This window comes from Mustelus asterias, chromosome 3 (assembly GCF_964213995.1).
Source record: "Mustelus asterias chromosome 3, sMusAst1.hap1.1, whole genome shotgun sequence".
NCBI lineage: Eukaryota > Metazoa > Chordata > Chondrichthyes > Carcharhiniformes > Triakidae > Mustelus > Mustelus asterias.
Genome location: NC_135803.1, coordinates 4698671 through 4842849, shown reverse-complemented (window position 1 = coordinate 4842849; position 144179 = coordinate 4698671). Strand labels below are relative to the sequence as shown.

The following is a 144179-nucleotide window of genomic DNA, read 5'->3' as shown; positions in this document are numbered from 1 at the left end:
CCTGCCTCCCAGATTGCCTGGATTCACTTCGGTTTGCCTGTTGCTGCAACAGGTCCACAGCAGACGCCATCTCCTTGGCCCTACATTCAACCCTGGAACACCTAGATGACAAAGACACCTATGTCAGACTCCTATTTATTGACTACAGCTCAGACTTCAACACCATTATTCCTACAAAACTCAACTCCAAACTCTGTGGCCTGGGCCTTGGCTCCTCCATCTGTAACTGGATCCTAGACTTCCCAACCCACAGACTGGAATCAGTAATGATAGGCAGCAATGCCTCCTCCACGATTATCCTCAACACCAGTACTCTATAAGGCTGTACCCTCAGCCCCCTAAAATACCCCTTATACACCTATGACTGTGGCCAAATTCCCCTCCAACTCAATTTTCGAGTTTGCTAATGACACCACAGTAGTGGGTCGGATCTCAAACGATGATGCGATGGAGTACAGGAATGAGATAGAGAATCTGGTGAACTGGTGCGGCAACAATAATCTCTCCCTCAATGTCAGCAGAATGAAGGAGATAGTCATCGACTTCAGGAAGCGTGGTAGAGAACATGCCCCTGTCTACATCAACAGGTACAAAGTGGAAATGGGCGAGAACTTCAAGTTTTTATGTGTCCAGATCACCAACAGCCTGTTCTGGTCCCTCTGTCCATGTTATAGTTAAGAAAGTCCACCAACACCTCGAATTTCTCAGAAGACTAAGGAAATTTGGCATGTCCACTAAAACTCTCCAACTTTTACAGATGCACCATAGAAAGCATTCTTTCTGGTTGTATCACAGCTTGGTATGGCTCCTGCTCTGCCCAAGACCTCAAGAAACCCAATCCATCACGCAAACCAGCCTCCCATCCATTGGCTCTGTCTACACTTCCCGCTGCCCTGGCAAAGCAGCCAGCATAATCAAGGATCCCAAACACCCTGGACATTCCCTCTTCCACCTTCTTCCATTGGGAAAAAGATACAGTAGTCTGAGGTCACGTACGAACTGACTCAAGAACAGTTCTTCCCTGCTGCCATCAGACATTTGAATGGAACTACCTTGCATTAAGTTGATCTTTCTCTACACCCTAGTTATGACTGTAACACTACATTCTGCACTCTCTTCTTTCCTTCTCGGTGCATGTTATGCTTTGTCCGTATGGCCCACAAGAAACAATATTTTTTACTGTATACTAATACGTGACAATAATAAATCAAATAAAAATATCAAAAATTTCAAATTGGTTGCAAAGCATTTATGATATTCTGCAGCCATGAATACGCTATGGAAATGCAAGCTTTTCTCTTTACGATTGATACTTAAAACCTGAAAACTGAAGGAAAATTTAAACTGACATTTCGAGAAAGTTCATGCAGTTTAGTTTTGCAAAAGGAAACTAGGCAGGTTGTGAATCCACTGCCAACAGATGGTTTGTTTGCTGTGACTTTAATTAAATCCATACTGATTGTTTACTGATGAGATATTGGGACCATTGAATACACAGCCACGCAGAACAGACCAGGAGAGGAAGAGAAACTCTGAGCTGAAACAGTGAGACCATTGGATAAAAGCATTAGACCCAGCAAGCCTGCTCCTAACTAACCCAGTACTTTCTTTTTCCAGATACTGTCCTACCTTCCAATTCTGAGATAAAGCTACACCCCTCACAGTTCCACTCTGAAATGGCAAAAGCTCCCACTCGCCCATCACCCTCTGTGCTCACTGCGCTACACTATCTCCTGGTCCAGCAACACCTCAATTTTAAAATTTTCATCCATGTTTTCAAATCCCTCCAAGGCCTCGCTCCTCCCTATCTCTGTAATCTCCTCCAGCCTCACAACCCTCTGAGATCTCTGCACTCCTCCAATTCTCACACCTTGTTCAAACTCAAGTTCCATCATTCCAGCATTGGGGCCATTCCTTCATCTGCCTGGACCCTAAGCTCCCTCCCTCAACCTCCCCATCTCTCTCTCTCCCTTCCTTAAAATTATGCCTGCCATCCTTAAGATACTCCTTAAAATCAATGCCTTTGGCCAGACCCTGTCCTCATATTGCCTAATCCATTGTTCCATAGAATCATAGAGTCCGCACAGTGCAGAAGGAGGCCATTCAGCCCATCGAGCCTGCACTAACTCACTGACAGAGCACCTTATCCAGGCCCATCCCCTCACCCTATCCCTGTAATCCTGTGCATTTTACCTTGGTTAAACCAACCAACTGACACAGTTTTGGACACTAGGCGGCAATTAAGCATGGCCAATCAACCTCACCTGCACATCTTTGGATTGTGGGAGGAAACCGGAGTACCCGGAGGAAACCCATGCAGACATGGGGAGAATGTGCAAATTCCACACAGACAGTCACCCAAGGCTGGAATTGAACACGTGTCTGGTGCTGTGAGACAGCAGTGCTAACCACTGTGCCACCATGCGTATTGTTTTAAATTTATTAGTGGTTGCAAGTAGGCTTACATTAACACCGCAATGCCGTTATTGTGAAAATCCCCTGGTCACCACACTCCGGCGCCTGCTCGGGTACACTGAGGGAGAATTTAGCACGGCCAATGCACCCTAACCTGCACGTCTTTCAGACTGTGGAAGGAAACTGGAGCACCCGGAGGAAACCCACGCAGACATGGAGAGAATGTGCAGACTCAGTATAGACAGTGACCCAAGCCAGGAATTGAACTGGGGTCCCTGATGCTGTGAGGCAGCAGTGCTAACCACTGTGCCACCGTGCCGCTCCTATTGTTGTCTGATAGTCACTACTGTAAAGCACCTGGGGCTGTTCAAAGCATCATACAAATGCAAGTTCTTATGGTAATTACAATATTGCTAAGGTTCTGTTAACCAGGCATTCCGCCTGTTCCTCTGCAAATGCACAGCCTTAATTAGCTTATCCAGGTTTAGCATGTATACAGCCACACCTATTTGGGGCCCCCTTTCACAAAAGAAAAAGGAAAGATTGCATTTCTATAGTGCCTTTCATGACCTCCGCATGTCCCAAAACACTTAACCAATGAGGTATTTTTGAAGTGTAGCCATTTCAGGAATCGAGGAAACACAGCGGCCAATTTGGATACAGCAATCTCCCACAAGCAGCTATTTGAGGACCCAGATAATCTGTTTTTCAGTGTTTGATAGGGATAAGGATTGGTGCAGTGCATTGCGGACAATGTCCTTCCTTTTCTTCTTTGTAATGTTATCATGGTATTGGAGTGGGGACATGTGAGTTCCAGCCCTTGGTTTAACATCTCAATCTAAAAGTTGCACATGTGACAGGGTAGTACCTCAGTACTGCACTGAGAGTGTCAGTCTTGGTTTTATGCTCAGGTCTTTGGAGTGGGTCACTGAACGGATTCTATGATTCTATGGAACAATAGAGGAGGGTCAGAGAAGCTGATTGGTGCCTCTGCTGCTGTTAGAATTGGCACCTGGTTTGGAATCTACGCTGTGCTATGCCCACAGTAAAGTGGGACAAAGCACACTGGCAAACACTCCACATGATGTGGACACTCCACTGGCAGCTGGGAACTAATATTCAAACCTTCATCCTTACCCAATCTGAGATACATGAAGACTTCATTTCAGAGACTCACCGCTGAGTCAAAGGATTATCAATTATACCCTCACTTCAGAGACTTGAAGTCCAGGCTGACACATCGAGTGCAGCACTGAGGGAGTGCCACACGGTGGGTGATGCTGTCTTTTGATCAAGATGTTGAATCAAGGTCCCATCTGCATCAATCCCATGACATTATCTTAAAGAGGAGCAGGAGAGATCCTCGAGTGTCCTGGACAATGTTTATTTTGTCAATATCACGTTGCTGTTTGTGGGGGCTTTCTGTGCACAGATTGGTCAACGTGGGTCCCTACCAATCTTTTGGCAGCTCCAGCATTTATTACCCATCAGTAATTGTGCTCAAACTGAGTGCATTTCAGAGTCAACCACCTTGCTGGGTTTTTATGACAATTGTGGTCATCATTAGACATGGAATTGTCCAGATTTCAACTGCATTCAAATTTCACCATCTGCCGTAGCGGGATTCAAACCCGGCTCCCCAGGGCATTACCCAGGGTCTACTGGATTACTAGTCCAGTGGCAATGTCACAACACCACCGCCTCCTCTCTACACCAGTGACAATACCTTCAAAACTGGCTGTAAAGCATTTGGGATGTCCTGAGGTTGTGAAATGTGTTAACGAAATATACGTCTCTCTTTCTTATTCCTAACAAAACAGGAACTGGTTGCTTGGTGTAATCAGCATGTGGGTTCAGATTGGCTGTGATTTCAGAGTCTGCTGTTTATTTTGCATCTGTGTTTTTTCAGAAGGGCAGATGTGATTCTATTGAGGTGGTTTTTATAGCTCACAATCTGGATTAATTTCCTGCCTTTATATTGTAGTTTTAGTGATCCTGTTCCAGCCTGTGAGACACCTGATTGCTCTGCCAATAAAGCAGACATGCCCGTGGGTGCTGCTAAGCTCGAAAGTTTATTTATTATATTTATTTATTAGTGTCACAAGTAGGCTTACATTAACACTGCAAAGAAATTACTGTGAAAATCCCCTAGTCGCCACACTCTGGCATCTGTTTGGGTAACACTGAGGGAGAATTTAGCATGGCTAATGCACCTAACCAGCACGTCTTTCGGACTGTGGGAGGAAACCGGAGCACCCGGAGCAAACCTATGCAGACGCGGGGAGAACATGCAGACTCTGCACAGACAGTGACCCAAGCTGGGAATCGAACCCAGGTCCCTGGCGCTGTGAGGCAGCAGTGCTAACCACTGTGCCACCATGCCACTCAGGGTCCTAGCACTGAAGTTCTCTATAATCAGAACAGCAGAACACTAACCTTGCACACACATTTTCTTGGAGATACGATGGGGAAAGGCCACTGTGTGAGGCCTTTCAACCAGTGTACACTGAGGGGCTGGTAACTGTGACAAACCCCACGGATTTTGTGCTTAATCCTAAGTCTACCCAAATGTACTGAAGCACCTCAAAGTGTAACGTGACCGATGTAGAAACATAGAAACATAGAACAGGCCCTTCGGCCCTAAAAGTTGTGCCGAACATATCCCTACCTTTTAGGCCTACCTATAACCCTCCATCCTATTAAGTTCCATGTACTCATCCAGGAGTCTTTTAAAAGACCCCATTGAGTTCGCCTCTACCACCACTGACGGCAGCTGATTCCACTCGCCCACCACCCTCTGTGTGAAAAACTTCCCCCTAACATTTCCCCTGTACCTACCCCCCAGCACCTTAAACCTGTGTCCTCTCGTAGCAGCCATTTCCACCCTGGGAAAAAGCCTCTGAGTGTCCACCCGATCTATGCCTCTCAACATCTTATATACCTCTATTAGGTCTCCTCTCATCCTACGTCTCTCCAAGGAGAAAAGACCGAGCTCCCTCAGCCTATCCTCATAAGGCATGCCACTCAATCCAGGCAACATCCTTGTAAATTTCCTCTGCACCCTTTCAATCTTTTCCACATCCTTCCTGTAATGAGGCGACCAGCACTGAGCACAGTACTCCAAGTGGGGTCTGACGTGGGTCTTATATAGCTGCATCATTACCCCTGGACTCCTAAACTCAATCCCTCGATTGATAAAGGCCAGCACACCATACGCCTTCTTAACCACCTCCTCCACCTGCGGGGCCGATTTTAGAGTCCTATGGACCCGGACCCCAAGGTCCTTCTGATCCTCTACAGTACTAAGAGTCTTTCCCTTTATATTGTACTCCTTCATCCCATTTGACCTGCCAAAATGGACCACTATGCATTTATCAGGGTTGAAGTCCATCTGCCACTTCTCCGCCCAGTCTTGCATCTATCTATGTCCTTCTGTAACTTCTGACATCCCTCCAGACTATCCACAACCCCACCAACCTTCGTGTCATCGGCAAACTTACCAACCCATTCCTCCACTTCCTCATTCAGGTCATTTATGAAAATGACAAACGGCAAGGGTCCCAGAACAGATCCCTGGGGCACACCACTGGTGACCGACCTCCATTTAGAAAAAGACCCATCTATACCCACTCTCTGCCTCCTTTGGGCAAGCCAGTTCTGGATCCACAGGGCAGCAGCCCCTTGGATCCCATGCCCCCTCACTTTTTCTAGAAGCCTTGCATGGGGGACCTAATCAAACGCCTTGCTAAAATCCATATAAACCACATCTACCGCTTTCCCTTCGTCAATGTGTTTAGTCACATTTTCAAAGAACTCCATCAGGCTCGTAAGGCACGATTTGCCTTTGACAAAGCCATGCTGAGTATTCTTGAGCATACTAAACCTCTCTAAATGCTCATAAATCGCGTCCCTCAGGATCTTCTCCATCAGCTTACCAACCACTGAGGTTAGACTCACCGGTCGGTAATTTCCTGGGCTATCCCTATTCCCCTTCTTGAAAATAGGAACCACATCCGCAATCCAATCCTCCGGCACCTCTCCCATCTCCATCGATGACGCAAAGATCATCGCCAGAGGCTCTGCAATCTCTTCCCTCGCCTCCCACAGTAACCTGGGGTACATCCCATCCGGACCCGGCGACTTATCTATCTTGATGCCATTCAAAGATTCCAGCACAATCTCTTTGTTAAAGTCCACATACTCAATCTTTTCAGTCCACCGCAAGCCCGCAGTACATCCACCCAGGTCCTTCTCCTCTGTGAAAACCGAGGCAAAATACTCATTAAGCAGCTCTGCCATTTCTACTGGTTCCGTACTGATTTTCCCACCTTCACCTTTTATAGGCCCTATTCCTTCACGTCTCATCCTTTTACTCTTCACATATTTATAGAATGCCTTAGGGTTTTCCTTAATCCTACCTGCCAAGGCCTTCTCGTGATCCCTTCTGGCTCTCCTAATTTCCTTCTTTAGTCCCTTCCTACAAGCCGTATGCTCATCTAGATCCTTATCTTTGCCAAGCTCTCTGAGCCTTTTGTACGCTTTCCTTTTCTTCTCAACTCGGTCCCGCACAGCTTTCGTGCACCACGGTTCCTTTAACCTACCAACTGCTCCCTGTCTGCTCGGAACGTTGTCCTGTAGAACTTTTTAGCCTGTCTTGATGCTCTCCCCACTCCCATTGTTTTGTTTCTTAAAGACTGGATTAGTTGTAAGTATTCGCATTCCAACCATTATTCATGTAAATTGAGTCTGTGTCTTATAAGTTCTGTTTGTGAACAGAATTCCCACTCACCTGAAGAAGGGGCTCAGAGCCTCGAAAGCTTGTGTGGCTTTTGCTACCAAATAAACCTGTTGGACTTTAACCTGGTGTTGTTAAACTTCTTACTGTAGAACTCTAGACAGACATTCCTTGAAAAACTGCCACCTCTCTTCAGTACATTTCCCCGAGAATACCTCCTTCCAATTTACTCCTCTAATTTGCTGCCTTATGCCTTCATATTTCCCCTCACTCCATATAAACGCTTTTCTAGCTTGCCTGATCCTCTCTTTTTTCAATGCAAGCCTAAAGGAGATAGAGTTATGATCGCTATCCCCAAGATGCTCTCCCACTGAGAGATCTGACACCTGTCCAGGTTCATTGGTCAGTATCAGATCAAGTACAGCCTCTCCTCTTGTAGGCTTGTCCACATGCTGTGTCAGGAAACCCTCCCGAACACACCTCACGAACTTCTCCCCATCCAATCCCCTTACCCTAGGGATATTCCAATCTATGTTTGGGAAATTAAAGTCTCCCATCTCAACAACTCTTCTATTACTGCAACTCTCCAGGATCTGTTTCCCTATCTGCTCCGCCACCTCCCTGTTACTATTGGGCGGCCTATAGAAAACTCCCAGCAAAGTGATCGACCCCTTCCCACTCCGAACTTGCACCCACAGAGACTCTGTAGACAATCCCTCCACAGCATACACCTTCTCTACAGCTGTGACACTATCCCTGATCAGCAGTGCCACTCCACCCCTCTCTTGCCTCCCTCCCTGTCCTTCCTGAAACATCTGAATCCCGGCACCTGGAGTATCCAGTCCTGTCCCTGAGACATCCAAGTCTCCGTAATGGCCACCACATCACACTTCCAGGCATCGATCCACGCTCTGAGCTCATCATGTATATCGTTGATGCGCGATCAATTCACTCGGGAGGCTAGGTCGTACCCAGGAATAAAGGCTTTTATTCGCAACAAGAATAGAGCATACTGCTTAACAATACTATCCCAGACTAAGGACCACTAGGAAGTAGCAGTGACCTTCATACTCCTATAAGAAGATGGAGCCAAACGGAGTGTACCACAGAACAATGCTAACCGGTGGAACACCCCAACCCTAACCCCAACAATAACAAGAGTAACATATGTACAAGTACCCATAGTGGTAACCATCTATGGTTCAGTACCCATAGTGGTAACCATCTATGGTTCACCACAATCGTGTATGATATATATCATGTATATCGTTAGTGAAGAAGTTTACTCTGTAATGAAAATATTGAAATGTTTCTATTGCTCTCATTACTGAAGTGCATCTTTATCTCTTGGGAAAATGTGAATATTATTGAACATTACTGCTATAACTATTTGAAATGTTTGGTAATGTGTCTTTCAGATTTTATCTGAATAAAACATGGTCAGATTTCTTCAGCCGTTCATGCCCCACCGCCACTGCCGGCGAGAACAGAGAACTTGGCGCACAGCCAAATCTCCATTTACTGCAGCGGGACTGGAGAATCCCAGCTGTAGGCGAGGTTGGAGAATCTCATCTGCGAGTGAGTTCTGAGAATCCCATCCCTATATTTCTTGCAAAAGACCATTTTCTTGGAGACGCATTGCTGTTTGTGGGACCTTGCTGTGCGGCAATTGGCTGTGTTATGGGAAATTCACCACTTCGGAGTCATACTTGGAGGTTCAACAAACAGTTTTATTCGGACAAAGCTTTGGGAGAAGTGCTGGCACTCCGCAGTACAGGCAGTCACCTTCTCAACTACACAATGGTAGTTGAGCATCTTTTATACTTTTTAGACAATAGAGAGTACGGACATTTGCCGTTAGCACATCGTTACAAGTTGAGTAGACGTACGGACATCGACAGTTAACACATCGTTATACATAGACAAGTACAGACATCGACAGTTATCACATCATTGTACTGAAGAAGGGAAAGGGTTAATGTTTTTTTTGTACTCAATGTATTTTGGGCCTAAAAGGTTGAACTTTGTACCTGGAATGTATCATAAACATAACCCTTCCTTATGGCTAGTCTCCCCTTTGTTTATATTGCTCCTGGTAGTAGTATAAGCCATTTGTTCATGTCTTTCATCTTTAACTTTTAGTAGCACAAGCCATTTGTTCTTGGTTTCATCTTTAACTTTTAGTAGTATAAGCCATTTGTTCATGGTTCCCTTGCTTGTTTATATCATTCTGATAAAACAGACAGTTAAATATAGATGTCGGGTTGTAAGTCTTACTTTTTCCGTAGGCTTGTGTATGATTTAAACAAAGGAAGCAGCTACCAAATGGTAGAGTGCGAGAATGGCCGTTTGAAGGAGGACTCACTCTGGGACAGCTGCAATCGCACACAGTCACTTCAAAGGAAAAGCTGCGGGAAGAGCAGGGGACCAGAGGTGGTACCTTGACTACAACGACCAGGAGAATTGTGCTTTATGACCCAAGGATACCAGATAGTCTCTAACCATGATCCAGAGACTATCAGAAGCTGTTAAAGGAACTATAATTTATGATCAACGACTGTTAACTGGACTTTGCTTCATGACTTGTATTGGGAACCCTGATGTATAAAGGTCCACGCTTCTTGTATTCAGAGAGAACTTTGGCTTCCACTTTCAAGGGGTCAAGTTCTCCCATAAGCTTGTGAGAATAAAGCCTACTCTATTTTGACTCATACCAGCCTCAAGAGGTATATTTACCGACTTCAGTACATAGAGTAGATACATTTATGCAGCTATGTCCTCTATCAATGGCTGACCTTGTTATATACATTTATGCATTTATGTCCCCATCAGTGGCTGATCTCGTTATCAAACTCATTGTTCTGGCTCTGCTTTTATCTCAAGTTTAAGGTGCCTCAAGGTCTGACCTGTTTTGTGCAGTAATTTAAACACTACAGGTTTTAACTCTTTGTGTAATGTCTGTGCCCAAAGTCAGTGCCTCTTAATGTCCTTCCCCAGAGTCCATTTTGTGTGCCAGGTAACCATTTTGTGTCCTTTATTTTGATTTCACTCCAACAGCCGCCACCTTCCCACAACACTGACTACTTTTCAAAAGGGCTATGTTGACTGTAAAGCATTTTCAGACATCCAGATGTTGTGACAGGTGCTACCGAAATGCAAATTATTTTCTATGTTATGCTTGTCCCTTCCTGGGATGTAGCCACGTGCCAGCGGCTGAATGTTCGGAATCAGTGCCCATTAGCCTGGCATTCTCTGAGCTGCAGTGATTGCAATGCTCTGAACCTCATCGTGTTTCTATAGTGAACACACTCTGCATTTAAATAAAAACTGTCTGAAGGCAGACAGTCTGGAGAAACACAAGGTGTAAAAAAAATCCCCTCCAGGAAACTAGTAAAATATCAACGTTGGATCGGTGTCAGACAGATTTCCGTAAAGCGCATTCTGGACTTGGGTGTGAAGTGTTGTGAGAGCTACAGCTGCAGAGTGCATACTAGCACACACACACTCACCATGCACACTCACAAGCAAACACACCCACAGACCTGTGCACACTTACCAGCACAAATGCACACGCACAAACACATGCACCCGTGCACACTCACAAGAAAATACACACACTCACCTGTGCACACTCACAAGCACAAACACACACACCCATGCACACTCACAAACACTTGCACCCTTGCGCACTCATCAGCACAAACACACACTCACCTGTGCACACTCAGAAGCCCACACACACTGACCTCTGCACACTCACAAGCACAAACACACACACATGCACAGTCGCAAGCAAACACACACACAGGCCCGCGCACACTCAGAAGCCCCCCCACACACACGCACCTGTGCATGCACATATGTTCTCACTCAGGAGTAGCACACATACACACACATGCACACTCAAAAGCATGCATACACACATATAAGCACACAAATCCGCACCCAGAAACACGCAGCCACAAACGTGTGACACTCGCACACATAGGCTGCTAGACAATGTAATGGAAGATATACCCTGCTTGTAATGTCCCTCTCTCTACTTTGTGACCAATTCCTGTACCTAAGTCAGTTAACCAAGTGAAACCTGTGACCTGTCTTAGAATCAGAGAATCATAGAACTAATTACAACACATTTGGTAATTCTCTCTAAACTACCTCTCTGCGAGAGCAACTCAACTAATCCCACAATACTCTTTCCCTCTGGCTCTCGACTGATAATTATCCATTTGCCTCTGAATGTATTGATTGAATTTGCCTGCAGTACACTCCCAGACAGTGAGTTCCAGATCCTAACGACCCACTCGCTGTGTGAAATGGCTTCTTCTCCTGTTGCCTTATGTTCTTTGTGAATCATTTTAAATGTGTGTCATCTGATTCTTGATGATTCCACCAATAGGAAGATTCTCCTGGTCTACTTTTCTAGACTCCTGCTATGAATGATCTGTCTTGGTCTGTGCACTTCAGTCACTGGGTCCACACAAACGTTGGACTGACGAACAGGGACTGACTGAAGATTTTCAACCAATAGATAAAGGCACAATTATCGCAAAACACTGGAGTTGTAGCGTGTTGTCAGATTATCACAGTGTAAAGGTGGCTGTTCTGGCAACAATCTGCCCAAAGATTTATATTGGCCAGGGAGAATGAAATCAAGAAGCAGCAAACTTGGGGGTGAGCTAAAGAACGGAATGAACAGATAGACCCTTTCAACATTTGGTGAAGAGATGGAATGGAAGTTCCAAGATTGAGAGTTGCCAGCCTCCGCATGACCTTGAAGGTGCAAATCTGGTTTGGGTATTGATCAGTCCACAATGCCCAGTTGGAGCTTCAATGTTAATAAACACAATCAGACCTTCGATACGAGGTTAAGAATGTAGAGCTGTTTCTCCCTCTCTCCATTGCTTTATAAAGATTCTGTTATCCACATGTGGCCCTCTCAGAAGGTCATCGAGTAAGTTGCCACAAGCAGGTGAGAATTAAGGATCAGACAAGAGAAGCAGTTTGTCCCCAAACACAGGCAAGCTCAGACTGGGAAGGCCTGTTACTTACTACAGTTTGATTAAGTTTTTCATTTACTTTCTTCCTTTTATCCTCCTTACTGATGCGCGTTATCATACACGAGGCTAGATGCTCAGGAAATAAAGGCTTTTATTTGCTGTAACAAAGCAGCCAACAATTATATACACGATCCCAGACTGAGGGGTCCCAGCCAGAGCAGGGACCTTTATACCTCTCCCAGGAGGCGGTATAATACTACACAACACTACAATACAAAGGTGTAACAACCCCACCCTAACCCCAACAGCAACAAGTAGCACAACCCATCCCTAACCCAACAGTAACATATGTACATCCTTGTAGTACTGGCCAGACCCTGGCTCAGTACTATCCAGTGGGAACCAACGATGGTTCACCACACTTACATATATCCTTCCCTCTCTTCCCCTCCTGCTTTTATCCACAATTTCATTATTTTCCTCATTACCTTCCCTCCTTTATCCTCCCTCCGTTATCCTCCTTTTAAAACCATCACTCCACTGCTATCTGTGGTAGTGTGGCCCCTTTGAGGGGCGATCCTTCACAGGCCACATGACCGAGCTGGAGCCAATGGAGAATGAGTGTGCAAACCTGGGCCAATTGGGAGCGAGGGTGAACATTCCCAGGGGTGGGAGGTGGGGAAGGGGAGGGGGGGGGGGGTTCTTTTGGAGTCAGGGTGTTCTTAGGGGTAGACCTGTATTAGTTGTACTGTTAATTCCTTGTTATATATAGTTCTTTTCACAGAATCCCTACAGTGCAGAAGAAGGCCATTCAGCCCATCGAGCCTGCACCGACAACAATCCCACCCAGCCTCTATCCCCGTAACCCCAAGTATGTACACTGCTAATCCCCCCCACCTACATATCTTGGGAAACTAAGGAGCAATTTAGCATGGCCAATCCACCTAACTTGCACATCTTTTGACTGTGGGAGGAAACGGGAGCATCCGGAGGAAACCTACGCAGACACGAGGAGAATGTGCAAACTCCACACAGACAGTGACCCAAGCCAGGAAGTGAACCTGGGTCCCTGGCACTGTGAGGCAGCAGTCCTAACCACTGTGCCACCATGCCACATTGAGTACCCTCGAGTTATTACATTATCCCTCCTTTACTCTTATCTCCCATTGGAATATTTTTGCCTCACTTTTCTGTTTACCCCTGATCTGCTCTGGATACAAGTCTGGTATCAAATTGGAGACTCATTCAGAAGATAGGACATACTGAGGTTTATACAGGCTATGATCGGGGCACCCTTTCAAGATGGCACCCTGATCTCAGTGCAGCCAGGTTTTACCCTGCCCCCCACATGATGGCATGAAACTCGCCCCCTTGATTTTCTTTGGGCTGAGTGTGGTAAGATCGAGAGAGAAAACAGACTGGTTTTCTTGCTGGAAACAACGTGCTGCTATTTTTTGGGAAGATTTAGCCTGATATCATTCCAAGGAACTGAAAATGATAACATGTTACCAGATGAATGGACCATCAGAACATCAGGACCTGATTTAAGCCTGTTGTGCCTTTCATACCAACCATTTCTGTAACTCTTCTTACTTATGTTTCCATAGAATCCCAATAGTGTAGAAAGAGGTCACTCGGCCCATCAAGTCTGCACCAACAACAATCCCACCTAGGCCCCATCTCTGTAAATCCCACATATTTATCCCACTAATCCCTCTAACCTACGCATCCCTGTACACTAAGAGGCTATTTAGCATGGCCAATGCCTCTAACCCGCACATCTTTGGACTGTGGGGGGAAACCGGAGCACCCGGAGGAAACCCACGCAGACACGGGGAGAACGTGCAAACTCCACACAGACAGTGACACAAGCCGGGAATCAAATCCAAGTCCCTGGAACTGTGAGGCAGCAGTGCTAACCACTGTGCCACCATGCCGCCCGAACTGTGCCACCGTGCTGCCCATTTTTGCTTCATACTTCTTGATCCCTTACCCACCAAAAATGTAGAGATATCAATTTCAAAGATTCCTCTTGACATCGAGCATCCAGAATGTTTGTGAGGAGAAGGTTTCAGATTCCCATTAACTTTGGTGTGAAGAACTGCTCTCTGAAAAGGCCTAACTTGAATTTTAATCTCCACAAATAATTTCTGTATTTTCATAGATTTGTGCATCGACTTTATTGTTAGACGAGGGCCCAGCTGGTGAAATCAAAATGACCGCATCATTTGTCTATAAAGCCCCTAATTTTTAAAAAGCAGCTGAGTTGAGGATGCTGGGAGAACGAGGTTGATATGTGAATGTGTAACAAGCTCAGAGAGAAGCAGCAGTTGTCCTTTTCATCAGATTCCCCCCCTTCCTGTCACTGCTTTTATCTAAAGGTCAATCATTCTTTTGGAGTTGCATTTCAACATGAAGGAGCACCGTTTTATCATTAATGAAGTCAAACTCCCCGACTGCGAACAGCAAATCTGGAGTTCTCTGGCTGTTGTGAGGCATGACTCCGCACTGGAAACAGGACTATTTCCATTCATATTTGCAGCATTCAGCTCCCTGTCTCCAGCCTCCACGCTGGCCTTCAGGAACCGGCTCAGAATCCCAAGTAGCTGCAGATGTCCGGCCTTGGCTGAACGGCATATCGTGAAGCAATGTCCCTGCTGACATCTGCACTGCAAGAATAAGCTTCTCAATTGAAATTGCAGAATTTTATAATATGGCAGAAGGCTGTTTTGTTCATTCCAATTGTCTTCCATTCGTCCCAAACTGCTTCCCTCCCCTCCATAACACCACAGATTTTCCTTCTTTTGTATTTATATCACCTTTCCTTTGAAAGTTGCTATTGAATCTTCTTTCACTGCCCTTTCAGACAGTGCATTCCTGATCTGAACAATTCACTGAGTAATAAAAATCTCCTCAGCTCACCTCGTGTTTCTCTCCTAATAGCCTTAACTCTGTGTCCTCTTGTTACTGTCCATCATGCTACTGGAAATCATTTCTGCCTGTGTACCCTCTCAAAATCATAGGATCGTAGAATCCCTACAGTGCAGAAGGAGGCCATTCAGCCCATTGAGTCTGCACCGAGAACAATCACACTCAGTCCTTATCCCCGTAACCCATGTATTTACCGTCGTAAACCCCCTGACATTAAGAGGCAATTTAGCATGGCCAATCCACCTAACATGCACATCTCTGGACTGTGGGAGGAAACCGGAGAATCTGGAGGAAACCCACGCAGACACGGGGAGAATGTGCAAACTCCACATGGACAGTTACCCAAGGCTGGAATTGAACCTGGATCCCTGGCGCTGTGAGGCAGAAGTGCTAATCACTGTGCCACCGTGCTGTCCAAAATCCCTCATGATTTTGAACAGCTCTATCAAATCTTCTCTTTAACCTGCTCTGCTCTGAGCAGAACAATCCCAGTTTCTCTAATTTCCCCACATTAACTCAATTCCTTCATCCCTCGGATTATTTTAGCAAATTGGATTATTATCTAAGTGGAAAAAAATTACAACATGCTACTGTGCAAAGGGACCTGGGGGTCCTTGTGCATGAGACGCAAAAACCCAGTCTGCAGGTGCAACAGGTGATCAAGAAGGCAAATGGGATAATAGAAACCATAGAAACCCAACAGTACAGAAAGAGGCCATTCGGCCCATCGAGTCTGCACCGACCACAATCCCACCCAGGCCCTACCACCATATCCCTACAGATTTTTTACCTACTAATCCCTCTAACCTACGCATCTCAGGACACTAAGGGGCAATTTTTTTTTAGCATGGCCAATCAACCTAACTCACACATCTTTGGACTGGGAGGAAACCGGAGCACCCGGAGGAAACCCACGCAGACACGAGGAGAATGTGCAAACTCCACACAGACAGTGACCCAAGCCGGGAATCGAACCCAGGTCCCTGGAGCTGTGAAGCAGCAGTGCTAACCACTGCGCTACCGTGCTGGGATGTTGGCCTATATCGCAAGGGGAATAGAATATAAAAGCAGAGATTTCTTGCTGCATCTGTACAGGGCATTGGTGAGGCCGCAGCTGGAATACTGTGTGCAGTATTGGTCCCCTTATTTGCGGAAGGATATATTGGCCTTGGAGGGAGTGCAGAGAAGGTCCACCAGGTTGATACCAGAGATGAGGGATGTTGATTATGAGGAGAGACTGAGCAGATTGGGTTTGTACTCGTTGGAAATTAGAAGGCTGAGGGGAGATCTTATAGAGACCTATAAGATAATGAAGGGGCTGGATAGGGTAGAGGTGGAGAGATTCTTTCCACTTAGAAAGGAAGCTAGAACTAGAGGGCACAGCCTCAAAATAAAGGGGGGTCAGTTTAGGACAGAGTTGAGGAGGAACGTCTTCTCTCAGAGGGTGGTGAATCTCTGGAATTCTCTGCCCACTGAAGTGGTGGAGGCTACCTTATTGAATATGTTTAAATCACGGATAGGTGGATTCCTGATCGGTAAGGGAATTAGGGGTTATAAGGGTCAGGCAGGTAAGTGGAACTGATCCACTTCAGATCAGCCATGATCTTATTGAATGGCGGGGCAGGCTCGAGGGGCTAGATGGCCTACTCCTGCTCCTATTTCTTATGTTCTTATGTTCTTATCTCCTCTGTACCCTCTCCAAGACCTCAATATTGTTGTAGTGTCCAGAATTGGAAACATAATACTCCAAGTGGGACCTAACCAATAATTTATTAACTTATATAATCATTTCCCTGCTTTTGTACTTTATGCCTCAGAAACTAGAAGCAGGAGTAGGCCATTCGGCCCTTCAAGCCTGCTGCGCCATTCATTTTGATCATGGCTGAGCATTGAATTCAATATTCTGATCCCCCCTTCCCCTCATATCCCTTTAGCCCCAAGAGCTGTATCTAATTGCTTCTTGAATTCAGACAACATTTTGGCCACAACTACTTTCTGTGGGAGTGAATTCCACACATTCACCACCTCTGGGCGAAGAAATCTCTCCTCAACTCAGTTCTAAAAGGTTTACACCTTATCCTCAAACTATGACCCCTAGTTCTGGACTCCCCCACCATTGGGAACATTCTTTCTGAATCTAGCCTGTCTAACTCTGTTAGAATTTTATAAGTTTCTATGAGATTCCCTTCTCACTCTTCTGAACTCCAGTGAATATAATCCTAACCGACTTAGTCTCTCCTCATATGACAGAACTGCCATCCCAGGAATCAGCCTGGTAAACCTTCGCTGTACTCCCTCTACAGCAAGGACATCCTTCCTCAGATAAGGAAACCAAAACTGCACACAATACTCCAGGTGTGGCCTCACCAACACCCTATACATTTGCGGCAAAACATCCCTATCCCTATACTCAAATCCTCTCGCTATGAAGGCTGTCATACCATTTGCCTTCTTTACTGCCTGCTGTACCTGCGTGGTAATTTGAAGTCTAAAATTTGAGTTGTGTTGCAGCTGTCATCAACAGGTATTATTCTATCCAATGAAATATGTATGATAGCTATTCTGTTTGCTTTTCTTTGTGGATTTGATCTTTGGCTTTCTTTTTGAGATCCCGTTTGTTGTGGATCACTGGGCGAGGTTCCTGCCTTAAAGTCGGAAAGACCCCCTTCAGAAACTGTAACACAGATTCTAGGTCGACACTAAGTGCAGCAGTGCATTGTCAGAGATGCTGTTGTTTGGTTGAGGCACTAAACTGAGTCCATCCTCTGAAATGGATGGAAAAGATCGCACCACCAACCTATTGACAAACAGCAGAGAAGGAGGGCAATCTGATGAAAAGGACACCTACTGGTTCTCTCGGACCCTGCCAGTTCTCCCAGTATTCTGGCCAATTTTTATCCTACAACCAACATCACTCCAAAAAAAGAACAGATTATGTGGTTATTATCTCATCACTGTTTATGGGAGCTTGCTGTGTGCAAATTAGCTGTTGCAATTTCCATATTAAAACGATAATTACAGATCAATAAGTATTTACTTGTTCATTAAACTCTTCAAGCTGGATTAAGGTCAAGAAAGGGACATTTTCCCCCCACTTCATTGCTTCAGCCCACATGTCACTCAGTGCAGTGACTGAGTACTTGCAGCTTCAGATTGCAAGGGTCCTCATCTAGTTTCTACAGAGACTCGAATGTTGGGTTCATGCACTGTGTTGGGAGGCTATTTGGGGTGATCCCTTGTTTGGAATGTTGACCAAATTGACCACCATGAGATGTGAAGCCAGGATCTCTGTTTCAGTGATAAAGCAATGTAGTTATCACCGTGAGAAGAATTGCCAAGGGATGGTCTCTGACTCAGCATTGTGTATCAATCAGCATAATCGTGGAGATCAGGAACTCGCTCCCACAACAGGGTTTTGATCCAGTGAAATCTCCAGGGCTGTAGTAAACAGTGAAGAGGATAGTACAGACTTCAGGGCGACATAGGCTAGTGAAATGGGTAGACACGTGGCAAATGAAATTTAGAGCTGTTAGAATTTTATAAGTTTCTATGAGATCCCTCCTCATTCGTCTGAACTCCAGTGAAAACAATCCTAACCTAGTCAATCTCTCCCCGTATATCAGTCCCGCCATCCCCGGATTCAGCCTGGTAAACCTTCGCTGCACTCCCTCGAGAGCAAGAACATCCTTCCTCAGAAAAGGAGACCAAAACTGCACACAATACTCTAGGTGTGGCCTCACCAAGGCCCTGTATAATTGCAACACATCCCTGCTCCTGTACTTGAAACCTCTCGCAATGAAGGCCAACATACCATTTGCCTTCTTTACCGCCTGCTGCACCTGCATGCTTACCTTCAGTGACTGGTGCACAAGGACACCCAGGTCCCGCTGCACACTCCCCTCTCCCAATTTACAGCCATTCAGGTAGTAATCTGCCTTCTTGTTTTTGCTTCCAAAGTGAATAACCTCACATTTATCCAAATTATACTGCACCTGACATTGATTAGCCCATTCACCCAACCTGTCCAGATGATTCTGAAGGATCTCTGCACCCGCGTCACAGTTCACCCTCCCACCCAACTTGATATCATCTCCAAACTTTGAGATATTACATTTTATTCCCTCATCCAAATCATTAATATATATTGTGAATACACGTGAGAACACCACCCACCAGGTACACAGTACATATTCATGCGACTCAGCCAACGTTGTCTACCTCATACGCTGCAGGAAAGGATATCCCGAGTGTGGTACATCGGCGAGACCATGCAGATGCTAGGACAATGGATGAATGGACACCATGCGACAATCACCAGGCAGGAGTGTTCCCTTCCAATCGGGGAACACTTCAGCAGTCAAGGGCATTCAGCCTCCGATCTTTGGGTAAGTGTTCTCCAAGGCGGCCTTCAAGACACTTGACAATGCAGAATCACCAAGAAGCCTAGTTGTGCACGCATGAGGATGGCCTGAACCGGGATGTTGGGTTCATGTCACATGATGTGTAACACCCATCCTTTGGCCTGGGCTTGCAAAATCCAACTAACTGTCCTGGCTTGAGGCAATTCACACCTCTTTAACCTACAATTATCTCTCTCTCCTCTTGCACTGCCTGTACCTGTAAAGACTTGATTACCTGTAAAGACTCGCATTCCAACCATTATTTTGCAATTGTGTCTCTGCCTATATATGCCGTGTTTGTGAGCCTGCCTCGCCACTAACCTGATGAAGGAGCAGCGCTCGGAAAGCTTGTGATGCCAAATAAACCTCTTGGACTTTAACCTGATGCTGTGAGACTTCTTACTGTGCCCACCCCAGTCCAACACCAGCATCTCCACATCTTTATTAATAGAGGAGTAGAATATAGAGAAAGAGATGCTAAACATTTATAAAACACTGGCTAGGCCACAGCTGGAGTATTTTGCCTAATTCTGGCCTTCACACTGTAGGGAGGATCTCAGGGCCCCAGAGTGAATGCAGTAGGGATTTACTAGAATGGCACCAGGGATGAAAGAGTTCAGTTGTATAGACAGATAGGATTGTTCCCCTCACAGCCGAGGTGGTTACTGGGAACATTTTATAGAGATGTTCAAAATCTTGAAAGGTTTTGATAAAGTAAAGAGAAATTGATTCCTGTGGTAAGAGGTATCAGAACCAGATTTAAGATGCTTGGCAGAAGAAGCAGAACAACATGAGTTAGTGTTTCTCACCAAGAGATTTTATGATCTAGAATGCACTGCTTGAAAGATTGGTAGAAAAATGTTCAATAAAAACTTACAAGACAGAATTGGAAATGTTTGCAGGGTGATGGGGAAAGTGCAAGGAGAGTGAGATTAATTGGATAGTTCTTTCAAAGGACTAGCACAGGGATGATGAGTTGAATGGTTCCTTCTCCACTGTAATGGTTCAAATGACTTGACATTTCCATGACTGCTGTCAACAGATTTATGGTAACAGAGTCATGACTAAAGGAAGATTAATGGAGTTAAGGTACATGAACCTATATTCTGGGGTTGTCTCCCTTGTAACTGGGCCTTGACTCTTATCTGGCTCGGCTTTAATAAAGACCTGTGTGATTATTAACCCTTTCACTTCGGTCTATTGAGGCCCTGAAGTCGCCAATTAATAAGGGAATCAAATTGTGAGTAAGAGAGCCAGCACAATGGGCCAATTGACCTCCTTCTGTGCTGTATGGTACTAACACCATGAAAATATAAAAATCTTTACCTGACCCAGGTAGATTGTGAGCCTGCCACATCCTATCCCTACTGGGAAGGAAAATTATTTTCCTCTCCTAGAATCATAGAATCTTTACAATGCAGAAGAAGGTCATTTGGCCCATCGAGTCTACACCGACCACAATCCAACCCAGGGCCTATCCATGTAACCCCACATATTTACTCTGCTAATCCGCCTGACACTAAGGGACTATTTAGCATGACCAAGCCACCTAACCCGCAGATCTTTGGACTGTGGGAGGAAACTAGAGCACCCGGAGGAAACCCACACAGACACGGGAAGAACATGCAAACTCCACACAGATGGCGATTCACGCCGGGAATTGAACCTGGGTCCCTGATGCTGTGAGGCAGCAGTGCTAACCACTGTGCCACCGTGCCACCCATGTAATGTACCTCTCAGCGACCAGTGATGCAGCACAGACATCTTAGATTATTTTTTAAGAACAAGTTGATATTTGGCTACGCTCACTCAGTTAAAAATGGCCTGCCAACATTCCCTATTAATCTGCCAGGTACAGAGCTGTTTGGGATATGATAGTGTAGTGGTGACATTACTGGATGAGTGAGTCATGCCACGATGGCAGTGAGAGAGTGTAAAATCAAAGTTAAAAAGCTGGCGTCATTAAAAGTGACCCTGAAGCTGTTAGATTGTTGCAACAACCCAACTGGTTCATTAGTCATAGAATGATTGCAGTGCAGATGGAGGCCATTGCATTCGCAATGGCTCTAAGAGCAGTTTAGTGAGTCCCACTCCCCTGCCTTTTCCCTGTGGTTGTTCAAATCTTTCTTCTGGTATTTATCCAATTTTCTTTTGAAAGCCACAATTGAATCTGCCTCCATTCCACTCTCAGGCCATGATTCTAGACCCCAGCCGCTCGCTGTGTAAAAGAAAATCACGATGTGGAGATGCCGGCGTTGGACTGGGGTAAACACAGTAAGAAGTCTAACAACACCAGGTTAAAGTCCAACAGGTTTATTTGGTAGCAAAAGCCACTAGCTTTCGGAACAGGCTGTCCCTTTGTCAGGTGGGTGGGAGTTCTGGTTGCAAACAGGGCACAAAGACACAAACTCAATTTACATGAATAATGATTGGAATGTGAGTCTTTACAGCTAATCACACTATCTGTCACACTATCTGTAACCCCCACAACATGCCTGGATGTGCAAAATCTCACGAGCTGTCCTGTCTGGAGACAATACACATCTCTTTGCAGAAGGATATATTGGCCTTGGAGGGAGTGCAGAGAAGGTTCACCAGGTTGATACCAGAGATGAGGGGTGTTGATTATGAGGAGAGACTGAGCAGATTGGGTTTGTATTCATTGGAATTTAGAAGGCTGAGGGGGGATCTTACAGAGACCTATAAGATAATGAAGGGGCTGGATAGGGTAGAGGTGGAGAGATTCTTTCCACTTAGAAAGGAAACTAGAACTAGAGGGCACAGCCTCAAAATAAAGGGGGGTCAGTTTAGGACAGAGTTGAGGAGGAACGTCTTCTCTCAGAGGGTGGTGAATCTCTGGAATTCTCTGCCCACTGAAGTGGTGGAGGCTACCTCGTTGAATATGCTTAAATCACGGATAGATGGATTCCGGATCGGTAAGGGAATTAGGGGTCAATCATAGAAATCATAGAAACCCCACAGTACAGAAGGAGGCCATTCGGCCCATCGAGTCTGCACCGACCACAATCCCACCCAGGCCCTACCACCATATCCCTACATATTTTACCCGCTAATCCCTCTAATCTATGCATCCCAGGACACTAAGGGGCAATTTTTAGCATGGCCAATCAACCTAACCCACACATCTTTGGACTGTGGGAGGAAACCGGAGCACCCGGAGGAAACCCACGCAGACACGAGGAGAATGTGCAAACTCCACACAGACAGTGACCCAAGCCGGGAATCGAACCCAGGTCCCTGGAGCTGTGAAGCAGCAGTGCTAACCACTGTGCTACCGTGCTGCGGGTAAGTGGAACTGATCCACTTCAGATCAGCCATGATCTTATTGAATGGCGGGGCAGGCTCGAGGGGCTAGATGGCCTACTCCTGTTCCTATTTCTTATGTTCTCATGTTCTTTAACCTGTGCTTAATGCTCCCTCCACTCACATTGTCTGTACCTTTAAGACTTGATTAGCTGTAAAGACTCACATTCCAATCATTATTCATGTAAATTGAGTTTGTGTCTTTGTGCCCTGTTTGTAATCAGAACTCCCACCCACCTGACGAAGGGACAGCCTGTTCCGAAAGCTAGTAGCTTTTGCTACCAAATAAACCTGTTGGACTTTAACCTGGTGTTGTTAGACTTCTTACTAAAAAAAAATCCTAAGGTCACTTCTGGGTCTCTTGCCAGTCACCTTAATAACAGTGTGCTCTGTTTCTGGACATTTCCACCAACAGGGACAATTTTTCTCAATCGACACTGTCCAGACCCTTCATGATTTTCAACCCTTCTATCAAATCTCCCCTCAACCTCTCTCCTCCAAGGAGAACAGTCTAAGCTTTTCCAATCTGTCTCCAATCTATCTCCATGCCTGCAGTCTCTCATCCCTGGATCTTTACCACACCCTCCCCAATCCTGGAATTGAATGTGATTCTCCAGTTGAGGCTGGACTACTGTTTTATAAAGGTTCATCATAATTTTCTTATTTTTGTATTCAGTGTCACTATTTATAGAACCCAGAATCCCAGATGCCTTATTAACAGCTTTCTCAACTGTTCTGCCACTTTCTATGATTTCCCAAACACCTCAGATCCCTTTAATCATGCCATTTGGCCCATTGGGTCTGAACAAACTCTTTGACAGATTATGTTACCCAGGCCCTTTCTCTGGCCTTTCTCTGTAACTCCACATTTTCCCATGGCTAACCTGCACATCTTTGGACTGTGGGAGGAAACCGGAGCACCCGGAGGAAACCCACGCAGACACAGGGAGAACGTGCAAACTCCACACAGTCACCCAAGGAAACCTATGGCCCTTTCCCTGGCTGGGCCTCCATGTGACTCCAGTCCTGGTGCAAGCAGGTTGGCTTCTTACTGCCCTCCCAGCAAGACATTCAAATTTTATCACTGCTGAAATAGATGGCCCAACCTCACCTTCCCAGGGCAGCCTGGGATAGACAATTAGTCATGATGTGGAGATGCCGGCGTTGGACTGGGGTAAACACAGTAAGAAGTTTAACAACACCAGGTTAAATAAACCTGTTGGACTTTAACCTGGTGTTGTTAAACTTCTTACTGTGTAGACAATTAGTGCCAGGGACAGGCACATCTCAACAACTATTAAAAATATATAGATTAATTGGTGTTTAATCTCTGGAAGTGAAATAGTGGATTTGACAATGAGGGGATAGGAAGTTTTGCCACCTACATTTTAACCCGCAATTTTGAGCAAAGTTGTGGAGAATGAAATAAGTAGATTAATAGCTCGGAGGACGGAGGAATCTTCGGAAGTGCCTTCTAAGCAGCTCCATCATGGCACCAGTGATTTCAATTTTCATTTATCTAAGTGCTCTTGGATACATTCCACTTGCCCCTCTGGCTGTAAGTGGTTTAAGTTGTCAGTCATTATGACATTATTGTCCTCCACTTGAGCTCAATGAGGAACCATTGGCAAGTTGGCAAAGAAGACGGTTGATTAACATTTCTGCCTAAATATTTGCAGCTTCATCAACATCGCCCTCCTTCATTAGAAAATCTGTGAGTTCATTGACACATGCTGACTACAACAATTGTCTACTGTGGCTCAGTGGATAGCACTATTGTCAGTGTGTCAGAGGTCTAGGCTCACATTCGAACACTCTTGGTATGGTATTGAAGAAGCACGGCTCTTCAGATATGAGATATTAAATCCCGCAACATTATTGGAAGAACAACCAGGGATTATTCTTGGTGCCCTGACTAATAATTAATTTGCTTCTGTCAGGGACCAGGTCAGAAACTCCAAGATATATTGTGAAGTTAGACCAGACCCCTACTTCATTTGATTTTGGCATTAGTGTGAGCATAAGGTCGTTCACTGCAGGTAGGATTCCAATGACCCTCTAGGCCATTTTTATTAAAACAAACTTTATTTAAAAACACAGTTAGAATAAACAAAATGGAATTGGCATAACTTTTACCGATTGAAATATATAAACATGACCAGGTATAATTTTTAACAGCTGGCTATCTCTATGTTTCCAATTTAGGCAATATCTCCATAGACATACGTCCTTCTTCAGAACACTTAGCAATTGCTCATGTGGATGCTAGATTTCCAGCCTTTTAACACCTCTGAACAAATACAGAAAGATGCTTTCTGGTTCCCCGTGCAGCAGTTTCTAGGGAAGGATACATTCTCAAACAACAGAACTTCAGAGAAAGAAACCTAGTATCTGGCAGATCCCACTCTCCAGGCTTTAGAGAGAGCAAGAGCCACTTCTCTCTGCAGCTCCAGAGCAACAACTGAACTGGGTTTCTCTCTGTGAGCCTCGCCCACCCAGTCACATGACTTTTCCTGTCAAAACTTAATCAAGATCTAGTCTGAAAAACCTCAGGGGAAAACACTAAAATAACAACCCTGCATTAGACCAGATTAAAACAAACACTTTAGCAAGTAAAATCAATTATGCTGCTGCAGTGACAACTGTGCTGCCAGATACAAACAAAACAATACCGTTAAAAAAGCAAACAGCTAAAACAAATCCTGCGCATGAAATATGACTCAAGTATATTTCTTAAAGACACAGTATCATTACACTTCAAACAGGTTAGCCCGTCAATTTCACATTGATGTTTATGGCATCTTTCTGGCTGCAAACTGACTTCATTACAAAAGTGACTACATTTCACAAAATATTTCATTGGCTGCAAAATTCTTTGGAATATCCTGGGTTGTGACAGTTGCTATAGAAATGCAAAGTTATTTCTTTCCCCTTTCACAAAAAGTTTTGAATTTGGTAGCTGGATGTTAAATTGCCACCGCGGAATCGCCACCCACTCTAGAGCTTGCCTGATTGTCATTGATCGATTTCAGTGTGAAGTTTATTTATTTATTATTGTCACAAGGAGGCTTACATTAACAACTGCAATGAAGTTACTGTGAAAATCCCCTAGTCGTCACACTCCGGCGCCTGTTTGGGTACATGAAGGGAGAATTTAGCACGGTCAATCCACCTAACCACCACATCTTTGAAGGAAACCGGAGGACCTAGAGGAAAACCCACCCAGACATGGGGAGAACGTGCAAACTCCACACAGACAGTGACCCAAGCCGGGAATCGAACCTCGGTCCCTGGATCTGTGAGGCAGCAGTGCTAACCACTGGGCCACCGTGTGATCGGTTCCTTTCTATAAACGCAGCTGATTCATGACATTTAGACAAGAAAGTTAAAGACCTTTCCTCTGTACTTTTCCATTTACTCTTCTAGTGATCAAGCAGCTTTCAGTAAAAGCCAAATTCCGTGTGCACTGGGAAACAGAAATAAAAATGGAAAATTGTGAGGATGCTCAGCAGATCAGCCACCATCTGGAGAGACAGAAACATGTCTTTGACCTGAAATGTGAATTCTGTTTTTCTCTCCACAGATGCGACCTGAGCTACTGAACATTTCCAGCAGTTTCTATTTTTAGTAAAGCAAACTTTAACCCTGTTGCAATATGTTATAATTTTTCTCTCTCCTCCATTATCTCTTACATTCACTCCTGCCACCAAAGATTCACTGGGGTAAATTTTTCAGTTCCATCCGCCGCAGGAAGCATTGCAGGCGGTAAGGAAAATTTGACAGACCATTTAAAGGTCCATTGACCTTGGTTGGTAATTTCCAGTGTTGGGGCAGGCGAGACCGGAAAATCCCAGTGTCCAATATTACTCTGCTTAGCACCAGGAGAAAAACACAAAGTCAAATTGGAACATTTTGTTAACAGTGGGAGAGCAAAGGGTGTGCAGGTACAGAAAACAATCAGAATGAATGGACATTGAAAAATAATTCATTTGTGGGATATGGGTGAATCTGTGGAACACTTTGCCATAGAAGGCTGTGGAGGCCAGGTCATTGAGTGTCTTTAAGACAGAGATAGATAGGTTCTTGATTAATATGGAGATCAGGGGTTATGGGGAAAAGGCAGGGGAATGGGGATGAGAAAAATACCAGCCAGGATTGAATGGCAGAGCAGACTCGATGAGCCGAGTGGCCTAATTCTGCTCCTATGTCTTATGGTCTTATGGCTAGGCCACTAATTATTGCCCATTCTAACTGCCCCTTGAGATGATGGTGGTGAGCTGCCTTCTTGAACCCGCTGCTTTACCAGATGTGTAGGTACACTCACAGTGCTGTTGGGGAGTTAATTCCAGGATTTTGACTCAGTGACAGTGAAGGAACGGCTAACATATTTCCAAGTCAGGATAGTGAATGATTTGGAGAGGTTCCAGGTGGTGGTATTCCCAGGTATCTGCTACTCTTGTCCTTCTAGATGGTAGTGGTCATGGGTTTGGAAGGTGCTGCTTCAGGAGCCTTGGTGAGTTCCTGCAGTGCATCTTGTAGATGGTACGCACGGCTGGCACTGTGCATCGGTGGTGGAGGGAGTGGATGTTTGTGGAAGGGGTAGCAATCAAATGGGGTATTTCATCCTGGATGGTGTTGAGCTTCTTGAGTGTTAGAAACATAGAAACATAGAAAAACTACAGCAGAAGCAGGTCCTTCGGCCCGCAAGTTGTGCCGAACACATCCCTACCTTCTAGACCTACTTATAACCCTCCATCCTATTAAGCTCCATGTACTCATCCAGGAGTCTCTTAAAAGACCCCATTGAGTTCGCCTCCACCACCCCTGACGGCAGCCGATTCCACTCGCCCACCACCCTCTGTGTGAAAAACTTACCTCTCACATCTCCCCTGTACCTACCCCCCAGCACCTTAAACCTGTGTACTCTCATAGCAGACATTTCCACCCTGGGAAAAAGCCTCTGAGAGTCCAACCGATCTATGCCTCTCAACATCTTATACACCTCTATTAGGTCTCCTCTCATCCTTCATCTCTCCAAGGAGAAAAGACCGAACTCCCTCAGCCTATCCTCATAAGGCACGCTACTCAATCCAGGCAATCACCTTGTAAATCTCCTCTGCACCCTTTCAATCTTTTCCACATCCTTCCTATAGTGAGGCGACCAGAACTGAGCACAGTACGCCAAGTGGAGTCTGACGAGGGTCTTATATAGCTGTAACATTATCCTCGGACTCCTAAACTCAATCCCTCGATTGATAAAGGCCAGCACACCATATGCCTTCCTAACCACCTCCTCCACCTGCGGGGCCGAATTCAGAGTCCTATGGACCCGGACCCCAAGGTCCTTCTGATCCTCTACCGTACTAAGAGTCTTTCCCTTTATATTGTACTCCTTCATCCCATTCGTCCTACCAAAATGGACCACTACGCATTTATCTGGGTTGACGTCCATCTGCCACTTGTCTGCCCAGTCTTGCATCCTATCTATGTCCCTCTGTAACTTCTGACATCCCTCCAGACTATCCACAACCCCACCAACCTTCGTGTCATCGGCAAACATACCAACCCATCCCTCCACTTCCTCATCCAGGTCATTTATGAAAATGACAAACAGCAAGGGTCCCAGAACAGATCCCTGGGGCACACCACTGGTGACCGACCTCCATTTAGAAAAAGACCCATCTATACCCACTCTCTGCCTCCTTTGGGCAAGCCAGTTCTGGATGCACCGGGCAGCAGCCCCTTGGATCCCATGCCCTCTCACTTTTTCTAGAAGCCTTGCATGGGGGACCTTATCGAACGCCTTGCTAAAATCCATATAAACCACATCTACCGCCTTCCCTTCGTCAATGTGTTTAGTCACATTTTCGAAGAACTCCACCAGGCTCGTAAGGCACGATCTGCCTTTGACAAAGCCATGCTGAGTATTCTTGAGCATACCAAACCTCTCTAAATGCTCATATATCCTGTCCCTCAGGATCTTCTCCACCAGTTTACCAACCACTGAGGTTATACTCACCGGTCGGTAATTACCTGGGCTATCCCTATTCCCCTTCCTGAAAATAGGAACCACATCCGCAATCCTCCAATCCTCCGGCACCTCTCCCGTCTCCATCGACGACGCAAAGATCATCGCCAGAGGCTCTGCAATCTCCTCCCTCGCCTCCCACAGTAACCTGGGGTACATCCCATCCGGACCCAGTGACTTATCTATCTTGATACCATTCAAAGATTCCAGCACAACTTCTTTCTTAAAGTCCACGTACTCAATCCTTTCAGTCCACCGCACGCCCGCAGTACATCCACCCAGGTCCTTCTCCTCTGTGAAAACCGAGGCAGAATACTCATTGAGCACCTCTGCCATTTTTACTGGTTCCGTACAGACTTTCCCGCCTTCACCTTTTATAGGCCCTATTCCGTCACGTCTCATCCTTTTACTCTTCACATATTTATTGAACGCCTTAGGGTTCCCCTTAATCCTACCTACCTGGGCCTTCTCGTGTCCCCTTCTGGCTCTCCTAATTTCCTTCTTTAGTCCCTTCCTACAAGCTGTATACTCTTCTAAATCCCTATCTTCACCAAGCTCTCTGAGCCTTTTGTACGCTTTCCTTTTCTTCTCGACCAGGTCCCGCACAGCTTTCGTACACCACGGTTCCTTTATCCGATCAACACCTCCCTGTCTGCTCGGAACGTTGTCCTGTAGAACTCTGGACAGACATTCCTTGAAAAACTGCCACCTCTCTTCAGTACATTTCCCCGAGAATACCTCCTTCCAATTTACTCCTCTAATTTGCTGTCTAATGTCTTCATATTCCCCCTTACTCCATATAAACACTTTCCTAGCTTGCCTGATCCCCTCTTTTTCCAATGCAAGCCTAAAGGAGATAGAGTTATGATCGCTATCCCCAAGATGCTCTCCCACTGAGAGATCTGACACCTGTCCAGGTTCATTGGTCAGTATCAGATGAAGTACAGCCTCTCCTCTTGTAGGCTTGTCCACATGCTGTGTCAGGAAACCCTCCTGAACACACCTAATGAACTCTTCCCCATCCAATCCCCTTACCCTAGGGATATTCCAATCTATGTTTGGGAAATTAAAGTCTCCCATCACAACAACTCTGCTATTACTGTATCTCTCCAGGATCTGTTTCCCTATCTGCTCCTCCACCTCCCTGTTACTATTGGGCGGCCTATAGAAAACTCCCAGCAAAGTGACCGGCCCCTTCCCACTCCGAACTTCCACCCACAGAGACTCGGTGGACAATCCCTCCACAGCATACACCTTCTCTACAGCTGTGACACTATCCCTGATCAGCAGTGCCACTCCACCCCCTCTCTTGCCTCCCTCCCTGTCCTTCCTGAAACATCTGAATCCCGGCACCTGGAGTATCCAGCCCTGTCCCTGAGACATCCAAGTCTCTGTAATGGCCACCACATCATACTTCCAGGCATCGATCCACGCTCTGAGCTCATCCCCTTTATTCACTATACTCCTGGCAGTAAAGTAAACACATCTCAATCCTTTGGTCTGAGCTCTCCCCTTCTCTATTCCCTGTCCATCCGCCCTCTTGCACCGCCCATAACCCTTCTGTTGTTGGAGCTGCACTGATCCAGGCAAGTGGGGAGTATTCCATCACAATCCTGACCTGTGCCATATAGATGGTGGACTGACTTTGGGATTCAGGAGTGAGCTACTCACTGCTAGATTCCTAACCTTTGACTTGCTTTTGTAGCCACAGTTTTACATGGCTGGTTCACTTCAGTTTCTAGTCAATGTTAATCCCCAGGAGGTTGATAATACAAAATGTAATGAAATAACCGAATGGTACTTTGGCCATAATTTCAAAGAGTGTTTGAATTCAATGGTGAGGAAGCGATGTTTTAGTTGCACAGGGCCTTGGTCACCCCGTCTCCTTCCCATGAAGATCATGCCTGAATCTTCTACATCAACACCATTTTCCAGCACCATTCTGTATTCTTTGGTATTTCTCAAATATGGAAATTTATTGATCTCAGTCTAGAACATTACTCTTGGTGGTCCACTGATTAGACAGACAGCGTGGGGAAAAGGCCTCAATTTCAAAATTCTTATCCTCTTGTTCAAATTCCTCCAGCGTGTAGCTTCCCCCACACCCATCTCTGTAAATCCCTCCAGCACTACAACCCCCCTGTGCTCTCCAGGAGATAATCATCAATTTCAGGAAGGGTAGTGGAGGACGTGTCCCTGTCCACATCAACAGGGATGAAGTGGAAATGGTCGAGAGCTTCAAGCTTCTAGGTGTCCAGATCACCAACAACCTGTCCTGGTGCCTCCACACAATGCCTCTAATTTCTCAGGAGGCTAAGGAAATTCAGCATGTCCACTACAACTCTCATCATTCTCTACAGATGCACCATAGTAAGCATCCTTTCCAGCTGTATCACAGCTTGGTATGACTCCTGCTCTGCCCAAGACCGCAAGAAACTACAAAGGGTAGCTGTGAGGGACAGCTGGGTGGATAGGATATTGGTATGTAGATAGGCTGGAAAATTGGGCGGGGATCCTGGATTCAGGATTCAATCCTGGACCGGGGAGCAGCGCGGGCTTGGAGGGCCGAAGGGCCTGTTCCTGTGCTGTATTGTTCTTTGTTCTTTGTTCTTTGTTGAGCGTAGTTCAGTCCATCATTTAAACCAGCCTCCCATCCATTGACTCTGTCTATACTTCCCGCTGCCTCGGAAAAGCAGCCAGCACAATCAAAGACCCCATGCATCCCGGAAATACTCTCCTGCCTTCTTCTGTCTGGAAAGGATACAGGAGTCTGAGATTACATACCAACTGACTCAAGGACCGCTTCTTCCATGCTGTCATCAGAATTTTGAATGGACTTAGCGTATCTTGCTCTACACCCTATCTGTAACTGCAATACAATATTCTGCACCAACTCCTTTCCTACTCCCCTATGTACTCTATGAACGGTATGCTCTGTATAGCGCACAAGAAACAATACTTTTCACTGTAACCCAATACATATGACAATAATAAATCAAATCAAATCAAAAAAAAGTTTTCACTGCTGCACCATTTGTACCTAAGCCTTTAGCTGCCTAGGCCCAAAGCTTCAGAATTTCCTCCCTAATTCTCTCCACTTGTCTCTCTCTTTTCCTTTCAAATGCTCCTCAAAAACCATCCTCTTTGATGAAGAATATGGCCGTGTGTATGGTTGAGTGTCAAATTTCTGTTTGATAGCCCCTCCACTGACACATCTGGGGACATTTGACAGCGTTAGAGACAAATTGTGGTTGCATGGGACTCAGCAGCTCCTGTCGTGATCAAATGATAGCCCGTCAACATCGAGTTCCCTTGCTCAAAGTGAGACAGACTACTAAACTGTATACTTGGGCAATGATTACGTGTTTACAGATGTGTTCCATTTGAACCAAAGAGCAGGTCTCTGGTTGTCAAAGCTTTAGTACCTTGTCCCTGTTATCAGATTCATCTTTCAACTTCAGTTCAGTTTCATTAATTCTAAATTGAAGGGGAGTTCAATTCTGTTGTTTAAACTGATGCAATTATCTGACAGATTCTTGTCTAGACCATCTGGGGACTGTGTGCCTGAGTGAAAAAACTAATTTGTCGTTCACTGCCAAAGCCTGTCCTTAATTTGGACTGTAACACTTCAAGCTGGTGTTACTCCCTGCCCTGGATGACTGGGAAATTTGCTGCGTAATGCCCCCAACACCCCCCTCCTCTGGGATCAGCCCCAATCGTCCCCTCCCTCCCCCCACCAATCACAATGCAGAGTGGCAGTGGGTTCCCCCCATCCTCTCCATACCGCTCCCTGATTCCCCTGACCTCCCCGGGGAGGGAAGGGGGAGTGGAGGGGGTGGGGAGGCCTTAATGGCCTCTGGTTCTACCGGCAAAGCCATCACGACTACTCCCCGTTGCTGGGGACCAGCTGTGATTCTTCCCAGAGAGAACCGCTCCCGGAAATGGGCGTAAAGCTGATCATGCTGGATATCCGGTGCCGGTAAGATTGCGAGGCGAGAAATTGGGCGTGAACCTGATTTCTCGGCTCTTGTGCGATCTTACTGGCTCGTCCCACCCATTGGCCGGCGGGGCAGAACGGTAAGAACATCCCCATAGAGTTTTACACAACAGAAAGAGGCCCTTCAGCCCATTGCTTCCACGCCAGCCATTAAACACTTATCTATTCAAATCGCATTTTCCAGCACTTTGTCCGTAGCCTTGTGTGCAATGGCATTTCAAATGCTCAACTAAATGCCTCTGAAATGTAGTGAGTGTTCCTGTCTCGACCAATCTTTCGGGTGGAGAGTTCCAGATGCCCACCACCCTCTGGATGAAAATGTTTTTCCTCGCATCTCCTATAAACCTCCTGCCCCTTAATGTAAATCTATGCTCGCTGGTTATTGGTCCCTCTGCTTTTATATTTGATGCCTTGGTTAATAAAGGGAAGTATCCCATCTGGCTTAACTGCCTTATCTATCTGTCCTGCTGTCTTCAGAGATCTATGGATAGGCACACCAAGGTCTCTCTGATCCATGGTACTTCCCAGGGTCCGACCATTCATTGTGTATTCGCTAGCCTTGTTAGTACTCCCAAAATACATCACCTCACATTTTCAGAGTTACATTCTATTTACCGCCATTCTGCCCATCTACCCAGGCCAACTATATTGTCCTGTAATCTGAGGCTTTGCTCCTCACTATTTACCACACCACCAATTCTTGTGTCACCTGTGAACTTACTGATCATACCTCCAAAAGTCCAGATCATTAATGTACACAACAAACAACAAGGGATCCAACATCAATCCCTGCGGAATACCAAGGGACACAGGCTTCTAGCAACATTCGACCATCACACTCTGCTGCCTGCCACTGAGCCAAGTTTGGATCCAGTTTGCCAATTTGCCCTGGATCCCATGGGCTTGTATCTTCTTCTGCAGCCTCCCATGTGGGACCTTGCCAAAAGCCTCTTAAGTCTCTGAATGGCCCTTTAGCCTTCAATCTTCTGACACAGAATCGAAAATGCTATTATTCCAGCTGCCAAATCCATAAGGCATGACAGAGATCATAACCTATTTAAATCAAAATTTACTTTCTGTTTCTTTAAAAATGGGCTTTGCTGGAGTGAAAACATGGCTGCTACAGGTCACATGATTTGCAAGTTGGCTACAGTTTTGGAAACTTCCAACATTAATGACAGGACAAAGCTCAATTTTGTGAAATTTGACACCTGTCATTGTGTGGACCCATTATACCCAATCAAACAAGGAAGTACCAGATTGTCCATCTCTCCCAGTCTAGATTTCTAACAAATAGAGAGAGGCATTGAAACTTGTTAAACCTGCAGAGGTGCTGATAACCACCATCTATCTCCTAAAGTGAACAATGGCTTTTGGCCACAGACATAAAAACAGATTGTTAACTTGAAACTGATTCATCAATGGGCAACTCCACATGGCCTCAATTTTAATATTACATTCTTGGATTCCTTCCTGTTCATAACACAGCACTTAGAATACTTAGAATCTTACTAAACCCTGTATAATCCTACCAAACCCTGTCTAATTCTGTCAAACACTGTGTAATTCAATGAAACCCTGTATAATCCAATCAAACCACATATAATCTTATCAAACCCTGTATAATCCGACCAAACCCTGCATAATCTTATCAAACCCTGTATTATCCTATTAAACACTGTATAATTCTACCAAACCCTGTATAATCCAACCAAACTCTGTATAATTCTACCAAACTCTGTATAATCCAATCAAACCCTGTATAATCCAATCAAACTCTGTATAATACAATCAAACCCTGTATAATCCAATTGAACTCTGTATAATCCAATCAAACACTGTATAATGCAATCAAACCCTGTATAATGCAATCACGAAGGAGCAGCGCTCCGAAAGCTAATGGCTTTTGCTACCAAATAAACCTGTTGTTCTTTAACCTGGTGTTGTTAAAACTCTTACTGTGTTTACCCAAGTCCAACGCCGGCATCTCCACATCATCCAATCAAACCCTGTGGAATCCCATCAGACCCCGTATCATTCAATCAAACCCTGTATAATCCAATCGAACTCTGTATAATCCAATCAAACCCTGTATAATCCAATCGAACTCTGTATAATCCAATCAAACCCTGTATAATCCAATCAAACTTTGTATAATACAATCAAACTCTGTATAATCCAATCAAACTCTGTATAATACAATCAAGCTTTTTCCCAGGGTGGAAGAGTCAATTACTTGGGGGCACAGGTTTAAGGTGCGAGAGGCAAGTTTTAAAAGAGATGTACGAGGCAGATTTTTTACAGAGAGTGATCGGTGCCTGGAACTCGTTGTCGGGGGAGGTAGTGGAAGTGGATACGGTAGTGACTTTTAAGGGGTGTCTTGACAAGTACATGAATGAGATGGGAATAGAGGGATATGGTCCCCGGAAATGTAGGGGGTTTTGGTTAAGTCGGGCAGCATCGTCGGTGCAGGCTTGGAGGGCTGAAGGGCCTGTTCCTGTGCTGTAATTTTCTTTGTTCTTTGTTCTATAATACAACCAAACCCTGTATTATCCTGTCAACCTCTGTATAATGCGGATGTGGTTCCTATTTTCAAGAAGGGGAATAGGGATAGCCCAGGAAATTACCGACCGGTGAGTCTACCCTCAGTGGTTGGTAAGCTGATGGAGAAGATCCTGAGGGACAGGATTTATGAGCATTTAGAGAGGTTTAGTATGCTCAAGAATACTCAGCATGGCTTTGTCAAAGGCAGATCGTGCCTTACGAGCCTGGTGGAGTTCTTCGAAAATGTGACTAAACATATTGACGAAGGGAAAGCGGTAGATGTGGTTTATATGGATTTTAGCAAGGCGTTCGATAAGGTCCCCCATGCAAGGCTTCTAGAAAAAGTGAGAGGGCATGGGATCCAAGGGGCTGCTGCCCTGTAGATCCAGAACTGGCTTGCCCAAAGGAGGCAGAGAGTGGGTATAGATGGGTCTTTTTCTAAATGGAGGTCGGTTAGCAGTGGTGTGCCCCAGGGATCTGTTCTGGGACCCTTGCTGTTTGTCATTTTCATAAGTGACCTGGATGAGGAAGTGGAGGGATGGGTTGGTAAGTTTGCTGACGACACGAAGGTTGGTGGGGTTGTGGATAGTCTGGAGGGATGTCAGAAGTTACAGAGGGACATAGATAGGATGCAAGGCTGGGCGGATAAGTGGCAGATGGACTTCAACCCAGATAAATGTGTAGTGGTCCATTTTGGCAGGTCAAATGGGATGAAGGAGTACAACATAAAGGGAAAGGCTCTTAGTACTGTAGTGGATCAGAAGGACCTTGGGGTCCGGGTCCATAGGACTCTAAAATCGGCCCCGCAGGTGGAGGAGGTGGTTAAGAAGGCATATGGTGTGCTGGCCTTTATCAATCGAGGGATTGAGTTTTGGAGTCCGGGGATAATGATGCAGCTATATAAGACCCTCGTCAGACCCCACTTGGAGTACTGTGCTCAGTTCTGGTTGCCTCATTACAGGAAGGATGAGGAAAAGATTGAAAGGGTGCAGAGGAGATTTACAAGGATGGTGCCTGGATTGAGTGGCATGCATTATGAGGATAGGCTGAGGGAGCTCGGTCTTTTCTCCTTGGAGAGACGTAGGATGAGCGGAGACCTAATAGAGGTATACAAGATGTTGAGAGGCATAGCTCGGGTTTTTCCGCTCAGAGGCTTTTTCCCAGGGTGGAAATGGCTGATACAAGAGGACACAAGTTTAAGCTGCTGGGGGGTAGGTACAGGGGAAATGTTAGGGGGAGGTTTTTCACACAGAGGGTGGTGGGCGAGTGGAATCGGCTGCCGTCAGTGGTGGTGGAGGCAAACTCAATCGGGTCTTTTAAGAGACTCCTGGATGAGTACATGGGACTTAATAGGATGGAGGGTTATAGGTAGGCCTAAAAGGTAGGGATATGTTCGGCACAACTTGTGGGGCCGAAGGGCCAGTTTTGTGCTGTAGGTTTTCTATGTTTCTATGTTTCTTTCCATAATCCTGTCAAACCCTGTATAATCCTGTCAAACCCTATATAATCCAATCAAACCCTGTGTAATCCAATCAAGCCCTGTATAATCCTATCAAACACTGTATCATCCAATCAAAGCCTGTATAATCCAATCAAACCCTGTGGAATCCAGTCAAACCCTGTATAATCCAATCAAACTCTGCATAAACCAATCGAACACTGTATAATCCAATCAAACTCTGTATAATCCAATCAAACTCTGTAACATCCAATGAAACCCTGTATAATCCAATCAAATTCTGTATAATCCTGTCAAACCCTGTATAATCCTATCAAACCCTGTATAATCCTATCAAACCCTGTATAATCCAATCAAACTCTGTATAATCCAATCAAACCCTGTATAACCCAATCAAACCCTGTAACATCCAATCAACCCTGCATAATACAATCAAACCCTGTGTAATCCAATCAAACCCTGTATAATCCAATCAAGCCCTGTAACATCCAATCAAACCCTGTATAATCCAATCAAACTCTGTATAATCCAATCAAACCCTGCAAAATCCAATCAAACCCTGTATAACAACAAAGAACAACAACGAACAATACAGCATAGGAACAGGCCCTTCGGCCCTCCAAGCCTGCGCCGCTCCCTGGTCCAAACTAGACCATTCTTTTGTATCCCTCCATTCCTACTCTGTTCATGTGGCTATCTAGATAAGTCTTAAACGTTCCCAGTGTGTCTGCCTCCACCACCTTGCCCGGCAGCGCATTCCAGGCCCCCACCACCCTCTGTGTAAAATACGTCCTGATATCCGTGTTAAACCTCTCCCCCCTCACCTTGAATCTATGACCCCTCGTGAACGTTACCACCGACCTGGGAAAAAGCTTCCCACCGTTCACCCTATCTATGCCTTTCATAATTTTATACACCTCTATTAGGTCACCCCTCATCCTCCACCTTTCCAGTGAGAACAACCACAGTTTACCCAACCTCTCCTCATAACTAAGCCCTTCCATACGAGGCAACATCCTGGTAAACCTCCTCTGCACTCTCTCTAAAGCCTCCATGTCCTTCTGGTAGTGTGGCGACCAGAACTGGGCGCAGTATTTCAAATGCGGCCAAACCAACGTTTTATACAACTGCAACATCAGACCCCAACTTTTATACTCTATGCCCCGTCCTATAAAGGCAAGCATGCCATATGCCTTATTCACTATCTTCTCCACCTGTGACGTCACCTTCAAGGACTTGCACACCCCGGTCCCTCTGCGTATCTACACCCTTTATGGTTCTGCCATTTATCGTATAGCTCCCCCCTATGTTAGTTCTACCAAAATGCATCACTTCGCATTTATCTGGATTGAACTCTATCTGCCATTTCTTTGCCCAAATTTCCAGCCTATCTATATCCTTCTGTAGCTTCTGACAATGCTCCTCACTATCTGCAAGTCCAGCCATTTTTGTGTCGTCCGCAAACTTACTGATCACCCCAGTTACACCTTCTTCCAGATCGTTTATATAAATCACAAACAGCAGACGTCCCAATACAGAGCCCTGCGGAACACCACTAGTCACAGGTATCCAGCCGGAAAAAGACCCTTCGACTCCCACCCTCTGTCTTCCGTGACCAAACCAGTTCTCCACCCATCTAGCCACCTCCCCCTTTATCCCATGAGATCCAACCTTTTGCACCAACCTACCATGAGGGACTTTGTCAAACGCTTTACTAAAGTCCATATAGACAACATCCACGGCCCTTCCCTCGTCAACCATTCTAGTCACTTCTTCAAAAAACTCCACCAGGTTAGTGAGGCATGACCTCCCTCTCACAAAACCATGCTGAGTATCGTTAATGAGTTTATTCCTTTCTAAATGCGCATACATCCTATCTCTAAGAATCCTCTCCAACAACTTCCCTACCATGGACGTCAAACTCACCGGCCTATAATTTCCCGGGTTATCCTTCCTACCCTTCTTAAATAACGGGACCACATTAGCTATCCTCCAATCCTCTGAGACCTCACCTGTGTCCAGTGACGAGACAAAGATTTGCGTCAGAGGCCCAATGATTTCATCTCTCGTCTCCCTGAGCAGCCTTGGATAGATTCCATCAGGCCCTGGGGATTTGTCAATCTTTATATTACTTCCTCCCTTGTAATGGAGATTTTCGCTAACGGGTCAACACTCCCCTTTGAGACACTCCCAGTCAACACATCCCTCTCCTTTGTGAATACCGACGCAAAGTATTCATTTAGGATCTCCCCTACTTCTTTGGGCTCCAAGCATAAATCCCCACTTTTGTCCCTGAGACGTCCGATTTTTTCCCTGACAACCCTTTTGTTCCTAACGTATGAATAAAATGCCTTGGAATTCTCCTTAATCCTGTCTGCCAAGGACATTTTGTGACCCCTTTTTGCCCTTCTAATTCCTCGTTTGAGTTCTTTCCTACTTTCTTTGTATTCCTCCAGAGCTCTCTCTGTTTTTAGCTGCCTGGACCTAACGTATGCCTCTCTTTTCTTTTTGACCAATCCCTCAATTTCCCTGGTTATCCACGGTTCTCGAATCCTACCCTTCCTATCCCTCTTTTTTACAGGCACATGCCTATCCTGCAGCCCTAACAATTGTTCCTTAAAAGACTCCCACATGCCAGATGTGGATTTACCCTCAAACAGCCTCTCCCAATCAACAGCTGCCAATTTCTTCCTAATCCCACTAAAGTTAGCCTTCCCCCAATCCAGCACGTTACCCTTGGGACACCACTCATCCTTTTCCATCACTATCCTAAAGCTAACAGAATTGTGGTCACTATTTGCCACATGTTCCCCTACCGAAACTTTGAAGAACTGACCGGGCTCATTCCCCTGTATAATTCGGGCTCATTCCCTTGTATAATACGGGCTCATTCCCCTGTATAATCCCCTGTATAATCCAATCAAACTCTGTATAATGCAATCAAACCCTGTATAATCCAATCAAACCCTGTATAATCCAATCAAACCCTGTATAATCCAAGCAAACCCTGTATAATCCTATCAAACCTTGTATCATCTAATCAAACCCTGTGGAATCCCATCAAACCCTGTATAATCTAATTGAACTCTGTATAATCCAATCAAACCCCGTATAATGCAATCAAACCCTGTATAATCCTATCAAACCCTGTATTAACCTGGTGTTGTTAGACTCCTTACTGTGTTTACCCCAGTCCAACGCCGGCATTTCCACATCATAATACTATCAAACCAAGTCTAATCCAATGAAATCCTGTGTAATCCAATGAAACCCTGTGTAATCCAGTCAAACACTGTATAATCCTGTCAAACACTGTGTAATCCAATCAAACCCTGTATAATCCAATCAAACCCTGTATAATGCTATCAAACCCTGTATAATCCAATCAAACCCTGTATAATCCTATCAAACCCTGTCTAATACATTGAAACCCTGAATAATCCAATCAAACCCCGTGTTATCCAATCACATCCTGTATAATTCAATCAAACCCTGTATCATCCAATCAAGCCCTGTGGAATCCCATCAAACCCTGTATAATCCAATCAAACCCTGTATAATCCAATCACACCCTATATAATCCAATCGAACTCTGTACAATCCAATCAAACCCTGTATAATGCAACCAAACTCTGTATAATCCAATCAAACCCTGTATAATCCAAGCAAACCCTGTATAATCCTATCAAACTCTGTATCATCTAATCAAACCCTGTGGAATCCCATCAAACCCTGTATAATCCAATTGAACTCTGTATAATCCAATCAAACACTGTATAATGCAATCAAACCCTGTATAATGCAATCACGAAGGAGCAGCGCTCCGAAAGCTAATGGCTTTTGCTACCAAATAAACCTGTTGTTCTTTAACCTGGTGTTGTTAAAACTCTTACTGTGTTTACCCAAGTCCAACGCCGGCATCTCCACATCATCCAATCAAACCCTGTGGAATCCCATCAGACCCCGTATCATTCAATCAAACCCTGTATAATCCAATCGAACTCTGTATAATCCAATCAAACCTTATATAATGCGATCAAACTCTGTATAATCCAATCAAACCCTGTATAATCCAATCAAACTCTGTATAATGCAATCAAACCCTGTATAATCCTATCAAACCCTGTATAATCCAAGCAAACCCTGTATAATCCAATCAAACCCTGTATCATCTAATCAAACCCTGTGGAATCCCATCAAACCCTGTATAATCTAATTGAACTCTGTATAATCCAATCAAACCCCGTATAATGCAATCAAACCCTGTATAATCCTATCAAACCCTGTATTAACCTGGTGTTGTTAGACTCCTTACTGTGTTTACCCCAGTCCAACGCCAGCATTTCCACATCATAATACTATCAAACCAAGTCTAATCCAATGAAACCCTGTGTAATCCAATGAAACTCTGTGTAATCCAGTCAAACACTGTATAATCCTGTCAAACACTGTGTAATCCAATCAAACCCTGTATAATCCAATCAAACCCTGTATAATCCTATCAAACCCTGTATTAACCTGGTGTTGTTAGACTCCTTACTGTGTTTACCCCAGTCCAACGCCAGCATTTCCACATCATAATACTATCAAACCAAGTCTAATCCAATGAAACCCTGTGTAATCCAATGAAACTCTGTGTAATCCAGTCAAACACTGTATAATCCTGTCAAACACTGTGTAATCCAATCAAACCCTGTATAATCCTATCAAACACTGTCTAATACAATGAAACCTTGTCTAATACAATGAAACCCTGTATAATCCAATCAAACCTTGATTAATCCAATCAAATCCTGTATAATCCAATCAAACCCTGTATAATCCTATCAAACCCTGATTAATCCAATCAAACAGTGTATAATCCAATCAAACCCTGTATAATCCAATCAACCCTTTATAATCCAATCAAACCCTGTATAATCTAATCATGCTCCATGCTATAAAGGCATGCTTGCCTTTATAGAGTGGGGCATAGAGTATAAAAGTTGGGGTCTGATGTTGCAGATGTATAGAACGTTGGTTCGGCCGCATTTGGAATACTGCATCCAGTTCTGGTCCCCACACTACCAGAAGGACGTGGAGGCTTTGGAGAGAGTACAGAGGAGGTTTACCAGGATGTTGCCTGGTATGGAGGGGCTTAGTTATGAGGAGAGGTTGGGTAAACTGGGGTTGTTCTCCCTGGAAAGACGGAGGATGAGGGGAGACTTAATAGAGGTGTATAAAATTATGAAAGGCATAGATAGGGTGAACGGTGGGAAGCTTTTCCCCAGGTCGGTGGTGACGTTCACGAGGGGTCATAGGTTCAAGGTGAAGGGGGGGAAGTTTAACACAGATATCAGAAGGACATATTTTACACAGAAGGTGGTGGGGGCCTGGAATGCGCTGCCAGGCAAGGTGGTGGAGGCGGACACACTGGGAACATTTAAGACTTATCGAGACAGCCATATGAACGGAGTGGGAATGGAGGGATACAAAAGAATGGTCTAGTTTGGACCAGGGAGCGGCATGGGCTTGGAGGGCCGAAGGGCCTGTTCCTGTGCTGTATTGTTCTTTGTTCAAACCCTGTATTATCCTGTCAAACCCTGTATAATCCTATCAAACCCTGTGTAATCCAATAAAACACTTTATAATCCAATCAAACACTGTATAATTCTATTAAACCCTGTATAATCCAATCAAACCCTGTATAATCCTAGCAAACCCTTTATATTCCTGTCAAACCCTGTCTCATCCTATCAAATCCTGTATAATCCAAACACTGTATAATCTTACCAAACCCTGCATAATCCTGTCCAATCCTGTACAGTTTTACCAAACTCCATATAATCCAATCAAACCCTGTGTAATCCAAAGTAATTCCAATTTACTTGTTCAAATCAAAAGTAGGGGATATCCCTTTAAATGATGACAGTGGTGCTGAAAGCTGAGATACAGCAAATAACTGGCAACGTTTCACCCCAGGCTATAAAATGAACTTGCAGCCTGGGTATCGATGAAGTGAGTTTAAGGAGGATATTTTGAATCAGTGGGCAGCTCACTCCACCACTGGTCAAACAAATCTCTCGTTATGGGACAGTCCTGCCAAACCTGGTATCAGGCTGGTGAACCTCCGCTGTACTCCCTCTATGGCAAGAAAATCCATTCTGAGGTAGGAAAACCAAAACCCTATGCCATATTCCAGGTGTGGTCTCGCCAAAACCCTGTAAAACTGCAGTAAAACTTCCTTACTTCTGAACTCAAATTCTCTTGCAAGGAAGGCCAACATACCACTTGCCTTTCAAACTGCTTGCTGCATCTGCCTCTCCACTTTCATTGACTGGTGTACAAGGACACCCAGATCCCTTTGTACATCTATACTTCCCAATGTATCACCATTTAAATAATATTCTTCCTTACTGTTTTTCACACCAAAGTGTATAACTTCACATTTAACCACCTTATATTGTATCTCCATGTGTTTGTCCATTCAATCATCATGAAGCATCCTTGCATTTCCTTCACAAGCCACAGTTATGCCAGCTTTGTATCATCGGCAAATTTGAAAATGTTACATTTGGTTTCCTCACCCAGGTCATTCATATCTATCTGAACAGTTTGGGTCTGAGCACTGATCCCTGTGCTACCCTACTGGTCACTACCTACATTTCTAACTCTGTTTCCTGTCCATCAAACAATTCCATATCAATGCCAAACATTACCCCCTATCCCATGTGCTTTAATTTTGCCCACTAACATCTTATGAGGGATCTTATCAAAAGCCTTCTGAAAGTCAAAATACACCACATCCACTGGTTCACCCTTATCTATTCTTCTAGTTACAGACTCAAAAAACTCAAATAGATTTGCTAAACGTGATTTTCCTTTTATAAACCAATGCTGGCTTTGTTCAATCCTATTAATGCTTTCCACAAATTTTGTTATCACATTGTTTCTAAGACTTGATCATCCTCCCCACTCTGAGTACTAAATACATCAATCACTATTAGTCACGCCACAGATTAGTAAAACTATGAAAAAATCAAGCACTAGATTTTATTTTTGGACAAAAAGAATTGAAAATAGGCAAGTAAAGCAAAACCTGTATCAAACCTTGCTACACCACACTTAGAATACTGAGTGCAGTTCTGATCATCATATTATAAAACAGATCCAGGGGCATTGAAGATGGTGCAGAGATTTACAAGGATGATATGTAATGGTATACAAATCAGGAAAGTCAGTGGGAGGGCTGGGTGGTCAGTTGGAGCGTGGAACAGATAATCAGTGGAGACAGATTGTTGGTCAGTGGGAGGTGCGGGGTATAGTTGAGGTGTCCAGAGGGGGCATCAGGGCAAGCAAGTCCCATGGGGGAGTCAGGTATTGTAGCTATCCAAGGGTTAGAAGTGGTTCGAAAGAATTAAGGGTTTTGGTGAGCAGGCAGGTAAGTGAAGCATGAAAAGATCAGCCATGATCTTATTGAATGGCAGAGTAGGCCAAATGGCCCAATCCTGCTCCGAGTTCTTATGTTCTTATGTTTTAATTTTTTCTCATTTTTCCCAGGTAACTATTCCTGGAAGACAGTGAGAGCCATCTAAAATCTCAGATTTAAATTGGAGTATCAGATGGTTTCCAGTGCAGGGCAATTGTCCATCTGAAGTTTGAATTTCCTGGCAAGTTCAGTCCTTTTGTGGCGGCTCCTGGGGGGTTTCCCAGCATGTTTTTGGGATACCCTCCAAGTACCTCGAGATTGGATGTAATGGGCCAATGTTTCCTCTTGTGGAGAAGTGCATAACCAGAGGTCATCACATTATCCTAAAAGATGTTCAGCAAAAAATCTCTTTGTAGATTCTTTTTCGTCCCATGACAACTTATCTTCCTATCTTGGTGCCATTGGCAAATTTAGCTACCATATATTTGGCCACTCATCAAAATAATTGATACAGTTTCAAAATAGTTGAGGCCTCTACACTGATCCCTGTAACACTCCATGTTTTACAGCTTTCCAATTTAATAATGACCCATTTGTCCTACTCCCTGCTAATAAACAAATCCTTTCATGCTAATTTTTTTTCAATTCAATCGCGGGACATGGGTGTTGCTGGCTGGCCAGCATTTATTGCCCATCCCTAGTTTTGTTGCAAGGCAGTTGGAAGTCAACCACGTTGCTGTGGATCTGGAGTCAAATGCAGGCCAGACCGGGTAAGGACGACAGATTGCCTTCCCCAAAGGACATTAATGAACCAGATGGGTTTTTTCCAAACAATCGACAATGGTTTCATGGTCATCAGTAGATTCTTAATTCCAGCTATTTTTCATTCAATTCAAATTCCACAATCTACCGTGGTGGGATTCGAACCCGGGTCCCCAGAACATTAGCTGAGTTTCTGGATTAGTCTAGCGATAATACCACTAGGACATCGCCTGCCTGTGTTATAATCTTTGATGTGACAGCTAATCAAATGTATTTTGAAAATCCGAATGCACCACATTTGCCTGTTTCCCTTTTGTTACTTCCAGAAATAACTCCAATTAATTAGTTTAACATGATTTCCCTTTTACAAAACCATGTTGACTCTGCCTGATCACATGATTTTCTAAGTATTCTGCTATAACTTCCTTAATAATGGATTTTAGCAATTTCCCTCTGCCAGATGACCGAGTACATATGCAGACAGAGGATCAGCAGATAAATGCATCCCAGGTAACTAATCAAAAGGCAGAAATATTTGCACAGAATCATAATACACACAGACACAAACATTCACACACAGTGGTGTACAGATGCAGACACTTGCATGTATGCAGGCACAAGATACACACAGTCAATTATTCTCACTGGTTCAATCTCCTAGTTTATATCAGTATTGTGTAAAAATAACTGTTTATTATTGGCTGTTGGTAGCCCATAAATAAAATGAAAACAGCCAGCTGAAATGCAAGGCATCGATTTCAGTTGAATGAAAGCAACTTTAACCATGCGTTGTCCTTTTGTTGTAGAGTGGGGTCGGGGAGAGATTGGACAAAGAGCGTGGGCTGGGTAGAGACTGGGCAGATAGAGTGGGGTAGGGGAGACACTGGTCAGAGAGAGTGGGGTAGGGGAGAGAGTGGGCAGAGAGAGTGAGGTAGGGGAGACACATTGGGCAGAGAGAGTGGGGTCGGGGAGAGACTGGGCAGAGAGAGTGGGGTAGGGGAGAGACTGGGCAGAGAGAGTGGGGTAGGGGAGAGAGTGGGCAGAGAGAGTGGGATTGGGGAGACACATTGGCAGAGAGAGTGAGGTAAGGGAGAGACTAGGCAGAGAGAGTGGAGTAGAGGAGAGAATGGAGTAGGGGAGACACACAGGGCAGAGAGGGTGGGGTAGGGGAGAGCCTAGGCAGAGAGAGTGGGCTGGGTGAGACACTGGGCAGAGAGAGTGGGATAGGGAAGAGATTGGGCAGATAGGGTGGGGTAAGGGAGAGACTGGGCAGAAAGAGTGGAGTAGGGGAGAGAGTAGGCAGAGAGAGTGGAGTAGAGGAGTGGGGTAGGGGAGACACACAGGGCAGAGAGGGTGGGGTCGGGGAGACACTAGGCAGAGAGGGCTGGGTGAGACACTGGGCAGGGAGAGTGGGGTAGAGAAGAGATTGGGCAGATAGGGTGGATAGGGGAGAGAGTGGGCAGAGAGAGTGGGCTTGGGGAGACACTGGGCAGACCGTCTCTGGCTTGTTCTGTAAGCCGGTGTGTTGGGTGGCCGCTCTTTGACGCAGAGCTGCTATTTAAATAATGAATTGGAGAGAGTCACGTGAACTCTGAATCTGAATAATTCAGCGTTTTTTTTGCGAGATCACATCGCTTCTTTCAAGCACTCCAACATCCAAGCGACCCCGGAGCCGCTCCAGAAATGTCTCCTTATTCTGCAACAATCCAGGGCTAATCACTTCAGGGGGTGAGTGATTTTTTTAATTTAAAAAATCCCAAACCATTTTCATTTTGCTATTTTCCATATGCGGATTATGTCTCGGGCGGAGTTCCAGTTTCACAAAAACACAGATAATGATTGCAGAATGTGGATGTGTGATTTGTTAGGGGCCGTGCATTGGTTGAATGGGAACGCAGCCCGTTTGGAATTACCTGCCGCCTTGTTATCGATCACGTAGCTTTTCTCTGCATGGATTGAAGGAGACTGCAAGGAAGCTGGCAGTCCCACAGCACAGCCGACATGCTTCACCTAGCCATGGTGCAGCTTACTGCGATATCCCAGCAACAGATTCTTCAGATGTTAGAGAGAATTGAAATGTCATTGCAGCATGGAACAGGTAGAAACATCTGGGGTTTTGCAATTGCTTAAGTTTACAGTGACCTGAGCAAAGCAATACTTCTGTCCCTCTGTCACCAGGAAGGAAATTGGGAATTGCTTCCTCCGTGACGTTCACTTTCTCTGGGAATCTGCCCCAAGACCAGGGAACCTTCAGTGGCGTCTAGGCTAGACTGCCCCATCCCTTCACCTGTCTTAAAGGGTGGACCTTTGGTTGAGGAAGGACTGCGGAAACTCGGCCCACCAGCCCTGGCGGGAACCCGGTTAACTCCCGGGCTGGATCTTTCCTCCCTGTCCCTCCTCAGCGGCCAATCGCTCTCCCTGGTGCTGAAATGAATTCGGACAAGAGATTATTGGGGACAGAGAGCAGGTTCACCCATCACCGGGGAGGGGATGTTCAATTTAATTCGGATGCATCTGCCTTTCAAGTCTTGAGAAATATTTTAGATTTGAGTATCTATTTCAATGGGTCACACTACAGTGTATCCAGGGTGAAGCATGTTAGTCTCCCCGAGATCTCTAACAAGCTGTCAATGTACTATTCTCAGTAATCACTCTCGCTGCCATTCCACATTTTCTTCAATTGAACCGCATTCTGTGTTCCCGGCAAGAACCTGTTTCTCCTGACGTGTTGAACAGGCTCTGAATGTTTGAAGATTGATTATGTTGACTTCCCCAAGGACTAAACTATGAGCCTCCTCGGGTACTGAACTCTGCATTGAACTAATTAAATACATAAAGCCTTCCCATGTAACTATTTCATATGAAGCCAAATTCTATAAGAAGCTATGTGTTTGTGTGTGTGTGCGTGTGTGTGTATACGTTTGGCTATAGTGTTTATACACAGGATATCTACTAAGGATGACTATGTATCAGGTCAGTAATTAGGTCAGTTCAGCTCATCTATAAAATATATCCCCTCTCCTTTTACATTCGAGATTCTATGATAGACCCATCCGCTTACAAACTGAAGTAGAATTCAATGTAAAATTTGAATTATGGGTTTGGAATAGGTTGATGACTTGATTTTGTTCGTATCTTCCTGGCCCAGTTGTTTTTTTAAATTGCTCCTAAGTACAGATCATATTTAGATCACTCATACTCTAACAGTATCTCTCCTGCTCCCCCACACTTCCCCCAACTCACTATTGCCACCTTGATGCATTGAATCTGGATTAAGATTCTTTCAATCGCTAATGGCTTTCTGTGCAAGTTACATTTTAAAATGATCCTCTCTAGATCCTATCAATTTCTATCAATTCCCTCAGACATACCATCTCCCATATCTATGAATATTACTCTTAACTACCAAGTGTGCAACCAAAGCTTAGATCTGGATAGCATGTTTTATTCTTGTGAATCATTGAGTGTGCATTGCAGCTCTGTCCAGAATGCTCCCTAGCCCTTTCCCAAGCTCCTTTTCCATTATCAATATGTAATCATCCGGAAACTCAATGCCATCCCAGTAAACCTACTTTTACTAAACTGATTCTGAGTTATTAAAGATATTTGGTCCACAAATCACAAACCTTTATTAACTATTTCAAACTAATTCACACTGTCATTTGTGTGGATGAATTCTTCTGGGCAATTGCGCCATGTTCCTAATTGGAACTAAAATGTAACTCATGATTGAAGTGTTTAAGTTTTGATGGTTTTGTTGTACAATACTGGCAAGGCTGTTCAAATTTTCCATCCCTAATTGCCCTAAGAAAGCAGAGCTGTTTCCTTTCTTGAACCACTGCAGTTGTCTGCTCCACATTATGGTGCTAGGTACACACTGCCAACACAGTACAGCAATGATGGGGAGGATTGATTTTGATACTAGTGGTGGGAGCAGCAATCAGGTAAACTGCTGTGCCTTGAATGGTCAAAAGCTGCTTTGATATCAACTCCTACCTTGCCTTTGGCATGCAGCTGTTGCATTCATGTCTGGAACAAGGCTGTGAAGAGACCTGAAGCCAAATGTTCCGGGTGGAATTCAAACTCAGCATCACTGAGCAAGTTATTGTTGATTAGATGCTGCTTGCTGGCACTACTGATGACTCCTTCGAACATTTTATTAATGATTGGGCTGCTGCTGATAGGGCTGTCATTAACTGACTTGTGAATAGGACATACCTGGCCAACTTTTGCCATTGTGGGTTTGTCGCTGTTTGTCTGGAGGAGTAGTTAGCTCTGGGAAACAGTGGCTCAGTATTACAGCTACGGAGCTATCAGATTACTTAGGATGACAATCATTCTGAACCCAAACTCCAGGAGCCATTGCCACAGTGTCTATCAACTAATTCAGAAAGGGTTATACCACCAAGGCAGGTAAAATGTTGTTAAGATGCAGATAAGCCATGGTCCAATTGAACAGTTTTGAGGGAATATTCCTAACCTTTGGGTTTCTTTGCTCTGTTGCACTTTGCCAGCCAGGTCACTAAAGATAGTGGATGATAGAGTTGTAATGATTTTCCTATTTAAATATATTGAGCATCTGAAGTGCAGATGGAGGCCATTTGGTGTCTATACTGGTTCTTTGGAAGAACTACCCAATTAGTCCTACACTGCATTCTTTTGTGCAGAGTTCTGATTAATTTTCCTTTTCAAACATTCATGCCCGGAACTGATGTGTTTTTCTCATTCATTCCCATGATGTTTGTGTCACTGGTCAGGCCAGCATTTATTATCTATCTCTAACCGCCCTCAAGTAGCTACTGAGCAGTGTCGTTCTCGACTAGTGGCTTGCTCGGCCATTTCAGAGGGCAATTAAGAATCTACCACATCGCTGTGAGTCTGGAGTCACATGGAGACCAGACCAGGCAAGGATGGCAGATTTCCTTCCCTGAAGGGCTTTTATAAGCCAGATTTGATAGAACATAGAACATAGAACAGTACAGCACAGTACAGGCCCTTCAGCCCACGATGTTGTGCCGAGCTTTATCTGAAACCAAGATCAAGCTATCCCACTCCCTATCATCCTGGTGTGCTCCATGTGCCTATCCAATAACCGCTTAAATGTTTCTAAAGTGTCTGACTCCACTATCACTGCAGGCAGTCCATTCCACACCCCAACCACTCTCTGCGTAAAGAACCTACCTCTGATATCCGTCCTGTATCTCCCACCACGAACCCTATAGTTATGCCCCCTTGTAATAGCTCCATCCACCCGAGGAAATAGTCTTTGAACGTTCACTCTATCTATCCCCTTCATCATTTTATACACCTCTATTAAGTCTCCCCTCAGCCTCCTCCGCTCCAGAGAGAACCGCCCTAGCTCCCTCAATCTTTCCTCATATGACCTACCCTCCAAACCAGGCAGCATCCTGGTAAATCTCCTCTGCACTCTTTCCAGCGCTTCCACATCCTTCTTATAGTGAGGTGACCAGAACTGCACACAATATTCCAAATGTGGTCTCACCAAGGTCCTGTACAGTTGCAGCATAACCCCACGGCTCTTAAACTCCAACCCCCTGTTAATAAAAGCTAACACACTATAGGCCTTCTTCACAGCTCTATCCACTTGACTGGCAACCTTTAGAGATCTGTGGATATGGACCCCAAGATCTCTCTGTTCCTCCACAGTCTTCAGAACCCTACCTTTGACCCTGTAATCCACATTTAAATTAGTCCTACCAAAATGAATCACCTCACATTTATCAGGGTTAAACTCCATTTGCCATTTTTCAGCCCAGCTTTGCATCCTATCTATGTCTCTTTGCAGCCTACAACAGCCCTCCACCTCATCCACTACTCCACCAATCTTGGTGTCATCAGCAAATTTACTGATAGTTTCATGCTCACCGTTTCTGAGACTTCACTCTAGATTTATTTAACTAATTGAATTTAAATTCCCAGCATGGTGATGGGATTTGACCTTTAGTCTCCATAGCATTAGTCCAGTCTTGTGGATTCATGGTATAACTTCCATGCCCACTTAATGAAACTAGAACACTATTCCTTGGCCATTGATTCCATTCCTCTCCCTTGCCGCATCATGAATTGAACCATTGTTAACAACACTGGAAAACACTTACCCTTTCCAATACAACATGTACTTGCTTCTACCTCCATAATATTGCCCATCTCTTCCCCTGCCTCAACCCGTCTGCTGCTAAAACTGTCATCCAATCCATTTTACTTCAAGACTTGATTATTCCAATGCTCTCCTGGTTCCTGGCCAGTCTCCCACCTTGCACCGTCTGTGAACCTGAGCTCATCTGAATCTCTGACATCGTCGTCATAACCCACCACTGAGCTCATTGACCTACATTGACTCTCAGTACATTAGTTCTTCAATTTTAATATTCTTATCCTGTGTTCAAATGCCTCACCCCCACTATCTCTATAATCTTCTACAGCCACACAACTCTCTAAGATCTCTGTATTCCTCCAATTTTGGCCACTTATGCTTTCCCTATTGTCTTTCATTGGAAGCAGTGCCTTCAGCTGCCTAGGTTTTATGCTCTGCAGTTCCCTGCCTAAAACCATGCACGTCTCTCTCCATCTCTAAGATGCTTGTGAACCCAATCTCTTTGAAAAGGTCTTTTCAATCAGCTCATCTGTTGTCAATCTTTGTTTCCCTTCACTCCTGTGAAGCACTTTGGTATCTCCTGCATGTAAAAGGCATACTTTTAAACTTTATTCTTTCATGGGATGTTGGTATCACTGACTGGGCCAGCATTTATTGCCCATCCCTAATGGCTTGTTAAGCCATTCAAGAGGGCAGTTGAGGGTCAACCATACTGATGTGGATCTGGATTCACACATAGGCCAGACTGCGTAAGGATGGCAGATTTCTTTCCCTGAGCTAGATGGGTTTTTATGACAATTGATAGGAGTTGATAGTCAATATTAGACTTTTAATTGCAGATTTTTATTGAATTCAGATTTCACCATGGTGGGATTTGAACCTGCCTCTGAATCATTAGTTCAGTGACAATAACACTACACCACCATCTCCCCTCATTAAGCAATACTATCATGGAATCGTAGAATCATAGAACCATACAGTGCAGAAGAGGCCCTTTGGCCCATTGAGTCCACACCAACACATTGGAAACACCTGAACTCCTACCTAATCCCATCTGCCAGCACTTGGTCCATAGTCCTGAATGTTATGATGTACAAGTGTTCATCCAAGTACTTTTTAAAGGATGTGAGGCAGCCCGCCTCTACCACCCTCCCAGGCAGTGCATTCCAGACCGTCACCACCCTCTGAGTAAAAAGGTGTTTCCTCACATTCCCCCCTGAACCTCCTGCCCCTCACCTTGGACCTATGTTCCCTCGTGACTGACCCTTCAACTATGGGGAACAGCTGCTCCTTATCCACTCTGTCCATGTCTCTCATAATCTTGTACACCTCGATTAGGTTGCCCCTCAGTCTTCTCTGCTCCAATGAAAACAACCCAAGCTTACGCAACCTCTCTTCATAATTTAAATTTTCCATCCCAGGCAACATCCTGGTGAATCCCCTCTGCATCCCCTCCAGTGCAATCACATCCTTCTGATAATGTGGCGATCTGAACTACACACAGTTTTCTAGCTGTGGCCTCACCAAAGTTCTATACAACTCCAACATAATTTCCCTGCTTTTGTAATCTTTGCCTCGATTGATAAAGGCAAGTGTCCCATATGCTTTTTTCACCACCCTAATAACATGCCCTTCCTCTTTCAAAGATCTGTGGACAAACATGTGAAGGTCCCTTTTTCCCACAGAACTTCCTCGTGTCCTACCATTCACTGAATACTTCTTTGTCAAATTACTCCTTCCAACATGTGTCACCTCACACTTTTCGAGGTTAAATTCCATGTGCCCATTTGACCATTCTGTCTATATCTTCTTGTAGCCAAAGACACTCTGCCTCACTGTTAACCACCCATCCAATCTTTGTGTCATCATTTGTGTCATAAATGCAAGCAACTAAACTCTCAACATTTTTAAAGAAATCTCTTTTTCTGTTGTTTTAAATTAAATTGATTCACCTTTCCATTAAAAAATTACACAGTTGGTCTAATTGATTTAAATATAGTATGCTTCTGGACTCCCTTAGGGAAGCTGGTCTCTCAGTAAGTGTAGATCAGAGATAGGACCACAGTACTACCATTCCCATTCGCTGACATAGTCACCCAGGAGGGCAACTTTCAGCCTTTTGGCTAAGATTAAGTATCAGGTCAAGCTCAAGATAGATTGCAATGCCTTATCTTGTCAGCTTGGATCTTGTTTGTCTCTCCTGAGGGACCATGAATTGGATTCAGTTTGAATTTGGTTTTTTGGAGCAAGCGAGGAGATGGATTCAGGTTTGTATGGTCCACTCTGAGCATTGGCTTTGTAATTTTAAGAGTGGAATAAAAAAAGCCAAGACTGCAAGAACCAAGCCTCTCTCTTTAAATCTGCCTTTCCCTGTGCTATTCTGTTTAATTATAATCCTGGAAGTTCCATTTTGTGCGGGTAAGGAGGGTGCTGCTTGATGGGGTTAAATTCACATCATTTTTGAAGTTAATTTTATGGTATGTGGGTGTCACTGGCAAGGCCAGCATTGTTGCCCTTCAGAAAGGTGAGCCACCTTCTTGAACCGCTGCAGTCCGTGTGGTGTAGGTACACCCACAGTGCTGTTAGGGAGGGAGTTCCAGGATTTTAACCCAGCAACTGTGAAGGAATGATGATATATTTCCAAGTCAGGACAGTGAGTGACTTGGAGGGAAACTTGCAGGTGGTGGTGTTCCCAGGCATCTGCTGCTCTTGTCTTTCTAGATGGTAGCGGTCACGAGTTTTGATTGTGGTAATCATCACTTACCATTTTCAAGACTTCCTTCGCATGTCATTCTAGCTTTTTCCCATGGTGCTGTACCCTCTGCAGTTAACACTGACAATTCCACACTGTACTGAATTGGGCTCCAACTGGGCTCAACTACATAATCCATTTCTGCCTCTTTTCAGCTCTGAAGAAGAGTCATACTGACGCAAATCACTAACTCTGTTTCTCTCTCCAGATATGCATCCAGACCTGGGTTTTTCCAGCATTTTCTGTTTTTATTTCAGATTTCCAGCATCCCCAGTATTTTGCTTTTACATTACTAAAATGTATCTTCTCATTTCTCTCTCAATGCTGAGTGTGAGAGCTGGCTGTGTTCAAACTGACTGCTGCATTTCCTGAATTATAACAGTGACTGCACTTCAAAAATACTTAATTGATTGTCAAGTCCTGAGGCCATCAAAGGTACTTTATAAATGTAAATCTACCATTATTATTTTTTCTTTCCTGTGTAGCAGATATTCCAGTTGAGACCATAAATGCCAAACCCCTAATAGAGGTCGTAGAGTCATAGAGGTTTACAGGAAACAGGCCCTTTGGCCCATCTTGTCCATGCCGCCCTTTTTTTAAAAACGCCTAAGCTAGTCCCAATTGCCCGCAATTGGCCCATATCCCTCTATACCCATCTTACCCATATAACTGTCTAAACACTTTTTCAGAGACAAAATTGTACCCGCTTCTACTACTACCTCTGGCAGCTTGTTCCAGACACTCACCACCCTCTGTGCGGAAAAAATTGTCCCTCTGGACACTTTTGTATCTCTCCCCTCTCACCTTAAACTAATGCCCTCCAGTTTTAGACTCCCCTACTATCCAAAACACGAAACATGATTGGAAATTGAAAAGCACATGCTGTGTACTATTTCTGCTCTATAATGAAGAGAAAGATAAGCAAATCGTGAGCAATAGCTAAAAACCCAACAAGGTCTGCCGTAGTTGCACACTTGACTGAAGGTGCTAACTTGTACTGTGATTTCCAGATGTGTAAGGAGTTGTTGGGTATCTGGCCCAACTGGATATCCTTCAAGGCGATCAGTATAGTTGGAGTCAGGTGATTATTTCACTGTTGCTGGTACCAAAAGCAAGCTTGATGTTGACCTCACCGAGTGTCCCAAAATGCATTTTCTATCAAGAGTTACTGAACAGGAATGGAGGGGGTGAGAAGAGGGCATTGTGATAGGATGAAGCTCTTACGTGGCCATTTAATGGCCCCAATTGGCCTCTCGGTGGTAAACCACCCGGAGGCTTTCTTGCCCTGAATTTGATCAGGAGGAGGTGAGAGGATGGTGGCATCTACACCTCACACCCTCCCGCCTGCTCACACAGCCTTCACTGAGATTGCAGGGGGAGGAGGGAGGGGGGGTGGGATATTAAATTCTGCCCCATTATTTTTTCAGATGCCATTATGTTCATTATTTACAAATGTTTCTGAAAGCAATATTGTTCATAGAAACCCTACAGTGCAGAAGGAGGCCATTCGGCCCATCGAGTCTGCACCGACCACAATTCCATCCAGGCCCTACCCCCATATCCCTACATATTTACCCGCTAATCCCTCTAACCTACACATCTCAGGACACTAAGGGGCAATTTTAGCATGGCCAATCAACCTAACCCGCACATCTTTGGACTGTGGGAGGAAACCGGAGCACCCGGAGGAAACCCACGCAGACACGAGGAGAATGTGCAAACTCCACACAGACAGTGACCCAAGCCGGGAATTGAACCCAGGTCCCTGGAGCTGTGAAGCAGCAGTGCTAACCACTGTGCTACCGTGCCGCCCTCATATCTCCAATCACCCTGTTTTAGAAAGGAACAAAATGCCAGGAAAGTGGCTACTGTATTCCACACTGAATTAACCATCGGGCCTGAACTGGAACGGAGGCTACTGTCTTTATATGATAAATATGACCGCTGCTTAAGCATTTTCAGCAATTGCTCCCATGTTATATTTTCCTGCAGAACAATCAGAAGTGGAATTATTTGCTACTTTGTCAGGGTACATGTGCAATGTGGCAGCTTTTCAATCTCCTTCCTGAATGCGATATTAATATTCCAGATCAGCCAACCCTTATGGGAAATACCCAATTTACATTTCAAAATGGTAAAGAACAGGCAATCGGCAATTGCCAGCTATACACCCAGGAAGCAAGTTGAAAATCATCCCAAATGCTTCCCAGATAGTTATTGACGGTTAAAATCATTTAGGAAGATTAAAAGTGAGCAGTACCTAGGGAATAAATAGTCTTTGGAGAGAGTGCAGAAAGGATTCACCAGAATGGTACAAGGGACAGTATTTCTTCTGAGATACTAATATACACAGCCTGCAGCAATGTTAAAGATATCGTGCAGTGGAATAAGCAGACCCCACAAAATTCGAGGGAAAATTCACCAGTTACATGGAGCGGCCAAAGAACCACAGAAATGGTACAGAGCAAAAAGAAGCCATTCATAGAGTCATAGAGTCATAGAGGTTTACAGCGTGTAAACAGGCCCTTCAACCCAACTTGTCCATGCCACCCGCATTTGACACATAATCCTCTATACCCATCTTACCCACGCAACTGTCTAAATGCTTTTTAAAAGACAAAATTGTACCCGCCTCTACTACTGCCTCTGGCAGCTTGTTCCAGACAATCACCACCCTCTGTGTGAAAAAAACTGCCCTTCTGGGCCCTTTTGTATCTCTCCCCTCTCACCTTAAACCTATGCCCTCTAGTTTTAGACTCCCCTACCTTTGGGAAAAGATGTTGACTATCTAGCTGATCTGTGCCCCTCATTATTTTATAGACCTCTATAAGGTCACCCCTCAGCCTCCTACGCTCCAGGGTAGCCCATCATGTTTATGTCGGTCAAAATTAAAGAAAAAACAAACCAGCTGCTTATTCAAATCCCACTTTCCAGCACCTGGTCTGTCGCTTTGCAGGTGACAGCACTTACAGGAGACATGGAGATTGTTCTTCTTAGAGTTAAGTGCTTATTTAATTGCAATGCTCAAAATTATAATAAATTTTGATCAAGTGAATAAGGAGGAACTATTTCCAGTGCCTATGATTAACACGGAATTTAGTTAACATGCAAGAAACTGTGAAGGGAAGGATGAGGAGAATTTTTTGACACAGTTGTTTTGATCTCAAATGCATTGTCTCAAAGGGCACGGGAAGCAGATTGGATAGAGGCTTTCCAAAGGGAATTGGATAAATCCTTGAAAACAAAATTTATCAGGGCTATAGAGAATGAATGGAGAGAGTCAGGCCAATTGGATTGCTCTTTTAAAGAGTCAGCAGAGATGGACTGAATGGCTTCCTTCTGTTCTGTATGATTTTATGAAGGAGATGGGAAGAAAGAGAGGTGATTAACGTTACATAAAATCAGAAAGTGCTCGAAATACTGAACAGGTCTGGCAGCGTTTGAGAAGAACTATGCAGAGTTAATGCTTCACAACATCCCTACAGTGCAGAAAGAGGTCATTCAGCCCATCGAGTCTGCACTAACTTTCCAAAAGAGCATCCCACTCAGGCCCTCCCTTTTGCCCTACCCCCATAATCCTGCACATTTACCATGGCCAACCCACTTATAGAGTCATAGAGTCAGAGAGGTTTACAGCATGGAAACAGGCCTTTCGGCCCAACTTGTCCATGCCGCCCTTTTTTTTTCTAAACCCCTAAGCTAATCCCAATTGCCTGCATTTGGCCCATATCCTTCCATACCCATCGTACCCATGTAACTATGGAAATGCTTTTTAAATGATAAAATTGTACCTGCCTCGACTACTACCTCTGGCAGCTTGTTCCAGACACTCACCACCCTCTGTGTGAAAAAATTGCCCCTCTGGACACTTTTGTATCTCTCCCCTCTCACCTTAAACCTATGCCCTCTAGTTTTAGACTCCCCTACCTTTGGGAAAAGATATTGACTATCTACCTTGTATATGCCCCTCATTATTTTATAGACCTCTTTAAGGTCACCCCTCAGCCTCCTACGCTCCAGAGAAAAAAGTCCCAGTCTATTCAGCATCTCCTTATAACTCAATCCATCAAGTCCCGGTGGCATCCTAGTAAATCTTTTCTGCACTCTTTCGAGTTAAATAATATCCTTTCTATAATAGGGTGACTAGAATTGCACACAGTATTCCAAGTGTGGCCGTACCAATGTCTTGTACAACTTTAACAAGATGTCCCAACTCCTGTATTCAATGTTCTGACCGATGAAACCAAGCATGCCGAATGCCTTCTTCACCACTCTGTCCACCTGTGACTCCACTTTCAAGGAGCTATGAATATGTACCCCTACATCTCTTTGTTCTGTAACTCTCCCCAATGCCCTACCATTAACTGAGTAAGTCCTGCCCTGGTTCAATCTACCAAAATGCATCACCTCACATTTGTCTAAATTAACCTCCATCTGCCATTCATCAGCCCACTGGCTTAACCTACACATCTTTGGACTGTGGGAGGAAACGGGAGCACCCGGAGAAAATTCATGCAGACATGGGGAGAACTTGCAAACTCCACACAAATAGTGACCTGAGGCAGGAATCAAACTCAGGTACCTGGCACTGTGAGGCAGCAGTGCTAACCATTGTGTCACCGTGCCATCCTTCGTCCTTTCGACTTGAATATGACCCTTTTTCAGAACTAAAAGGAGGGGTTGTAATGGGTTTGATGTCATTGAAAGAGGTGGGGGAGGAAGAACAAAAGGGAAGGTCAGGGATAGAATCGAGGGCAGGCGAGATTGAATGGCAAATATGTCATGGAACAAAAGGCAAAGGTAATGGTAATGTTTGCAATAAAGATACAAAGTATTTATCCAGAGTGAGTGTGAATGGCAGAATGATGAACAGCGTTGTCTGAAAACAAATATTTGTAAAACTAGATTCAAACCGGCTTTCTGGATTTAATATTGAGTTTGACCATTTCAGATTTTGATCTCTGTCCCCCATTTTGATTCTGTTTCTTTGCCATGTGCCGGTCTGTATCTTGTTTTGATGAGTAAAAGATGAAAAGCTTCAGCAACATGCAATATTAAAGGCAAATACTTTGTTTTCTTTTTTGGGACTGGATGAATTAGCAAAGGTCTCTCCAGGTCATGCAGGGGAGGTCAGATGTCTCCTACACTATCCCCCCTCTCCATTCCGCAATGTGGGATCCCTAGAGCTCAGATTCCCCCAATTACCTGATTGCTAAGAGTGTGGGTGAGGACCTCCTCAAATCTCCTCCTGTTGGTCCAACAGGAGTTTAACAATGAGTCTTGACAGTGAAACCTACTGTGGGTTTACCTAGAACAAAACTGCAGCCAACACTTTCCTGTTGGTTGTTAAACCCACTCAATAAATTGAAATACATTTCCCACAGGGTTTGTCAATAGAATAATGTATGAGCAATTTAGTTAGTCAGGCTATTTGTAGAAGTAGCATCCCTTTGATAAATTGCTTATTAGTCACTGACATTAGCCTTCCCCCTATCACCTTTTGTGTCCTGACATTTGTGCATTGCTTTTCAAGAGTACTTTTCAAAGGGTAAATATTGTTCATTTATTTAATTAAGGTGATCGGATTGTTCGCATTTTAAAAAATGGCATGACAGAAAGCTTCCTTGATTCCATTTCCTAATTCTTTCTTAAATAGCCCAAGCACCTCCGCCCATCCTTTCCTCCTCCCTCCCTGCCAATCTCTCCACATTGCTCTTCATCCTTAAAGATGCCTTTCTGACTAGTGGTTCCAAATATGGACTGAACACAGAGAGTGGGCCTAATTTTGATTTGCATCCATGTCAGGTTTGATTAACCTTTTGAGAATTAGTAGATAGTGGAGTGTCTGGGAAGGTTTCCTGGATGGACAAAGAGGAATCTTAGCTTTTATTTCAGTGAAAAGGCAAAGATGAGGAAGCGAAGCTTCAGTTGTCTAAAGTTTTGATCCCCCTCACTTTCCCATTTGGAGTAACTGTTTTCAGTTTCTGGCAATTCACCTGAGGGAGGATATAAGTGTTGTAGCACAGATTGATCAGAAAGACACTGGGGCTATAAAAGGGTTTGATTATGAGGATAGGTTGCATAAACTAGACATGTATTCTCTCGAGATTAAAGGTGGTGGAATGAGTTAAGTGAGATGCTTGAAATGATGAAAGGATTTGTTAGGCTAGATTCATGGAGACAATTTCCTCCAGTGCAAAGTCCAGAGTAAAGTGGAACAAACATACAATTAGTCTTCAAACTTCCGGGGTGATATTAGGAAGCAGTTCTTCACACAAAGGATAGTGGAAAGCTAGAACTCCCTTCTCCAAAAGGCTGTGGATGCTGGATCTCAATTGGAAATATATAAAACAGTATTGATAGATTAATGTTCAGTAAGAGTATCAAGGGATATCAAACAAATGCAGGTCAATGGAGTTTGGATACAGCTCTACATGGATCTTGGAGTCATCGTGTCATGACAGAACAGAAGGAGGACATTCAGCGCACCAAGTACATACCAGTTCCTCCATACAGCAGTCCAATCAGTCCTATTCCATCTCGCTATCCTTGTAGTGCTCAAGTTTATTTCCTTCAAGGACCCATCCGATTTCCCTTTTGAAATAATTGAATGGCCATATAGACAACATCCACTGCATTCCCTCCACCGCCTTTCCCTGTTATTTTGTCAAAAATTCAAATAGCATGATCTACCTTTTACCAATCTGTTCTGGCTCTCCTTAACAAACTCAAACCTCTTCTGATGCCTGTGATAAGGAAACTTTGAGAAGTCAGGAGGTGGGCCATTCACTGTCCCACTGTCCTCTATAACAGCTCTGAATGTGACCACTTAAGCATGAATTAGGTTTTATAAGGCCCAGGGCACAGACGGTGTGAGGATTGTCAAAATGCCAGCTATTAATAGGAGAATCCTCAGTTGTCCAATGTTGTCTCAGATGATTATATTTTGTTAATTAATTCTGACATTCAAGCTCCCTATGTACCTGTGGCTTTGTGCTGATGCTGAATCTTTACTGGATCATGATCCCTTTGGTTGAAGATGAAACATACAGGACTTTTTGTTGCTATTGGGTTTTCTGAGATATCTTTCCTTATGTTTTTATTCTTTTGGTTCCGGCCTTCTCATCTGCTCAGTGCTTTCTGAGGTTGTGTTAAGACCCACAGACCAATTGCTGGCCTGTGCAGATTCAGCAATTCTCAGTCAGAAACAGACCACCTGCAACAGAAGAAGAAAATGTCCATTGCTCACATTCCTAGTCACTGTCCAATGACTGGTGGTGAAGGTGCTCCAGTGCCTATTGGTTGAGAACAGGACTGGGCTCGGTTGCGATGATCTGGACAGTCAGTGATGAGGCTCAGACATATGGAGAGTAGTCATACTGCTGAATGTGCTACAGGACTGCCTGTGATTGAACTAAATCAGGGGGAATCCATGATCTTGCATTCCCTGCGAGGGTGAAGGTGGGGAGAGAAGTGAGGCATTGGGGGGAGGAAAAAATGGAGCTTGAATGAGAGAGAAGTGGGAGTCAGAAGGAGGCAAACAGGGATCAGGGAGCTAATTTTTTTTAAATACACTAATTGGACATGGGCATCACTGGGTAGGCCAGCATTTATTGCTCATCCCTAATTGCCCTTGAGAAGGCAATTAAATGGCCTAGAAGCCACGGGGTTGCATCCAAGAAGGTGAAACATCCACATCTCATCAATGAGTTAAAAAATCACAATAAGAACTTGAGCCACTTAAGGATGGTCTGCAGTGATTCCACTGAAAGCCCACACAAGGTCAGAAGCCTTGATGACTCATATAACTAACGCACACACAAATACCAAAATATGCACACCTGCAACAACTTATATTCATAAACAAATGCTTGTCTGCACACAAACACATGCAATGCGCATAAATCAACGCATGCTCAAGATCATATTCTTAACTAATTTTTTTCTGTTTCTTGAAGCTTCCTGAAGAAGTTGCAGGCTGAACAGTAGATCCAATAGAAACATATAAGGAATGTAGAGAGAATGTAGGTACCCCTGCCCAGGGAGTGTTGGCACACAGCTGGCTTCACTGGGTAAAGCTCCAAGTGTGAGTGAGATAGAAAGGAGGAAAATTAGTTAGCATCTATATTGTTCTCAGGCCACTCCAGAATGCTTTGCAGCTTCAGAATTGCTCTATGAAGTGTTGTCAATGTTTTGATGTAGGAAACACATAGCCAGTTTTCAACAACATGATCCCACAACAGCAATAAGGTAAATGACCAGATAATCTGCTTTTCGCTAATATTGGCAAGGATAATTGTGCGTGTGGGTCAGTAAGGGGAGTCTCCTGCTCTTCTTAAACTAGTATGATGGGATAGTTTACATCCATTTGTGCAGGCATAATCATAGAATCACAGAATGATATTCCAAAATGAGGCCATTCAACCCATTGTGCCTGTTATAGCTCTGTGAAAGATCTATCCAATTCGTCTCATTTCTCTGTTCTTTCTCCAATGCTCTGCAAATATTTCTTTTCAAATATTTATCCAATTACCTTTTGAAAATTACTATTGGATCTGCTTTCAGGTAGCGCATTCCAGATCATAATAACCCGCTGAATAAAGACAATTCATTTCCCCTCCCTCGTGGCTCTTTTGCCATTTTGTTTCTGGTTACTGACCTTCACACCTGTGGAAACAGGTTCTCCTGTTAGAAGTGAGATGACATCTAACTGCAGACCAAGATAATCCTGCCATCCGGCCCTTACACTCCGCTTCTTTTAAATAACACAGAAGTAATGGAATCCCTATTCCAATTCCCTCCTTGGAAATTCAAGATATTACTACTTAAAAATCTCAGCCAGAACTGTTGGCCCGGAACCTAAAAACATAACCAGGAATAGCGACAGCAGTGGAAATTCCCTCTGCAACAAACACTTGCATCAGACTGCAACCCCCACCAGTTATGTGTGCTGTCAGTCTCCATGTCAGCACTGAGCTGTTCTGCTTGTGAGGCCTGTTTTAGACTGCTCAGCTTCACTAGACATACATCTTAGGAGATTGTGATTAGCTGTATATCATTACCATCGATCTCAATCATATAATGAAGCTGCGGTCAGTTTTAATTGAGAGTTTCATTATTCTACACTCCAGGAGTGTGGCCTGGTACATTATTAATGACTCCCTTGAATCCCTCCAGTGTAGAAGGAGGCCATTCAGCCCATCAATTCCACACTGACCCTCCGAAAGAGCATTCCACCTAAGGCAACCTCCACCCCATCCCCACGCTATCATGGCTAATCCTCTTAATCTACACTTTTTTGGACACTAAGGGGCAATCCACCTAACCTGCACATCTTTGGACTGTGGAGGAAACCGGAGCACCCGAGGGAAACCCATGCAGACATGGAGAGAATGTGCAAACTCCACACAGACAGTGACCCAAGCTGGGAATTGAACCCGAGTCCCTGGCGCTGTGAGGCAGCAGTGCTTACCACTGTGCCACCAGTGGTGGTGAGTGGAATATATATATCTGCTGTGCAGTTACAAACTGTGAGGATGATGCTTGAACATCAACAGATATGAGTCATGTCTCAGTGGGTAGCTCTTGCATCTCAGTTAGAAAGCCTTTAGTTCAAATCCCATCCTAGAAATTTAATGGGAGACAGTTTATTTTTACTGGGCTAGTAATCCAGAGACCCAGGGTAATGCTCTGGGGTCCTGGGTTCAAATCCCACCACAGCAGACGGTGGAATTTGAATTCAATAAAAAAACAATCTGGAATAAAAGTCCAATGATCATGAAAACCATTGCTGATTGTTGTAAAAACAAATTTGGTTCACTCATGTCCTTTAGGGAATGAAATCTGCTCTCCTTACCTAATCTGGACTATATGTGACTCCAGAGCCACAGCAATGTGGTTGACTCTTAACTTGCCTCTGAAAGGCTGAGTAAGACACGCAGGTCAAGGGCAATTAGTGATGGGAAATAAATGCTGGATTTGTCGGTGACACCATGTCTCATGAAAGAATAAAAATCATGCATAATCCAGGCAGCCGGGTCGAATGGTGCTATATAAATGCAATACATTTCTGCCTTTAACTGTATTTTAGGGACCAAAGGTTTTAAGCAGTGAAATTGTACCGTGTGACATGATGGAGGGAATGAATTATCCCCACTCTCAGAGCTGTTCTATAATTATAAAGCAACAGGATCCGGGTCACATTCTCCCTGAGGACTGGAGTCAGTTCCATTTGTTAAGAAATAAAAGAGAGATTCAAGTACTGGAGGCAGTGTTGGGAAAGGTCAGGAGGACAATTTCCAGGGTCAGAGTTTGGAGTAATGAGGAAAGTTTGGAGAAACCTGGGTTTTTCAGCGTGAAAAGGGATCGCCTGAGAGGTGCTCTTGCTGATGTAGAAATACAGAAAACACTTAACCCGGAATATTGCTTTAATTTAGACATCTGGATTGAAGAGGGGCAGTGGATAATAGTTTAAAATTGGTGATTTTAGAGGGGTACCGGGGATTTTTGTCCAGTCACAGTGATTAATACATGAAATTAACTCATTGTAGATTATTTCTAAGGAAATACTCTTGAGTTATCGAGGAAAAAATTGGATTCAGCAGTGAGCAGACCATAACCTGTCCCTGCATGGATGAATTGAAATGGGCTGAGTGGACTTCCTGCCTTGCATTAATTCTTCTGATCATGAGTCATGAGTTGTGTTGTCATCCAAATCCTCCTTTCATATCTTGATTGACCAAGAATGTCTCCAGCCCAATGATCAAACAATCTTCTGTTACCCTTCATGTTATTCCAATCATTTCATCCCTGTGCCAATGCCTCGTTGTGGTGACTTGTCCACTTTGGTTCTTTTCCAATTCCTTCTCCTTCCATCAATGAAGGGGCATTGCATTATGCATGTATGTTTTTAATCATTATCGAGCTCAGAACTGTTAATGTAATCTGAGAGCAAGGTTTGAAATGATAGCACGACTCGATTTTAGCCTGTGTCGTGTTACACCCTCTCTAGTTGAGAGGACTGCTGACACCACAGCCCATTGCTGATCTGACTGTTTCCATGTCAGAGTTCCATTATGTAGGTCAAAGTCCATGAGTTGTCCTGTGTTTCCCTGGTCAGCTTATCCTCGAGAGATCTGTTGGTTCTGTGGATTTTGATTAATATCCCTCTGGTACTTTGATCCATTTTAATATGTTTTAAGTGGCTATCTGCTGCTCTTTCTTGTAATGACAAGGGAAGCAATGGTCTAGTGGTGTTATCACTAGACTATTAATCCAGAAACTCAGCTAGTGTTCTGGGGACCCGGGTTCGAATCCCGCCACGACAGTTGGTGGAATTTGAATTCAATAAAAAATATTTGGAATTAAGAGTCTACTGATGACCAGAAAACTATTGTCGATTGTCGGAAAAACCCACCTGGTTCACCAATGTCGTTTAGGGAAGGAAATCTGCCGTCCTTACCTGGTCTGGCTTACATGTAACTCCAGAGCCACAGTAATGTGGTTGACTCTCAATTGCCGTCTGAACAAGGATAATTAGGGATGGGCAATCAATGCTGGTTAGCCAGCGGTACCCATGTCCCACAAATGAATAAAAAAAAGGAGTGAACACATGTTTATTATTTCCCACATTCTCTCTTCCTCTCCTAACAGTGTTTGGACCTTTAGGGTTGAATATCACTATTGCTGACTTCCTGAAATACATTGCATTCTTAATGTTTGACAATTTTGGTTGCCATTGCAGATCAGTTTCTGAGAAGATTGATTTGTTGAAGCTTAGATAAGAAAAGTCATGATGAAACTTTCTGGACTACAGTCCAGCTAAAGTTGACCACCTTAATTTAGAGAGTGTTTAAACCCCACCATGGCAGGACCTGGGTGAGGGGGTGGTGGGGAGTGGCAGGTCAGCCAAAGGTTTCATGCAACTGGATGATCCCAGCAGCAGGTGGGACAGTAAAATCTCACCCCTAGTCACACCCTGCTAATCCGCCTGACACTAAGGGGCAATTTGGCATGGCCAATCAACCTAACCCGCACATCTTTGGACTGTGGGAGGAAACCCACGCAGAGAACATGCAAACTCCGCACAGACAGTTACCCTTGGCTGGAATTGAACCTGGGTCCCTGGCACTGTAAGTCGGCACTGCTAACCACTGTGCCACTGTGCTGCCCCAACCAAATCATAGAACATAGAACATAGAAAGCCACAGCACAAACAGGCCCTTCGGCCCACAAGTTGCGCCGATCACATCCCCACCTCTAGGCCTATCTATAGCCCTCAATCCCATTAAATCCCATGTACTCATCCAGAAGTCTCTTAAAAGACCCCAACGAGTTTGCCTCCACCACCACCGACGTCAGCCGATTCCACTCACCCAGAAGTTGCAGCGAGACATAGATAGAATGCAAGACTGGGCGGAGAAGTGGCAGATGGCCTTCAACCCGGATAAGTGTGTGGTGATCCATTTTGGCAGATCCAATGGGATGAAGCAGCAGTATAATATGAAGGGTACCATTCTTAGCAGTGTAGAGGATCAGAAGGACCTTGGGGTCCGGGTCCATAGGACTCTTAAATCGGCCTCGCAGGTGGAGGATGCGGTCAAGAAGGCGTACGGCGTACTGGCCTTCATTAATCGAGGGATTGAGTTTAGGAGTCGGGAGATAATGCTGCAGCTTTATAGGACCCTGGTTAGACCCCACTTGGAGTACTGCGCGCAGTTCTGGTCACCTCATTACAGGAAAGAGGTTGACCACTTAAACCTGTGTCCTCTCGTAGCAACCATTTCAGCCCTTGGAAATAGCCTCTGAGAGTCTACCCTATCCAGACCTCTCAACATCTTGTAAACCTCTATCAGGTCACCTCTCATCCTTCGTCTCTCCAGGGAGAAGAGACCAAGCTCCCTCAACCTATCCTCATAAGGCATGCCCCCCAATCCAGGCAACATCCTTGTAAATCTCCTCTGCACCCTTTCAATGGCTTCAGCATCTTTCCTGTAATGAGGTGACCAGAACTGCGCGCAGCACTCCAAGTGGGGTCTAACCAGGGTCCTATAAAGCTGCAGCATTATCTCCCGACTCCTAAACTCAATCCCTCGATTAATGAAGGCCAGTACGCCGTACGCCTTCTTGACCGCATCCTCCACCTGCGAGGCCGATTTAAGAGTCCTATGGACCCGGACCCCAAGGTCCTTCTGATCCTCTACACTGCTAAGAATGGTACCCTTCATATTATACTGCTGCTTCATCCCATTGGATCTGCCAAAATGGATCACCACACACTTATCCGGGTTGAAGGCCATCTGCCACTTCTCCGCCCAGTCTTGCATTCTATCTATGTCTCGCTGCAACTTCTGACATCCCTCCAAACTATCCACAACACCACCTACCTTGGTGTCGTCAGCAAACTTACCAACCCATCCCTCCACTTCCTCATCCAGGTCATTTATGAAAATGACAAACAGCAAGGGTCCCAGAACAGATCCCTGGGGCACTCCACTGGTCACTGACCTCCATGCAGAGAAAGACCCCTCCACAGCCACTCTCTGCCTTCTGCAGGCAAGCCAGTTCTGGATCCACAAGGCAACAGCCCCTTGGATCCCATGCCCTCTCACTTTCTCAAGAAGTCTTGCATGGGGGACCTTATCGAACGCCTTGCTGAAGTCCATATAGACCACATCCACCGCTCTTCCTTCGTCAATGTGTTTGGTCACATTTTCAAAGAACTCAACCAGGCTCGTAAGGCACGACCTGCCCTTGACAAAGCCGTGCTGACTACTTTTGATCATACTAAACTTCTCTAGATGATCATAAATCCTGTCTCTCAGGATCCTCTCCATCAACTTACCAACCACTGAGGTTAGACTCACCGGTCGGTAATTTCCCGGGCTGTCCCTGTTCCCTTTCTTGAATATAGGGACCACATCTGCAATCCTCCAATCCTCCGGAACCTCTCCCGTCTCCATCGACGATGCAAAGATCATCGCCAAAGGCTCCGCAATCTCCTCCCTCGCCTCCCACAGTAACCTGGGGTACATCCCATCCGGTCCCGGCGACTTACCAACCTTGATGCCATTCAATAGTTCCAACACATCCTCTTTCTTTATGTCCACATGCTCGATCCTTTCTGTCCACCGCAAACCAGCAGTACAACCACCCAGATCCCTTTCCACCGTGAATACCGAGGTAAAGTATTCATTAAGCAGCTCCGCCATTTCTAACGGTTCCGCACAAACTTTTCTCCCTTCACCTTTTAAGGGTCCTATGCCTTCACATCTCATCCTTTTACTCTTGACATATTTGTAGAAAGCCTTGGGATTCTCCTTAATCTTACCCGCCAAGGCCTTCTCATGACCCCTTCTCGCTCTCCTAATTTCCTTCTTAAGCTCCTTCCTACATCCCGTATACTCCTCTAAATCCTTAACACCTCCTAGCTCTCTGAACCTTCTGTACGCCTCTCTTTTCTTATTCACCAGGTTCATCACAACCTTCGTGCACCACGGTTCCCGTACCCTACCAACACCCCCCTGTCTCATCGGAACGTTGTCATGCAGAGCTCCAGACAAACATTCCTTGAAAATCCTCCACTTTCCTTCGGTACTTTTCCCCAAGAATGCCTCCTTCCAATTTACCCGTCTAATTTCCTCCCTGATGACACTGTATTTCCCTTTACTCCAGAGAAACACTTTCCTAGCCTGCCTGATCCTATCTCTTTCCAATGCTATCGTGAAGGAGATAGAATTATGATCGCTATCCCCAAGATGCTCACCCACCGAGAGGTCCTCCACCTGTCCAGGTTCATTAGCCAGCACCAGATCAAGTACAGCCTCTCCTCTAGTAGGCTTATCCACATACTGTGTCAGGAAACTCTCCTGGACACACCTAACAAACTCCTCTCCATCCAAACCCCTAGCCCTAGGGATATTCCAATCTATGTTTGGGAAATTAAAATCTCCCATCATGACAACTCTGTTATTCCTACATCTCTCCAGGATCTGTTTCCCCATCTGCTCCTCAACATCTCTGTTACTATTGGGCGGCCTATAGAAAACACCCAGCAACGTTACCGACCCCTTCCTGTTCCTAACCTCCACCCACAGAGACTCTGTAGTCAATCCCTCCACGGCGTCCACCTTCTCTACAGCCGTGACACTATCCCTGATCAACAGTGCCACTCCCCCCCCTCTCTTGCCTCCCTCCCTGTCCTTCCTGAAACATCTAAAACCCGGCACCTGAAGCACCCAGTCCTGTCCCTGAGACATCCAAGTCTCCGTAATGGCCACCACATCACAATTCGAAGCAGCAATCCACGCTCTAAGCTCATCCACTTTATTCACTACACTCCTGGCATTAAAATAGACACATCTCAGACCTTCAGCCTGAGCACTTCCCTTCTCCATCACTCGTCTAACCTCCCTCTTACCCTGTTTACATTCCTTATCTATTTGCGAGCTAACCTCCTCGCTCTCAGTCCCCTCATTTCGATTCCCTCCCCCCAACCTTTCTAGTTTAAAGTCTCTCCAGTAGCCTTAGCCAACCTTCCCGCCAGGATAAATCAATAAGATATTCGCTAGTGATCAATATCAGGACTCCAGGATAACTTTTACCTTCTTTAACCCAGAGACCAATTAGGCATCCCCTTATGAGGAACAAAGAATGGAGGTAATATAAAAGGTACAACTTTAAAGGAGGTATAGGTTTATGTACACAATTCTTTAATGGTGGCAGGTGGTAATGCCACTGGACTAGCAATATAGTTGCCTAGGCTAATGCCTGGGGACACAGGTTCAAATCCCAACACAGCAGCTGGTAGAATTTAAATTCAACTAATAAAATCATGGATGCCAGTCTTTAGCCAATTTGATTCACGACACATTATAACAAGAAATGGCTGAAGGCACTGCATACTGCAAGGCCCTGATGATATTCCAGCAATTGTAATAAAGCCTGGTGCTCCTGTACTAACCTCACCCCTAGCCAAGCTGTTGAAGTACAACTACAACACTGACACCTATTCGGCAATGTAGAAAAGTGCCCAGGAATATGCTGCCCACAAAAAGCAAGACAAATCCAAACCAGACAGTCTTTGCTCCATCTTTCTACTTTCGATTGTCAGCAAAGTGATAGAAAATACCATCGACCCATGTCCCACGAATGAATGAAAAAAAGTCCAGTTCAGTTTCTAGTCACTGGTATTCTGTAGGACGTTGATCGTGGAAGATTTAGTTTTCAAAGATGTGTCGGTTCGGGGGATTACTGGGGTAAATGTGTGAGGTTATGGGGATCTGGTGGAGATGGGCCTGGGTAAGGTGCCGTGCCGGAGAGTCAGTGCAGACTCGATGGGTTGAATGGCCTTTTTCTGCACTGTAGGAGTTCTATGGAGTTGACTAAAGTTGTTTGAAGAACTAAGCATGATGTTGTGACCCAATCTGGCCTTCATGTGATTCTGATACCACACCAACCTTACATAAATGTGAGTTATTGGATAAGAAAGCTCCCTTTAATATTTTTAATCATTGCTGTTGCTAAACACCTTCTGAAGAATTCTATCTTTATCATGTTTTTTCCAGATACAACACGTTTCTCGGGGACACCATTCACCGGGACATCAGTATAATGTTCTTAAAGGCTTCAATGATCTTCCTGTGAATGGCTGGGTTCCCTCTTGTTGCCATTTGGATTCTCCACTGAAGAACTTCGAGTCCCAATAAGACCCTTCACATCAACAGAATTACACCCCACACCCTTCGCTACCATGAGTGGATTCCTCTCATACCTGGACCCTCGGAGGGTTCACTGGGGCGCTACTTGGGTGGCATTGCACTCACGGGTTCTTCGCACCAAGCCCGTGGAATCTATGCTTGAAGACTCCAACCAGCAAGGATCGGGTCACTCGAAACTGGCCCAGGTACTCACCACCGTCGATCTGGTGTCTCTTGGAGTTGGCAGTTGTGTGGGAACTGGCATGTACGTGGTTTCAGGACTGGTGGCCAAGGAGATGGCAGGACCCGGTGTAATTGTATCTTTTATCATCGCAGCTGTGGCCTCCATCTTATCAGGTAAGCGAGTGAATGACTAAATATTCAGGTGGCCTTCCCCAAAGTCAAGTGGTGGATTCACTGACTGGTATGGCCAGGGAGACCAGGGAGATCACTGGTTCCATTCCTGCTTTGTACTCAACTGGAGACAGTTTATAGGAACAGGAGGAGGTCATTCAGCCCCTTTACCTTATTCCACTGTTCAAATAGATCATGGCTGACTTGTATTTTCAGCTCCATTTGCCTGTCTTAATTCCATATCCCTTAATATCCTTTGTGAACAAAGTCTTTCAATCTCTGAATTGAAATTTTTAATTTAACAGGACTTTGGTGGAGAGAGTTCCAAATTTCCATTACCTTCTGTGCTAAGAACTGCACCCATTTCTACTCCGAGTTCCCTGGCTCTAATTTTAAGGTGATGTTCCCCTTGTCCTGGACACTCTCACCAAAGCTAGTAATTTTGTTCTATTTACTCGTTTGAATCCCTTAAATCATGTAAAGCACCTTGATCAAATGACACGTCAACTTGATAAACCCAAGAGAATACAAGGCAAGTTTATTCTCCCAGGGATTTGGTTTACTGAGACTGGGAAAGCAATGGCTCAGACTTTCTTCATCGAGACTGTACATATATCTGATCTTGTTGACGATAAAACCATTTGACCTTCCCCACCCAGTTTCATTATCACATTTTCAGAGGTGATTTTAACGGAGATATTGGGCATGTTTCTGCTGTGCAGGATGGGTCACAGCTGTCTGGGAGCGAACCTTATTGATGGTGTGGTGTTTGGCCGTTTGAGAGCAGCACAGACTATGTGACCCTTACTCTGCTGTGTTGCCCTTAAAGGGATAATCACCACAGACGGTTGATCCCATAAGCTATAAAAGAACTCAATTTGATGCACAGGAATGAGTTTCCTTTGTAGTTACAGTGGTGGAGTGGGAATAATCCCAGAACAATTCATCTATTCCCCCTGAAACCACCCACTGACCCTGCTGATGTCAGCTTCCAATCTTGACTACTGAGCAAACTTCATCAGATCTGAAACTCGGCTACTCGTATTGTTATATATCGTAACAAGACCTATTCACCCATTACTCCTGCGCTCACATTGGCAACTGGTCAAGCAACATCTCAGTTTTAAAATTTTATTCCCCTACTTAAATCCCCCATGACCTTATCATTCCCTATTTTAGTAATCTCCTTTTAGTAATCTGCAACTCTCTGCACTCCTCTAATTCTTGCCTCTTGTGCAACCCCTATATTCATCACTTCCCTATCGTGCCTTCAGCTGCCTAAGCCTTAAAGTCTGGATTTCCCTCCTATATCTCTCCACCTCGCTATTTCTCTCTCACTCCTCCTTTATGACATTCCCTAAAACCAGTTTCTTTGAACAAGCTTTTGTTCATCTGTAGCTTCTGTGTGGCTTGGTATTAAATTCTATTTGATAATAACACTGTAAAGGACTCCTGAATGTTTTACCATATTGAAGACGCTACATAAATACAAAGTGTTAATGTGAAAAGAGAGTTAGCTTTTGAAAAGGAAGAAAGCAAAAGGATCCAGAGAAAAGGCAAAATAAAATTGGGACTCGATTTTTCAGCTCCTGTTGACAATCCATAGGCATCAATGTGCTCTTTCTTGCAATGAAAAATGCTTCCTGATTGGATTACTGTTTTATGTTAAGGTTAAATAACCCCGTTTTATTTAAATTCTTTTTGATTACTTCATCTGGTGGAGGTGCCTTTCCTGATGCAGCTCATCCAACTGCTAATCCTTCCACTTCTTCCCCAACTTCCACCTCTCCAAATCACCCCCACCAATACTGGAATCCTGAGTGTGGAAATGGACGCCTTGCTGTGAGAAATGGCGACTCAATCTGCACCCCCCCCCCCCCCCCCCACCCCCTGGCCCCCCATAGCCTACCCTCATTTTTTCAAGCAGGGCAGCATTGTGGCACTGCCGCCTCACAGTGTCAGGGACACAGATTTGATTCCAATCTTGGTTGACTGTCTGTGTGGCTTTTGCTTGTTCTCTTTCTGCGAGCGTTTCCTCCGGGTGCCCCGGTTTCTTACCACACTCCAAGGATGTGCAGGTTATGTAGATTGGCCATGCTAAATTGCCCTTTAGTGTCCAAAGATATGCAGGTTAGGGGGATTAGCCATGGTAAATGTTTGGGGTTACGGGGATACGGCAGAGGGAAGGGCCTGGGTAGGGTGCTCTTTTGGAGAACTGGTCCAGACTTGATGGACCGAGTGGCCTTTTTCTGCTCTGTGGCGATCCTATGGTTCTGTGCTTAACTTAACAGAGAGAACCATTCGTCTCCGAAAGAAAAGTTACATGCATTGAATGGAATCTCATAGACACTGGATGCTTGTTCTTAATCTGATCCACACTATTACACAATGCCAATCTGTCAATGCTCACCCTGTCTAATTAATGTGTTTGTAACATATCCAGTCAGAAACCTGAATTATTGATACGACTCATCTGTTCCATATCCTAAAAGGGTTGTGCTGTGGCTCTTGATTTTCTTTGATATGTAACATTGTGCTCTGATACCTCGAGAAACAGTGGGCTGGATTTTACATGTCCCCGTCAGGCAGGTTTTCAGTTGGGGGGGAAAGTAAAATAGGAAAGGTGCTGACGCCATCACCTTCCCACCCATCCATGAGCTCACCCCCATAACACAGTAGGTGACGTGGGTGCCAAATTCAGCAGCCCACCTACTGTACTTAAGTAGATAATCAAGAATTAATTGAATATGTTAACAAGACAATTGACCCCACTAATACATTGCCCATGCCATAACAAGTTGGGTAGTGGGGCAGGAGTGAACAGGTTGTATTTTGTAAACTGCTTTCAAAGGATGGTAAGGAAGGGGGGGGGTGCTATCTTCAGGGTGGGGGGATGCCCTTCTTACATCAGGGGTGCCCCCCCAAGATAGCAAAGCCCCCTTTCTTCCCACCTGCCTGTTCACCAAAACCCCTCACCCCCTGCCTCCCTGCAATCCTTGCCTAAACCACTGGCAGGCAATTTAACCCATCCACAGGTAATTATATCTGTGGGGTTGGCTGCTGTGGAGTGACTTCATTCCCCGCTGCTTTTCTTCTGTTGTAGCACCCCTCAGAAGCCCCCACCTCCCACCCAGGGAATATGCAGTCCCATGACTCTCTATGTTGAAAGCATAAAGTTTCTTCAGTCACACTAATCAGAAATAGAACATAGAACATAGAACATAGAACATTACAGCGCAGAACAGGCCCTTCGGCCCACGATGTTGCACCGACCAGTTAAAAAAAAACTGTGACCCTCCAACCTAAACCAATTTCTTTTCGTCCATGAACCTATCTACGGATCTCTTAAACGCCCCCAAACTAGGCGCATTTACTACTGATGCTGGCAGGGCATTCCAATCCCTCACCACCCTCTGGGTAAAGAACCTACCCCTGACATCGGTTCTATAACTACCCCCCCTCAATTTAAAGCCATGCCCCCTCGTGCTGGATTTCTCCATCAGAGGAAAAAGGCTATCACTATCCACCCTATCTAAACCTCTAATCATCTTATATGTTTCAATAAGATCCCCTCTTAGCCGCCGCCTTTCCAGCGAAAACAATCCCAAATCCCTCAGCCTCTCCTCATAGGATCTCCCCTCCATACCAGGCAACATCCTGGTAAACCTCCTCTGCACCCTCTCCAAAGCCTCCACATCCTTCCTGTAATGTGGGGACCAGAACTGCACACAGTACTCCAAGTGCGGCCGCACCAGAGTTGTGTACAGTTGCAACATAACGCTACGACTCCTAAATTCAATCCCCCTACCAATAAACGCCAAGACACCATATGCCTTCTTAACAACCTTATCTACTTGATTCCCAACTTTCAGGGATCTATGCACACATATACCTAGATCCCTCTGCTCCTCCACACTATTCAAAGTCCTCCCGTTAGCCCTATACTCAACACATCTGTTATTCCTACCAAAGTGAATTACCTCACACTTCTCCGCATTAAACTCCATCCGCCACCTCTCGGCCCAACTTTGCAACCTGTCTAAGTCTTCCTGCAAACTACGACACCCTTCCTCACTGTCTACCACACCACCGACTTTGGTGTCATCAGCAAATTTGCTAATCCACCCAACTATACCCTCATCCAGATCATTAATAAATATTACAAACAGCAGTGGCCCCAAAACAGATCCCTGAGGTACACCACTTGTAACCGCACTCCATGATGAATATTTACTATCAACCACCACCCTCTGTTTCCTATCCGCTAGCCAATTCCTGATCCAATTTCCTAGATCACCCCCAATCCCATACATCTGCATTTTCTGCAGAAGCCTACCATGGTGAACCTTATCAAACGCCTTACTAAAATCCATATATACCACGTCCACTGCCTTGCCCCCATCCACCTCCTTGGTCACTTTCTCAAAAAACTCAATAAGGTTAGTAAGGCACGACCTACCTGCCACAAAACCATGCTGACTATCACCTATCAATTCATTACTCTCCAAATAACTATAAATCCTATCCCTTATAATTTTTTCCAACATCTTGCCGACAACAGAAGTGAGACTCACCGGTCTATAATTCCCGGGGAAGTCTCTGTTCCCCTTCTTAAACAATGGGACAACATTCGCTAACCTCCAATCTTCTGGTACTATACCAGAGGCCAACGACGACCTGAAGATCAGAGCCAGAGGCTCTGCAATCACTTCTCTTGCCTCCCAGAGAATCCTTGGATAAATCCCATCCGGACCAGGGGATTTATCTATTTTCAGACCCTCCAGAATATCCTGCACATCCTCCTTATCAACTGTAATACTGTCTATTCTACTCCCTTGCAACCCAGTGTCCTCCTCAGCTATATTCATGTCCCCTTGCGTGAACACCGAAGAGAAATATTGGTTCAATGCTTCACCAATCTCCTCCGGTTCCACACATAACTTCCCTCTGCCATCTATAACTGGCCCTAAACTTGCCCTAACCAACCTTCTGTTCTTGACATACCTATAGAACGCCAAACTTTCAGATTCTGTCTGGGCTGAGTATGATCCTCAGCCTTGTGTAAGCAGGAAAGGGAAAGGAAGGCCGGCATGGTGGCACAGTGGTTAGCGCTGTTGCCTCACAGTGCCAGGGACCCGGGTTCGATTCCGGCCTTGAGTCGTCTGTGTGGAGTTTGTACGTTCTCCCCGTGTCTACGTGTATTTCCTTCGGGTGCTCCGGTTTCCTCCCACACTCCAAAGGTGTGCAAATTAGGTGGCTTGGCCATGATAACTTGTCCATTAGTGTCAGGGGGATTAACAGGGTAAATATATGGAGTTACAGGGATGGGGCCTGGGTGGAATCGTTGTCGGTGAGGGCTTGATGGGCCTGATGGCATCCTTCTGCACTGAAGGGATTCTATGGAAGGTAAAATCAACCAACACAGTTCTTTCTCTCTCTCCATTTACCTCATCATTGTCTGCATGGGTTTTCTTCGGCTGCTTAGGTTAACTCCCACAGTCCAAAGATGAGCAGATTGGGTGGATTGGCCATGTTAAATTGCCCCTAAGTGTCCCAAGATGTGTAGGTTAGGAGGGTTAGCAGGGTAAATACAGGGGGTTATGGAAAAGGGCCTGGGTGGGATCCTCTGTCAGAGAGTCAGTGGGTTGAATGACCTCCATCTGCACTGTCGGGATTCTATGATAATTACATATAAAAGTGAGCATACTTTACATATCAGCACACACACTTTCACAACAAAAGTAAATAACTGGCAAAGGAACCAAAAGCATGATGTGGAAAGTTTTCTTAACACAGCGAGTTGTTATGATCTCAAATACAGGGCTTGAAAGGGTGGTGGAAGTAGATTCAGTGGTAATCTTCAAAGTGAAATGGGTGTACAATCAAAAGGAAAAACATCAGGGCTATAGGAGGCCGTGGGACTGGTTGAAAAGCTCTTTCAAAGACCCGTCACTGTAACGATGGGCTGAATGGCCTCCTTTGGCACTGTATCATTTGGCAATGATATTAGCTCGCTCCCACAGTAAATTGAGGGTCAGGATCAGGTTAAACTGTGCTGCTTTCTCCTCATACAGTTTAGGTTTCCAGATGATTAATGTAGATTGGAACGAGGTGCAATTAGCTGAAAGGCATCATTGAAACTGTAATTCTGGTGTGTTATAGAGTCATTGAGTCATAGAGGTTTACAGCATGGAAACAGGCCCTTTGGCCCAACTTGTCGATGCTGCCCTTGTTTTTTTTAAAACCCCTAAGCTCGTCCCAATTGCCCGCATTTGGCCCATATCCCTCTGTCCCATCCTACCCATGTAACTATCTAAATGCTTTTTAAAAGACAAAATTGTACCCGCCTCTACTACTACCTCTGGCAGCTTGTTCCAGACACTCACCACCTTCTGTGTGAAAAAATTGCCCCTCTGGACACTTTTGTATCTCTCCCCTCTCACCTTAAACCTATGCCCTCTAGTTTTAGCCTCCCCTACCTTTGGGAAAAGATAGTGACTATCTAGCTGATCTGTGCCCCTCATTATTTTATAGACCTCTATAAGATCACCCCTCAGCCTCCTACGCTCCAGAGAAAAAAGTCCCAGTCTATCCAGCCTCTTCTTATAACTCAATCCATCAAGTCCCGGTAGCATCCTAGTAAATCTTTTCTGCACTCTTTCTAATTTAATAATATCCTTTCTATAATAGGGTGATCAGAATTGCACACAGTATTCCAAGTGTGGCCTTACCAAAGTCTTGTACAACTTTAACAAGACGTCCCAACTCCTGTATTCAATGTTCTGACCGATGAAACCAAGCATGCCGAATGCCTTCTTCACCACTCTGTCCACCTGTGACTCCACATTCAAGGAGCTATGAATATGTACCCCTAGATCTCTTTGTTCTGTAACTCCTACCAACGCCCTACCATTAACTGAGTAAGTCCTGCCCTGGTTCAATCTCCCAAAATGCATCACCTCGTTCCCGAGGAGTGGTGAAACTGGAAGAAGAGGAATATGCTGGATAAGAGAGAAAGGTGAGGAGCAGGAACTATTGGTAACTTGTTCATCCACTTTATCCTTACACTAAGGTGTGCCTCACTGTGAGCCCAATTTACAATAATTTATGTGATTTAGGAGCAGAGAAGCAGGCTGTACATACATGCCAGTGTATATTGTAACACGAGCCTCCTACAATCCCTACCATTCTCACCCCAACGGCATATCCTGCTGTTCCTTTCTCCCTAAAATACATCGATAGTGATTGGAAGGATTGGTGACCAGCAGTTGGTATTTAATAAACTATAGCGGTGTATTTACAACAGATATATATGTATATTTACAGAGTACTCTCACGATGTTAACACTTCCAACTCTAGGATCTACACTGGCTCTGAAAGCCCACGCTCTACACCAAGACCCCCGCACTCGTTTCCCATTGCGCGATTGGATCATGTGACCCACCCAGTAAACGCCCCTTAAAGGGGCCAGCTCCTACAGCATCAATGCCATTCACCTCAACCATTCCCTGTGGTAGTGAGTTCCACATTCTCACCATGCTCTCAATGGCATTGGAATGAGTCTGAGATTCTCGGCCCTTGTTTAGACCCTCCAGGGTGGCAGCTTGGCTCAGTTTGTAGCATGCTGACCTGTCAGCCACTACATCTTGGGTTTAAATTTCACCACTCCTTCCACCTTGATCTGAGCATGCGATGATGACGATAATGCTGGTAGTTTATTAATTATTGTTGATAACAAGTGTATGATTCATCTCCAATTTAATTTTAGAATTATTAAAGGAGGCCATTCAGCCCATTGTTTCCATGCCATCTCTCTGTAACAGCAGTTCTGCTAGTCCCACTCCCCAGCCTTTTCCCAAAAGCTCCCCAATTTATTTATCTTCAATTGCTTATCCAGTTCCCTCTTGAAAGCCATGATTCAATCTGCCTCCACCACATTCTTGGGTAATGCAATCCATATTCTAACCACTCACCATGTGAGCAGGCTTTTCCCCGTGTCAACCTTTGGTTCTTTGGCCAATCACCTTAAATCAGTGTCTTCTGGTCCTTGACGATTCCACCAGTGAGAACAGTCTCTCCCTATCTGCTCTGTTCAGAACACTTATGGTTTTGAATACTTCTATCTAATCTCCTCTCAAACTCCTTCAGAATAAAGTCCCCAGCTTCTCCAATCTGTCCAGGTAACTGAAGTCTCACATCATTGGAACCATTTTTGTGAATCTTTTCTCCATCTTCTCTTATCCCTTCATATCCTTTCTAAAGTGTTGCACTCAGAATTCAGCTAAATACTGCAGTTGAGTCCAAAGCAGTGTTTTATAAAGGTTCATTATAACTTCCTTGCTAATGTTTGTATTTATAATTGAGGATCCCATATTAACTGCTTTCTAAACCTCTCTGACACCTTCAGTGACCTGTGCACAGACATCCCAGCTCCCTCTGCTCCTGTTTTCTTTTTGGAATTATATCCTTTAATTTATATTGCCTGTCCTCATTCTTCCTATCAAAATATATCACTTCATTCTTCAAAGCAGTAAATTTAATCTGCCACATGTCTGCCCATTCCACTAGCCTGTCTGTGTCCTCTTGACATCTATCATTATCCTCTCACAGTTCAGAAGGCTTCCAAGGTTGTCAGTTCTCTTGAGTGTGTCGTTCAATTTTCGTGAGAAATATTTCCCCAACACACGTGACCTCAGATGTCAGATTGACTCCGACACAGATCTTTCCTTGATTTCTTTAGTGTTTTCTGTTCTTCAGTTAGCTCCTTCAATCTAGATCCTCAAAGTGCAGTACAGAGGGAGTGTTGCATTGTCAGATCAGATGTTAAATCTGAAATGGGCGGCAAGGTGGCACAGTGGTTAGCACTGCTGCCTCACAGCGCTAGGGGACCCTGGTTCAATTCCGACCTTGGGTCATTGTCTGTGTGGACTTTGCACGTTCTCCCTGTGTCTGCGTGGGTTTCCTCCGGGTGCTCCGCTTTCCTCCCACAGTCCCAAGATGTGCAGGTTAGGTGGATTGGCCGTGCTAAATTGCCTCTTAGTGTCCAAAGATATATAGGTTCGGGGGATTAATGGGGTAAATAAGTGGGATTACGGGATAAGCCTGGGTCTGAGTCTGTGCAGGTTCAATGGACTGAATGGCTTCCTTCTGTACTGAAGGGATTCTATGATAGTCTCCACGTAGCAGTGGTAAAGTATCTCACAGCACTAGTTGAGGAAGACAAGTGAGGTATCCTGCTGAAATTCAAACAGCAGATTAGCCAAACACTCGTCTCCTTTACTGTTTATCAGATCTTACTGAGCAAACATTAGCTGCTGTATTTGCAACATTGATTGCACGTGTGAAGGAATACGTTGACCGTGTTGCACTTTGCGATGTTCTGAGATGGTGACTGAGGGACTATGTAAATCGCTGACTGACTTATCTATAAAACACATTGCCAAACGTCACAGAGGAGAATAAAAGAATGTGCATTCCTATAGCGCCTTTCACGATCTGATGATATTGCAAATGATATCATTTTGAAGTGTAAAGTCAGAAAGATGGCAGCAAGATCCCACATGCAGCAAAGTGATAATGAACCAGATCATGTGCCTTTCTTTAGCAATGCTTGGGGCATAAATATTGGCCCAGATCACCAGGGATAGTAAACAATCCTATTGTGCTACACAGGAATTTTGTTGCCAGATGTTCGGAATATCTGGCATGTATATTTGAGAGATGGAACATTCATTTTATAGCAATAACCTTACCCCAGCTTCTAAGCAGCATCTTGAGCATCACTGAATGCCTCAGAGGATCCGAGTATTTGTCTTCTTACTAGCCCTCAGCCCTGGAGGAGGGAGGTGGGGGCTTCGGGGATATGTGGGCGCAGGGTCAGGGAGGAGGTGTGGAGGATGGAGGGGAGGGTGACGTTGGGGGAAGCGACTGGTCATGTTGCTCCAGCCAGCATGAATGTGTAGTGCAGTCTCGATAGGGCTTTTGATCTTTACCTCCCTGTAATTTATGAGTTTGTGTAGAGCAGCACCTGAAATCTTAATAACAAAAAAAGAAATGGTCTGATGCTGCAAGCATTGGAGCTGCTGGCAGTCTAAGAGCTAAAAGATCGCAATCACACTGAATCATTCTCAACTTTGTGTCCATCAATCTCTGTTCATCCTCCTCTTTTAACAGATGGCATCTCTCTGTGTGAGCGTCCATCTTAATTCCTGTCTGCTGATTCAATATTGCCATGGTAACGCTTGCGCACACTCACAATTCTCTCCCTTGAGAGGCCTTTCTCTGACCTCTAACCTCCAACCCTCTGTTTTTCCGTCGCCTTTCTGCCTGTCTCTCTCTATTTGATTGATGTGAGGAATAGTCCGTGGCCCCCTGAACTTTTGCATGTCACTCGCTGCAAAATCATTACATTCTTGAAAACTGCACTGTTGCCTTCTCCTACTCTAACTCACAGCACAGTGGCACAGTGCTTAGCACTGCTGTCTCACAGCATCAGGGACCTGGGTTCGATTCCCGGTTTGGGTCACTGCCAGTACGGAGTCGGCACGTTCTCCCCGTGTCTGCGTGAGTTTCCTCCGGGTGCTCTGGTTTCCTCCCACAGTCCGAGAGATGGGATGGTTAGGGTGCATTGGCCATGCTAAATTCTCCCTCAGTGTACCCGAACAGGTGCCGGAGTGTGGCAACTAGGGGATTTTCACAGTAGCTTCATGGCAATGTTAATGTAAGTCGACTTGTGACACTAATAAATAAATAAAATAAAATTCTTTCTCAGGAACTCAGACTGGGAAACTCCTCACTCTCCTTTTCCTTCTCTTCCCCATATAATTCTTGTTTGCAGCCTTATCTAAACTTGTCACCTGACTCCCATTTCCTTGTTTCTGCCACTTTGTCTAACCTTGAGGGATCTCTGGAGTGGTTTATTTTGGGTTCTCTTCATGAACAAAACCCCTAAAGGTCATTTTTAGGGACACTTTCATTCAGCTAGTTGCACCTCAGAGAAGAGTTGGTGACAGTTGGCAGCGATTAATTTTAATCATAGTTTTATGTCCAACTGCCATCTGGCACCTTGCCCCATGTCAGATAGCAATAATGAAATAAGCATTGCATTGTGAGAAAGAAGCTGTGATACCTTCTGTGCCATGATCTACAGGACCTCAGAACATGAGAATCATTAGGAACATACCCAGCAACATCTCCCTGTCATACAGCGTAATCCCACTGAGCCTCTTCCTCACCATTCGCTTCAGTCCAACATTTTCCAGGATTGGATGGAGTGAATAAGGAGAAACGGTTTTCATGGGCAGCAGGGTTGGTATCCAGAGAACACAGATTTGAGGTATTTGGGGGAAATGAGGGGAATATTTTATGATGTGAGTTTTGATCTGGGGAGACTGCCTGAAATGGCGGTGGAAGCAGTTTCACTTGTAACTTTCCAAAAGGGAATTGGACAAATGCTTCAAGGAGGAAAAGTTGCAGGACTGTAGACGTGGGAGAGGCAAGTGAGCCTAATCGAATTGTTTATTTGAAGTGCTGGCATAGGCAGGATGGGCTGACTGGAGTCATTTTAGAAACATAAAAACATAGAAACTGGAAGCAGAAGTAGAACATAGAACATAGAACATTACAGCGCAGAACAGGCCCTTCGGCCCACGATGTTGCACCGACCAGTTAAAAAAAAAAACTGTGACCCTCCAACCTAAACCAATTTCTTTTCGTCCATGAACCTATCTACGGATCTCTTAAACGCCCCCAAACTAGGCGCATTTACTACTGATGCTGGCAGGGCATTCCAATCCCTCACCACCCTCTGGGTAAAGAACCTACCCCTGACATCGGTTCTATAACTACCCCCCCTCAATTTAAAGCCATGCCCCCTCGTGCTGGATTTCTCCATCAGAGGAAAAAGGCTATCACTATCCACCCTATCTAAACCTCTAATCATCTTATATGTTTCAATAAGATCCCCTCTTAGCCGCCGCCTTTCCAGCGAAAACAATCCCAAATCCCTCAGCCTCTCCTCATAGGATCTCCCCTCCATACCAGGCAACATCCTGGTAAACCTCCTCTGCACCCTCTCCAAAGCCTCCACATCCTTCCTGTAATGTGGGGACCAGAACTGCACACAGTACTCCAAGTGCGGCCGCACCAGAGTTGTGTACAGTTGCAACATAACGCTACGACTCCTAAATTCAATCCCCCTACCAATAAACGCCAAGACACCATATGCCTTCTTAACAACCTTATCTACTTGATTCCCAACTTTCAGGGATCTATGCACACATACACCTAGATCCCTCTGCTCCTCCACACTATTCAAAGTCCTCCCGTTAGCCCTATACTCAACACATCTGTTATTCCTACCAAAGTGAATTACCTCACACTTCTCCGCCATTCAGCTCTTCGAGCCTGCTCTGCCATTCATTTTGATCATGGCTGATTATCAAATTCAATATCCCGATCCCCACTTCCCCCCATATCCCTTGATCCCTTTAGCCCCAAGAGTCATATCTAATTTCTTCTTGAAATCAGACAATGTTTTGGCCTCAACTACATTCTGTGGTAGTGAATTCCACACATCCACCACCACTGATGAAGAAATTTCTCCTCACCTCAGTCCTAAGAGGTTTATCCTTATCCTCAAACCATGACCTTTAGTTCTGGACTCCCTCCACCATTGGGAATATTCTTTCTGAATCTTTGTACTATGAAACTATGGGCTGAATTTCTTTCAGCTCCACTGGGTGGCAGGATTGGAAATGAAGCATCAGTAAAATGGTGGGGAGCACCATTGGGCTGCCTGCCTGACACTCTCCCCCCTACTTTCCCCCCTGCCCCCCCCCGCCCCGCCCCACCGCCCCCGGAACGTCAATGATGCTCAAAGTTCACTCACCCTTTTAGAGAGCCCATGTCAATAGTGTGAACCGTCTGGAGGATGAACGACAGCAACTTTCCAAATCTTCTTCAACAGCACCTTCCCAAACCCATGACCTTTACCTCTGAGAAATAGGAATACAGTAAAATATGGGACCATCACCAAGTTTGACGCCACCCTGAAACAGACCAATGTGACCAATCAACATTGAGATTCAACTTTGTTGAATCTGAAAGTAGAGCTGCAGTTCCAGGGGAAGTCCCACCATCACCTTCTGAGGGCAATTTAGAATAACAAATATCAGTAACTTTGTCATTGTCACCCACGTCACAAGAAAATATTCTCAAATCTAGCTTCTAACTTTTCTCCCAAAGTTAGACAAAAATTAGCTTCCTTAACATACCAATTTAAACTCCCCATATCTCAGATAAACCTCTTTGAGCCTCTTCCCACCTCCTTGAACCCAACTCTTTCTAGTTCAGGAATTTTATGTTAAAGATTGAGAGAATATTTCTATGCTGATCAGTAGTATATTAAACAGAGACAGCTGGCATGTGGATTTGCTTAATTCGGTTTGCTGGAAATTGCTTGACAGATTGGGAATGGTATTATATTGTACCTCCCGGAATTTTTCTGCACTTCGCCTGTCAATTTTATGAGATATCTATCCTAATTCCACAGGACCATATACGGTTGCTGGGTCGGCGGAGACCATTCAGCCCACTGTGCCTGTAATGTCTCTTCAAAACTTCTCCTATCTCCACATAGCCTTGCATCAATCCAAAATTAATTCCTCTGCCCTGTCATTCTCATAATGCAGTATGGATCCTGAACAAATCCCACGGCTCAGTTTTCCCCATAGCCCAGCACTTCCTTTTCTTTGTCACAGTTCTCTGTGCCTCACTGTACCTTGAAGTCATATTGTTTCACACACAGGTCTTTCCCTTTGCTGGTTATTAGCCACAGCTGAGAGTTTGTCCAGATAATATTCTCCTGGCGTCCACTGCTCTGAAACCAGTGAGGTCACTAAGGATGTTAAAAAATAAAGAAATGTATTTACATTGTACTTTTCACATCTTCAGTATTTCCTAGAGCATCTCACAGTTTATTGTGGTTACTCTTTTTAGTGGGCAATTGTAGCAGTCAAATCATGCACAGCAAGATCCCACAAGCAGTAAGATAAATGGCCATTTATTTTGTTTATGTTGAGAGATTAAGATTGACCCCAAGACGATGGGTAGAATTTTTTTTAAATTCATTTATGGGACATGGGCATCACTGGCTGGCCAGCATTTATTGCCCATCCCTAGTTGCCCTTGAGGGCAATTGAGAGTCAACCACATGAACAAGGAGATAGACATTAAGATAAAGAAGAAAAAGTGTGCTTATGACTGGCGTCAGGTAGAAAATACAATCGAGAACCAAGCTGAAGTTCAGAGGGGAGGTGAAAAAGCATATTAGAGAAGTGAGGACCGCTTGCGAGAAAAGGCTGGCAGCCAACATAAAGGGGACTGACAAAGTCTTCTATAGGCATATAAATAGTAAAAGGGTGGTAAAAGGAGAAGGGCAAATTAGGGATCTACAAGGGAATTTACACATGGAGACAGGGGGCATTGCTGAGGTATCTGCTTCCATATTTATCAGGGAGGTAGATATCACCCATGAAATGGTGATGGCAGAGGAAATTCTGTCAGAAGGGTTCAGAATTGATAAGAAGAAAGCGTTGAATAAAGTGTCGGTGCTGGAAGTTGACAAGGCACTGCATACGGATGAGAATCATCCAAGGATATTGAAGGAAATGAGAGTGGAAATTGCAGGGGCGCTGGTCATAATCTTCCAGTTTTCTCCAGACTCAGGGGAAGTGCCAGAGCACTGGAAAATTGCAAATGTTACACTTTTGTTCAAAATAGGTTGAAAGATAAGCACAGGAATTGCGAACTCTTCAATTTAACATCGGTGGTGGGGAAGTCAATAGAAAATGATTCATGTTCAAAATCATGAGGGAGCTGTACAGATTAGATATGGAGAACTGTTCCTGCTTGTAAAAGGGGCACAGATTTTAAATGATTTGCAAAAGAAGCAAATGTGATATGAGGTTTGGGCCTAGAAAGCATGGTCTGGCAGTGTGGTGGAGACAAGTTCAAACAAGGCATTCAAAAGGACATTAGATGATCGTTTGAATGGAAACAATGTACAGGGGTACGGGGAAAAGGCAGGGCAATGGCACTAAGTCATGATGCTCATTTGGAGTACAAGACACAATGGGCCAAATGGCCTCCTTCTGCACCGTAACAATTCTGTGATTCTGAAAGGGAATTCCAGAACTCAGCCTAGATGGCTGAAGTCACAGCTGTCAATGGGAGCTTGGAACTCACTGCTGACAAGGGTGGAGGAAAAGGAAATGATCAAAAATTTCAAAAGGAAAATAAACTAACCCTGGGCAGAATGGGAGAATGATTGAATTGCTCTACGGAAAGCTGGCAAAGACTTGGGCTCAATAGTCCATGACTCTATCTGTCTTAGAACAGTCACCACTTTTTGAAGAAGAGTAGAGAAGTTTTCCTTGTGTCCTGGACCCAATAGTAATCCCTCAAACAACAACCATGGTAATGGCATTGGACCCAGGTTCGAATCCCACCACAGCAGATGGTGAAATTTGAATTCAATAAAAAATCTGGATTAATGATGACCATGAAACCGTTGTTGATTGTTGTAAAAACCCATCTGGTTCACTAATGTCCTTTAGGGAAGGAAATCTGCCATCCTTCCCCGGCCTGGCCTACATGTAACTCTAGATCCAGAGAAATGTGGTTGACTCTCAAATGCCTTCTGAAATGGAGGGCAGTTAGAGATGGGCAATAAATGCTGCCACAACCAGCGATGTCCATATCCCTAAGTGAATAAAAAAATGATCTGGTCATTTATCATAGTGCGATTTGAGTTTGCGAGGCAGTAATTGACTACCACATTTCCTGCATCGTGACAGTAGCTTATGAAATAATTTGGAATGTGCTGTGGTCAAGAATCATAGAATCTTTACGGTGCAGAAGGAGGCCATTCAGCCCATCGAGCATGCACCGACAACAATCCCACCCAGGCCTCACGCTGTAACCTCACATATTTACCCTGCTAATCCCCCTGACAACAAAGGGACAATCTAGTATGGCCAATCAACCTCACCAGCACATCTTTGGACAATGGGAGGAAACCGGAGCACCCAGAGGAAACCCACGCAGGCACAGGGAGAATGTGCTGACTGCACACAGACAGTGACCTGAGGCTAGAATTAAACCCGGGTCCCTGGCACTGTGGGGCAGCAGCGCTAACCACTGTTTCACCGTGCTGCCCCTGCTATAGAAATTCAAGTTCTTTCCTTCTGTATGACTGCTTTGCGGCATTGTGACTCTTTAGAGAGAGGCAGAAATTTAATTTGGGAAAGTGTGGACTATAGCAGTATTGTAATTGCAGAATGACATGTCTAAGATTAATAGAAAAATGCAGTGTGATTATTAGTAATACCAGGGAGGAGAACTGCTCCATCAGAGTGATAAGCCAACCACTTGAGAATCCATTTAGGAGCGTGAAGCGTGATCATTTTTACAATCACATTTTCTTATTGCACTGAGGATCCTAATGCAATTTTTGCCATCAATATGTGGCTTGTGCTGATGGCTCAGAGCTAGCTGTGAGGTTGATCAACGGCATGAAGGGAGGGGGCTGGGGGTGGGCTGCGGCTGGGGGCGGGAGGATTCTCTCTGGGGGATTTGATTACAAATTATTATATAGGATCTTATGTAGATCGTTCGGCCCACCTACTCAATGCTAGCATTTATGCTTCACACTCATCTCCTTCTATCCCTCTTAGCGAATCCATATACTCTTCTCTTCCTCATGTGTTTTTTGAGCTTCCCCTTGTACACTTCAGCCACCCCCTGTGGTACCGAATTCCACACTCCCACCACTCTCTGGATAAAGAAGTTTCTTCAGAATTCCCCATTGGATTTATTAATGACTATTTTATGAACATGCTTCCATGTTTTAATCTTCTTCACAAGTGGAAACATTTTCTCAACATCTAACTCAGCAAAATGTTAGAGTTTCTATCAGTCAATGCCCTGTTTGTGTTTTCTGGAGAAAAGGCTCCCAGTATGTTCTGTCTTTCCTGTAGAGTAAATCCTTTCTGTTCTGGTATCATCCTTGTGAATCTTACTCACCCTAGTACCTCTGTAAGCTTTTAATGGTGGCTTAGTCAATCTTGCCTGACTCATAAAGTTGTGAGTTCAGAGCCCCCCGCCTCCAGAAATGTAAACATGTATGTTTTGATTGTCAGTCTAGTGGATTGTTTGAGGTGCCAATTTGCCCTCTCAGATGGACCTTTTGGCTGTTGTAACTGGGGGGTACCCCAAAGATGCACCCCTCACCCCCACCACCCGCCCCACCTCCACCTCCATCACTCTCTGGAGTCCCAGCTAAGGATTGCATGGCAATTGCCCGGGAAGTTCACTGGGCAATTGCCCTGCAATGGGAACCATCCAAAAATACAATATAAACCAGAAAATTAGGATGCTTCCGACTGTTTTACAGTAGCAGTTCCTCATAAAAACTTAGAAGAACTAAAAGCAATTCTAACTTCTGGGTGACTATTGTACCAACCCCCCGAACACCCACAAAACCAGCTTGGGAAAGGGTGAAAACCCATCACCCAATCCAATATTTGTTTGTTTCCTGTTGAAAAGGTTAGGTTAAAGTCACCTTCCTACTAATCCCTGGGCATATAATGTTACTCAATCTCCATTGTTAAAACATTCTTTTTAATAAAAAGTTCAATTGAAACCATGGGTTGGATTCTCCATGGTGGGTTTGAAGGCTCGGGGTAGGGGGGCAGGCGGTGGGGGGGGGGGGGGGGGGACCATTATCAAATCCACTGGGTAGCCTGCCCACCTGTTCTGACCCCCACCACAATTGTACCAGCAGCAAGGGTGGCAGTGGGCAGCCCATTCACAAGTGGGCCATGCCCTTAATTGTGTAATTAATGCCCACTTAAAGGCATTATCCCAACACCGCTAGCCTTTAACCTGTACTGAGAGAAGCCTAGGTCAAGCAGCTAGCCTGGTAAGTTAGCAGGTCCCCTGATGTGGGATGGTAGTGGGAAAGGAGTGGGTGAAGGTGAGGGGCTGGGGGGGACTCCTTCTTAATTTGAACTCTGGGAACATAGGAGCCTCCTCCCATTTCCCCCCTCCCCCACCTACTCTCCCCCCTGACCCTGTCAAAGTATAACCCCAACCAGTTTGCCCTCCCCCATGGCTTGTTGAACCTCATCCTCCAATAGGACATTAAGGCTGGAATTTTACTACTCGGCCCGCCTCAGAATTGGGGCGGGCAAGGTTCGCAGGACAGAATTCTGCGTTGGCCTCAGGCTGGATTTTGCCCGCTCCAATGTGACCCCAGTTAAGGTGGACATCCCAATGAGTGAAAGCTCACAGACAGCCGTGGGAGGACCCATGGCCGAGAACTGTCGGGCATCATACTGTGTTAAAGTGCCTCAGGCCAAGAGAAGCAGGATCTCATTAATAAATCAAGCCTGACATTTTGGAACCTCAATCAGTCTAGCTTGGGTTAATGTGAAAATTTCTGGACTAAAAACCACATATTCAGTAGAGCAACGTCGAAGGAGCTTCCCCATCTGCACTCCCCACCCCCACCCTCCACATCATGGAACAGATCATCCTCTTGGCATCATCTTCCAGCATAAGATGCAAATTCACATACCCCATTCTCAGGCATTCAGCCACTTGTAGGATGCTTACACTTGTATAGAAGCCTTCTGAGAAGGTGGCAGTTCTTGCAGCATTGGAGGCCATTCAGCCATTCTGTTTGTGCTAGTCCTTTGAGTTGTCCAATTTAGTGCAACAGCAGAAAATACTGGAAATACTTGGCAAGTCTGGCAGCGTCTGTCAAGAAATACAGGAGCTGGATTTTCCAGCCATGCCCGCCCTGAGAATGGAAATTCCCTCCTGACATCAGGAGGTGGTGGGAGCAGGTACGATAGCAGCATTTAAGGGGCAACCAGATGAAGACATGAATAGGATGGGAATGGAAGGACACGGACTCCATAAGTGCGTACGGTTTTTGTTTTGGCAGACATCATGATCGGCGCAGGCTTGGAGGGCCGAAGGGCCTGTTCCTGTGCTGCACTGTTCTTTGTTATTTGTTCTTTGTTCTTTGTTGTTCAATGGACCTTTAAATGGTTTGCCAAATTTTCCGTCCTGCCAGTGATGATTCCCATGGCAGGCAGGACCGGAAAACTCACCCCCCACTGCCCCCCAGAAATACTGAGACAGTAACAGAATCTGGCTTTTATTTCAGATTTCCGACATTCATTGTATTTTATCTTTGACCAATCTTAGTCCCCACTCTAGCTTTTTCCCAAACCTGCAAATTAATCGTCTTCCAGGACATATCCAAATATATTTCAATATATATCCAATCTAATGGCAATCATGGTTCAGTGGGTAGCACTGTTACCTCAGCCAGAAGGCTGTTCGCTCAAGTTACACTCAAGGAATTGAGCATAAATATCAAGGCTGCCTGCCTTCCTCATAGTACTGAGGAAGTACTATGCTGTTAGAAATGCCTTCTTTTGAATGAGACATTAAACTGAGACACCATCTGCTTTCAGAAAATATCAGGTCAATATTTCAAAGAAGGGCTGGACAGTTCCCCCTGATTCTTGGACCAATATTTGTGCTTCAATCAACACCCATAAACAGATGGTCTGGTCATGATCACATTGCTGTTCGTGGGAGCTTGCTGTGCTATAATTTGGCTGCTCTGTTTCCCACATTACACCAGTGAATACACTTTAAAAAAGTTGTCCATTGGCTGAAAATCCTACGGGACGCTCTGTGGCTGCGAATGACATTATAGAAATTAGGTGGATTGGCCATGCTAAATTGCCTCTCGGTATCTGGGGATGTGTGCGTTGGGTGGATTGGCCATGTTGGGTGTGTGGGGATGGGGCAGCGATGGGATGGAAGGGATGTACTTCACTGGGATGCCCTTCGGAGAGTTGGAACAGACTTGATGAGCTGAATAGACTCCTTCTGAACTGCAGGGATTCGATGGTTCTATGCAACAGTGATTGTGGAATTTTGAACTTTTTAATGACTTGATAGTTGACAGTGAGGTATGAGCACCCAATGGTCTCTTATTTTCATCTAGGTTAGCAGAGCACTGAAGAAGCATGGTGACAGATCAATGCAGCACACCAGGAATCAGAGAAATTAATAGACCACAGTCATAATGAATGATAGAAGGAGATGATATAAAAAGCTCACAAAGAGGTCATGCTCGATCGTGGTTCTGACATGGATATGGGAGATTAATTTATGATATTTTTTCATGGGAATGTTAGCTGGAGGGCAGAGGTCCACAGTAAAGAATAGTAGATTAGTTAAGGTAGATCAAGAATTGGGATAAGTCGGGAGTGAGTGAGAACAAGGAGTTGGTAAACACATCAGAATAGAATTGTATCACATGTATAGTGCAGAAACAAGTCATTCCATCTTGTTAAACATGAACCTCCTGCAACTCAAGTTACCTTTACCCTCCCCCATATTGCTGTATTCCTGGTTTTTCTGCTTTTGTTTTCTATGTGTTTTTTTTCTGGCATATGCACTAAATTTTATTCTACGAAGTTTGCCAATACCTGACACAGAGTTTACCGCCGCTGTACTGTACAATTTCACTTTTTAAATTTACAGGAAATTGACAAGTCCCATGCTGCTTTATGGAGTCAAGGAACAAAATTGATCGACTTTGCTTTTCACTGACTATTCTGCAGGGTAACTTTTATTTCAAATGTACAGCAGTAAATGTTCTGCTTCCCAGCAGCCTGGGGCAGAATATGCTTTGTTCTGTTGGATGCCCAGCACCTTTTTATGCTTTTTGGATGAATTTCTGTGCTCAGTGAGTGATGGATAACAGTGCTGGGGGATGGAGTATTTCGCCAGTAGCAAGCACTCCTTTGTCACATCTCATGCCTGTTAGTGTTAAAGGAGAGTCTATACCGTTTTTTGATCTCCAATGGTTCGGATGGGGCTCTTTTCACTCGAAAAGGGAAGACTGAGAGACAAAATTATGAAACGATTTGATTGGATAGATGTAGAGACGATATTTCCACTTGTGGGAGAAACCAAAACTAGTCAAACTAAATGTCATACTAATAAATCCAGCAGGAAATTCCCAAAAAAATCTTCTTTACCCAGAGAGTGCTGAGAGGATGTGGAATTCACTCTCATGGGGAATGCTTGAGGTGAATAGTGCAGATACATTTAAAGGGAAATGGGATAAGAACGCGAGGGAGAAATGGATAGAAGAATATGCTGATGGGATGAGATGAAAAGAGGTGGGATGAGGTTCCATTTGAGCAGAAGGACCTGCAGAGACCAATTGGGCCAATTATAGAGCCATAGAGGTTTACAGCATGGAAACAGGCCCTTCGGCCCAACTTGTCCATGCGCCTTTTCTGTTAACCACTAAGCTAGTCCCAATTGCCCATATCCCTCTATATCCATCTTACCCATGTAATTGTCTAAACGCTTTTTAAAAGACACAATTGTACTGTCTCTATTACTATCACTGGCAGCTTGTTCCAGGCACTCACCATCCTCTGTGTGAAACAATTGCCCCCCTGGACCCTTTTGTATCTCACCCCTCTCACCTTAAACCAATGCCCTCTAGTTTTAGACTCCCCTACCTTTGGGAAAAGATGTTCACTATATAGCTGATCTATGGCCCTCATTATTTTATAGACCTCTATAAGATAACCCCTAAGCCTCCTATGCTCCAGGGAAGAAAGTCCCAGTCTATACAGCCTCTCCTTATAACTCAAACCATCAAGTCCTGGTAGCATCCTAGTAAATCTTGTCTGCACTCTTTCTAGTTTAATAATATCCTTTCTATAATTAGCATGCTTCTGTGCAGTAGAATTTAATGGGGCGGCAGAGGGGCTCCAGTGTTTGGACTCGAGTTCAGACTGTCAGTGATACCTGCTGCGTTCCAGTCTGACACTCACTCCACACTCCAGCTCACGCTATTGGCACCTGCAGCTGGAAATATAACATGAAAACTCAGGTATCAATAACATCAGGATTCACTTCAATGAACTGAGCATCAAAACAAGCCTTTAAAGCAAACAGCTTGCATCACTCTAGCATCTGTCATGACCCCAGGACACCCCAAAGTGCTTTTCACAGCCAATACTTTTGAAGTGTAGTCACTGTTGTAATATTGGAAATGCAGCTTTCAATTAGTGCACTGCAAGATCCCACAAACTGCAATGAGAGAAACGATCAGGTAATTTGGTTTAGTGATGCTGTTGGGGGTTAAATATTGACCAGGATAGCAGGAATACATCCCCTGCCCTTCTTCAAATCTGTGCTGTGGTATCATTCACATTAATCTGAGGGGATACGCTGGGTCTTAGTTTAATGTCTGGAGTTTAATGGTGGAGGCAAACTCAATAGGGGAATTCCCCTCCAATAATGGAGGGGAATTATGCTTAGAACCCAAGGGAATAGGGGAGATCCTAAATGAATACTTTGCATCGGTATTCACGAAGGAGAGGGGCGTGTTAACCGGGAGTGTCTCGGAGGGAGGTGTTGACCCGTTAGAGAAAATCTCCATTACGAGAGAGGAAGTGTTAGGTTTTTTAGGGAACATTAAAACTGACAAAGCCCCAGGGCCTGATGGCATCTATCCTCGACTGCTCAGGGAGACGAGAGGTGAAATTGCTGGGCCTCTGACGGAAATCTTTGTCGCTTCTTTGGACACGGGTGAGGTCCCTGAGGATTGGAGGATAGCGAATGTGGTCCCGTTGTTTAAGAAGGGTAGCAGGGATAACCCAGGAAATTATAGGCCGGTGAGCTTGACGTCCGTGGTAGGGAAGTTGTTGGAGAGGATTCTTAGAGACAGGATGTATGTGCATTTAGAACGGAACAATCTCATTAGTGACAGACAGCATGGTTTTGTAAGAGGGAGGTCGTGCCTTACAAATTTGGTGGAGTTTTTTGAGGAAGTGACAAAAACGGTTGATGAAGGAAGGGCCGTGGATGTCGTCTATATGGATTTCAGTAAGGCATTTGACAAAGTCCCACATGGCAGGTTGGTTAAGAAAGTTAAGGCTCATGGGATACAAGGAGAAGTGGCTCGATGGGTGGAGAACTGGCTTGGCCATAGGAGACAGAGGGTAGTGGTCGAAGGGTCTTTTTCCGGCTGGAGGTCTGTGACCAGTGGTGTTCCGCAGGGCTCTGTACTGGGACCTCTGCTATTTGTGATATATATAAATGATTTGGAAGAAGGTGTAACTGGTGTAATCAACAAGTTTGCGGATGACACAAAGATGGCTGGAATTGCGGATAGCGAAGAGCATTGTCGGGCAATACAGCAGGATATAGATAGGCTGGAAAATTGGGCGGAGAGGTGGCAGATGGAATTTAATCCGGATAAATGCGAAGTGATGCATTTTGGAAGAAATAATGTAGGGAGGAGTTATACAATAAATGGCAGAGTCATCAGGAGTATAGAAACACAGAGGGACCTAGGTGTGCAAGTCCACAAATCCTTGAAGGTGGCAACACAGGTGGAGAAGGTGGTGAAGAAGGCATATGGTATGCTTGCCTTTATAGGACGGGGTATAGAGTATAAAAGCTGGAGTCTGATGATGCAGCTGTATAGAACGCTGGTTAGGCCGCATTTGGAGTACTGCGTCCAGTTCTGGTCGCCGCACTACCAGAAGGACGTGGAGGCATTGGAGAGAGTGCAGAGAAGGTTTACCAGGATGTTGCCTGGTATGGCGGGTCTTAGCTATGAGGAGAGATTGGGTAGACTGGGGTTGTTCTCCTTGGAAAGACGGAGAATGAGGGGAGATCTAATAGAGGTATACAAGATTATGAAGGGTATAGATAGGGTGAACAGTGGGAAGCTTTTTCCCAGGTCGGAGGTGACGATCACGAGGGGTCACGGGCTCAAGCTGAGAGGGGCGAAGTATAACTCAGACATCAGAGGGACGTTTTTTACACAGTGGGTGGTGGGGGCCTGGAATGCGCTGCCAAGTAGGGTGGTGGAGGCAGGCACGCTGACATCGTTTAAGACTTACCTGGATAGTCACATGAGCAGCCTGGGAATGGAGGGATACAAACGATTGGTCTAGTTGGACCAAGGAGCGGCACAGGCTTGGAGGGCCGAAGGGCCTGTTTCCTGTGCTGTACTGTTCTTTGTTCTTTGTTCTTTGTTTGTCTTTTAAGAGACTCCTGGATGAGTACATGGGACTTAATAGGATAGAGGGTTATAGGTAGGCCTAAAAGGTAGGGATATGTTTGGCACAACTTGTGGGGCTGAAGGGCCTGTTTTGTGCTGTTGTTTTTCTATGTTTCTATGTCTCATTTGAAATACGGCACCTCTGACAGTGCAACAATCCTTCATTGCTGGCACTGAGCATGTCTGTCTGGATTATAGGCTGCATCCTCTAGAATGAGGGCTTAACCCACGACCTCCTGACACAGAAATCTGGGTGTCACACACTGAGTGTTATCTCACTGCAGATTTGAGCTGAACCCTTGGATAATTTTGCTCTCCTTACCCAAGGGAAGATATTCTTATCTTCCAGAGGATGCAACAAAGGTTCACTGGATTGATTCCTGGGATGAGAAGGTTATCATACTCAAAACGGCCATGGTGGGTTTCCACATACTGCAGCTTAATTACTAGTTCAGCAACGCAACCACTGCTCTACCCGGGCTGCACGTGTAAATCAGCACCAGTACTGTTAGAGAATATGGAATCAGCACTTGACCCTGAGTGCCTCTAATTCCACACACTCGTGTAGCTGTGGCTGACATAGTTCTGTTGCAACAACACCGTCGGGACTAAATGTTGTTGCCCGATATAGCTCAGAGTAAAACAGTTCATCCATCCAAACATCAGTGACGTAATCTTCAGAGATTAAAACCATCCACCTATGCCATCCTGTTCCAGATAAAAACACAGAAGGAGAACAACCAGCCCCATTGCCCACTGTGATTTGCACAAAGGTTTTTTTATCGAGTATTCTGTCTAATGAGACAGAACTAAGTAGCTCCGTGCAGACAGTTCCACCGGCCTGGAGCTCAATTTCTTCTCCGGGAGGATTTTACTTTTTGCTTACTCACTAGAACTGAGGATTTTTTAGGAACATATCCAATAGCATTTAGATAGGGAATAATCTTTATCCTTCTGAATAAACAGGAATTCAATATGGTTACATAATGGATAATAAGATCTGATACATCAAACAACCGTATAGTTACACAGTAATTAGCCAAGTTCCATTCACTAAATCTCAATTCCATCTGCAGTCAGTAATCCTTACCCGACTGAATAAACTGCAACTTTATAGTAATCAATTAGTCCTTGTCCTGCTGAATAAACCGTGACTGCATAGTGAGTAATTGTTATTCTGCTGAATGGACAATAACATTGCATATTTACCCCTATGTCCTGGTTTTCACTGTAAGAGACTTTGGGTGGTATTTTTCATTCTGGAGGCTGAGTGCAGTGGTGGGCGCGAAAGTTGGCGTGATTCCTGCTGGGCGGCAAGGTGGATTTTCACGCCTGATTTTCTGCTTGCCTTGGTTATTAATTATACTCCAGCAAGGAGCTCATCAAATCTTGTACTGGGTGGCATGAATTCACTCATAATGGCATTACCTCATGGGGTTAAGAATCCTGCAGCATATTTAAACAGCACACTCACTGCAGGCCAGGTGTGGGCTGAATGTCTATATTAGCAAGCTAATCAAATGTACAAAATCCTCTGTTCCATGGTTCAGTGAAGCCTCACGGGGGATTCTCCCCCTGGCACTCCAGGAAAGGTGGGAAGTTCTCTTTTCTTGGGATTGGAGCAAGAGGGGGTTGGCACGGTGGCACAGTGGTTAGCACTGCTGCCTCACAGCAGCAGGGACCCAGGTTCAATTCCTGGCTTGGGTCACTGTCTGTGTGGAGTTGGCACATTCACCCCGTGTCTGCGTGGGTTTCCTCCGGGTGCTCCGATTTCTTCCCACTGATGTGCAGATTAGGTGGATTAGCCATGCTAAATGTGTAGGCTTACAGGATAGGGTAGAGGAGAGGGTCTGGGTAAGATACTCTTGTCGGAGAGTCGGTGCAAACCTGATGGGTCCAATGGCCTCCTCCTGCTCTGGGGGAATTCTGTGATCGATGATGAGAAGGTCCTCCCACTTGACTAGGCTGACCTGAGAGGAGGTCGCCAGGGAGTTAAGTGCCCATGAGCAACAAAAAAGGACCATTCTGTAGTGCAGGAAGTGAATGAATGATGTGATGCACACTGCCAGGGTAAGTGAACCCTTTCCTCACTTCAATGTCACACATTCATACAAGCATCAGGCAGACTAAGGGTTCACAGGGCGGTCACACACTACCAGCAGATGGGACATCAGCATTGAATGTCTGCCAGCCACTTTAACATCATGCATCTCATATACCATCCTGCAGAAATTACATATTAACCCTCACTGGGGAGGGCTCAGCACACAGAGCAGGCATGCTCTTTCATCTGTACTGCTCACAGTCAATCTATCTGTCTTTATGCAGGATAAGATCACCAGCAATCGAGGGAAGACCAGAGGGGGTACCCCAGAACTGAGGACATTCTCCCCCCCAATGAGGAACAGGCAACAAAGCTGGCTGGCAATGACAGAGATCGTTCATGTGTGCAAGGCGAGATTCGATTCCCCGACAAGCCTGTGAGGCTCCATCCAGTATACATCGATAACATACGGAGAATGACTGTGAGTGATCTATAGAATCGGAGCCTGCCTTCTCAATCATTAATTATCTTTTCTTTTTATTCTAGCAACCAGCAAGAAAAAGTGGAGGAAGGTCTCCAGTAAGCACCTCAGCCCCAGACCATCTCTAAAGAGGAGGCAGAGGAACTGTTGGAGGAAGACTGATCACTGCATTCACCTGCAGCCACCACCAGCACAGATACACACACCTCAGTGCATCCCAGTTCTCAAATAGACTCAGGGTCACTATCTGGTGATTACCTCATGGATGCGTGTCCATAGCAGGTAGAAGCAATGACAGCCAAGGTCTCTGACACTCAGAGGACTGCTGGACAGCAGGCCCCTGCTGAACCCGGGTCCAATGATGAGCCTCTGCAATTGGCCCCAACAGAAATATTGGAGAGGCAGACAGGCAGGGGGGCATCAGGTGGCGTTAGGGGAGGCCTTGAACAGACTGGAATGAAGGATGGAGGAGTCCGTCTATGTTTGTGGCCCCGACATCCAAGCACATCAGAGTCTCCAGGGGATGGATGGCAGCTGCCGTGGAGGTCCAGGTTCAGCAGAATGAACACCTTCTGCTGGATTTGCACTCAGACCCGCAGTCCATTGCTTGAGCCATGTATTCATTCCAGCAATGGCTAGGCGAGAAGGAGGGACAGAGCACCTTGACCTCCCTTCAGGTGCCACTTCTCAAAATGTCAGGGAGGGCCCTTGGGAGAATGACTGCCAGTCCGAGACACTGGAGGGCAGCCACCCACTAGTCTCAACCGTGTCCTGCCACTCTGAATCCCCTCTGCCTGTGACCCCATCAAGTCCAGCAGGTCAGGACAAGGATGGTGGACCTGCCCCGGAGAAGGATACCCTCAACAGACTGCGATCCTCCAAGCCTCAGGCCTCCAGAATACGCCTACCAAAGCCACCTCAGACAAAGGTGCATCGCAGTCAGCAGGCTGCCTCCACCTCTGCTGTGGATGCTGGGGCTGCACCTAGATGTAGCCGTCGAGTTATGAAAAGTTTTGAATGCACACTGATGGCACGGGTATCCATCTACAGCATTTAACTTTACATTGTAAGTACATTCTGCATTTATCCCTCTTCAAGCCTCAGTTATTGAATGGTTAATTGATGTGATGCAAAGTCCCACGTTCATTCAACCTCTCCCCACCCCCCATTATCTCCCATCTTATCCCTATGCTCCATTCAGTCTCACTCAATCTCATCATAGTGAATTGCCTTTAGTTCAATATCAGCCACATGGACTGTGGTACTTCCTATATTAAAATGATGGCTAGACAATACATGTAATCTTTTCATCTCACTCACACGTTAGGCACCTTATGAGAATAATTCATCGAAGTTAGTGATTATCCTGATGGTGCCACACTGAATTCTTTGTGTTTATTGTAAGTATTTTTTGTGACCTCTGTTGAAGTCTTTTCACCCAGCAGCCTTTATTTAATGACGATGAGGTTTTGGTAAAAACATTATTAATAGTTGAGCACATTTCAAGCCTCCCTGCAGCATTATTATGTTTCTGCTTTTAAGGCATTTCTTCTTTATTAGTTCCCACTGTTCCCATGCATGAGGCTGGGCAATGAAAGATTCTTCCGTTTGACACTCGGAATATCTGTGGAACAGGAGTGAGTGTGTGATATTAGAGGTGTGCGCTCATCACGATGTGGTGGTCCAGTTAACTGCGAGAGTGCTACCTTGCTCCAGAATGCGGACTCACCTGATGAAGGAGCAGCGCTCCGAAGGCTCGTGATTCCAAATAAACCTGTTGGACTTTAACCGGGTGTTGTGAGACTTCTTCCCTTGCCCCTGAATGGCTGCCCAGCATTGCTTCAGAATGCCAATCAGTGTGGAGTGCATTAGGTGATTGTGCACCAAGTGATGTAAGGGTGATGGAAAGAACTGAACTCTGTGAGGTGGACAACATCGAGGATTGGATTGGTATGAAAGCGATGCTCCAGCACATTTCCTGTGTGCTCCGCAGGATCTATGAAGGGAATAAGTTATCCTTGACGGCTGTGTCAAAAAACTGACTGGGCCATGTCTCTCCCAGATGCTGGATATAAACTTGGCAGGCTTCGGACAAATGCAAATGCAAATGCAGTGTAATGAGTGTTTATCAACAGTCGCAAGGTGGCCCTGCTGAACCACTCTGTGAGGACAATGCTAATATAACTGGTAGGATTGTCGCCATGCTGCCGTGTGACAGATCACTATGTCAGAAGATTTGAACAGAAATGAGCAAAGAATGACTAAAACGTAATGAGAGAGCAGTGAGAGTATGGCAGAAAACTGGGTAGAAATATAAATGATGTGGAGATGCCGGCGTTGAACTGGGGTAAACACAGTAAGAGTTTTAACAACACCAGGTTAAAGTCCAACAGGTTTATTTTGCTACCAAATAAACCTGTTGGACTATAACTTGGTGTTGTTAAAACTCTTACTAGAAATATAAACACAGGTAGTGAGAGTTTCTACAAGTATTTTGAAAAAAAGCAAACATTGGTCCTCTAAATGGTGAGTTTGGGAAATTAATAATGGGAGGAAGGAAAAGGTGGAAGCATCAGTCTGAACTATCGAAGGCACAAGTAACATCCCAGAAATACATGTTATACAAGCGGTGAAAGGGACTTAACACAATTAGAATCAGCAGGGAAATGGTTTTGAGATAACTATTTGAACTAATGAGGTATATCCCAGGACGTTGTGGAAGTTTAGGGAGGAAATTGCGGGTCCCCTAGCCGAGATATTTGAATCATCGATAGTCACGGGTGAGGTGCCTGAATTTTGGAGAGTGGCAAATGTTGTGCCTTTGTTTAAAAAGGGCTGCAGGGAAAAGCCCGGGAACTACAGGCCAGTTAGCCTCACATCTGTGGTGGGTAAATTGTTGGAAGGTATTTTGAGAGACAGGATCGACAGGCATTTAGAGATGCAAGGACTGATTAGGGACAGTCAGCATGGCTTTGTGAGTGGAAAATCATGTCTCACAAATTTGATTGAGTTTTTTGAAGGGGTAACCAAGAAGGTAGATGAGGGCAGTGCAGTTGATGCTGTCTACATGGACTTTAGCAAGACCTTTGACAAGGTACCGCATGGTAATTTGTTGCACAAAGTTAAATCTCACGGGATCCATGGTGAGGTATCTAAATGGATAGAAAATTGGCTTCTTGACAGAAGCCAGAGGGTGGTTGTAGAGAGTTGTTTTTCAAACTGGAGGCCTGTGACCAGTGGTGTGCCTCAGGGATCAGTGCTGGGCCCACTGTTATTTGTCATTTATATTAATGATTTGGATGAGAATATAGGGGGCATGGTTAGTAGGTTTGCAGATGCCACCAAAATTGGTGGCATGGTGGACAGTGAGGAAGGTTATCTCCAATTGCAGCGGGATCTTGATCAATTGGGCCAGTGGGCTGACGAATGGCAGTGGAGTTTAATTTAGACAAATGCGAGGTAATGCATTTTGGTAGATTGAATCAGGGCAGGACTTACTCAGTTAATGGTAGGGTATTGGGGAGAGTTACAGAACAAAGAGATCTAGGGGTACATGTTCAAAGCTCCGTGAAAGTGGAGTCACAGGTGGACAGAGTGGTGAAGAAGGCATTCAGCATGCTTGGTTTCATCGGTCAGAACATTGAATACAGGAGTTGGGACATCTTGTTGAAGTTGTACAAGACATTGGTAAGGTCACACTTGGAATACTGTGTGCAATTCTGGTCACCCTATTATAGAAAGGATATTACTAAACTAGAAAGAGTGCAGAAAAGATTTACTAGGATGCGACCGGGACTTGATGGATTGAGTTATGAGGAGAGGCTGAATAGTCTGGGACTTTTTTCCTTGGGCGTAGGAGGTTGAGGCGTGACCTTATAGAGGTCTATAAAATAATGAGGGGCATAGACAAGGTCGATAGTCAATACCTTTTCCCAAAGGTAGGGGAGTCTAAAACTAGAGGGCATAGGTTTAAGGTGAGAGGGGAGAGATACAAAAGTGTCCAGAAGGGCAATTTTTTCACACACAGGGTGGTGAGTTTCTGGAACAAGCTGCCAGAGGTAGTAGTAGAGGTCGGTACAATTTTATCTTTTAAAAAGCATTTAGATAGTTACATGGGTACGATGGGTATAGAGGGATATGGGCCAAATGCGGGCAATTGGGATTAGTTTAGGGGTTTTAAACAAAAAGGGCGACATGGACAAGTTGGGCTGAAGGGCCTGTTTCCATGCTGTAAACCTCTATGACGCTATGACTATAACTAAGTGCTGACAAGTCACAAGGAGCTGATGAACTTCATTCCAACATCCTGAAAGAAGTGGCTTCAGTGATTGTCCAATCATTGGTTTTAATTTCTAATTTTACAATTCCATTGATTCTGGGAAAGTCTCAACAGATTGGAAAATAAAAAATGTAACTCTTCTGTTCGAGAAAGGAAGGATACAGAAAGCAGCTACCTCCAGGTCAGTTAACCTAACATCTGTCATAGAGTTAAGGAGGTTATAGCAGGGCATATGGTAAACCTTAATGAAATCAGGCAGAGTCAGCAAGATTTTATGAAGGGGAAATCATGTTTGATTAATTTATTGGCCTATTGTTGGGAACAGAGACATGGGTCGGAATTTTAACGCCTCGCCTGCCCTGATTCTGGGTCAGGCGAGGCTCATGTTGGCCTCGAGCGGGATTTTACCAGCCTTGTCCCAAGTGAGGTTGTAAAATCCCGCCCATGATGTCAATTTTTTTTATCTTTCACTCATCAGGACAGACAAGACAAGGCTGCCAATAGTAAAGAGAACAACAATTTATACTGCATGCAAAGAGAACGACGATTGGATTCTGATTGGTAAAGGCATTGCCATAAAAAATGCACCAGGGAACAGTCAACTGCCAAGCTTTTGTTTAAATTTAAATTAGGCAGGTTGACTCCGATTGGGGCATGTACCAACGAATGGCTGTCTCTACGCTTGTGTTTAGTTGAAAAAAGGCACAATGCGTGCATGCTCTTTTAGTCTGTAAAGGACAGGACCCCGTGTGTAATAATGTGTAGCTTCTAGCAGACATAAATAAGCCACACTGTGAGCCCAACTGATAATATAAAATTCCGTAGAGTAGGGTAGAGTCTATGAAAGGGTAATGCGCACATGGGCAGTAGGTGGAGATTAAGTGTTTTTTATTCATTCGTGGTACATGAGCGTCGTTGGCAGGCTAGCATTTATTGCCCATCCCTAGTTGCCCGAGGGCAGTTGAGAGTCAACCACATTGCTGATGCTCTGGAGTCACATGCAGCCCAGACCAGGTAAGGATGGCAGATTTCCTAAAGTGCCACCTTCCCTGAATTCCACCTTCTGTCTGTGGCGGGATTTGAACCCGGGATGCCAGAACATTAGCTGAATTTCTGGATTAATAGTCCAGCAATAATACCACTAGGCCATCGCCTTCCCTTATAGAATCCTGGAGGGGTACGATTGGTCATAGTTAGTAGATGGAGTGGGTTTGAATCACATTTTGCATCCTGGTCTTTCTTCTTTCATTTGTACATTTAGACTGAAGGCTACAGAAACCTCAACAGCTCCCCCATGTTTATGAAAGTATTTGCTCTTTTGTCTTCTAGGTGTGTGCTACGCTGAGTTTGGAGTACGGGTACCGAAAACTACCGGCTCAGCTTATACCTACAGTTATGTGACGGTGGGGGAGTTTGTGGCATTCTTCATTGGGTGGAATCTGATTTTGGAGTATCTGATTGGCACAGCCGCTGGTGCCAGTGCTCTGAGCAGTATGTTTGACTCATTGGCCAACCACACCATGAGTCGCTGGATAGTGGACTATGTTGGCACTTTAAATGGACTAGGTAGGTCAGTACGATCACTGCTGGAGTTAAGCAATAAAAAGCATTAGTTCTTAACTTTGTTAGAAGCACTGGAATCATGATTCTTGGCATTAGGTTGCTGTGAATTTAATTTTCAATTGTTTGCTTACAAGAGCTTGCATCCAATTTATTGAATGTACAACACAGAAATCAGCTCAGCAATTCCATATTGCCGTTTTGTTCCACATGAGCCTCCACCTTTCTACAGCATCTCATCACCTTGGCGTATCCTTTAATTCCTGTCTCTCTCATGTGTGTATCTAGCTTCCTCCTAAATGTATCTGTGCTATTCGCCCAAACTACTCCCGTCTGGTAACATTCCCACCAATCTCTGAGTAAGCAAGTTTCTCCTGAATTCCCTTTTGGATTTATCCGTGACTGTTACATATTTATGGCCTATTCATTTTGAAGTCTGAACGTGTGGAAGTGCCTTCTCTATGTCTACCCTATTGAAACTTTTCACTAATTTAAAGACCTTTATCAGCTCATCCCTTGGTGTTCTCTTTTCTAGAGAAAAGAACCTCAATTTGCTGTACTCATATCATAGTTTTCCTGATGGGAAGATATCACAAAGCATTTCAGAACTAATTAAGTATTGCTGAAGAGGAGCCAGTGTTGTATTGCTGGGAAAAGCAGAGCCAACTTGGAAACACAATGGTGGGAGTGTACGGCCTCGCTCATCCTGAAACCATAAAATCCCGCCCGAGGTCAACAGAACTTTACATATTCCTCCCCTCGCCTGCTCTGATTCCCATGGCAGGCAGGGTAGTAAAATTCTGGCAAATGTTCCCATAAACATCAGTGAGATGAAGAATAAGATACTCTATTTTAACAATGTTGGTTGAGGGATGAATGTTGGCCAGGACATTCGTGCAGGCTCCCAACAAATTCCTTTTCAATAGTCCCATCAAATTTTAATAAACACTTGAGATCTCAGATGGGGCCTCGGTTTAACATTTTGCCCAATTTTTGTTTATTCATTCATGGGACATGGGCGTTACTGGTTGGCCAGCATTTATTGCCCAAGAACATAGCGGTGGCTCTGGAGTCACAGGTAGGCCAGACCAGGTAAGGACGGCAGATTTTCTTTCCTAAAGGACATTAGTGAGCCAGATGGGTTTTTCCAACAATCGACAATGGTTTCATGGTCATCAGTAGATTCTTAATTCCAGATACTTTATTGAATTCAAATTCCACCATCTGCCGTGGCAGGATTTGAACCCGGGTCCCCAGAACATTAGTTGAGTTTCTGGATTAATAGTCAAGCAATAATACCACTAGGCCATTGCATCCCACATTGCTATTGGCTATAGCTATCTCTTTGCTGCCCTTTAAAGACCATTGATTGGATATTGCACAGATTTCATTGACAATTCTCCCATTGCCCCCACCTTATACTTTAACTTCAATCATAGAAGAGCACCCCTATTGACTTTTACAATTTCCTCTCTGGCTGTGCTTGAATTAAATTGGAATATTGTTGCTATTTGTGGTTTGGACATATATCTGTTCGGGAGCACTTCAGCACTAAGTTTGTTCTTTTAATGTTGGAACTTTACAGCTGGACAGATAGATCAGGCTGAAATGGATCTGAACTCTAGTCCCAGGGTGAACCAGCCACTGCACCATCATCCAGTTTGAGTGGCATGTCTTTCTGAGGACCAGATGTTTTGCATGTTGGCCCCCCTAACTTTGCTGAATGACAAATTGGTCTCAACCAGTTGGAATGGCAGCTTGTTGTTCTTTAAGGTAACTCTTGTGACTGAGTGGCCCTGTTTTCTGTGCCTTGTTTGTACAGGGAAAGGGGAAGAATCCTATCCTGACCTCCTGGCACTATTCATTGCTGTCATCGTGACAGCCATCGTTTCCCTGGGGGTGAAAAACTCTGTGGGGTTCAACAACGTGCTGAACATTATCAACTTGGCTGCCTGGGTATTTATCATGTTCTCCGGCCTCTTCTTCATCAACAGCTCCAACTGGGATGAAGGGAGATTTCTACCCTTTGGATGGTCTGGGGTGAGTAATAATCCCTGTGTTCATTATTGATCAATTCCATTTGGACGTAACAGGCATGGAATTAGTCTTCACCAGTAACAGGTACTGGAAGCCATCAGCCTGAACCATCCCTCAGTCACCTTTGACCTTCCCTCCATCTGATATTACCCTCACTCCATCACCCTTTCTCTGCGTTCATTGGCCCCGAGCTACCCACCATCTGAACTTTCATTCACCCTTGTGCCGCCCCAGTCACCATCAATCTGACCCACCAGCACTCTGGACCTTCCTCCATTACCTTCGACCTGTCATCCATCATCAAACTTCCCTCCATCACCCTTGACCTGCTCTTCGATACCCGTGACGCTCAGGATCTCAACATTGACCATCCATCTAGAACCCTGGATCTTCCCCCAATCTGCCTGTAGGTAGTGACCTTCCTTGTGCTGTCCATGAGCCGCATTAGACCCACCATGTCCTGCCCTCCCTCAGCCATGCCCAAATCAACTTGCGCTGTCGCAACCCACTTGCAATGCTTCGATCACCAAAAGAGAAAATGCTGGAAATTCTCAGCAGGTCTGGCAGCATCTGTAAGGAGAGAAAAGAGCTGATGTTTCGATGACCCTTTGTCAAAGCTCCTTTGTCAAAGCTCCAAACTACAATGCTTCAACACCTCCTCTCTCATTGCCCAACAAAGCTCCTCATGAAACAAAAAGAAGAAAAGCCCTCCTCATCTGGAGCTCATCACATTAAACCAGTTGTGAATCTGAAGACACATGTTTCTCATTTACTGAAGAATTAATTGTGAAGGAACCATTTAATCTGGCAAAATGATATCTTGATGAGTATACATGACATGCTAATGCATTAAAAATAGGTTCTCACTGTTTGCTGTCAGGAAACTCAATCTGCCTTCAATCTGTCACAATCTTCCTTCCCTTATTTCATCCCAGCATCAGGAAGCTGACATTATGCTTCCTAGATAATTAAGTGTACTCAAATGTTTTGAATCCACCCAGGTATGTCCGAGACATACAAGATTCCTCACTCAGATCGCAGTTCTATCCACGTACTGAGGCCCACACTCAGCGCCATGGAGCACCATATGTACACACTGGACCTCTCTCTCCATCAGCATTGACTCGCTATATCACAGTTCCATTTCATTATTCATCTCATCTGACAAACACTCCTGAGGACGACTAATCATTGAATCATAGAAGCCCTACATTGCAGAAGCAGGCCATTTGGCCCATCGAGTCTAAACTAACTTTCCGACAGAGCATCTCACCCAGACCCTATCCATGTAACCCCACATATTTACCCTGCTAATCCCCCTATCCTGTACGTTTTGGGACACTAAGGGACAATTTACCATGGCCAATCAACCTAACCTGCACATCTTTGTAATAATGGGCTCGAAATGTTAACTCTGTTTCTCTCTCCAGTGATACTGCCAGACCTGTTGAGTTTCCCAGCACTTTGTGTTTTTGTTTTAATTAAGTGCGCTTACCCACCTCATTTCTTGATGCCAAGAGCAGCACAGGGTTCCAGCCAAAGAGTGAGTTTTTCAGGGCAAGAAAGGGTGTTCAGAAGTAGTTATGATTTCACGCACCTGAAGAAACTCAAACCTTATCCAACAAGGTGTAACTTTTTCAAGGGTTTTTAGAGAGACAATAATATTATAAAAATGAAAGTTTGAATTAGCTCAAACAATTTCTAAAATGTTTATATATGATGCCCTCAACAATGCGCCTTGTGATGGGACAGGAAATCAGTGACAATAAATTCTGGATTTCCAAGTTCTATTGTGCAAAGTGCAGATGACTAGGATAGTTTTGCCATCAATGGTTGTTTTTATTTGCCATCAATCTTGGTTTTTATTTCTCTCTGCCCAACCGGCAGCAGATGAGTGACGCAAAAATGAATTGACCACTGCAGATACTTGCGCAGACTCGTCAACTAATTTGTGTCAATGTTGTCGTCCTTTGCGCAAAGCTAAATTAAATTATTTTAAGTGGTTTTCTGGCAGTGTTTCAGCAGCAGCCATTGTCATTTACCCGACTGAATTACGCCAGAATTTTAAAACTGGAGCCTGCTTGTTTATGACAACATGGATTCTTAACTTATTGGCTTGGCTACATTCCAAAAAAGGCCTTACCTTGGTCTGCAGCGCAGCTGCTCCTCTATTTGTTGCTCATCACTCAGGTTTCAGCTCTGAGCTGATGTGTGGCTCTGTGCTGAAAGACAAATGAGTCCCAGAAATTGCTGCAGCAAACACAAAATATAGTGGCTGAAATTCTCCGTCCTCGTTCAAAGAGCAAAGATCAAAGAAAATTACAGCGCAGGAACAGGCCCTTTGGCCCTTCAAGCCTGCACCGACCATGCTGTCTGACTGAACTAAAACCCCCTACCCTTCTGGGGACCATATCCCTCTTATTCCCATCCTTTTCATGTATTTGTCCAGATGCCCCTTAAAAGTCACTATCGTATGAGAGGACACAGGTTTAAGGTGCTGGGGGGTAGGTACAGGGGAGATGTTAGGGGGAAGTGTTTCACACAGAGGGTGGTGGGCGAGTGGAATTGGCTGCCGTCAGTGGCGGTGGAGGCAAACTCAATGGGGTCTTTTAAGAGACTCCTGGATGAGTACATGGGACTTAATAGGATGGAGGGTTATAGGTAGGCCTGGAAGGCAGGGATATGTTCGGCACAACTTGTGGGGCTGAAGGGCCTGTTTTGTGCTGTAGTTTTTCTATGTTTCTATGTTTCTATGTATCTGCTTCGACTACCTCCCCTGGCAGCGAGTTCCAAGCACCCACCACCCTCAGTGTAAAAACCTTGCCTCATACATCTCCTTTAATCCTTGCCCCTCGCACCTTAAACCTATGCCCCCTAGTAATTTACTCTTCCACCCTGGGAAAAAGCTTCTGACTATCCACGCTGTCCATGACCCTCATAATCTTGTAGACTTCTATCAGGTCGCCCCTCAACCTCCGTCGTTCCACTGAGAACAAACCAAGTTATTCCAAACTCTCCTCATAGCTGATGCCCTCCATATCAGGCAACATCCTGGTAAATCTTTTCTGTACCCTCTCCAAAGCCTCCACATCCTTCTGGTAGTGTGGCGACCAGAATTGAACACTATATTCCAAATGCAGCCGAACTAAGGTTCTATAAAGCTGCAACATGACTTGCCAATTTTTAAACTCGATGCCCCAGCTGGTGAAGGCAAGCAGCTGCGATTTTCCAGTGCAGCTGAACGTGAATGGAGTTTTGACTGGAATGGCAAATTTTCTGTTTTCACTCGCAACGAGTCCCGCTACAGATATGAAAATCCCACCCCGTAATTGGAGGAAGAAAAGAAAAGATGGGTTGCGCAGAAATAGGCACTTTGTGTTTTTTGCACTGTGAAGTGAGGTGTGAATAACTCTGTGACTGCAGCGGAGTTGGAGATAGAGCCCTCCGCATTCTGAATAGAAAGCAAACCTGAAAACCCTTATGAAGACCAGCATTGAGCCTATTCCTTATCACTGTCAGCACCAGCATTCCAAAGGGAGTTTTCACTGAAAGAAACACCATAGTATTAAGAGCAATCACATCTTTGGAATCTGTCAGAACATGTCCTGGTGTCCACTCAGATTCAAAGCAGCAATCAGTAAATCTGGAAACATTTGTGCTGTTCTCTGGGCTTGACTTTCAGATTCATCGGGCGGAATTTTACCGGCACGTCCGCCCGAGTTTCGTACGATTGCGCCCGAGGCCAACGGAGAATGCCATTCTCCAAGCTTCGCCTGCCCCTGGAATCGGGGTGGGCGTGGCGGTAAAATTCTGGCCATAGTGTGTCAATTACCTCTCAAACTGTAATCTCACATTGGATTCACTTAGTAAAGCAACAATGTGATCAAATTTCACATGGGTCTTTTTCCAAGGGACTACGACCTCACATTTATAAAATATATATAGATATCCTCATGGTTATTTCTAAAGTTTAAAAATATGAACAAAGAACCTTAAAGTGGCGGAAACTGTGTCTGCCTATGGCCCCAGGACAAAAGAATCCACTTTGTAGTTTTGGAAATCTCACCCTTGTTATCTCTGAGGAACTACTACTGATCACCTGGGAACTGCACAGGCCAACCCCAAAGAGAACTATGTAAAGGCCTTCTACATTTAATAACCCTGGCTGGCCAGAAGGAGATAGATTGTCTTTTCAGAAAAAGATCCCACAACCTTCCTTCCAATTCCTAATTGCTGAGACAGTTAATAGCTTCAGAATTCAAACAATGGATACAGACACCTCTTTTGAAAAAGACCAGGTAGAGGGGTAGGGGATCATGTGACATGGATCTCTCGCTTGTAGAACAAATAATATTACCTTGCTGAACTGAATATGTCAGTCTGCTGTTTATCATCTACCAGCAATCTCACAGAAAAGATACTCTGTCCAGGATGAACACCTGGCCCCAACTACACTATTTCAGCCGGAAATCCTGTACAATTGCCTACCAGACTGATTCACCACTGTCTGTCTATCTCACCTTTTGAAGCCAACACCGTGGGAAAAATGAATTATCCAGCATCGGTTTTCAATCCTTTTTTAAATTTATTTTTTCATGCGGGTGTTATTGCCAGGGTCAGCATTTGTTGCCCATCCCTATTTTCCCTTGATGTAGGCCATTTCAGAAGGTAGTTAAGAGTCAACCACATTACTGTGGATATGGAATCACATGTAGGCCAAACCACAAAAGGATGGCAAATTTCCTTCCCTAAAGGGCATTAGTGAACAGTGAACAACAATCAATGATAGTTTCAATTTCAATGTTACTGAGTCCAGCTTTCAATTTCAGATTTATTAATTGAATTGAAATTCTACTGGATGTCCTGGTGTGATTTGAACGCACATTCCCAGAGCAGTAGCCTGGGCCTCTGTATTACTAGTTCATTGACATTACCGCTATTTACCGCTGACATTCGTGATGGAATACCTCAGTGGACTTTGATATTAGGCACTGGAACTCATGTGAACCAATATTTACTTTCTCTGTGCCTTTTTTACTGTAAAACCTTTTCTTTATCCATCTCTTACTGTCTGAGCGTGGAGGCCACTTTTGTGACCCTCCTCCCATATTTTAATAGTGTGCAAATAAAGTAACCTTTTTTAGTTCATCCTATCTAAGTTTACTGTGAAGTTATGAATAGAAAATTGGATAACAAGTGGCTGGGAAATATGTCACTGCTTACAAAAAGGAAACACGTCAAAACACCATTCTGTTTGTGGACAAGTGGTGAGAGGAGAACTGAGTGCAGTTTAAATTCACCTCTCTCCTGCCCATAACATTTTTCAGACCCCAGTAGGAAGGGATTTGCCTTGTGCAATGTCTATGAAGGTGGCATGTCCTATGCACGTGGTCAATTATTGCAGACTTTATTTATTACCTTGGTGATAGTCCATCAGCTGGAACCTGGTCACCCCATCTTTTGGCCGCAGCCTCCATGATATTCTTCCCAGGATGGAATCCCCGCCTGCTCCTATAGAGTCACAGATACATACTCAGGAGTTCTCAGTCAAGGGGCAGTGCAGGTACTGGCCAGCAGGAATGGTTATCGGGTTCAGAGTCACTGTCGGTACTGGCCAATGAGCATGGGTGTATGATCAAGAGTCAGTTCAGGTGCTATGCAATAGGGTTGGTGTGAGGTCAAGAGCCAGTGTGGTAATTGGCCAACAGGAAAGGTGTGGGCTCAAAGATCCATGCAGGTACTGACAAATGGGAATGGTGTAAAACGTGGGCCTCCAAATAAAAATGAACGAACAATTTAAAGAAAGAATATTATTAATTATTGCAAATACCTTCTGACAGAACTCGCAACTGGTACCAGTTATATCTCCATGGGACTGGGGGAGGAGGAATCTGACACCACTCAGTGCAACACACCCCCACCAATGTTCCTACTCCTTTACCAGAACATATCTGGTTCCAAGTTAAAACACTATTCCCCAGCCAGGAAAGATCCAGCTAATCTTCCAAATGTTTTAACTTGGAACCAGATATGTTTCAACATCATCAAAGGCAAGTGGGTCTTAGATTTGTCAGATCTGTTAATGATATAGACCAGAATTTTATCGCCTCGCCCGCCATGGTAATCGGAGCAGGCAAGGGTCGGACCAAGGAAAGGTTCGTTGATCTCGGGCGGGATTTTATGGCTTTGGGACGAGCGAGGCCATAAAATCTCACCCATAGTTTCTAAAGTGCTTTCAAAATGGAACTGGTTCCTCTGAAATACAGAGAAAAAGGCACGGCAGCGAAAATACAAAGAAAATGGTATGGCACTAATGTTGACCTCATTCAAAGAGTTAGCATTGCACTGAGAGGCTGAATGACCTCACCTGTACAGTAAGATTTCATGATTTTATTCGATGAAAGAAAATCTTGCATTGATTCAACACCTTCCATGACATCATGATATCCCAATCCACTTTACAGCCAATAAAACACTTTGAAAGTGGAGTCATTCTAAAGTAGGAAGTGTTGCAGCCAAAATTCGCACAACATGATCCCCAAGGAGCAATGTGACAAAATCATTTGATAATCCCACTGGCTGAGGAATGAACACTGACGAGGGTAGAATAGGAACTCCCTTGCACGTCCTGAAATAGTGCCATTCATCTTACAGTTTTTAATATCTCAACCCAAGAATGGCTCCTCCAACTGTGTAGCACTTCCTCAGCACTGCACTGGGTGACAGTGCTACCCACGGAGCCACAACTGACACATTTAGTAAATCTGAGTGCATGGGTTGAAACAGGAGTTTCCCAATACCTCATTTCTATAAGAGATGTCTTTTCCCCTGATTTGATTTTACAATCTGTTGGTTACAGGTGCTCCAGGGAGCTGCAACGTGTTTTTATGCATTTATCGGCTTTGACATAATCGCCACAACGGGAGAGGAAGCAAAGAGTCCAAACACTTCCATCCCCTACGCTATCACTGCTTCCCTGGTGATCTGCCTGACTGCATATGTGTCTGTGAGTGAAAAATTATCTTTGATGGTTAAATGTAATCCAAAACTCCACTGCTTAAGGCCATTTTTGTGACTAAAGTAAAGTTTTTAAAGTTTATTTATTAGTGTCACAAGTCGGCTTACATTAACACTGCAATGAAGTTACTGTGAAAATCCCCCGAGTCGCCACACTCTGGCACCTGTTCGGGTACACTGAGGGAGAATTTAGCATGGCCAATGCACCTAACCTGCACATCTTTGGAGTGTATGAGGAAACCGGAGCACCCGGAGGAAACCCACGCTGACACGGGGAGAATGTGCAAACTCCACAAAGTGACCCAAGACCGGGAATCGAACCCAGGTCTCTGGCGCTGTGAGGCAGCAGTGCTAACCACTGTGCCACTGTGCAGCCCCCATTTAACTCCCTCCCTTTTTAAGGTAGATCTACCTCTGTGACCAATCCCTGTTTTCATATCGCCTTGTGTGGCTCGCTGTCAAATTATGGCACTATATATATGCAAGTTATTGTTGTTATTGCTCTGGAATGCGTAGAACCATAGAATCCCAAAAGTGCAGACCATTCAGCTCACTGCGTCTGCATTGACTCTCTGAAAGAGCATTTTACCTAGATTCACTCCCCCCAGCCCCCACCCTATCCTTGTAATCCCATGCGTTAACATAGCTAATTCACCTAACCTTCACATTTTTGGACTGTGGGAATAAACCCACACAGACACGGGGAGAACACACAAACTCCACACAGACAGTCACACAAGATAGCTCCCAGAATTGAACTTGGGTGCCTGATGCTACGAGATAGCAGTGCTAACTATTGTGCCCTATGTAAATATAGTAGCATAATCTTCATTTATCTTTTGGTTTTAGAGGTTTATGAATCAAGGCATAATTTTGTTTTCAAGTTATACCCCTATGTCCTTCTGGATGGTAAATATACAAAGAACAAAAGAACAAAGAACACTATAGCACAGGAACAGACCCTTCGGCCTACCAAGTCTGTGCCGACACAGATGTCTCTCGAATCTAATATTTTCTTGCCTCTATGTGGTCCATATCCCTCTATTCCCTGCCTATTCATGTATCTATCCAGATGCTTCTTGAACACTGTTATAGAACCTGCTTCCACCATCTGCTCCAGCAGCAGGTTTCAGGCATTCACCACCCTCTGTGTGAAAAACTTGCTCCTTACATCTCTTTTAAACTTTCCCCCTCTCATTTTCAACCAATATCCCCGAGTAATTAAAGTTTATTTATTCGTCATGAGTAAAGCTTACATTAACACTACAATGAAGTTACTTTGAAATTCTCCTAGTCGCCACACTTCAGCTCCTGTTTGGGTCACGCAGACAAGGGAGAACATGCAAACTCCACACAGCCAAGTGACCCAAGCCGGGAATCAAACCCGGGTCCCTGGCGCTGTGAGGTAGCAGTGCTAACCACTGTGCCACCGTGCCTCCCATAATTGACCCTTCAACCCTGGGAAAAGGACTCTCCACTCTATCCAAGCCTGTCATAATCTTGTAAACCTCTATCAGGTCCCCCCTCATCCTCTGATGCTCCAATGAAAACAATCCAAGTTTGTTCAACCTTTCTTCATAGTCCATATCCTCCAAACCAGGCAACATCCTGGTAAATCTCTTCTGCACCCTTTCCAATGCATCAACATCCTTCCAGTAGTGTGGCGACCAGAATTGTACACAATACTCCAAATGTGGCCGAACCAAAGTCTTATACAGCTGCAACATGATTTTCCAATTCCCATACTCAGCGCTCTGACCGATGAAGACCAGCGTGCCATACACCTTCTTGACCACCTTGTCCACCTGAGTTGCCACCTTCAGGGAACTGTGGATTTGCATGCCAGGATCCCTCTGTATGCTAATATTTCTAGGGGATCTACCATTTACTGTATACTTTCCTTTTGCAATGGACCTTCCAAATCGCATCACCTCACATTTGTTTAGGTTAAATTCCATCTGCCATCTTTTGACCCAAGTCTCCAGCTGATTTATATCCTGCTATATGCTCTGACAGTCCTCCTCACTATCCGCTACTCCCCCAATTTCTGTATCATCTGCAAATTTACTAATCAGACCACCTATATTTTCCTCCAAATCATTTATATATATTACAAACGGAGGACCCAGTACTGATCCTAGTGGAACACCGCTTGTCACAGGCCTCCATTCAGAAACGCACCCTTCCAATGTTACCCTCTGCCTTCTTTGACCGAGCCAGTTTTGTATCTATCTTACCAGCTCACCTCGATCCCATGTGACTTCATCTTTTATGTCAGCCTGCCATGACGAACCTTATCGAAGGCTTTACTAAAGTTCATGTATACAACATCCACTGCCCTGCCCTGATCAATCTTTCTTGTCACTTCCTCAAAGAACTCAACCAAGTTTGAGAGACACAACCTCCCCTTCACAAAACCATGCTGCCTGTCACTAATAAGCCTATTCTCCTCCAGATGTGAGTACATCCTGTCCCTAAGAATCTTCTCCAATAATTTCTCCACCACTGATGTAAGGCTCACAGGCCTGTAATTTCCCAGATTGTCTCTTCTGCCCTTCTTAAACAGAGGAACAATGTTAGCTACTCTCCAATCCTCTGGTACCTTGCCTGTGGCTAAAGGGGATACAAAGATTTTGGCCAAGACCTCAGCAATTTCTTCTCTTGTCTCTCTCGGTATTTTGGGATAGACCTTATCTGGCCCTGGAGACCTGTCCACCTTAATGTTTTTCAAAACCTCCAAAACCTCCTCCTGTTTTATCTCAACATGTCCATGAATGTCAACATCCCCCTTTCTACACTCACCATCCACCACATCCTTCTTCTTTGCGAAGGTCCTTCCTTGTAGGACTGAGCTAATCTGGTTCAGTTCAGTCCACGTTTTGGCCAAAGATGAATTAGTTGATCTCATTCAGGTTACCAGATATTGTGCTATGTTTGACCTAAACACATCTGTGAATGATCTGTTACAATTTAACTGGGTTTTCTCCTCCTGACCGTGATCTACTGGGAGTGTGCATAAGAATTTGGCTCAGCTGTACTCTGTCTCCATGGTATAGTTTTCAACCCTCTAGGATTATTCAGGAGTTGCCAGGAATTGTATCCTGCCTCCAGGACACAGCTGTAAGCAACAGCCAGGAAAAATATCACAGGAACATTAAATGTAACCTTGGATTTTTAAATGTTCTTTGAACATTTTTAGCTCTTTAAATATTGGAGATGGAGAGAAAATGCACTTTTTTTTACCAAAGTTCAATAATAATCCTCTTGGGTGACTAATGTTTTGTTCACTTCCCAATTGGCCATGGGAAGACTGAACCAGGTGAGTGGACCAATGGCAAGGGTAGGGTGGTTCGAGGTGTGAAGTCATGTCATAACACCGCTGGGAATAGATCCATTGCAGTATTTGGAAACTCTAGTCCATGGTCAAATAATCTGTCCACTTCATCGAGACTCAAACATGAAGAATGAAGCATAGTGCTTTAGTCTAGGAAGAGTCAGGAGAGGAAAAGTGAGTCTTTTGTTGTTGAGTAGCTCAGCAACTGTGCACGGATCTGTGGTGCAAGAAATGATTAAAAGGAATAATGGAGATGAGATAAAAGTGGAAGTAGCAGCAAGCTTGGAGATGCAGTGTGAAGAAGAAAAAAGAGGAGGATAAAAGAGTTCTACAGTGCGATTGTTTTGGTGAAAAGAATTAGTTAAAAACTCGAATGTTTGCCAGGTCCATCAAGTGAAACAAGGTGACATGGGCCATTCAGAAAATTGTCAACAAATTTCTCCACAAAAGTTTGAAGTCCATTACCGCACAAATGATTTGGAAACTGGGTTTCTCTATAGGTGAGGGAGCTGGTTGAGAATAGGCAAATAGGTGCACACATACTGCACCACACTCAGTGTCTCTCTCCTGTAAACTCGCATAATAGTTCTCAGTAAAAAGCCAGATGTTTCGGCACTCTGTCCAGACTCTGCACCTGGTTCTCGAATCTTTACATTCTTGATGCAAACCAGGAGCCAGCATCCGGCCTCCTTCCCGCCCTGGGCAATCATTGTGGGGAGTTGATTACAATAAATATTAGATGGTAATGGTTCCTCTTAACTCTTTGCCTGCCACTGGTCCTGGCTAGATGCCGCACCCCAACACCAATTACTCTTAGAGCCACACGCTGCCCACCCACACCCTTCCCACTCATACCCTGCGCACCCACACCCTGCACACCCACACCTTCCCATTCCTCTCATGGCAGCTGCAGACTTGGCTGTACAGCAGCTGCAGAGTACAATTTTGTTTGCCATGTAGAAAGTGACTCATTCAAAACTTCACACAAGTGCTTTATGTTCCCTCAACCAAGTCTCGATGTGAAAGCCGAAACAGTCTAACTGAGCATGGGAGAAACCATTTTAGCATGACTTTCACTTTGCCACTTTTGTCCAAGATGGCACCGGAGCAAGGCGATTTCTTGCGAGCTGTGCCCAGCATACCCTCTAATTCTATCTTTCACTCGTGTTCTATGCTTTTAGAACTGTACACTAGCTCTTTTAAACTCTGTAGCAATGCTTTAATTATACCCTAGCTGTGACTGTAACCCTCTCCTTTCCTTCTCTATGAACGGTATGCTTTGTTTGTATCGTGCGCAAGAAACAATACTTTTCACTGTATGCGAATACATGTGATAATAAGAAATCAAATCAAAATCATCCAATAGCAATAAAGCATTGGGATCACTGACTGGTTTTCTCCTTTCTAACTTCAATTGACTGAAGCCACCCAGCCTATTTCTCCTCCAAGGCTAGTAAACGTGGACCAGGATTGAACTTGGGATCTTGCGAGGCTGTGGGTTGTTCACTGTACTACTCACTGAGCCTTTGATGTTACCCACACCATTCCCAGAATAGTCCATGTCTTGAGGGTTCCTTTGATAGTTGGATACCAAACCTGAAGCATGTTGAGTGAAGGAGAAGACTGAGACAGAGAAGTGAATAACATGGTTGATATCTGGCCGGGAGCTTCCCTGACTGTTCTTGTTAAATGTTCCATTACATTGATTTCAGCATTCACACTGCACTTTACAGCAATATGCTGCAGTTGAATTGTTGCCAGAAGTCCCTCCAGCAATATGCAAGCAGATGGGATAGAATAACAGGCAAGCTATTGTAACAGAGATATCTGAATATAGATCTCACGTCAAACCATTAGACAGATTGGGATAAACCCTAATATAAGCACTTGCATTAAAAATACATACTGTAATTAGTAATTTAAAAGGAGTCAAGGAAACTCATTTATTCAGATATAAAGACCATGGGAGAAGTTATAAATGAGTAAATTCTTGAGTGATAACAGAGTGAGAAGGATTATGTTCACTCAAAGGGTGGTTAGTTTGTATAATACATTCTCAGACATGGCTGTTGAGATGGGATATACGTTGATGCCTTTCTGGAGAAAGAGGATTTAGGGATATGGGGAGCAGGTGGATCGATGGGATTGAGCAATATGGGGAGGCGGTGTGAGGATGGGATTGAGGAGTAGGTGGCAAGAAGATGGAAAGGTGGGATTGAGGGATCATAGGGAGTATGTGTGTGGGTGCGATCCAGGGAAATAGGGAAAATGTGGGTAGGTGGGATTGAGGGGCATGAGGAGAAAGTAGTGGGATTGAGGGACATGGGGAAAAGGTGGGTAGGTGGGATTGAGGGACATGGGGAAAAGGTGGGTAGATGGGATTGAGGGATAAGAGAGTGTTGGTAGGTTGGTTGAGGGATATGGGGAGGAGTTAGGTGAGTAGGTTTTAAGGATATGGGAAGAAGGTAAGTAGGTGGTGAGGGAACTGATATAAAGCCAGCAGAGACCAGTTGGGCCGAATGGCCTGGTCTGCCTATGCCTGATAATTTATTAGATTCTTTAATGAGCAAGGGGGTGATAGGTTACTGGGAGTAGGCCGAGTGCAGATTTGAGGTTACAATCAGATCAGCCATTAGAGTCATAGAGTCATAGAGGTTTACAGCATGAAACAGGCCCTTCGGCCCAACTTGTCCATGCCGCCCTTTTTTGTTAAAAACCCCAAAGCTAATCCCAATTGCTCGCATTTGGCCCATATCCCTCTTTACTCATCGTACCCATGTAACTATCTAAATGCTTTTTAAAAGATAAAATTGTACCCACCTCTACTCCTACCTCTGGCAGCTTGTTCCAGACACTCACCACCCTCTGTGTGAAAGAATTGCCCCTCTGGACACTTTTGTATCTCTCCCCTCTCACCTTAAACCTATGCCCTCTAGTTTTAGACTCCCCTACCTTTAGGAAAAGATATTGACTGTCTACCTTGTCTATGCCCCTCATTATTTTATAGACCTCTATAAGGTCACCCCTCAGCCTCCTACGCTCCAGAGAAAAAAGTCCCAGTCTATTCAGCCTCTCCTTATAACTCAATCCATCAAGTCCCGGTAGCATCCTAGTCAATCTTTTCTGCACTCTTTCTCGTTTAATAATATCCTTTCTATAATAGGGTGACCAGAATTGCACACAGTGTTCCAAGTGTGGCCTTACCAATGTCTTGTACAACTTCAACAAGACGTTCCAACTCCTGTATTCAGTGTTCTGACCGATGAAACCAAGCATGCCGAATGCCTTCTTCACCAGTCTGTCCACCTGTGACTCCACTTTCAAGGAGCTATGAACATGTACCCCTAGATCTCCTTGTTCTATAACTCTCCCTAACGCCCTACCATTAACTGAGTAAGTCCTGCCCTGGTTCAATCTACCAAAATGCATCACCTCGCATTTGTCTAAATTTAACTCCATCTGCCATTCGTCAGCCCACTGGCCCAATTGATCAAGATCCCGTTGCAATTGGAGATAACTTTCTTCACTGTCCACTATGCCACCAATCTTGGTGTCATCTGCAAACTTACTAACCATGCCCCCTATATTCTCATCCAAATCATTAATATAAATGACAAATAACAGTGGGCCCAGCACTGATCCCTCAGGCACACCGCTGGTCACAGGGCTCCAGTTTGAAAAACAGCTCTCTACAACCACCCTCTGGCTTCTGTCAAGAAGCCAATTTTCTATCCATTAACATATTAAATGGCAGAACAGGCTCAAAGGGCTGAATGGCCTTCCCCTGCTCTTTATTCATTTGTTTGTATGCTTCTGTGCTGTACATTCTATGTAATTCTGTGTACTGCTGCTGTCAAAAACAGACTGATGTCCTGATATCCATCTCTTCATTGGTAGCTGTAAAGTGAGTGCCTCTGCTGCTCTTTAGGCATCACTTGCCTGTGATGGTTTGAACCCTGCCTGCAATATATAATTCTTTGCCTGTTGGTAAGTGTTAATCGTACTGGATTACTGACATTGTGTATCTCTCCTTCCTTTACTAGGTCAGTGTTATCCTGACACTGATGGTGCCTTACTATGCCATCGACACAGAATCTCCACTGATGGAGATGTTTGTTCTGCACGGATTCCACGCAGCCAAGTACATTGTCGCTATAGGTTCAGTGGCGGGACTGACGGTCAGTCTGCTTGGCTCTCTCTTCCCGATGCCCAGGGTGATTTACGCCATGGCCGATGATGGTCTGCTCTTCAGGTCAGTGGTCTCTTCTCACACCCCAGGCCCCACTCCTTATGATCCAGGTGATCGTCACTGTGAAGGGAATCAGCTTCGAGATTTCTTGCAGTTGTGGATAAGGAGAAAGCTATTGTCCTTCCCTGTGCCACATCAGCTCTCTCCTAACTTCCTCTCCATGAGAAAACTCAGTGGGCCTGATTGTCCAATGTCTTTGAGTCCCGGTGAAAGAGACAGGATTCTCCTATCTGGAAGCTCTGCTGCACTACCTGGCAGGTGGCCAGGTCATGGTGGGAACATCTCAGGTGCCCATTGATGTAGAGTCCATAAAGAACTTTAAAAAGGGAGTTTGATAGTTCTTCATGAGTTCAGCAGTGTGACTGGGTTGAGACTATTTAATTCACAGATTGAAATCAAATGTTTCTATGCTGGAATCTTCTATAATTCATAATTCCAGTGACACCATGACCACATCCTGGAGGATGTGACATCACTGAGCAACAATTACATTAAAGGAAGTCTGGTATAAAATGTGTGACTGGGAATTGGTTGCAATGTCGGAGTTGAGCACAGTAACAGAAAGCAACGTAGAAGAAATTCCAAACATATAAATATCCACCATTATAACATTGAGAGGTTGTAAGCAATCTTGTGCTTTCTTGACCACTCCATCCACCCATCCTGTCACCTTCAAGGAGCCGTGGACTATTTCCCGCCTGTTTTTTGGGCGTACTTACCGGAATGAATCTCCAACACTCTGAGCATTGCAGAGTGCCTCAGCGTGATTCCCTCTGGTAAGTAGGGAGTGGAGCCAACTCCTGCCCAAGAGGCTGGCAGCATAGTGCTGAGTGGGCCACTGTGCATTCACCGATCTGTCAGCGTGGAGATCAACACCTGTGTACTGACATTCCCATTGCCAGCTTCCCAATCGCAGGCCTTCCGGACCTCCCCAGGCCAGCCTGATCTACCACACCCCCACCCCACCTCAGCCAACCCCAATTTGCCCTCCTCCTGGCCAACACCGAACCTTGCCACCAATGGCGAGCCCCGGTCCCCCCACCCAATGACCATGCCCAATATCCCACCCTCCCCCATGTCCAACCCCCGATCGCCTCCTCCCTCCCTCTCCCACCGATCCCGATTCCAGAATGGCAGCGGGTTCCCCACCCCCATTGATTGTCCCCCAATAGGCCTCACCCTCAATATGTCCTGCCCCTTCTTGCCCTGTCCCCCTTGGCACTGCCCGTTGACCAGCCAGCGACGCCCATGTCCCATGAATGAATAAATAAAAGAATAAATATGATAATCATCTTCGCACCTATTACCAGTGCGGAGCCGATTGCGCTAAAAAAAAGCACTTGGGAGACTCGTGACTGGCGTTCAGCTGGTCGTGAACCTCACTAAAGGATCCCGCTGGTGTCTCCTGGCCCGCTGCATTGCTCAAGCGGGCGAGGAGAATCCCGGCCTATATCTATAATTCCGGCCCCTCTCGTTGGGCTTGTTAGGTGCTGATTAAAAAAGTTCTCTTGAATGCAGTTTAAGAATTTTGCATCCTCTGTGCCCTTCGTACAGTTCATATCCCAATAGATGTTGTATTTGATTTTAAAATTCTCATCCTTGTTTCCAAATCCCTGCATGGCCTCTTTCCTTCCTATTTCTGGGATTTGCACCAGCCCTACAACACTCGGAGACCCCTGCACTCTATTTCTCACCTCTTGAGAATAATTTTCATTTATATAATATGGTTTACATCACTGTACTATTGGTGGCCGTGCGGCATTGAGCCTCTGCAGCTCTGCAAAGCTCTGCAGTTTCTTCCTTAACCCTTTTTATTTATTCAGTCAAGGGATGTGGGTTTCTGTGGCTGGGCCAGAATTCATTGCCCATCACTAATTGCCCCCTGAGAAGGTGATGGTGAGCTGCCTTCCTGAACCACTGCATTGCCTGTGGTATAGTTGCACCCAAGGTGCTGTTAGGGAGGGAGTTCCAGGATTTTGGCCCGGCGACAGTGAAGGAAGGGTAATATATTTTCAAGTCAGGGAGGTAGGTCAGGGCGGAACTCCCAGGTCGTAGTGCTCTCAGGCATTTGCTGCTCTTGTCCTCCTAGATGGCAGTGGTTGTGGGTTTCTCTACCCGAGCTCTCCTTTAAGATGCTCCTTAATGTCTCCCTCTTTGACCAAGTTTTTGTTTATCAGTCCTCATATTTCCTTTTGTGGCTCGTTGCTGAACAATGTTTGATAATGCTTCTGTGAAGCACCTTGAGATATTTACTCCAATAACCATATTATATAAATGGAAGTTGTTGGTGTATAATCACATGGAATAGTTAAGATGAATAATACACAAACCTTTAAAGGAAAACAAGATAAACAAACGAGGGAGAAAGGGATATGAAGAAGGGTGGAAGGAGCCTCGTATGGAACATAAACACCAGCTTAGACTGGTTGGGCTGAATGGCCTGTCTCAAAACTGTAAAATGTATGTAGTTCCATGACCATGCTGTAATGTTTACGATTATGGTTGTCTAGGTTTTTTGCCCATGTCAGTAACTACACGGAGACCCCAGTTGTGGCCTGCATTGTTTCAGGATTCCTGGCAGGTCTTCTTGCCCTGCTGGTCAGCCTACGGGACCTGATTGAAATGATGTCCATCGGAACTCTCTTGGCCTACACCCTGGTGTCGGTATGTGTCCTGCTTCTGCGCTACCAGCCCGAGAGTGACATTGATGGTTTTGTCAAGTTCTTATCGGAGGAAGGCACGAAGAAGAAGGAAGGGGTACTGGCTGAGTGCGAGAAAGAGGCTGGTTCCCCGATGAGTGAGGGGGAAGACTACACTGGCCTTGGGAAGAACACTTGTGGTGCTAAAAACCTGCCATCATTGGGAGATAATGAGATGCTGATTGGGAAACCAGACAAGTCCAGTTATAGTATGAACCATCCCAACTATGGCACGGTGGATATGAGCACAGGAATAGAGGCAGATGAATCTGAGAACATCTACTTGATAAAGCTGAAGAAGCTGATTGGACCTCGGTACTACACCATGAGGATTCGGCTTGGTCTGCCCGGCAAGATGGATCGTCCCACCACCGTCACTGGACGCACGGTCACCACCTGTGTGATGCTGCTCTTTGTCTTGATGTTTGTCTTCTGCTCCTTTGCCATTTTTGGGGAGGAGTACGTCTATGAACGGAGCTGGTGGGCCATCCTCCTGATGATCCTGATGGCACTGCTGATCTGCTCTCTGGTCTTTGTGATCCTGCAGCAGCCTGAGAACCCCAAGAAGCTGCCGTACATGGCACCCTGCGTCCCGTTTGTGCCTGCATTCGCCATGTTGGTAAATATGTACCTCATGTTGAAGCTCTCCAGTATAACTTGGATCCGCTTTGCAGTCTGGTGCTTTGTAGGTAAGTGTGATTAAATGCTTTGGAGAACTTCATTGATGCTAGAATTGGGTTAAATATTCAACATTCACATTTGAATAAAATTTGTCAGCTCTGATTATGAATCAATTAGTGTCAATCAGGCAGAAATATAATTGTGTGTGTTGTTTAAAATTGAAACAAATTTACACTAAAAACAATTTCATTTCTAATTGTAACTGGAAGAGTGGGAGATTCATGATTTGTTTCCACAATGTCGGTTGGCTGATACCAATTCAGAATCTCTCTGCTAAATCCAAAGTGAAATTTATGGTTTACCCTCAGCTCAGTCCCTTTGTGAGGATTGATCTGGAAAAGAATGAGAAGGGACATGAGGAGACATTTCTTTATACAGTGGCTTGTTTGAGTTTGGAGTTGTTGCGTGCAGTGGAATGAGTTTTGGATTTCTCCAGCAAAGAGCTAGGGCAGACACAATGGGCCGAGTGGCCACATTCTGTTCTGTAAACTCTAAAGGTTCAATGGAAACTTGGTACATAACAAATAAAAGTGCGCAAAATGTGATATAAATACATCAGTGTCCGTTGCAGAGTCATAGAGTAATAGAAGTTTACAGCACGTAAACAGGCCCTTCGGCCCAACTTGTCCATGCCACCCTTTTTTTTAAACCACTAAGCTAGTCCCAATTGTCCGCGTTTGGCCCATGTCCCTCTATACCCATCTTACCCATATAACTGTCTAAATGCTTTATAAAAAACAAAATTGTACCCGCCTATACTACTACCTCTGACAGCTTGTTCCAGACACTCACTCCCTCTGTGTGAAAAAATTGCCCCTTTGGACCCTGTTGTATCTCTCCCCGCTCAACGTAAACCTGTGCCCTCTCATTTTAGACTCCGCTACCTTTGGGAAAAGATGTTGACTATCCAGCTAATCTATGCCCCTCATTATTTTATAGACCTCTATAAGATCACCCCTCAGCCTTCTACGCTCCAAAGAAAAAAGTCCCAGTCTATCCAGCCTCTCTTTATAACTTAAACCATCAAGTCCCGGTAGCATCTTAGTAAATCTTTTCTGCACTCTTTAATAATATCTTTTCGATAATAGGATGACCCAAACTGTACACAGTATTCCAAGTGTGGCCTTATCAATGTATTGTACAACTTCAACAAGACGTCCCAACTCTTGAATTCAATGTTCTGACCAATGAAATCAAGCATGCCGAATGCCTTCTTCACCACTCTGTCCTGAGTAAGTCCTGCCCTGGTTCAATCTACAAAGAGGCCATAAGGAAAGTTTGTGTGACAAACACAAATGTTACATTGGTGTGGTGTGAGCGATCATCTGTGGTTAAGGGTCATGCCCTTGAATCGAGAAGAGAAGAAGGGACAGCTAACTGTCAACCTTTAATCTGGGAGTGAACTATGCCAGAATTGGCTGGTAATCTTTCATAACTGTTCAATGGGTGTAAAAGGAGCACAGCACGAGATAATTTCACTGCCAATACTCCATGCTTAAAAACTTCCATCACAATATCACAGATGTTATGGAAGAGAAAGATGCCATTCAGTCCATCGTGTCTGTGCTGGCTCTCCAAACGAGCATCAAAACGTACTGCCATTCCCCTGCCTTTTTCCCACACCCCTGCACAGTGTTTCTATTCAAATAGTCATCAAATGATATCTTAGAGTGGGGTATCAAGTGAAGCTTTGTGGGTAGGGCTTAGGAATAAAAGAGGGACAGCTACATTGCTAGGTGTTTATTATAGACCCCCAGATATTCAGCGAGACATTGAAGAGCAAATATGTGCATAATTCGCAGAGGGATGTAAAAATAAGAGGGTAATTATATTAGGTGATTTCAACTTTCCCAACATTAATTGGGATAGCCATCATGTTAAGAGCTTAGATGGAGTAGAGTTCTTAAAATTTATACAGGAAAATTTCTTAGGTCAATTTGTAGAGGATCCAAGAAGGGATGGTGCAGTGCTGGACCTAATTGTGGGAATGAAGCTGGACAGGTGATTGATGTGTTGGTGGGAGAGCATTTTGGTGATAGTGACCACAACATGGTTCAATTCAAATTTGTCATGGACAAAGAAATTGACAAGTTACAGAAAAAGGTTTTGGATTGGGGGAAAGTAGATTTTAACAAAATTAGGCAGGATCTGGCCAAGATAGACTGGAATGAGTTATTATCTATAGCAGAGCAGTGGGGGATGTTCAAAGATGAAATGGGGAGGGTACAGGCCCAACATGTTCCCTCGAGGGTAATAGGAAAGTGTAACAAACCCAGAGAACCATGGATGACCAGAGACATTCAGGATACAATGGGAAGGAAAAGAGAGGCTTTTAACAAGTATAAATGGAGTTAGTCTGTGGAAGAATTAGTGGAATACCGGAAGTGCAGGATGGAGCTTAAGAAATCAGTTAGGAGAGCAACGAGGGGATATGAGAAAACTCTGGCTGGGAAAAGTAGGAAAATCCTAAGATATTCCATAAGTATATCAATGGGAAGAGGTTAATCAGGAAAAGAGTAGGTCCCATTAGGGGAAATTTGTGGGTGGAGGCAGAGGACAGGGTGCTAATGAATATTTCACATCTGTCTTCATCCATGAGAATGAGGAGACAGTTATGGAACTTGGGGAGAGAGACTATGAGGCTCTAGAAAAAATTATCAGAGGGGATAACAAGGTATTGGAGATATTGCCGAGCCAAAAAGCGGACAAATCCCCAGGTCCGGATGAATTGTGTCCCAGATTGTTGTGGGAGGCAAGGGAAAAAATTGCAGGGGTTCTGACCCAAATTTTTAATTCCTCCCTGACCACCGGGCAGGTGCTCAAGGACTGGAGAACAGCTAATGTGGTCCCACTATTTAAGAAAGGTTGTAGAGAGAAGCCAGAGAACTACAGACCAGTGAGTCTCATGCCTGTGGTTGGGAAATGACTGGAAAAGAAAGGTCTGACATTGGGAAGTTCCGAAGAACAAAGGGACCTTAGCGTGTTTGTCCACGGATCTCTGAAGATGGAAAGGCAGGTTAATAGGGTGGTGAAAAAGGAATATGGGACACTCGCCTTTATCAATCGGAGTATAGATTACAAAAGCAGAGAGGTCATGATAGGGTTGTATAGAAATTGGTGAGGCCACAGCTAGAGTACTGTGTACAGTTCTGGTCGCCACATTATAGGAAGGACGTGAACGCACTGGAGGGGGTGCAGATGAGATTCACCAGGATGCTGCCTGGGATGAAATATTTAAGTTATGAAGAGAGGTTGAGTAGGCTTGGGTTGTTTTCGTTGGAGCAGGGAAGACTGAGGGGTGACCTGATTGAGGTGTTCAGGATTATGAGGGGCATGGACAGGGTGGCTAGGGAGCAGCTGTTCCCCTTAGTTGAAAGGTCAGTTACGAGGGGACACAAGTTAAAAATGACAGGTGGGAGGTTTAGGGGATTTGAGGAAAATCATTTTTACTCAGGGTGGTGAGGGTCTGGAATGCGCTGCCTGGGAGGGTGGTGGAGGCGGGATGCCTCACCTCCTTTAAAAAGTACATGGATGAGTACTTGGCACATCATAACATTCAAGGCTATGGGTCAAGTGCTGGCAAGTGGAATTAGGTGGGCAGGTCAGGACATTTTGTGCATCAGTGTAGAATCATAGAGCTATAGAGTCATAGAGGTTTACAGCATGGAAACAGGCCCTTCGGCCCAACTTGTCCATGCCACCCCTTTTTTAACCTCTAAGCTAGTCCCAATTGCCCACGTTTGGCCCATATCCCTCTATACCCATCTTACCCATGTAATTATCCAAACGCTTTTTAAAAGACAAAATTGTACCCGCCTCTACCACTATCTCTGGTAGCTCGTTCCAGACACTCATCACCCTCTGTGTGAAAAAATTTCGTAAGAAGTCTCACAACACCAGGTTAAAGTTCAGAATTCCCACCCACCTGACGAAGGGACAGCCTGTTCCGAAAGCTCGTGGCTTTTGCTACCAAATAAACCTGTTGGACTTTAACCTGGTGTTGTTAGACTTCTTACTGTGTTTACCCCAGATCAATGCTGGCATCTCCACATCATGAAAAAATTTCCCCAATGGACCTTTTTGTATCACTCCCCGCTCACCTTAAAGATATGCCCTCTAGTTTTAGACTCCCCTACCTTTGGAAAAAGATATTAGCAAGCTGATCTGTGCCCCTCATTATTTTATAGACCTCCATAAGATCACCCCTCAGTCTCCTATGCTCCAGAGAAAAAAGTCCCAGTCTATCCAGCCTCTCATTATTACTCAAACCATCAAGTCCCGGTAGCATCCCAGTAAATCTTTTCTGCATTCTTTCTAGTTTAATAATATCCCTTCTATAATTGGGTGACCAGAACTGTACACAGTATTCCAAGTGTGGCCTGACCAATGTCTTGTACAACTTCAACAAGACGCCTCAACTCCTGTATTCAATGTTCTGACCAATGAAATCAAGCATGCCGAATGCCTTCTTCACCACTCTGTCCACCTGTGACTCCACTTTCAAGGAGCTATGAACATGTACCCCTAGATCTCTTTGTTCTATAACTCTCCCTAACGCCCTACCATTAATTAATTCGATGGGTGGAAGAGCCTCTTCTGCATTGTAGTATTCTGTGATTCTGTAATGCATTCCAGACCTGAGCCACACGTGTGAAACAGTTTTTTCTCAGATCCTGTTTGTTTCTTTTGCAAATCACTTGATCTCTGTGTCCTCTTGCCTTGGCCCTTTTGTGAATTTTTCTCCTTATCCACTCCAATATTGGGTTTGTCCATTTTAAAGTGTCCATGGAAACTGCCTAAAACAGGTATTAGGCTCCTTGCATGTGGCACTGAAGGGCCTGAGGCCAGATTTAACTCCCTCAGGGATATTGGGTCGCAATGATTTGCTGTCCTGCTGTGTTTAGCATCCTGCACTAAGAACATAAGAACATAAGAAATAGGAGCAGGAGTAGGCCATCTAGCCTCTCGAGCCTGCCCCGCCATTCAACAAGATCATGGCTGATCTGAAGCGAATCAGTTCCACTTACCCGCCTGCTCCCCATATCCCTTAATTCCCTTACCGATCAGAAATCTATCTACCCGTGATTTAAACATATTCAACGAGGTAGCCTCCACCACTTCAATGGGCAGAGAATTCCAGAGATTCACTACTCTCTGAGAGAAGAAGTTCCCCCTCAAGTCTGTTCTGAACCGGCCCCCACTTATTTTGAGGCTGTGCCCTCTAGTTCTGGTTTCCCTTCTAAGTGGAAAGAATCTCTCTACCTCTACCCTATCTAGCCCCTTCATTATCTTATATGTTTCTGTAAGATCACCCCTCAGCCTTCTAAACTCCAACGAGTACAGACCCAATCGGTTCAATCTCTCCTCATAAGCTATACCCCTCATCTCCGGTATCAACCTGGTGAACCTTCTCTGCACTCCCTCCAAGGCCAATATATCCTTTCGCAAATAAGGGGACAAAAACTGCACACAGTACTCCAGTTGTGGCCTCACCAGTGCCTTGTATAGTTGCAGCAAGAACTCCCTGCTTTTATATTCTATCCCCCTTGCGATAAAGGCCAACATTCCATTCGCCTTCTTGATCACACTGCTGCACCTTTTTTGCAATTCGTGCACAAGGACCCCCAGGTCCCTCTGCACAGTAGCATGATGTAATTTTTCTCCATTTAAATAATATTCCAATTTACTATTATTTTTTCCAAAGTGGATAACCTCACATTTGCCAACGTTATATTCCATCTGCCAGATCCTCGCCCACTCGCTCAGTCTATCCAAATCTCTCTGCAGACTTTCCGCGTCCTCCACGCAATTTGCTTTCCCACTCATCTTCGTGTCATCAGCAAACTTGAATACCCTACACTCAGTCCCCTCCTCCAGATCATCTATGTAAATAGTAAACAGTTGAGGCCCTAGCACCGATCCCTGCGGCACGCACTGGTCACCAACTGCCAACCAGAAAAGCACCCATTTATTCCAACTCTTTGCTTCCTGTTAGATAGCCAATCCCCAATCCACGCCAACACCTTACTCCCAACTCCGTGTACCCCAATCTTCTGCAGCAACCTTTTGTGAGGCACCTTATTGAATGCCTTCTGGAAATCTAAGACCACCACATCCACCGGTTCCCCTCTGTCAACCGTACTAGTCACATCTTCATAAAAATCCAGTAAATTCATCAAACACGACTTTCCCTTCATGATTCCATGCTGCGTCTGCTTGATCGAACCATTCTTATCCAGGTGCTCTGCTATTTCCTCTTTAATGATGGACTCCAGCATCTTCCCAACTACGGACGTTAAGCTAACCGGCCTGTAGTTACCCGCCTTTTGTCTACTTCCTTTTTTAAACAGCGGCGTAACAGTAGCTGTTTCCCAATCAGCCGGCAGTACCCCAGAGTCCAGCGAATTTTGATAAATAACTACTAACGCATCTGCTACTACCTCAGCCATTTCTTTCAGTACCCTGGGATGCATTCCATCCGGGCCCGGGGACTTGTCTACCTTCAGTCCCATTAGTCTACCAAGCACTACCTCTTTAGTAACAGTAATTGTATTAAGGACCTCATCTCCCACCAACTCTCGATCTCTAATATTCGGTAAACTATTTGTCTTCCACCGTGAAGACCGACACAAAGAACTTATTTAAAGTCTCAGCCATTTCCTCGTTTTCCACTATTAAATCCCCCCTCTCATCCTCCAAGGGTCCAACATTCACTCTAGCCACTCTATTCCTTTTTATATAGTTGTAAAAACTTTTACTATCATTTTTTTATATTTTGAGCTAGTTTAGTTTCATAATCTATCTTTCCTTTCTTAATCGCTTTCTTAGTCATTCTTCGTTGTTTTTTAAAGCTTTCCCAATCCACTAATTCTTCACTTGACCATTATAAGTTTAACAAAAAGAATCAATGATCTTTGCTATGCAGTCATGAGGAGCAGGAATGTTCCTTCAACTCCACAAAACTCACTATCACTCTCCTCTATTGTGACTCCATCTGTAAACCCCACCCTCCTCGCACAATAGCTCCCTTGCCGTTAACCTTAACCTTCTGATAGGTGCCAATGAGGCAAAAGGCCTGACATTCATCAGGTGAGGCCTCCTCACTGTACCATTTGCCCACATAGGGAATTCCTCTTGTTTATAACAGGCTTTGACAAAGGGGGACCTGGTGAACAGAACCCAACAGGGGCACACAGGTATGTACCACCCCCATGGGAGAGTGGGTCCTTGCATGAGCAATGCCCTGGTATTGCCCCATGGCAGGCCATTGGGCAATGTCGGTGGTGGTGGGGGGAGGCTTCAATTGTCGATGTTCGGAATTGGCAGTAGGGGGTTTCCTTGGGGAGGTAGGTCCCTATGGGGCATTGGGGGGCAGATTCTGTGTCCATTCGTGGGGGGGGGGAGTGGTTCGCTGGGGGGTGTCCTGAGTCTGTGGGATGGTTCCATGATTATTTTCCTCATATCTCTGACCAGAGTCCTATTTGTTTGTCCTGTGTGTATCCTCGCATTTCCAACTGACCCATCCAGCTTACACTGGCTGAAGGATCAAGGTCCACATTGCAAGAGAGTTGAATTCTTGAAACGGAAGAACGAGAAAGTCATGGTCAGGGAAATTTCAGAGAAGATTTCACAGAGCAGTTCAAAATTAGGAGTGATTTTGATACAGTGAAAATGGAGCAACTGTTCATACTGGCAGGAAGCCTAATAATGTGGAGATGCCAGCGTTGGACTGGGGTGAACACAGTAAGAGTTTTAACAACACCAGGTTAAAGTCCAACAGGTTTATTTGGTAGCAAGCACCATTAGCTTTCGGAGCGCTGCTCCTTCATCAGATGGAGTGGAAATGCCACTCCATCTGACGAAGGAGCAGTGCTCCGAAAGCTAATGGTGTCTGCTACCAAATAAGCCTGTTGGACAGGAAGCTTAATAACCAGAAGACACAAATCCAAAGTAATTTGCAAAGGAACAAGAGAGAAGATGAGGGGGAAAATAAAATTATGAATTGTTATGATCTGGAATGCAGATTAAATAGTGGCCGGAATTCTCTGGCCATTCACAGCCCACTGCCGCTGCCAGTGAGAACAGAGGATTTGGCGCTCAGTCAAATCTCCGCTCACTGCAGCGGGACAGAGAATCCCAAATGCAGGTGAGGTTGGAGAATCCGGCAAAGTAGCTCGAGGAAGCAAAACTTGCAGGTTTATGGGGAAAGAACAGGAGAGTGGGGTGACTTGGAGAGCGAGCATTGTCTCCTTCTGTCCTGTATCATTTTGTGATTGATTCTCAAATGTGGGTTTACTCATCAGCAGGTTGTAGGAAGAAATGAGGACTGTGAGGAAATCAACAGCTTGGGGATGGAAGGAAATAATACTAGAATTGATGTCTACACAGATATAAGAAGAATTGCAGGAAGTGGTGTAATACACTTGGAGGTTGGAGAGAAGAAAGTGCAAACAAGTAGCAGCAATTATGGCATCAATCAAACAGAGAAAGATACAGTGAACTGCAATTGAGATAGACAAGTGAAAGCCTGGAGGCAAAAGAAGGATTAGTTATCATGGAAAGCTTTCTCTTGTTCCATACATTAACTTCCACAGAAGTGTAAGAAGGGTTTCAGAATATGACAACAGTCATTAATTCCTGGACTGACTAAATCCATGAGGAGTTGACACTCACAGTGGTTCAATTCATCATGTAACAATATATTAGTCAGATTTTTAGCTTTTACCACGAGTGCCTAATTTGCATCTGCATTTAGCATCTAAATCTAAGACAGACAAAGAATTTGCAATTTTTTTAGCACCTTTTGTGTCATCTGGAAATTCCTTTGCTGTCAATAATTTACTTCTGAAGTGTAGTCATAGAAACCCTACAGTACAGAAGGAAGCCATTCGGCCCATTGAGTCTGCAACGACAACAACCGCTAATCCTTCTAACCCAGGATACTAAGGGGCAATTTAGCATGGCCAATGAAACTAGCCCGCACATCTTTGGACTGTGGGAGGAAACCGGAGCACCCGGACGAAACCCATGCAGACACGAGGAGAATGTGCAAACTCCACACAGGCAGTGACCCAAGCCGGGAATTGAACCCAGGTCCCTGGAGCTGTGAGACAGCAGTGCTAACCACTGTGCTACCGTGCCGCCCCAGTCACTGTCGCAATGTCGGATAGGCAGCAATTTGTATCCGGCAAGATCCCACAAACAGCGGTGCAATAAGCACCAGATGATTGTTTGTTGTGATGTTGGTGCGGAAATAAATATTGGCCAGGACACTGGGGAGAACTCCCCTCCTGTTCTTCAATTTTACCATGGGATCTCTTACCCGAGAAAACAGGCAGAACCTTGATTCATCCAGTCGTCTGAAAGACACTACCTCAGATGCTGAAGCTCTCCCTCATTTTTACACTGGGACCATGAGTCTAAATTGTGTTTTGGAATATCGAGACTTTAACACAAAACCTCATAATTCAGCAGCAAACATATTAGCCGCTGAGCAATAGCTAACAGTGAATAGCAATGTTACAATGGTCAGTGTCAGTGCAAATGTTCACATGTTTAAAATATGCAAAATATGTAAGATTTTTGTTGTATAAAATTGCAGTAGAAAGATCTGCAGGGATATGGGGAGTGAACGGGCAAGTGGGACTAACTGGATGGCGCATCCTCATTGAATGTTTTCTCAACGATCCTGTAAGTGTAGCTGGCTTCAGAGTAACTGGAGATTATGAGGGCAATGGCACATTATGGCAACAGCAATCTCTTTATGAGCCTTAGAAGATATTCATAGATTTCGTAGAATTCCTGCAGTGCAGAAGGAGTCCATTCGGCCCAGCAGGTCTGTACCGATTCTCTGACAGAGCATCTTAGAAATACCCAATCATTTCTATACCGACTATTGATACATTTGAAGAAACATAATACAGCCTTAATCTTATTGAGTGACAAAACAGGTATGGGAAGCGAATACCCTACTCCTGTTCCTTTTCTTATGCTCTTTATAGAATCATACAGCACAGGCCATTCAGCCCACTGTCCATGTGCTAGTTTGTTGACAAAGCCATCCAATTGGTCCTGCTCCCAATACTCTTTCCCCATAGTCCTGAAAATTATGATGTCAATTAACCAATTCTCTGCTGAATGTTATTATTGAATCTGATCTGACTGCTCATGGCTTTCCATGTCGGTTTTGTTTCCCCACCACTAGGTTTACTCATTTATTTTGGATATGGAATTTGGAATAGCAGCTTGGAAATTGGAGCACGGCAGGAAGCACTGAGCCAGAGCACATACCAGCGCTACGATGTGGACGACAGCTTCATGGTAGATGAGAGCTTTGCTTACCCTGACGAGGAGGGTAGCCAACGCCGGGAGGAATGGCCACCAGCGGGACAGACCGGGTACCAGTCCCAGCAGGCAATGCCTGACATTGTGGGCAACCACAGGACCTACAATAGCAAAGCCAGAAGCAAAGGGAAGTATGTTGGGAAATCCGAGGCATTGATTGCAAATGATGAGTTAGATTATTCCCCAGAGTAAAGGATACTGACCCTCATACCCTTGGGCTAGAATCTTGGATATGATCTCTTTTATATCAAACAAATGCAGTCTTGTGACATGAAAAGGCAATATGTAGTTTGAATTTTTTCCAACTTCTCTCCCTTGGCTTATTAAAGGGATGTCATTTTCCTGAATAAATGTTTGGCAAACTTTTATTCTTCAGGGAGGATCAGAATTGTGCATGACACAGTTACTGTGATGTCACAGGTTAATGAGTTAATGAGGTGGTTCCCTGTGACTCATATTGTTAAAAGTGTTTTGTGTATTTGCAAGCATGTGAAAGAATTTGCCAGATATTTATTGCAGTGCCCCTTCAATCAGTAGATCAAGCCAAAAAAAACTTCTTTTTTTGGAAAGAATACTCTTCCCAAATTATAACCCAATCTTCCAGAGCCATTTGACACATTATAGTGAGGCGTGATTGTGAATATTTTAGAATGACACTAAATTTATTACGAGAGAGGAGAGAAGCAAAAGTCAAGTTGACTTATATTTTGCTATAACCAAGAGCAATGTGAGCAGGGAATGGTGTGAACAGAGTGAGAGGAGATATTCTTATACTTTTATGACTTGGATGGCCAAGATTTCAAATTAATACCTGATTGTAGACATGTGATATGACGTTGAGTTTTATAAGTCAAGAATTTTCCAGACTCAATCCTTAGTTGGTGCTGAGGGAAGTAATTGTAACCAGGGTGATGATGCCCAGGGTGGAATAGGCCCCCATTGTACCTGGTAAAATAAGATATATAAAGGTATAAGTTGGTTAGCCCATTGACTCCTTGCTGTGCTTGCATTTAGTGAAAGGGCTTGGTTGTGATGCCATTCAGTGTTGAATAGCCTGCTGATTATCACTGGGTCGGCTCAAGAATGAAGGAGGAAGCTTGAAACTACAGCCCAGCATGAGCAGCTTGCGAGGAGAAGTGTTAAAACAATGTTGAGAAAGTGCAGACACAAAAAGATTGGAGGTCACTGACAGTGAAATCTTTCACTGATTTCATGGGTAAAACTTACCATCAACAAATAAGTCTTGCAGATAGTAGGACTTGCTTTGCTCTTCCTCATGGATGGATAGACATGTCATTTAAAGATGAGTTATTACACTAAGCAAGCATTACACAGCTTACATTCTGAGGGGCTTGTTTTCATCTCTCTGGTTTTCCACCAAAATTTATAGGTGAACTCTTCAAGATTTTGAAAAAGTATGATTTTAAAAAAAACTTTGCCTTGAGGATATATAGCCAGGAAATGTAATTATTTTACTTCCCTCCTGGCTCACACATTATCCAACTAATTATCATGTGAATTTTTAAAAGACTTTTAAATTGTATTATTTGTTTGGCAAAATAAAATTCACATACAAAACTGATAAAAACAGCAGTATACAAACTTCAATTATGCAACAGGAGTTCCCTCGGTTCAGTGGTACTTTCAGATGTGAGTGAAAAGGGTCACTGTAATCTTTGATTTCAAAAATGCCAAGTCTTGTTGAAACCACTCTTGGGGACATTAGTCAGATCCATTTTTCCTCTCACTGTAAAATGTATATTTAACACCAAAGGCGTTGTTTCAGTTGAGGTGGGAGGCGATAGTACGACAAGGAATAGATTAAGCATGGAGTTCAGCAAAACAATATTTAGCTGAATGATGCTTGTTTGACAGCAGATAATGCTTTCAACTGGACAAACTTGGACTGTCCCTCAGTTTGATTAAGAGCAGTGACCCTTAAAATGATGACCTGAAATTACAGGATTGCATGTTAAATGATGCCATGAGCATCTTTAAGCTGGATGTGAGCACACGGCTCTGAGATTTGCTTTGAGTATTGAAGCCGGATTGGCGGACAATGTCTGCTGAAAGCAGCCAATCCATGTTGATGATTGTTCAATGATGTTCATTGGTGGCGTGTGGTGTCATTGGGATGAATCACAGGTTATTAAAATAAAGTGAGAAAAGGGGTAGTGATTGAAACAAGTGCTTCCTCTCAGATAGACACAGGAATGTGGAGCAATTTAATAGAAGATACCTCTGTTTTAATTTACTATTAGCATATTGCCTTGCCTTTCTACAGGTGTAAAACTATCATGTGCTAAAATAATGTATTGTGAAGATAAAAAATGCTTCTGAAAGGGGCATGTCAGGTCTGAACCCCTGGCTCATTTTTGCTTCTTGCATCTGAATGTACATTATTGTGGCCTCAAAGCATTGACTTTAATCAGAATTGAAACCATTAGCAGGTATTGCCTGCTGTATGAAATCCCATTCATGAATCAACTTACTAGAATGCATGTCTCTGCGGTGTCTTTCCAATAAATATTTGAAATATGTTTCTTGTTATTGTGATGTATGTATATATTTCCCTGTGTTTTTTCAAAATCTGTGCATTTTTTGTAGTGTTCTAACTGCATGCAATGTCTGGCACCAAGCTCAACCAAAACAAAGACCTGCTTTCTACATTGTCATTGTGGCATTTTTGTTCCATTTATGGATGTCTCTGGCAAGATCATTGCATTAATTGTACATCTTCTCGTCCTGAGAAGGTGGTTTTGGGCTACCTTCTTCAATCATTGATAGAAATTTCATACAATTGGGTGTCTTCCTGGGCCACATCAAGGGCCGTTAATGGATAACCATGTTGGTGTGTCTCTGGAGATACACTTAGGATGTGGAGATGCCGGCGTTGGACTGGGGTAAACACAGTAAGAAGTTTAACAACACCAGGTTAAATTCCAACAGGTTTATTTGGTAGCAAAAGCCACAAGCTTTCGGAGCCTCAAGCTCCTTCTTCAGGTGAGTGGGAATTCTGTTCAGCCCTGTTAGTGAACAGAATTCCCACTCACCTGAAGAAGGAGCTTAAGGCTCCGAACGCTTGTGTGGCTTTTGCTACCAAATAAGCCTGTTGGACTTTTAACCTGGTGCTGTTAAACTTCTTACGATATATTTAGGCCCAGACTAGGTATGCACGGGAGCTTTCCTTGCCTAAAGGACATTAGTGAACCAGTCAAGTTTTTACGAAAATCCGACAGGTTCGTGCTAACCTTTACTGGCACCAGCTTTAAATCTCCAGGTTATATTTTAACTCAATTCTCAAACTGCCATGGTGGGATTTGAACTCACACTCTCTGCTTTAGTAGTTTGGTATTATAATCACTATAGGGGGGTACCGAATATTCTAGTCTGTGTGACCAGTCAGAGAAGTGGAGATGCCGGTGTTGGACTGAGGTGGGCACAGTAAGAAGTCTTACAACACCAGGTTAAAGTCCAACAGGTTTATTTGGAATCACGAGCTTTCAGAGCACTGCCCCTTCCTCAGGTGAGTGGAGAGTTGGGTTCACAAACATGACATATATAGACAGAGATGGAACCAATAACTTGTAATTGTGCCTCTGTTTATATATGCCATTCTTGTGAACCCAATTCTCCATTCACCTGAGGAAGGAGCAGTGCTCCGAAAGCTTGTGATTCCAAATAAACCTGTTGGACTTTAACCTGGTGTTGTGAGACTTCTTACTGTGTCCAGTCAGAGAAGAAAAGAGGCTCCAAATTACTGTATATTGTAATCAGTAGTAATGGACCAAGAGGTCAGGACAGTAAACAGACCCAAAGTTTTAATCCTCGTGATTCACTATTCTTGAAAGAAACTGGTAAAATGTAGAGGTCCACAGTATAAGACAGACATTAAAAATTGAACAGTGCTTTGGGTGAATGCTTCCCTCTGACTGTGAGGTGTGGTGGTGTCTTTAGTGAATCCATAAAGTTTTCTCTCTCTAGCTTTTACTCATTCCAAGTACAATTTATATTTTTGGTTCAAATATCAATTATATATCAATTATATATTATTATTATATCAAATATCAACTATATATCAATTTGGTTCAAATATCAATTTATATTTTTGGTTCATATAACGGTGTTGCAGTTCCTGGAAAATTTTAGTTGACTTGGAGGTTTTTACAGGAGTTTCAGACTTCACAAACCCTCATAGTGAGAGTATTTCACAATACCACTCCTAACTGCCTAGCTCACCTTTTAAGATTATGCTCCTCGCTTTGGACTCCCCCATCAGTGGAGATAATTTCTATGTATCGACCCAATGAAATCCCATTATCATTTAAATTTCTCAGTTAGATTACCCTCAACTGCCTATACTCAAGAGAATACATGCCAGGTTTATGCAACCTGTCCACATTGTTCCTTTTAACCTCAGTATCTTTCTGGTGCATCTGCACTGCATTCCATCCAAGGCCAATTTATCTTTCCTGGTGTGTAACCGCCAAAATGACTGTAGTTTCTCCTGCTGGGATCTGAATAAGATTGAGTATTGAAGCATCACTGCCTCAGATATAAAACTCTGCACTTTAAGGCATGCGAATTGGTGTTTTGACTGCATTTAAAACAAGAATCAAATTGGGAAAGCACCTCGAGCTTCAAAGGAGGGGAGGGGAGGATGAACCAAATAAAAATTCATATATCAAAGCAGCCAATAGGGAATAATATTTATTATGGGAACAGTGCTTGGAAAACCCTGGAAAGATTGAAGAAATATGTGTTACTTTGCTGGGCCTGACATCCTTCTATGAGTGATGTGATAATGAATATTAAAACAATTTTCATCATTTGGAAACATATAAGACCAGTAAGGGGCCAAGGTCAGCAGTACGAGGGGCGGCATGGTGGCACAGTGGTTAGCACTGCTGCCTCACAGCGTCAGGGACCACGGTCCAATTCTGGCTGAGGGTGACTGTCTGTGTGGAGTCTACACGTTCTCCCCGTGTCTGTGTGGGTTTCCTCCGGGTGCTCTGGTTTCCTCCCACAGCCCACAGGTTAGGTTAATGTGTAGGTTAGTTGGATTGGCCAGGCTGAATTGTCCCTTAGTGTCCAAAAATGTGTGGATTAGGTAGATTAGTGATGGTAACTGAACGAGGTTGCAGAGGTGGGGTGGGCATGGGTAAATGCACTGTTGGAGAGTTGGTGCTGACCCAATGGGCTGAATGGCCACCTTCTGCATTGTAGGGATTCTGATTGGTGCTTCAAAGAGTTTGCTTAAAACAAGTGAAACGTTTTGGCCATCGTTTCGCTATCTGGTCTTAGGTCCTTCGACTGAACCACGATTTAGGTTGGGTCTGTTTTTGAATAATTCAGCTGAGTTAGTGCTTGCTGCAGCAGGTGGAGACTGTTTCTCTTTGTTCAGTCAGTGAACTGCTCTCTGTAATTTTTATCATATTTGGGGTGTAGGCAAGGCTGCCATTTTTTTCCCATCCACTGTTGCTATATCATGATGCACTTCAGGGGGCAGTTCAGAGTCAACATTGTTAGTATGGGTCTGGAGTCACAATGTCATGATGTGGAGATGCCGGCGTTGGACTGGGGTGAACACAGTAAGAAGTCTCACAACACCAGGTTAATGTCCAACAGGTTTATTTGGAGTTACATACAGGTCCAGACCAGGTACGGCCAGCACATTTCCTTCCCTAAGGGACAGTGAAAATGTTGGGTTTTTACGAAAATCCGACAGCTTCATGGTCACTTTTACTGATACCAGGCTTTTTCTCGCATGCAACTACCCTGCTGGAACTTGAATTCCAGATTACAAATCCAGTAACATAACGACACTACCGTACCTGGATAATAAGTACTAAAACCATATATGGACAGGAAACTCAGAAATGTAGTGAGGAGGATAACAACAGACTTCAGAAGGACAAGGGCAGATATGTGACAAATAAAATTCAGTGCGGAGAAGTGCAAAGTGGTTCCTTCTTGTCAGAAAAATAGGGAGGGGAAAATTATAATGAATTTTGCAATTTTGGAGAGAATGCTGGAATGAAAGACGTGGAGTGTACGCACAAGAATCTTTGAAGGTGGTGGGGCAATCTTGTTTGAAACTCCTCTTAAAAAAGCAAATGAGATTCCTGGCTTCATAATAGAAGAATAGAGTACATTGGAAACAAAGTTATGTTAAACATTTAAAAATATTGTTTAGGCCCCAGCTGATGTGTCCATCGTGAGGCATCATTCTACAGGAAGAATATCAAGGCGTTGGGGTGGGGGGAGGGGGGAGACTTAAATGGTTCGAGGGATAAGAGACTTCAGTTATGTTGAGAGATTGGAGAAGCTGGGGATAGCTCCTTATAGCTGAATAGGTGAATGTGAGATTTAATAGAGGTGGTTAGAATTATGAAGGGTTATAATAGAACATATAAGGATAAACTACTTGCAGTGATAGAGGGTCAGTAACCAGAGACCAGAGGTGATTGGCAAAAGAATCAGAGACAATGTATGGAAAATATTTTCCGTGTGGTCAGTTGTTGTGATCTGAAATGTTCTGCCTAAAAGGGGTATGGAAGGAGTTTCAAAAGTAATTTTGGAAGAGAGAATGTGGAGGGCTGCAGTAAAAGACAAAGAAGTGGGGCTAATTCGATAACTCTTTCAAATTCAGGATGAGCTGAATAGCCTCCTTCTGTATTGTTCTGTGATTCTAAGAGGTTTTGGAATAAGAGTGAGATCCCTTTGAGCGAACATTTATTTATACTGCAGGTTAATCAGGGCCAGGACCAATCTCTCAATGCAGTTCATCAAACAACAATGAATAGGACTTTCTGTTTTTAATTGTGAGCCATTGTCTAGAGTACAAGCGTATGTGTTTCAGAAATGAAGAAGCAGCATTGGCAGCCTATGTGGCTGGGCAGACTTGATGGCACTGCCCATTTATCTTTGGCATGGACAGCCAGCAGGAAACAATGGCATGTCGCCCAATGGTTCTTGCTGGCAGAGACTTGCAAATGGTTTCTTAAATTAAAGGGAAAAGTATTGGTCAAGAGCACTGGGGAAAACCACGTTGTTCAAAGAGAATCTTGGAATCTTCTAAATCTATTTGTAAGGGCAGATGGGCTTCAGTTTAATGTTACATCTGAAATACAATTCTCATTGTCTCTGGAGTGGATCTTGAACCCAAGACATTCCCAACTCTAGGATGCGAGTGCTGCTTACTGAGCAGTGGCACTTGTAAGAGTGGGAAGGTCAACCTGCAACTCAGCATTTCTAACTCCATCCAATTTCGCATTTCAAATATTGAATATTCCCTATAGATGTATTCAATACCTGCTTTGCCTTCCCAATCAACGTGACAGAGGAAATGCATGAAGAGGGTCCCATTTGTGACAACAGCAAACATGGTTTTGTAATTTTATTTTTGAGAACACAGATTCACTCGAGTGGAGGATTCATGGACATCGAACAAGTCAACTGAATGAATCTACAGAAAGCACAGTAGGAACATAAATACTGCAGTAAACAACCTCTCCTGGCATTGAATCAGATCATGCTAATCTGCGTCTTAATTCCATCTAATCACCTTGTTTTCATAACCTTAAACATCCATAAATTTCAATGCTGAAACTTTCACTAGACATCCGGCTTGCGAGAATTATGGGAAAAATAAATGTGTGCTCGTGTGAGATCAGCAGTTTGGGTGCTGTTGGAATGGCTAAAGCAATGCTTTCCAAACATTTCCCCTGCGTGATCCCATTTTAACATTTCAGACTTTGTGTGACCCCCAGTGTGAAGTTGTTGAGTTGGAGGGATGGGTGGATGGGTTTTAGTGATCGGGATTGGTAGGGGAGCAAGGTGGGTGTTGGATGAATTGATGAAAAGGAAGACTTTCTACAAAAGCAAATCAATGCCTACGTTTTTACAATTATTTTTGCAGCACAGATTGGGTAACAGAGAGAAGCCTGTAAGTCTACGCCCACCAACAACACAAGGATTTAAAGGGGTTTCACAGCTGTTATAATTTAGTTGGAGCTCCAGGACAGCCATTGCTAACTTCTGCCACCCAAAATCCCATCTCGCAAACCCACTGGGCCATGGGTTAAATGCCACATTAATGGTGGTAGAGTGGATGAGTAATAAAGTAGAATTTGAAAAGTAGAGGGCATAATCAGGGATATGGAGGCAGATTTTGCTGAAGACGTCGGATCATTCAACGTTGATATCTGGAAATGAAATCTTTGAGGCATTGGGAGCTGGTGAAAGACAGTGGGGGTAGAAGCCTGGATGGATACCATCCAGTTTGTTTAACAGACAGTTATTGCGATTGATGTCCATTGGAATGTTCCTTAAACCGCAAACTTGGGGAGAGATCATATTGGACCAGTGTGAACATTTGCCAATTTCATATGTGCAATTAGAATCCCTTTGAGTTAGGATGATGTGCATTGTATTTCAAAATGAAACATTAAACGGAAGCCCATTTGTTCTTTCAAATAGATGAAGATTCCAAGGTATTGAGTGGGATTTTCCGGCCGTATGAGCTCGAATACCGGAAATTCGCATCCGAAGTCCACGGGCCTTTAAATAGTCTGCCAAATTTTCTGTCCTGCCCACTACGATTCCTGCAGCGGGTGGGACAGGAAGTTTCCGCCCGCTGCTTAAACAAGATGGTTTTCCCCAGTGCTCTTGACTAATACTTTTCCCTTTAATTAAAAAATGTTTGCAAGTCTTTGCCAGCAAGAAGCACTGGGCGACATGCCATTGTTTCCTGCTGGCTGTCCATGCCAAAAGTAAATGGGCAGTGCCATCAGGTCTGCCCAACCACAGAGACTGCCAATGTTGCTTCTACATTTCTGAAACACGTACAATCTTACTCTAAACACTGACAATGGCGCACATTTCAAATCAGAAAGACCTATTCATTGTTTTTTGAAGAATTGTGTTGAGTGATTTATCCTGGTCCTGATTAACCTGAAGTCTAAATGAAAGTTCAGCTCAAAGGCATCTCACTGCTATTGCAAAACCTCTTGAAATCATAAGATAATACAGAAGGAAGACATTCAGTCCATCATGCCTGTGCCAGCAGTTTGAACGAGTTATCCATTTGGCTCTACTCTTTCATCCTTTACCCATAGCCTTGCACATTCTTTCTCTGAAAGTTACGATTGAATCTGCTTCCACATCCCTTTCCGAAACCAGGTCGCAAATGCAAGATGTCAACTGATGAGCCTAACATCCAGAGTTTTTGACAAATATTTCTTTCCTGTAGCGTGGTTTGGAGATTTCCCCTATGATATAGATCATCTTGAATTGTTTACGTCACATTTTATTGGAGTGTTTTTGTAAAGATCATTCTTTGTGAGATACAGCTCATCCGCACCCATTAATACATAGTTACCAATGTCTCAGAATCTATGTTTTTGAAAGAGCAAAGTTTGCAATTGTGTAGATGTGCTGACAAAGCAAAGTATTTACACAAAACGTTTACAGTGTTTCTGGCAATGAGAGGAAATCTCCCCAACCCCCACCCAATATGAAGGGTGATAAATATCTTGTATAGCGATTCCTTTCTGAACAACATCAGTCATTAGAATCACTTTAACAGAATGTCACAGGGCATCAGAATATAGTTGAATGAACAAATCTTAAACCAGGTACATTAATCCCCAGTGATTTTAACTGAATGTTAGTCAGTGTGGAAAACAAAGCTCAGGCCCTGTAATTGTATGATACTAAGAATGCTAATGTTTGAATGAAATCCCTTTGTTGTTATTGTAGACTAGGGAGTGGGGATGCGTTAACTTGCCTGATGTGTAGTTTCAGGGATTTGATTCAACATACGTTTAACATGGGCACCATATCATATGCCAAGTTGATTTAGTGAAATGAAATGCATAAGCATTTAAAATATGTTTCATTCTCCAACTGAAACTAATATCAAAAATTTTAAAAAGCATTCTGGTCCTTGAGCCAAAATAAAACCAGAATGTGGATGAAAGAGGAAAATCCATTTTATATTCGCACCAACCCTTTCATTCATTAGTGAGTAGAGAAAAGTACACACAATTGTGAGGCTGTCAGGTGTCCAGGTACTTTGATGGAATTCTATCTAGTCTTATATGTCGTGCTATTTGTATTGAGAAGTGGTGAGGAGTGTGATGTCTAGTTGTTATTCTATTTATGCTGTCTCCACATCCTATCATTTGATGCGGGTGCATGCAACTTATTTCATCTTGAAAGAAAAAAGAACGGAAAGTGATATTTTGACAGGATCAGACATGTCTCATTATTGTTGGCGAATGGTACTTACATATTGTTAATTGAATATTGTACTCACTAGCCCCTTGTTAGGAGTTAT

At 44.4% G+C, this 144179-nt stretch overlaps 1 protein-coding gene across 1 annotated transcript; it reads left to right on the top strand.

The window, feature by feature from the left end:
• The first annotated feature begins 70620 nt into the window (after window positions 1-70620).
• slc7a14a (solute carrier family 7 member 14a) lies at window positions 70621-134113 on the top strand. Its single transcript, XM_078201527.1, has 7 exons — window positions 70621-70924; window positions 103246-103482; window positions 105299-105516; window positions 112373-112519; window positions 119908-120116; window positions 122624-123501; window positions 133698-134113. The coding sequence occupies exons 1-7, from the start codon at window positions 70621-70623 to the stop codon at window positions 134027-134029; spliced, it is 2325 nt and encodes a 774-aa protein (XP_078057653.1). The 3' UTR covers window positions 134030-134113.
• Window positions 134114-144179: the final 10066 nt, after the last annotated feature.

Bases quoted from the DNA above. Each gene is read 5' to 3' on its own strand.
- slc7a14a (XM_078201527.1), top strand. From the start codon at position 70,621: ATGAGTGGATTCCTCTCATACCTGGACCCTCGGAGGGTTCACTGGGGC. The intron at 70,925-103,245 runs GTAAGCGAGTGA...TTTGTCTTCTAG, and splicing joins TGTGGCCTCCATCTTATCAG to GTGTGTGCTACGCTGAGTTT. The intron at 105,517-112,372 runs GTGAGTAATAAT...TGTTGGTTACAG, and splicing joins TACCCTTTGGATGGTCTGGG to GTGCTCCAGGGAGCTGCAAC.